We start from the raw sequence: 143,484 nt of genomic DNA, 5'->3' as shown, positions 1-143,484 counted from the left end.
CAGCCCAGAAATCAGAGCCAACAGAGAATGTTATCGCTGGCAACTGTAATGAAATTAAAGAGATGTTTCACACAGTATTATCCATCATCAGGTGTGTCAGTTTTCAACATTTAATGGCTTGAAGTTAAAGCCTTTCTCAGCTGCATTTCCAGTCATTGGCTTTCAATTTCGAGCACAAGGAAGGGAATTATGTTAGAGGTATTGCAGGTGAGATTTCCTACCTCCTGCCACACATTTCCGTGGCAATGAATCAGTCATGAGACTTTATGCATATCATCTTCCTTTCCAAGAGAGAATAATTAATTCAGCTCTTTATCTACTTACTTGTCCAAAATTGCTCTGGGATAATGGGACAGACACTAAGCTGGTCCTTTTCTTTGGTATGTGACAACCACATATCACACACCACATCATGCCACCATTGCTCCTTGTAGATATGGGGCATCTGAGGGGCAAAGCATCGTGCTGAGATCTCATGAAGAGTCTGGGTGTTGTGCTCAGCCTCTCCACGTGTGATCCCAGTACTGTCCAGACTTTCCTTTAGCAGCCCAGGGTGAGGAACAGATACACAGGGCACCTTTCAACTTGACTCAATTCAAGTGGTGTTGGATAAACCCTACTGCACTCTCTGCCATAGGTTCAGTCCTGGAGTGAAGAAATGAACAGAACCACGCAGTGTGTGACAGTAACATAATTTGAAGCATGGGAGGACTGAAGAGGCCCTTCACTTTCACAGCCACGTGAATGTGTGTTAAACAGAGATACAGACTCCTTTTTGGCACTTGTCAGACAACAGCAGCTTTTCAAGGCTGTTTCTGATGGCTTCATATGGATTTTCCTTTTATAACAATCTCTCTCATGGAAATCCTCATTGGTCCCTGCTATTCCAGCAAAGGAGACTGTCTAATTCAGCTCATTTTCCCCTGGGAAGATCCAGCTGATTATGCAATAGCAATGTGTACCAGCACGTTAATGGCGCTTGGCACCTTCCTGGGCTGCACGGGAGGCAGGGGATATTGCTGTCATTATGAAATTACTCACGCTGGAAACACCGCAGGGTTTGTTTAATCCAAGGAGAAAGGAAAAAAATTGTTGGGGTGGGGCGGAGGGAGGCGGCAACCACAGCTTTCTGAGCCAGATGGCAAGGGAGTGATGACAGGACCAGGGAACCTTTGCTGGCTGAGTGGGTGTCCCAGGGCCCCCCCACACTCCGGTTGCCTGTGTGTATTAGTGGATTTTAACTATCTGTGGGCTGGAGTTTGGGAATTTTCCACCATGCAGGACCCTGACAGCTGTTTGGCTGGATTTTAGCTGGATTCTACCTGAAAGGAGGTCAGAGCATGGAGGGTGCTGCTCTCCTCTGCCAAGTAACAAGTGACAGGATGAGAGGAAATGGCCTCAAGTTGCACTGGGGAGGTTTAGATTGGATATTAGGAAAAGTTTCCTCCCGGAAAGGGTTGTCAGACATTGAAACAGGCTGCCCAGGGAAGTGGTGGAGTCACCATCGCTGGAGGGGTTTAAAAAATGCATAGATGAGGTTCTTAGGGACATGGGTTAGTGTCAGTGTTGGGTTAATGGTTGGATTCAATGATTTTGAGGGTCTCTTTCAAACAAAATGATTCTATGATTCTGTGGTACAAAGGGTCAGGTCCCTGCAGAGCCCCCTGGGAGAAGAGGTCTGGGGGGAAAGACCCTGCCTCCCCTTCACTGCAGGTGCTCGCTGAAGGAATGTGTTTCTGGAGAACCACTGGTCACAGGTTGGGGATGCTTTCCTCCTGCTGCTGAGGAGGAGATGGGGCCAGACCAGAGCTCCCTGCTCTGTTCCTCTCCAGCTTTCATTGCAACACTGGACTCAAGTCTGCCTCTCCGCAGGTCCCCTCTGCCTGCCCCAGGCCACTAGTGTCTTTATGGGGTTAGGTACCACTGCCAAACACTTGCTTCAGCATCCTCTACTCTGGAAACGAAGACTCAGCCTGAGGTCCGCCAGCCAAGTGATCCGGGTTTGAGCCTTACTGTCTGACCATCTTCTGACAGAAAGAAGAGCTATGTTGGCTGCAGGTGCCCTAGGAGCTGTGCCCAAGTCCTTTAGGCCACGCTGGAGACATTTCTGCAGATGAGCTTGCAACAGTTGAGACCCACACTCACTCCACTGGCTCTTCAGCCCATCAGACACCTCTGTTTCATGGCTGCAGTTGTATGCAAGCCCTCCCTGTGCCCCATGTCACCGCCTGTATGCTCGGTGCCAAGGAGCTGCTGGGATTGTGCCAGCTGGAGATCATTTGCCTCCAGTCTCCTCCTCTTCAGCCAAGACGTAATGGTTTTGCAGCAAACTCAGCAGCTGTTTGTCCCCCACCTGTGCCTGCACTGTTGCTGCTTAGATTTCATGTGCCGTCAATGGGCTTCAGATGCTGCCAGCTGAGCTGACCATCACAGGATCAGGAGAAGATTGATCTAGACTAAATTAATGCACAGACAGATCTCCAAAGGTACTACAAGACACTCAGCCCACGGGAAACACTGCAACGTGGTAACACCATAGGGAACATGGCCAGAATGCTTGGCCTGCGGAGAAGGGATGTCTGTTCCTTCTGCAACCGGCTGCCCACACCATAATCCATCTCCTGAATTTTCCTGCTGTGTGCAAGGTCCTGACAAGGGACATTTTCTACCCTGATGACATGGTTGGTTCTTGTGCCACAAAAAAATGGCTGCAGCAAATCCAGCTGTGTGATGGACTGTGTCCCCTTCTCCCATCACCATAGGACATGGAGGAGAGCTCCCATCAGCAGTCATGATCTCTTACTCATGGTGAGGGGAAAGCAAGACACAGTGGAGATGCGTGCCCCCCTGCTGGATACTGCTAATTAATGTAAGAAACACTACCAGAGGCCACGAAGCATTGAACTGGAGTGTAATTAGCTACATGGGATTTGCTACGTGTCCTGATCTGGACAACAATCAGGAAACCTCAGGGGCTGCCTCTGTTGAAGAGCTGCCATATGAAAGCAGAAGCCCCCCTAGGGATGCTCGGTGCTGCTGTCCAAGCCTATGGGTTGTTTTGTGCCCGACACGAGGTTGTATTGGGATGTACGTGGTGGCCCTATTCCTGGTCCCTGCCCCAGGGTGCCCACAGCACAGACATCACTCTCCTCCTTGCTGCAGCTTATTTAATATTTATGCACTCAAATGCTAGGGAATGTCCTAATACTTCATGTTCTCAAAGGTGCAGAGCCGCCAAATTATTTTGCTGCCTAGATCTTCTTTTCCCTTGCACTGGGCTGTTGCTGGGTTGGTCTGGTCTCCTGCCCGGGGATGGGACCAAATTGCCCGGCTGGTGTCTGGGGTGTCCTTGTCACCTCTCTTTGCTTCTCCCAAGCACAGAGGGTGGGATGCCCTAGGTGGGCACTGGCATTGGTTGTCATTGTGTCTTCTCCCTCTGCAGACCATGGAGACCTAGTGAATGCCAAGAGGTAGGTGTCCAAAATAGGCCAGATGAATTACACCTCCAGAAGCACCTGGTTTTGTCCACTGAGGACCCACTGGCTCAAAAGTATGTATCCACAGTTAGACCGAGACAGCTTGTCACACCCTTCAGGACCCATGGGCTCCAGGGACTGTGAGCCCAAGGTAGTAAATGTCTTACAGTGTTTCTGGTCTCCATGGGCACCTCCCTGTGAGGGGCTGAAATTAAATGTGCCTGGTTTTATCCAGCCTTCACCGGGATAACTAAACCACCCTTTTTCATCTCTAAAGGCTTTGGAAGCCTGGAACGAGGGGATTTATTCTCAAGAAGTTAACCACAGGCTGTGGGATAGACAGTGTCTCTTAGATAAGCCAAGAAGGGACAAAAATAGCCTCAATCCCACTAGAAGCCAGAACCTGCAAAAACAAAGAGGGCTTGTGATTCATGCCATGGCCAGTTGCCCATCAGGTTTGCATGGGACTGTGAGCAGCCGTGAGCGGAGCTGTCAGGTTTCTGGCTCCGGCTGTCCTGGTCACCTGCAGGAAGGATGGACGCCCTCTGAAACACACCAAGACTTGGAAAGGAGCATCATGTCATGCCTGGCAGGAGGAAATTGCTCCAAACGTAATGCAGCTTCTGTTTAAGGCTGGCTTGGCTATTTTTGCATGTGCGGATGGTATAAAATGTGTTGTTTTGTTTTGCTCTAAAAAAATGCAAAAAACAACAGACACAAGGAAACACAAAGCAAAGGGCACCGTAGGCACACTGCAGCAAAGAGGTGATGGGGAAAGGGAAAACAAGGCAACGACGGAAAATCTATCACCTGCTGTTAATGTGAGACGAGTTGTTTGGTTCCATTCCTGTGGAGTGTGCTCTCCTGCTTCCAGCCTGGCAGTCCTTGCCTTTGCTCTATAAAAAAGGAGTCAAGATGACTCATAGGAATGATGAGGTAAAGGCTCTGGTGACCTGTCGAGCAACACCATGAGCTTCACGGTCAGGATCTGGGGCTGTGATCAGCAGCAGGCAGCTTGGGGAGGAGCAAGGATGAGTGTGACAGCCTGGGTGGCAGCTTTGGCACCAAAATAATCTTTCCCAGGAATTCTCATCTGGAAGGAATCCCTTTTTTTGGCAGAGAGTTTAGGCATCTTCATCCCCACCTTGATGGAAGAGGAATGGACCTGTATGGCCAGACATCAAGAAAGCCCCAAATGAGAAAAAAAAAAAAAAAAAGAGAATAATATTTGCTCACTTAAGGTTTAATGAAAGCCAGTTCTGTCTCAGCCCAGAGTGATTCGGTTTAGCCACAGCGTTCAGGGGAAATTTCTTACATGCATTTGCAGTCAGAGGCTGAGCCTCTTGGGTTATTTTGTTATCTCATGCGCAATCACTCTTGTCCGTGCTGGGGTAAATGAGAAAAAGTTTGAGATGAGGGAACAGGCTCTGGGTGCAAAAGAAACCCCAAGGATGGCTCTGAATGGCAGCTGTGGTCGCCTGTGTTGAAATTTGCCCAGAGGATGGAAAAGAAATGCTCATCTCCTTTGCAAAAAGAGTGGGAAATTGTTTAATCATGCATCCTATATCTCAAAAAATAAAAAAATTCCTTGGGCAGGAAAGATTCATCTTTCCCCATTCCCTGTGCTTGCAGTAAATCAGATCTGTTCCCTGCTGCTTTTCTGGCCTCTCTGATCTCTGGTGTTTCGCAGCCCCAGTATCCTGCTAGAGGTTTGAGCTCTGTTCTGCAGCTAAAAGCAAAGAAGATGGGAAGAGGCTTTCTGCGGGGCAAATACAATGCAAGAGGGTGGTATGTGTGGCTGGGGTGGGGTTGTGGGGGCTGGACTCACTCCCCATGGCTGGAGGTACATAGAATCATTTTGGTTGGAAGAGACCATCAGGGTCATTGAGTTCAAACATTAATCCAACACTGGCACTAAACCATGTCCCTAAAAACATAATCTATGTGTCTTTTAAACCCCTCCGGGGATGGCGACTCCATCATTGCCCTGGGCAGCCTGTTCCAATACCCGGCAACCCTTTCCGTGAAGAAATTTTTCCTAATATCCAATCTGAACATTCCCTGGCAAAACTTGAGGCCATTTCCTCTCATCCTATCAGTTCATTGAGGTCCCTGTGAGGGCTCTCATCCCTCTCTGCTTTTTCTTTTTTGGGACGGAGAAACTGGCACCTTCCTTTGGAGGGTGAGATGGTACACGGGCTCCCTGAAGTATGTGTGACCTCAGTGCCAGGTAGGACCATTAATGGCTCTTTCCTGAGAGAGCAGAAGACATGAGTGGGTAACATGGCTCTTTTGGGCCCCAAAGCTTTGGCCAAGCTCTCCCTTGGCAAACTGGTGCAGAAATCCGGCCCTGACCCATTTTATTTTTGAGTACAGATGTAGGATGCAAACTTACCTCTGCATGGGAAAATAATGCCCTCCCCTAAGTGAGCCAAGGGCATTGTTCCCCTGCAGACCTGCCCAGGCCTTGTGGGTAGGTGGATGTTTTGGGAACTATGAGCCAAAGCTAAAATAAACTGGAGAAACAGCCTGGGAGCCAAGCCCAGTGGAGTTCCTCAATGCCTCATTAGCTTCCCAAACATCTTGTCTGACCTGCTAAGCAACATGTGGAAAATTTCTCCTCTGGACTAAGAGCTGTCCATGAAACTCCTGGTGGGAACCTTGCCACTAAGGCTGGCTTTGCATTGGGACCTGTCTCCACTACCCATATCCTCAGTCACTAGAGCTGAGCTCCACTCATGTGTCTCATGAGCAAGATTTTTTTTGGCAGTCGTAAAAATCCAAACAGGAACTGGAACAAATTAGGTAGGTCTAGGTTGTGTTGATGCAATGAGGTGGGAGTGTTGGGCACAGCATGGCCATCTCTCTGCTGGGGCACTGTGGGCAAGGGGTGCATTCCACCATCCCCTCCCATGGCTGACGACTGGTCTCACAAGCTGGGTGAGACATTCCACCTCACGTGCTGCTGCTGATCACTACCTGGCCCCCAAAATCCTCTGTAGGAGAGAATTTTTGAAGAGGATGGAGGGGAAAGATCTCCTTGTTTGCTTGTTCCTTCAATCTGTGTTTGAAGAGAGAGGATTTATGGAAGTCAATTCAATTCCCTGTCTTGTCTCAGCTGATATATTTCTACCCATCCTCATTACAATGCCATCAAGGAAGAGTTCAGACAAGTGCTTGGGTCTGATGCTAAACCCCAGGATGCAGGGGAGGCACACAGGGAATGGTAAAGCAGTGCTTGGACCATGCAATGTCGTGTTAACAGCGTCATCTTCTGCAGCTCTTCCTGTTGGAAGACATCACAGAATCACAGAATGGTTGGGGTTGGGCCTCTGGAGATCATCTAGACCAACCCACCTGCTAAAGCAGGTTCACCAGAGCAGATCACACAGGAAGGTGTCCAGGTGGGTTTGAATGTCTCCGGAGAAGGAGACTCCTCAACCTCTCTGGGCAGCCTGGGCCAGGCTCTGGCACCTCAAAGAAGTTTCTCCTCATGTTCAGATGGAACCTCCTGTGTTTCCGTCTGTGCCCGTTGCCCCTCATCCTGTCATTGGGCACCACTGAACAGAGTCTGGTCCATCCTTTTGACACCCACCCTGAGATATTTATAAACATTGATGAGATCCCCTCTCAGCTTCTCTTCTCCAGGCTGAACAGCTCCAGCTCTCTCAGTCTCTCCTCATCAGAAAGATGCCCCAGACCCCTCATCAGCAGCAGCACGCTTAAGTCCACCTGCACCTTACAGAGAGGGAGGTGGAGGTCCAGGCCCAGCCGGTGGGAGAGACAGAGGTGGGAATCAGCCCTGGGGATGCACATCTCCAGCATGGTTGCACACTCGCAGGCTCTGCACAGCTGGTCCCCTCATCTGGGCACATTCAGCCTGGCTCCATTCAGCAGCTTCCTGGAGCTTGAAAGGGCTGCTGATTATTTTTAATGAGCCTTCGCCTTACTAGAGGTTTGTTTTGCAGTGATTGTGTTGGCAGCACTGTAGCCTCATCCCACTGTGCAGTTTCCCTCACCCTGCACTCCCCAGCATTGCTCAGCACCTATGAGGAGCTGGTGGGGGGACCTAACAGGTTTGGGGAACAAATATTATAGAATCATAGAATGTCCTGGGTTGGAAGAGATCCACAAGGATCATCAAGTTCAACTCCTGTCCCTGCACACAGTTCACACCGTGTGTCTGAGGACATTGTCCAGTCTCTTCTTGAACACTGTCAGGCTTGGGGCTGTGACACCTCCCTGTGGAGCCCGTTCCAGTGTCCAGCACCCTCTGGGTGAAGAACCTTTTCCTCATGTCCAACCTAAACGTTCCTTGGCACATCTTCCTGCCATTCCCTTGAGTTCTGTTGTTGATCACTAAAGAGAAGAGTTCGGTGCCTAACCCTTCTCCTCCCCTTGTGAAGAAGCTGTAGATCGCAGTGAGGTCTCCCCTCAGTCTTCTCTTCTCCAGGTTGAACAAACCAAGTGACTTTAGCCACTCCTCACATGGCTACCCTTCCAAACTCCTATGAATATGCAGGCTATGGAGTGTCCACTGCTGTGCCCCGTTGAGGCTGGAGGTGTACAGGACCCTTATGGGAATGCAGGACCCTGAAATGGAGGAAGGCAGCATGGCCTCCGGCCTCACTCTTGGGGAAGATTTGACCTCCACAACATTTGCAGAGCCTTCAGGGCATGGCATGATGCCTACCTGGCTCTGACCTCCTTCTTCCCACCTAGGAGCAAGGTTAGGAGATTTGGGAGGTTCCTTCCTTGCCCTGTAGCCTTCCCGCACACCTGCCCCAAGAGCCCAGGGCATGATTCAGCTCATCCCAAAGCTCAGCAGATGATTCACACCATATAAGTGCCTGTATCTCACCATCAGCTCCAAAGGGAGCCTGGGATGGAGGGATGAGCTGACTGTCTTTGGATGTTGCATCAGGCCCTTTATACTCTGGAAAACTGAGTAGCATCCTGGCCTTGCAGGAATTAAAACTAATATGGCGAAGGGTGGTCTTGCAGTGATATCAGTGCCAGGTCGAGAGGAAATGGCCTCAAGTTGCACCAGGGGAGGTTTAAATTGGATATGAGGAAAAACTTCCCGGAAAGGGTTGTTGAGCATTGGAACAGGCTGCCCAGGGCAGTGGTGGAGTCACCATCCCTGGAGGGGTTTAAAAGACACACAGATGAGGTTCTTAGGGTCACAATTTAGTGCCTGTGTTAGTATAACAGTTGGACTCTATGATCTTGATGTTCTCTTCCAAACAAAAGGATTCTATGATTCTAAGGTGCAGTGCTTGGGGCTGTCGCTGGAAAACCACCAGTTCTGCTGAACGTGGGGCTGCTCCATGCAGTGACTGCTTCATTAATTAATCCCTGCAATCTGATGGGACATACCCTGTTAAAACCTGCTACCCAGCTTTATTTTTTAATGTTACTCTTGCTGCATTTTTCCCCCAAGAAATTATTTTAACAGATGGTTGAGCTTGTTATTAATATACTTATTTCAACCTTTGCATAGAGCATCTGTTAGGGAAAAAAAGAAAAGTTTTGCAGGTTTAAAAAAATATATTTTTTTCATCTTTGACTTGAATTCCAAGAATCTGAGAAGGCGACTACCTCTTCCAAGAATGTATAAAAGCTTCATTTATATACCAGTAGGATGCCACTCCACTGAAATGTCACTCACTGGCAGATGATTTGGAAGAGAAGGAAATGAATGTATATGTTACAGAACTGATCAAGTCTAGGGCAAAAAAGGGGGAAGCTTTTAAAAGCAAGCTCCCAACCTAGTGTTTCTGCTGTTATTTGGGTCAATCAAATAAATTAGAGCCAAATTGTCTCATTTTCCTCCCTAAATAGCCCCTCATTTATTGAGCTGTTTTGCCTGCACTGCTGATCTGACATGTGGTGGTCACCTCCTGGCCATGTCCTGAGTTCACAGCGGGCTGAGCCCCCTTCCCCTCTCCTTCTGCTTCCTTCTGCCTTCATTGGAAAGAAACTGAGGGGACACAACATAGGTGAGACCACCAGCACATCCCTCCTATCCTTGCCTTGGCTGTTCAGATGGCCAGGATCTCCAGGTACATGTGGTGTGTCCTCAATGGATGAAGCTGTTGAGAAATTGCATTTTTTCTCATATAGAGCATCTGACGGTATGTCTGAATCCCATATACCTCTTTCTTCCCCAGTAAAATAGTGTCCTACAATAATTTTGCCTTACTGATGTTAGGACTAGCCCTCAGAAGGACCACAATAAAAATAAAACCTCATGAAGGTTCAACATGGCACATCAACAAAGGGCCATTTCCTTCTGTCCAAACTCTCTAGGTCACCCGCTTGTTAAACCCATAGGCCCAATGCTCTTCTTCTACCCAAAGGACTAGTCTGATGCTAAGTGACTTGATCTTTCCCCTTTATGACTGTATTGAGCAAAGATGACCAGTAAACTTCTTTCTGATGTCTTCAGCTGGCCTCTGCAGAACAGGGTCTAGTCTGATAAACTTCAATAACAATGTCTGCCCATCATTGAAAGTTGTAGGTCAATCTAAGCTCTCAATCCATTTGTGCTTTGTGTAATATCCTCCACAACAGGATTTCACGCTAGTTTAATACCACACGTTTTTAAGAAGTTGGCTATTCATGTCTTCAATTTTTATTCTGTCTTCCCCACGATTCTCACTCAACTAGCACGAAGGATGTGGTCAAGGCAACTGAGCCCCACTCTTTGACTTACGTGATGGCAGTTCTCATCTCAGCAGACCCCGGCTGAAACAGACGCACCTAATGTACAGCAATGTTTATTCAGAGTGATACCTTTGATCTGGAGTCATTCTGGATTCAGGGTTTCATGTTGCAAGGGCAAAAACATGTCTTTTCTGCTGTATCTCAGACTGTTTTTTCCTTGTTTGTTTTTTTTTTTTTTTTAATTTCTGTATCAGGAGACACTATGGTATTGCATGCAAGAGGCAATATTATAAATCGTAGCACATACACGCTTTAATTATTTTGTCAAAACAGCTTCTAAGCTCTACCTTACTACAAAGTACCAGGCAGTACCTATGGACCGGTCTTTTCTGCTCCTTACCTGTGTTAGTTCTGAGGACCTGCTCCTCACCTTCTCCTCCCACATTTGTGCTCACAGGATGGTTATTTTTGAGTCAAGCAGCCCCTCAGCTTGACAGCAACTATGGAAATAGACCCAAGACTACACAGGTAGTATTTCAGCTCGAGCCAATATGACACACACAGCCCCTGCAGTGCCCCCCACCATACACCAGCCACCCACCTCACATCTCCACACCAGGGTAACTCAGTTTATCCCATAACAAACATTTCTGGCAGGGTGTCAACCCAGCCAGAGTAATAAAAATTTACAGCCGTGGCAGAGGCAATGCCAAAAATACCTGGCATAAATAAATGTATCTCAGCACATAGGTAACACAGTTGTGATTTAAGTCCCTTGCAGTGAGGGAGGGGTGCTGCTTTTTGAACATTTTTACAGTGTTTTCACTTTTTAATGACATACTTAACCTATTGCTGAAGATGTAATACCTGGTTCTGAAATATAACCTCCTTTGCAGCCTCCATGCTTTGGCTCTGGCTGCTTTATCACTTGGTTCATTCCTCACAGTTTTGCATGACAGCGCAAGGGCTGAGTGCAATGAATGGTATGCAGATAAAAACAGGCTTTTCCCTCAAAGGCCAAGCACTGCTGGAAAAGCAAAGGGGAGCTGAGATGGAGTGGAATACAGAATCATAGAATTATAGAATAGTTTGGGTTGGAAGGGACCTCCAAAGCTCATCCGGTGCCACCCCTGCCATGAGCAGGGACATCTTCCCCAGCTCAGGTTGCTCAGAGCCCCATCCAGCCTGGCCTGGGATGTCTCCAGGGATGGTTCATCCACCACATCTCTGGCCAACCTGGGACAGGCTCTCACCACCCTCAGTGTAAAATAAAATTCTTCCTCATGTTTGTCCTGAATCTCCCCTCCTTTAGTTTAAAACCATCACCCCTTGTGCTATCGCAACAGGCCCTGCTAAAAAGTCTGTCCCCATCTTTCTTATCGGCCTCTTTTAAGTACAGAAAGGCCACAATGAGCCTTCTCTTTTCTAGGCTGAACAACCCCAGCTCTCATCCTGTCCTCATAGCAGAAGTGTTTCATCCCTCTGAGCACTTTTGTGGCCCTCCTGCTTGGGGACGCTCAGGAGAAGCTGTGAAATGCCTCTGGAGCAGTAGGAGGGAGATATGCAGAAAGAGCGGTTTTGGAGACCATGTGATGGAAAACAAGGGCTGGATGCAACCCTACAGGTACTGAGGGGCAGGAAAATCACATTTTCAATGAAGCTCATGCAGGGGTATCCCACTCCCATCCTCTCTGTGCAGAGCCTGGCTGCTGAGATTGAACCCAGGCACATGTCTAAGTGTGCACCTGGGTCCTGCTCCCCCCTGCACAGCAAAGCGTTTGCTCTGGTCTTGCACCCAGACCCTGGAAAGTAAAGACACCTTCCAGGAGAGCTGAATGCTGAGCATGAAAACACAAGGAGGCACCCCTCCAGTTCCTTCATCACGGCAATTTTTGAGGTGTAGAGTGCTGGAGAGAGTTCAGAGAACATGAAGCTGGTGAAGGGTCTGAAGCACAAGTGTGATGGGAGCAGCTGAGGGACCTGGGGGGTTCAGCTGGAGAACAGGAGCTGAGGGGAGACCTTCTGATCTCTGAACTGCCTGAAAGGAGCTTGGAGCATGGAGGGGGTTGGTCTCTTCTCCCAAGTAACAAGTGATAGGTCTAGAGGAAATGTCCCCAAGTTGCACCAGGGGAGGTTTAGATTGGATATTAAGAAAAAATTCTTCCCAAAAAGGGTTGTCAGGCACTGGAACAGGCTGCCCAGCGCAGTGGTGGAGTCACCATCCCTGGAGGGGTTTAAAAGATGCGTAGATGAGGTTCTCAGGGACATGTTTTAGTGCCAGTGTTGGGTTAATGGTTGGACTTGATCTTGAGGATCTCTTCCAACCGAAATGGTTCTATGACTCTGAAAGTCTAAAAAGTGTCCCTTTCCCTTGCCCTTTGGCCAAGGGAGGCTGAGGGGAGCAGGGAGGAGGAACTCCTGCTCTGCTTCTCTGCACTAAGCTGCCTTTCCTTCAAGACCCAGCACTATATTTAAATGAGGGGTAACACGGGGGGGCGTTAACATGGCAGAGGCCTTGTTTCCTCCTGATCAGTGTTCTGGAGCAGAGCAGTGAAGCCTTGGGGCTGATTTTCTCTCCACAGATAGAGCTAAAGAAGGGTCTTGCTTGCGTCTGGAGGCTGGAGCTGTGGTCCTGCACCTCAGCACCTTTTCAACCTGGTGGGATCCAGGTTCTGTCAGCAGTAGCTGGGCCAGAGCTGGGTCACAACTGTCATCTCTGAGCTAAAAGGTGAGCTTAGAGTTCCTGTATTTCCCACTACAGCTTTACCAATGACACAATTTTACACCGCTGGAAAATGCTGAGTTGTGAATTCCCTTTATGCCCATGGTAAATCTTTGGGGAAGATCTGAGGCAGGCTGTGGTGAACCATCCATGTCAGTTCCTGTTCCTGATCTCTGTATATCTGCTCAGAAAATAAAACCATACAGCTTTGCCTCCCTCCTGCTTTTCCTGAGAGCCTGGCTCCAGAAATGTGCTCCTTTGCTCTGGCCATTTCTATAATTAGAGCAATAAGAGAGATTTAAATCAAGCCTGAGCTCTTGAAAAGCCACCTGTGGTGTTAAAAGCAAGTCAATAAACTGTGTTAATAGAAGCGTTAACATTTCAACAGTGTACAGGAAGCATTAATTATGACATTCCCTGTCAGGAGGGTTATTCCAGTGTCCCTCAAGAAACAGGCTGTGGTGACAAGTTTTTGGACCTGAGCATTGAGCTCAGCAACAGCACAGGTGATGAGCAGAACAGTATCAGGCTGGGTGGGCAGAAAGTATGGGATAGACAGCCTGATTTGCTACCTAGACCCCTTAAATGCAGCCTGGTATCCCCCCTTGGGTCCCAGAGCCATTGGCTATCTGCTATTCCAACACCTTTCACTGAGATTTGAACACATCTTCTGCACACAGACAAGGGCTGTCTCAAAACCATCCCAGAACAAGAGAGTGGATGAGAGCACCTTCTGGGCAGTGGTACCATCACCCTGGAGAGCTGCCTCTACAGGCTGTTTGCAGCTCTTGCCGTCTGTCCCATGGGTTGTCAGTCCTGCTGTGTGTTCCCAGTGGTCGTCTCTGGAACAACCATGCAGCTGGTCCTTTCCTCATGAAGTTTAGTCCAGGTTATTAATCTCATCTATCTCCTTCTTGACAGTGAGAGGCCCTCTCAGACAGGCATGAGCCATGAAAGGCCTGGGAAGAACTGTTCCAGCATCATATTGAGCACAGGACCCCCCACTATCCGTCCCTGTTATCCCAGGGCTGGTAATTTGGGATACTTGGGAACCATATGGACCCATCCTGACTTCAGAAGCAGCCACAGATGTGTTAAGATGTGCGGGCCCAACTCTGCCCTGGGCTATTGAAAATACCTTTGCTCACTTACAGACTTATTCTACCCAGAGACTGGATAGCTGAGCCCACAAGCAGTTTGATATTGATATTTTTATAAATGGAAGCCAAAAGCAAATGGAAACAGGAGAAATTTACATTTGCAAGTGCCAAAATATTCAAACCAAATAAATTTGTCCTGAATTTACTGTCTGGAAAAGCATTGCAAAATGCTTTGCTCTTCCAGACTGTTGTGATGTGTCTGCTCACATGTGCACAGGGACAGATTCCAAAGAGAAACAATGACACCAGCACCTTCTTAAAAATGCTCTGAATTAGCAAGATGCTTGTCTAATCCATTCCCAAACAGCACAGCCCTTAAACGTGGTGGTGAATACAGCCTGGAGCAGCCAGTAGCTGATATATCAGAACCATTAGCTGGGACTTAAACATGTCCTCAAGAGCTCTGCAAGGCAGGGTCCAGGTCCCACTGAGTCAGCTGAGTCTCTGTCTCTCCATTTTTAACTAAATTCCATTTTTACATGAGAAAAGTGCTCATGAGCATTTGATCAGAGCTTTTTTAGGTTTTTTGATCAGCATGGGAGAGAGGACATGTTCAGTCTGTCATTAAACATCTGACAGCTTCTAGAAGTCAAATAGTTGTCTTAAAAAATATCTTATATTAGGTTTACCTCACTTCCATACTAGCTGCTTCATGATTTCACTTTCTCTAAGTGAATCCTCAGTGTATATGGAAGACAGAGCAGGATTTCTGCTTTTACCACCCTATATAGTGTGTGTTTTATACAGTTTAGACCCTGTTTCTGCAGAGCTCCAGACAGTATCCTTACTTCTCATTATACATGGGGATAACTAAGTGAGGAATTTAGGACCAAGGGCATGTAAGGAGCTGGCAGTACAGCTGGAAATTGGGATCCTTTCACCCTGGCTCCTTGGACCGTCCCCTCTAATACACATGAAACTTGAGATGCAGGTATTTATCTCTAAGGATGAAACTATTCTCTTAGTGCATCAATCAAAGCGACAGTGTCTGACTTGAGTTTTGTTGAATGTGTGTGTGGTTCAGAAATTCTCAGACGCGGGAGCCTGGGAGAGCCTGTGGACACAGAGCTGCTGGTGGCAGAATCAGAGGATGATCCTGGAAATCTCCCTGCAGCAGTGTCCTCTCCTTCTCCCAGACAGGGTGGACAACACACAGGGGTGACACAACCCGCTCCCGAAGCAAGTCGCATCCACACACTTCCTGGGGCTTTAACACCCCAAGGATGTTTTGCCATGTCTGTGTCACCTGCAGATCCACGCAGGATCAATGTACTGATGCTGAGGGGGCTCACCGACATCTCCAAGGGAACAGCAGCTCAAGAGAAGCTCTCTGGGAACAAGTTTGGGAAACAGCAGGATGTGCTGGTTGTGTTGTTCAGCACAGTGGGTCCTGCCAGCAGAGGAGAGAGAGAACATCTCTGTGCTCAGCAATTTCTCAGCCCCTGCGATGAAGCAGATTGTGGATGGATGTAAGAACCAAGGAGAGATTGAAGGAGCTGTGGTAAAAAGTTAACTCGGCATCCCTCCGGGATGTCCTCACAGTGTCCAGCTTGCTGCTTCTGCAGGAGACGCCATCTCTTTCTTCAGACCTCTGCCTCTTGGTTGTTCACTGCTGGTGCCAAAGCACCTTTGTTTTTCTCCTTCTCTCTCTTTAAGAGTGTTGCAAGCTCCTGAGTGACTTCTCGCCTCTGTCTTTCCTACCAGCACTCTCATCTGGTGTGGTTAGGTCCCTCACCGTTGCCTAAAACAACTCCTTGTTTGCAAATGTGACCTCTCAGCCTATCCTAAGCTCCCAAGATTGTCCTGAATATGGAAGAAGGGGTCCAGAGAAGTGGACCATGCCTGGGTTCCCCTAGGACTAGGGCTGTAGGTCTCCCTTCCCCAGCCCGGATGGGTGCCAGCTCACCCCATGTCCTTCACTGAGCTCTGCAAGAGGAGGAGTGCTGGAAGGAGAGGGTATGGTGTGGGTATGTCCTCACAATGGATATACTGGTCCTTCTTTCTCAGATCATTGCACTAATATTTCCCCTCTCCCTCTCACTGTCCAGAGGAAGGAGATCTGCCCAAGCAAGTCATTTTTGCCCTCTAGAACTCCCTTGCCCAGCGCTTGACAGCAAAGTCACTAGTGTGGTGCAAGAGCTGCCTGGTCCTCCCTCCTAAGACCTTGGTGCCTGCCTGTCTCTATTCCTTGCCTTTCATTTCATGCCTTAAAACACCAATTTTTAGTGCAGGGAAGATCTTGCGGGATGTATAAACCCCAGTGCTCTGGTCTTTGACTGTTCCTTTGGTACTACTTTAGCATGAATGATTGAAGCCCTGTGATAAGCCATCCTCTGCCACTCACCACAGAGGCAAACTTACTGTTTCCATCCTAGCTGCTTTGTCTGTGTTCAGACTTTTCAGGCATTTCCTCACTTGGCATTTATCACTTCCAGTATATCTACATAGACTTTATTTTTCTTACTAAGGCAGATTGAAAACCCATCAGTTTCTTGACTGCTGTCCCCTTAGCCTGTCACTAAATATTCTTCATCTTAGGATATGCTCTTGAAAAACATATAGATTCAAGTTCTGCCTCTCATGGCTGCCATTTAGCTAAGATATATATGTTATTATTCATCTCTCCAGTCTTGCCTCTGAAGCCAGTCCTTGTACTCACCACTGTGGCTGGATTCCCCTGTTACATATAACGTCTGCCTTTTCCCTGGATGGAGACGTTATTTATGTCCTCTAGCTCTCTTGGCTACAGAGAAAATTAAACCATCCCCACGGTTACCACGCTGCTTTGAAAGGTGCAATGGCCTCATTTCTCCATTCTCCAGTGTGAGCCATGGCTGCCAGTGAAAACTAACGTCAGCGGCCGCCGGCGGAGAGGAGCTGCGGACACAAACAGTGCCAGACCTGCGGGGCTCAGCAGGTTTCCTCTGTAGATCTAGCGGTGATGGAGCATGGTGGGACCATGAATCACCCATCAGCCCCAGGGGGAAGCAAGGGCTGATGGTGGTGGTGGGATGGGCAGCAGCACCAGAGGGAACTTCTGCTGTGGCTGTTGACGGCAAAATGGAGTGAGAGCTCATGTTGCTATCTGTTAAGCCATTCCTTCATTTTTGCTGGTGTGCAGTAATAAAATCACTCAATTTGGCTCAATTAACAAACTTCTGGGATCCCTGAATGTGTGCAGCAGAGTGTGCAAGCGGTGGGGCTCCACGAACAATACAGGGGTCAGAGTGGGGCCACGAGAGAAGATGAACTTACCTCCTTTGTACCTCCATCTGCAATAGGGAAAACATCAGCCAAGCTGCAGGTAGTGATTCCCCAAGGACTTCGCTCCATGGGGCACCCCAGTGGCTGCCAGCTGGGGCATGGACTGGTTTTTTGGTGCAAGAAGAGGAAAGCAGATGGCTGAGGGCTGCAGGGTCAGCAGAGCATCCTTGTCTCAGCTGTGGGGTGAGGGCAGACACCCAGCCCTTCCTCTGCAGGCAGAAGGAGCAGACATGGGTACGGATCACAGAATCACAGAATCAACTGGGTTGGAAAAGACCTCAGAGATCATCAAGTCCAGCCCTTGGTCCAACTCCAGTCCATTTACTAGATCTCAGTTTAAAAACCTCCAGGGACGGTGAGTCCAGCACTTCCCTGGGCAGCCATTTCAATGCCTGACCACTCTCTCCGTAAAGAATTTCTTTCTAATATTCAGCCTAAATTTCCCCTGGGTGGAGGGCAGAGCAACATCTCCTGCTGCTGCACAAGGGACCTGCCCAAGCTGCTGGGCATTTAATTTAAGCATCCTTCTGTCATCTCCCCAACTTCACTAGAAGCCAATTCACAGGTTTCTTGCTGGCTTTCTTCTCCCAGAAGCTTTGAACCACCTCAAAACTGTAAGTCAGGCTCCACAGCATCTTGAGATTAACTGGGAGAAAAAAACATGTGCATCGACATTTTTTTCTTAAAAAAACCCACATGCGCGGAGTACTTTTCCTGGCTGGCTGTGCTATGTGAGGTTGGACTGTGTATTGCTTTTCACTTTTGCAGGCTGTTCCTTGCAGTGATGAGAGACTCATAAAATCATCTTAAAAACCAAAGAGAGATTTTGCGTACAGTTTACAGCTCCAGGAACCATAGGCGTATTTAAATAAAGAAAGCTTTCTGACGTGACTGGGGCAGCTGGGAAAACAGTCTCCAAATCATACATAGGCTTGTTATCAAATGTCTCCATCATCAAAATGGACCAAAAGAAGGAAAACTTCATTAGAGTTAAGTCCCTCTGCAGAGCTGAGAAGCTGGGGCAGCAGAGCCCTTTGTTCCGCTACTACGTCGATTTGGGATGAGTACTTAGAGATACAGTCATTTTCCTAAACAAGATGTCAGCTGCTTGATGCTCGTTAGTGCTAATGAAAATCATACAGCCTGAGTTTGTGCTTCAGCCAGTGATTCCTCCAAGCGCTGCCATTTTCACTGTCATCTCAGGGAAGAAACCAGAGCAGAGTCTGAGATATTGAACTTTAAACCAGTGCCAGTTTTAAACGAAGCAAAACCATCACAGAGCATGTAGAGAGGTTTATTAGGTTGCCCTTGAATTTTATCCAGCTGCCTAGGACAAAAACACCTGCCTTTCTAATAGTCCTAATAGTCCATGGGGTCCTTGTCCCACCGTCCTCTCCAGGAATGGTGACACACCAGCCCCTTGTTGCTCTTTGCACGGGCTGATAAAGCTGCTTCTCCATGATGTGGTGGAAACACTCCCATAAAAGCGTGACTCAAACCTTTCTGCTTTCTTATCCGCCATGGGCAAGAAGCCAGGGTAAGTTTTTGTTGGTTAGGAGTATCCATACCACAAGGATCACACATTTCCTACGTGATCTTGGCCAGCGTATTCACCTCTCGGCCTTAGCTTCCTTATTTTAAAGTCTAGGCAATAACAGCCTCCTAGAGGAAGGAAGCTTGAGGATTTGTATGTTAATATTTGTAAGACACTCCAGGGATATGTTGAGGAGGTCCATAAAAATGTCTAGCAGCAATGAGTAATGATTTTTCTGGGCATATCTTGAGTTCAGCCCAGGCTGCTATTGTTCCCAGAGCACCTGTGGGTACTAAACCTTGGGGACACTTTCCTCAGCTCCATAAAGATGGAGAAAAGGGGAGGAAAGCAGAAAATCTCACATTACTTTGATGGGTAGAGCTTTCACTCGCAAATATGTATATCAAACCTGCACTGGGAAATCGGGATTCATTCTCAAAGATTTTTTCATTTTTGGTCTATTTCTTGAATGTTTCCTTTGGTGACCATGCTAGTAGCTGGCTGGGTCTGAAGTATTCACTCATTTGTTCCAGGATTAGCAATCACTGAAGTGTGTGACTCTCTTGACAGGGCTCAGCAACAGCTTTCATTTCATGCAGGCCTGGGGCTGAGAGTTCCCCCTTGGTTTGGTTGCTCTATTGGAAATACAGACTGAATAGCAAAGGCGTCAAGGGGGAGAAACCTGAAGTTTACACTCACGTAACTGGGAAGATAATTGATTCCAAAACATGCCATTTTAGACTTTATTTCTACATTGAAAGAATAAGACCATTGGGAAGAAAAAAAAAAGCTTTTATGGAAAAGTGTCTTTCTGATAGTGGGCAGCAGAAGCTGATCCATGACTTCACTAATGAATAGGATGGTATTCATGAAACTAAATTCAAGAGCGTTTTCCATTCTAGGAAAGCACTGGAAAAGCCTGTCTCTTGTAATAAGATGTAACTTCACTTACTTCGCTGGTGTAACCTATTGCTTTGCAAAGCCATACAGTCTTGCCTGTGCCTGTAACCACTAGCACAGTGTTGGGACTTCTCCGGTTGTCTTTCTGGATAGGTTGTCTTTTCATGCACTGATTAAATAGCACTGTGGAGAGACTACTTTTCTACATGGCAGCCTGGAAGTCCTAGGTTCAGGCAATAAAAGGAACAGCCTTTATCAACGACATCTATTTTATCAGGGATCCTGGTGGAGGGATTTGCTCCTAGATGCAAATTCAAGAGTCCAGTTGTGGCCCCTCAGTTCCAGCAGGACAGGGAACTGCTGGAGAGAGTCCAGCGCAGGGCAACAAAGATGCTGAAGAGAGTGGAGCATCTCCCGTGTGAGGAAAGGCTGAGGGAGCTGGGGCTCTGGAGCCTGGAGAAGAGGAGACTGAGGGGTGACCTCATTAATGTTTACAGATATATAAAGGGTGAGTGTCAGGAGGATGGAGCCAGGCTCTTCTCGGTGACAGCCAACAGTAGGACAAGGGGTAATGGGCTCAAACTGGAACACAAGAGGTTCCACTTAAATTTGAGAGGGAACTTCTCCTCAGTGAGGGTGGCAGAGCCTGGCCCAGGCTGCCCAGGGAGGTTGTGGAGTCTCCTTCTCTGCAGACATTCCAACCCGCCTGGACACCTTCCTGTGTAACCTCATCTGGGCGTTCCTGCTCCATGGGGGGATTGCACTGGATGAGCTTTTGAGGTCCCTTCCAATCCCTGACATTCTGTGATGTGATTCTGTGATTCTGTGAGTTCAGGAGAAGCGCAGCAGGGCCAAAAGCAAAGCAGAGGACCTTGTGGTTTTGTCCATCTGCAATGAGAAGCCCTGATTGAGCAGTAAGAAACAGAGAGGCTGTTGCTGCAGATGGCTTGCAACGGCACCTTTGCACTCTCTGCCTCCCTGCTAGATACAGTGATGCCAACAACCAGACACTCATCTGTTCCCCTGCTGCCTGGATTGCACCCGGGCAGCTTGCAAACTGGTGTGAGAGCTCAGCCCTGGCGTGCTTACAGGCACAGTAAAGCAACGGTGACACCATCCTCGAAAGAAAGAGCTGCTGAGGACATGGGAACCGTTATAAATAACTTCTTGTTGGGTTGTCAGCTGTGCATCCCCCACACAGATGGGCAGAGATGTGCCTCAGGCTGGTGTCCTGAGACTTGCTTGTTCAGGCTTACCTCTTACAAAGCCAGGAGGGAGAGGAGAGCCGGATTAGGCCAGACTGTTGATTTTTAAGGCTTGTGAAATGTTGCCGTCAAGCCTTCTCCGTGCATATTTACATGATGCAGAAGCAAACATAAAACCGACTGAAGCCCAGGGCAGCCAAACAGGAGTCCTAAAGGGTACGTGATCAGGTCTTCTCGCACTTCAGTGAGACAGCTTGTGGAAACAGATGTGCTCTGACAGAGGCTGGTTTCTGTAGCTGGGAAAAGAGTGCAAACCCCAAGGCAAAGGGCCGTCGATGAAGCTGCCAGGGATTCCTCCTCCGCCCCCCTCCCTCCTCTGAGACACGGACACTGGAAGCGGTCCTGCTGATTAGGCAGCGTCTGAGCTGCCGAGCCCAATGCTGGAACACAGAGTACTGTTCTGATGCCCACGTTTTCAGAAGGAAGTTGAAAAATTGAGGAAGGTGCCAAAAACAGCCGCAATAAAAAAAAATGATACGAGGGCTGGAAGAAATGGCTTACAAGAGAATTACAGAGCTTATGCTGTTTAGCTTATTGGAAAGAAGGTTGAGAGGACATTATAGCACATATGTACGTTCTGTTGGAAAAAGATAATAATACCAGGTGCTAAAGGGTCTTTAATCTAGCAGAGCAAGGCATAACAAGAACTGGTGCTGGAGGGCAATGCCAGACAAACTCCAACCAGGAAAAAGGGTTTGTGTTTTCCTCCTAACTGTGAAAGCATTAAACTGCTCCAGGGAGGGGACCACGTCCATCTCCTCAGATCCACGCAGATAATTTTCTTATGATGCCATCAGTTCCTGGGTGCTGGACCTCAAACAGATGTGTTCTGCTATACCCTAGAGCTTGAAGGAGAAAATTCAATGATCCCTTCTGGCTTGAGGCTTTCTCATCACTCACAGCAAGACAGGAAGAAAGAGACCCGCTGTTAAATAGCCACAACCCAAACCACACATTTACCACTTAGAGAAGCAGCCTCACAGAATCCACTCATGTCCTCTGGCAAAAAAAAGAAAAACAAACCAAACCAAAACCAAAACCAAAAAGCAAGGTCTAGTCTGCAGCTGCAGGTCATCCACTGATGTTCAAAGGACCAGTGCCCGGGGAGTCAGATGCGGTGGGATGTGACACTGTCTGGTTTCCTCCTTTGTGTCCTGAGGGACAGTGAATTATCAGGCAAGTCTTGGTTATACCATGAGTTATCCCAGTTCAAACAGGCCCTTGACCCATCTGTGAGATGTTCCTCTGGTGGGATTTCCAAGCTGGTGCCCCTTTAGGTGGTCATGTATGGAAAGCCCTTGCCTTTGCTCTGCGGCCAAAACTGCATCGAAAATAGCTCCAGGCTTTGCATGATGCAAATTCAGAAGCAGCCCCCAGAAATAGGCAAGAACCAGTGGTGTGGTTGCACATACCTCTGTGGGGCAGGGCTGGCCTAAATTAAGGGCTGACCAGAACAAGAGAATGACCTACTGGAAATAGGCCGGCTCTGCTGTACCCGTGTGCCATTTCCACCTGCGTAATAAGGTGTAAAACATCCCCCAGCTGAAATATTAGCTTGTTTTTATGCTGTCTTGGACTAGGTGTAAATACTTAACTCAAGGCATGGACAAGAAAAAAAAAATGAAGCTTTAAATGCTTTAACATTCAGGAAAAGTACTCTGTGTACCAGGAGTTTTAGTGATCATATTGGGAGAGCCAAGTGTCTGAGCAAATTAGCCTTGGATCTGAACAGCCTTGCAAAGGGCTGTCTAAGAGTGAGCAAATACCGTATTATTAAAGACAAATGAAAGTAGCAATTGAACTGAAGAAGACAAAGAGTTTTGCTCATGTAGATGCTTAACAATTTTTTTTCCTGTGAACGCTTCTGAGATCAAACCTGATAACAGCCAACCCTCTTTTATATTCATTGGCTTCCTAACGACTATTTAGTGAAGGTCTTATGCAAATTGCACGTCACAATCCCCACTGCTATCCGGGAGCCAGCGGTTCATTGCAGTTTGAAGATTATGCTGCAGTGTGAGACTTGTTTGTTCAAGAAATGCTCCCGCTCTGACCTCCTCGAAGGGCTCCATTAAACACAGCGCTACCACGTTTGTCAGGAATGTGTCTCCTATTTCCAATAAACACAACAGCTAATTAGTTAGGGAGAGGGACCCAAAGAAAACAAACACGGTTGGAATAGAGACTGGAATTTCTGTAGCCTTTGAAATCCAGAGGAGGTTTTTGCAGCTGGAGTGCACGACACCAGGCAAGGACCATCTAACACTGTTTGGATGGGTACCCGTAAAGCCAAGACCAAGCTGCTGTGGCGGCAAAGAGACACACTCCCTGTGAGCCCAGATTGCTCCGTATGTAGCCAGAAGCTCACGCAGACTTCTGCAAATGTGTTCCAGAAGGGCTTTAGCCCCCCCTGGGGTGCAATATAAATTTCCTTTCATGAGATAATGAAGAGGCAACATGCTGCCTACTTTCCCTTCAGCGTGCTTTCTCCCCGAACCTACTGTGAAAGGAATTATTTCTATCCAGCCGAGTCCTAAATCCTTCCCACATCAGCACAGACAGTATCTGGCCGTCATCACCCAGAGCATCACCCCTACAGCATTTGCACAGCGTTCAGAGGCCACGTCCTGGCTTGTGTGAAACAGGGCATTCAAGATCCCGTGTGCTCATATGAAAGCCGGTGCTGTGCAGTCCTAATTCCCTGGCAGGCTGCCTGAGCAGCCAGATGTGCCTGACACATGGTGGGACTGACGGCATCACACCATGCAAAGATCCCTGAGCAAACCCGCAGGACAGTACCAACAGAGAGAAATTAGCTCGATGTGTGGAGACCCAAGGGATCCCAGTTGCGGCAAGGCAGGTAACTCCTCTGCTGCTGATGCCAGCCACAGATAAAGGTTGTTCAACACAGCCTAGACATTTCTGTGCTGTGCTCTGTACATGTGGCCTTCGGAAAGTTCCCCAAGGCTGTTGTATGACCATTCCCTTGTTGATGACTTGGATGGCTCCTCACTGCCTACCTGACTTCTGGATTGCATGGGAACTGCAGGAACGGTTGAACTTTTTGGAACTACAAAGATGATGAGGGGTCTGGAACGTCTTTATTATAAGGAAAGGCTGAGAGAGCTGGGTCTGTTCAGCCTGGAGAAGAGAAGCTGAGAGGGGATCTCATAAATGTTTATAAATATCTCAAGGGTGGGTGTCAAAAGGATTGACCAGGCTCTGTTCAGTGGTGCCCAATGACAGGATGAGGGGCAACGGGCACAGACTGAAACACAGGAGGTTCCATCTGAACATAAGGAGAAACTTCTTGACTTTGAGGTGCCAGAGCCTGGACCAGGTTGCCCAGAGAGGTTGTGGAGTCTCCTTCTCTGGAGACATTCAAACCCGCCTGGACACATTCCTGTGTGATCTGCTCTGGTGACCCTGCTTGAGCAGGTGGGTTGGAATGGATGATCTCCAGAGGTCTCTTCCAACCCCAGCCATTCTGTGATTCTGTAACATGGGCTGCAGACTCCACTGACTGCAAATCTGGTGTTGCTGCTCAGAGCCCAACTCTTCCACATGGATCTGGTGCTGAGCGCTTATCCCATCAGCCCTAAATTTCTAGTTGGAGCAATCTCTTCTTCAATCTTGCTCTGCTTTGGGTCTCTAGATAGCGAATCTTGCCTAGGACTCCTCCTAGCTACAAATATGTTTGTGCCCAACTTGATAGTAAACACGAGAGGTGGAGTAAAATACACACAGAGCCAAGGGAGTTCAAAGAGGGGGGTCCCTATCTTGAGCTGAGTAGCTGGCTTGGTTTCCTTGCTTTGTAAGCTGGGACAGACTTCACGAGCAGAACAAGGCATCAGATGTTTTCCCCTTCCTTGTCCAATCTGTGTGTCTGTAAGTTGCTCTAAGACTGTGGCAGCTCTGCCAGAGGCAGCAATGACCACCGTGGCCAAGTGGGGCGTGCAGTGCATTCAGCAAACACACAAAGCTCCTCTCACAACTTTGCACGCTGTCAGCACCCTGCTCTTGTATTTAATCTGCCCTTCTTCTGCAGCTTTTTTAATGTGGTGGTCAGGAATGGCTAGAAGCTGGAATCACTCCCTTTTTATGCCGCCCAGTTTGAATATATTGCAATATTTGTTATATATTTTACTTATTACACATATATAGATGCAGCCTGTGAACATCTAAATGCAAGACTGTGATTTATGTTTTCAGTACAGCTGGATCTGAAGAGTGGTGAATGCAGAATGTGTTGTCAAGCCCAGGCTCCCTAAGTCTTCCGAGTGTTTGCTCTGTGCTGGTGAAGCTGTGGCTAATGCAACAGGGTTAAAGAGGGTCAAGGTTAGATTTATACCCACTCGGCCAAATCAATACCCAGCTAAGACCATTCACTGGGATCTGAGAGTCATTGGAGTAAACAGGTTATCTCTCACACTTACTACATGAAGTGACTCAGGGATCTGTTCAGATCTTTATAGCAAAGGTTCTCAATTGCTTTTTTTTGCAGGATTCTTTAGGAATAGTATACAAGGAAGAAGTATAAGCCAGACTTCAGTAAGCTGAACCTGTGTGCTCTCTAAAATACACCTGGCTCCTTCCCCCCTACCCTGAAATCATGCTAACAGTGTATCTCCATGAGGTTTTGTGGACACCTAATTATCTCCCACTGTTCACACTGGGCAACCCAGACCCTTCCTTCATGGCACGACCACTCTTGGAGGTTTGGCTGAGCCAGTTCAACTCATGACAATGGAAGAAAACTTCTCCTGTGTTTTTTCCTGGTGAAGTTAGTTTTCTGTCTGAAGCTGCTCACAGTAGGTTGCAGAGCCACAAGGGAAGAGGAAGGACAGCAGAGGGAAGCAGGAGGGATGGGAGGAGGAGCAGAACCTTTGTTTCCTCGCTGGGTCCCACCAAACTACATGTGGGTTAGCACTTGCAAGTCATTTCCTTGGGCCTGTGTTCAGCAAGGAATACTCACTCCAGGCTAATTCACCTCTTCAGGTTATGTGGAGATTTATTCACTTGTTCCCTGCAGAAGAAGCTCAGTTTGGCTGCTGCCGTGACGGAGCTGCTTCCTGGGGCCAGCTGGTCTCATCCCAACACAAAGCTTGTTATGACACTGGCCCAAGTCTCAGCATCAGCCCCATGTTTTACTGCGGGAGAGAACAGATGCCCTTCACTATCTCTGCTTCTCCTTTCCATGAACTACAGTGTCCTGTGTAGGTTCTGTGCGATGGTAAGGAAAGAGTGGTGCAACGCCGTGCTACAACCCAGAAGCATTTCCAACTGGGAAGCTGTGTGCTCCATGCTCATCTGTGACCAAATCTACTCACTGTATCTTCTCCTCTTTGCATTGTAAGACCTCAGGCTCCTGTGACATGAAGCTTGGGCCATGATAATTTGCAGTCACAATTCCCCCTCCAAGTGCCTTGTCCCTGTGGACATATTGTCATTAAAAATCTTTCTAACTTTTGGCTAATTGGCAGAGCTTATGTGCATGCTTCAGAAAAAGGCTAAATCATTATAACCTCCTGCCTCTGTAGTCAATTATAGATTGTTTTCCCAGCTCAGCCGATTTGGCAGGCAGCAGCATTGCAGTAAAAAATGAAAGCCTTTAGCCAGCATGCCTGACATCTCTGCTGGAGGGCAGCTCAAGCCAGAACCCTGTATCTAAGTCCGCACCCCAGTCTGGGAAGAGATGAGCTTTGGTTGTGAGCCTGTCCCAGGACTATGCAGATTGGACTAGTCTCTTATTCATTCGTTTGTTCCTTTTTGGCCATGTCAGAAATGCTGCTTCTCAAATGCAAACAGGCTGTTTTGCTCCAGCATCTGAGGTCAGCGCATCAGGACCATCTCTGCAGGAGAGAATGCTCAGATGCTTTGATGCCACCCCTTTCCTTGGCCCTTGGTTTCCCTCCTCCAGTGCAGAAGGGAGATTCCCACCCATCTGGACTCCCACATGGACCTTGGGTGCTCCTGAAGGACAACATGATGTAGTTTCCAACTAGTGCCGTGTGCACAGAGACATGGACACTTATATTTTCACTGATGACTCAACCTTGCCCAAGTGGCACAATCTTTGTGTCCTGGAACAGATGGTTGAGGAATATCTGGATTTGTGTTCACAAAGACACTCATTATCTCACATGCTTCAAGGATTTATTTACAGGAGCACTGCAATTTCTTGTCTAGACACTACTGGGGCACAAAACCTAGAGAAGCAACTGTGAATTGAAGGGTCTGACTGTCCTTTCAGCCAGTGTTGCAGAACAGAAGCTGCAGCATTTCTTTTTTCTTTAGAAACTTGAGCAAAACAAGGTATTTGTACAAAAATCAGGACTCCGGAGCACACGTCAGGGCATCTCCAGGCAATGTCCAAGTGCTCTGTTTACCAGCCCACCACCTGTTAAGGCAGCTGATCATGCAGCCGTTTGGGGAATTACAGAGAAAAGCACTTTGGGAGGCTGCTCCAACCAAGGGCAGCCAGACAGCGCCTCCTCAACCATCTGCTACAGAGTTCGATGTGGTGTAGCCCAGAAATGTGGCTGCCTCTGCGATGAATAAGGATAAGCCAGGATTTTCAACCTGTTTCACTCTGTGTCTGCTTTTACAAGTCAGTTCTTGCTTTCACATCACATCATGAGCTTTGCCTGTGGTTGCAAACCACTCATCTTGCATTTCCCTTTCACACACTCATAGAAAAGGCTGTGACATGTGTTGAGGGCTCCCAGGACACGCCATCAAGGCAGTGCTGATGAACAGGTTCTCATGGTGCCACAAAAGATGTTTCTAGATGGTCCAGTCATGAGCTTGCATGGTGAAACCTGAAAAAGAACAGAAATCATAGTGGGTATCAAAGGTTGCTGTACTTGGGATCTTCTGGTTAAGATAGTCAAGCTGGAAAATGGCTCCTAATCTGGGATCTTCTGCTTCTTTTGCTAATCTTATAAATTAAAAACTTCATGTTTCTGGTTGGCTGTGAAAACAAAGGTGTATGTCCTTCATCCTACTTGGGGTTCAAGATTTTCATTGATGAAGAAGACCCAAGGGCTTCAGACATTTGGCAGCTCATAAGAGTGCTAAATGTGCCACTAGCCCATGGGAGAGGACCAAAAGCAAGCCTCTGAGACTTTTTGTGAGCAGCCATTTGCTCCACTTGGCTTACCCACCAGAAAATTAAAAGACATGTAATATCTTAATATCTAATGTCTGCCAGTATCTGTGTAAGGAACAGATTTTTGAGAACAGGTAGCTCTATGACCTTGCTGGAGCAGTGACCAGAGGGTGAGAGATAGTACCACAAAAACTGGAAGAAGAAAAAAGGCACAATTTTTAACAGTGAATGATTAACCAGTGAAAGTGCTTCCTTATGGCCCGTGCACGAAGCCTTTGAATCACGTCTGGATGTTGTTGTAGCTGATAGACTGTAACTCATCCAGAGGTTATGAGCCTGTCAAAGGCATTCCCAGATAAAAGGTCTGAACAGGCAGAAGCTGCTGCAAACAGCAGCTCCATCTGAAACTTCCGGTCTGAAATTTGGAGTGGAGTAGATCAGGCACCATAACCTCACCTGCAGTTCGGCTACAGGTTTCCTCTTCCATCCCCAAACTCTTCCCTGGTGCTGACATGAGCTGCTGAACAACCATCCTCTTCCTCCTACCCAGGGCTCTGTGTGTCACCTGGAGTGAAAAAACCCCAAATATTTCTGGAAGAGATTTCTGAAAGGGGTCCTGATGGACAGCAGGATGACCATGAGCCAGCACTGGGCCCTTGTGGCCAGGAAGGCCAGTGGTACCTGGGGTGGATTAGAAGGGGGGTGGTCAGTAGATCAGAGAGGTTCTCCTGCCCCTCTACTCTGCCCTGGGGAGACCACACCTGGAATATTGTGTCCAGTTGTGGCCCCTCAGTTCCAGCAGGACAGGGAACTGCTGGAGAGAGTCCAGCGCAGGGCAACAAAGATGCTGAAGGGAGTGGAGCATCTCCCGTGTGAGGAAAGGCTGAGGGAGCTGGGTCTCTGGAGCTGGACAAGAGGAGACTGGGGGGTGACCTCATTCATGGGGATCAATATGGAAAGGGTGAGTGTCAGGAGGATGGAGCCAGGCTCTTCTCAGTGACAACCAACAGTAGGACAAGGGGTAATGGGTTCAAGCTGGAACACAGAGGTTCCACTTAAATTTGAGAAAAAACTTCTTCCCAGTGAGGGTAACAGAACACTGGACCAGGCTGCCCGGGGAGGTTGTGGAGTCTCCTTCTCTGCAGACATTCAAACCCGCCTGGACACCTTCCTGTGTAACCTCATCTGGGTGTTCCTGCTCTGGCGGGGGGATTGCACTGGATGAGCTTTTGAGGCCCCTTCTAATCCCTGACATTCTGGGATTCTGTGAAGAGTGGGTCCTAGTTTGTGGTTTCCTGATGGAGCCACTCCTTGCACCTCAAGGGGCAGCAGAAACAGGCTCTGATACTGCAAGAAGCATAAATTTCCAGGAAACTGGACAAGATTAAGCAAAGCTCTGCCCACCTGCACTGCCTGACCTGCAGAAGCGGTGGCACTGAAGGTAGTGAGCACCATATCTCACTCCTGTGGAGACCTCAAGTTGGATGAGTTATTCCTGTGTATGATCCCCACTAGAGCTCAGTGTGAGTTGTCATGCCAGCAAAGCTGAGCATGGGCATTTCTGTTCAGAAACAAGCTTGGATAGGGCCCAAGATATCAGTGTTATGAGCAGGGGTCACCCAGCCAAATGCTGGTGTCTCCACCAAGATTGTTCACCCTGGGCTGCCTCCACAGCCAGCAAACCCAGGGTGAATTTCTTCTCTTAAATCCACCATCCAATTTAAGGCAGACAAACCTCCTCCTAAAAGTGTCTGTTTTCCTTCAGTGATCATAAAGGGACCCTGGGGCAAATGGGTCACAGAATCACAGAATATTTTGGGTTGGAAGGGACCTTCAAAGCTCATCCAGTGCCACCCCTGCCATGAGCAGGGACATCTTCACCAGCTCAGGTTGCTCAGAGCCCCGTCCAGCCTGGCCTGGGATGTCTCCAGGGATGGGGCATTCACCACCTCTCTGGGCAACCTGGGCCAGGGTTTTACCACCCTCAGTGTAACAAATTTCTTGCTCATGTCTATCTTGAGACACACAGCAGGTTACGGGCCTCTGACGTCGGGTGAGGTGCACCCCATCTGTGTCAGGAGCACGTGGCTCTGCTGTGAGACAGGTCTCGTCCTCTCCTCCTCCTCAATTCAATCCTTTTTCTGAGCTTTACAGGGCCTTTGAAGAAATTCTTCCCTTTGTAAAGGGGCTCAGTAGGGCCCTGAGCTCGGGTTGGGATATTTCCTGTAGGACAGCAGCGTCCTAGTAATAACCTCAACACAAAGCACGGGGAGACTTTAGGAGGAAGGAACACAAGGTTCTCCTCTCTCCTATTCAAACAGGTCTAAACTGCAGTGCTATGCTTTTTTATCCAAACCTTTTTTAGAAAAAAGGGAATTCAGCTATCCAGTAGTGCCCTGCAGATTTGCATCAGATTTTGTCGCATTGCCCAAAAATAATAATAAAAAAGAGACTGTAGGAATTATGTTCAATAAATTCTGAGGTTTTCATTTCAATATTAAAAAAACCCAAATAACTGAATTTACTCAGAAATAGTTTCTTGTTTTTAACATTGCCTTATTTTATATTTTACAAGTGTCCAAAATCCCTCAAAGTTAAAAAAACCACAAACCTTTAGTTCCCAGCTGAAACAAATGCTTTCTTCAGCAAGTTTCTTTTCCTTTTTAATCAATCGTTTCAGTCCAAATTTTAAAAGAATTGCATTTCTGGTCAGCTTAAATGTGAACTCTCAGTGAACTATACCAGTCACTGAGCTGCTTTATAAGCTTAATTAGTTAATGAAGTGCTCGTTATCAGTGCCAAAGATTTCTTTGACGCAAATTACTAGCACCTAGAGATGTAAATAACCCCCCAAATATCAATTCTGAGAAAATCACATTGACTAAATTATTTTAAACACAACTAATGGATTATATTGCTTGACCGGTTAGTATTGATTTATTTTAAGCAGCAATTAACCACTCTGTGTATAAAAAATATATTATCTTTTGCCTGTAAGAATATGTAGCTATAAAGAGGGATCGATACTGATCCAACTAAACCCCATCGCACCGATAAATTGCTGCTGTTTGTTTTTATTATTTATATTGCTTTGTAGGGATTCAAGTACGTTGTATACACGGGCATTGTTAATTAAAAAGTGATAAAACATCCAGTTAATTTATGGGCTGTGAACCCCATTGAGGAGCCTGGCACAGGGTGTGAGGGTGAAGATTCCTCTCCCAGCAGAGCACGTGTGCAGGTATCACAGCAGTGAGCACAGTCTAACCCCCTCCTGCCCCTCAGCTTATCTGACCTGCTCTGATTTCCAGGAAAAAAAGATGATGCTCCAGGAAAAGAGTCTGCCAGCCCAGCTGGATGCGGGGCATGGACCTGCCTTCTCCATGCGGCACAAACCCAAACCGCTCCGTTCTCCCCACCACTGGCCTGCTGTGCCCGCTGGAAAACCCAAAAATGTGCTTTTGGGGTAGGTGGGAGGTACGGACCTGGCGCACCACCCACAACTGTAATTTTACTGTTCTGGGTACTGGCAGCTCAGGGTGATGCTGGAGTGGGACAGCTCCACTCACCCCTGTACCTGCATATAACCTAGAGGACAAGGACCATATATCCAAAATAATAATGTATAAGCCAGTGGGCAGGCAGCATATATCCCAAAAAAGCCTCTATAATCCCCTCACAACAAGAAAGCCCTTGAGGTGCTGGAGCAAGTTGAGAGAAGGGAACGGAGCTGGTGAGGGGCTGGAACACAAGTGTGATGGGAGCGGCTGAGGGACCTGGGGGGTTCAGCTGGAGAACAGGAGCTGAGGGGAGACCTTCTGATCTCTGAACTGCCTGAAAGAAGCTTGGAGCATGGAGGGGGTTGGTCTCTTCTCCCAAGTAGCAAGTGATAGGATGAGACGAAATGGCCTCAATTTGTACCAGAGTAGGTTTAGATTGGATATTAGGAAAAATTTCTTCCCAGAAAAGGTTTTCAAGCACCGGAATAAGCTGCCCAGGTGTGGTGGAGTCATCATCTCTGGAGGTGTTTAAAAGATGCACAGATGAGGTTCTTAGGGACATGGTTTAGTGCCAGAATTTTTGGACTCCATGAACTTGAGGATCTCTTCCAATCAAAATGATACTATAATTCTGTGAAAGCACCATATGTACTAAAACATCACGTATAAGCTGGCAGGCAGGCACCATATATACCAAAAGAGTCTTTTGATGACCTGAGGTGCACTTCACTTTTTGACTCCCTATTAAATGAATATTCTGCAGTGCACAGATTGCAGCAATCGCGCTGCTGCACGGGATCTCCTCTCTCCTAATGGGATCTCCGACGCAGCTCCTCCTGTCCTCCAGCAGCAAAATACTCTTTTTTTCTTATTTTTCTTTAAATACAGCACTTGGCTATTCTAATCAGATAGTATCAGATGGCTTAAGGTTGTATTTTTTTTAAAAGCACATTACTTATTTATGCTATTTTTGCTGCATATTCCAACTAGACAAGATTTTGCCTGAGCGTCGAGCATGCATGCCTGATACAACAGCCTGCATAGCATGTCTTGCAACCAGGCAAACAATAAGTGGGAAGGCGCAAGAGTAAACTGTTGCCACACATTTTTCTCTTCATATTTTAGTGCTGTGGGATTAGTGTGTTTATGTCAGAATTCTTTTCTTTATTATCTTCTATGTGTAAAGTGGTTAGAGACCTGCAGTATTGCTTAACCATACGATGTGTGCTACGTAACTTACCCTCTACTCATGCCATGCTGTAGTGTCTACTCAAAAGCCCCAACTCCTGGAGACAAGTGATTATTCAGCAGTTTAAGAAATCTTTTCATTCTTAAATTAAAAAAAATCATTAATTAATTCCCTTGTGACCGGAGGAATCTGCTTGAAAGAAACTCATCTGTGAAAACAACTAACACGCATGGTTTTTAAAACCCTGCATTTTTTTCCAAATCCAGTCTTATGATTCTTGTGTGTTGGCTTTGGAGAAGGGAAATCTGCCTCGTGATCGTTGGTTCTCATTAGCAGCACTGTCGTGATTCTTACGTGCGGGAATGCGGCTGGTTAAAACCGTGCAGCTCTAATACAAAACACTGATGCAGCGTCGATCACATTCCTCTGCAGGGCTGGGATGAAGGAGGAATCCCCACGGGACACCTGGCAAATCCAGGGGGGGATCGAGCCAGGGCAGCCACATCCAGCCATGGTTCACTGAAACTTCGGGGACAGTCAAATGATGGTGTTTTGACACTTTGGCAGTTGTATATGTTCACTATATCTAGTTAACGCTTCTCTATTTGTCTATAATATTTATATCAATACCACAGTTAATTACAAGTAATATTTATAGCATTACACCATGCTATGTATGCTTTTATAAATAGAACAAGGTAATTTTATGTTTACCAGAAATGAAGAGGGGGAAAAAAAATGACAGTGATCTAAGAGTTGTGAACAAAATATGTCCAAAAATATGTCGAGAAACTGGAATTGTTGTATGGAGGAAATATCAACATAATGACATTTGTCTTAAAAATAGCAGGAAAACATCAGAATAATAGAACTTTTTGCAAGTTAATGTGGGAGGCCTGAAGTGAGACATTCCAGAATTTGGGATTTTGCCTCAGTTTTTGGAGGTGGGGAGTGAACAGAAAAGCTGGAGAAGGGAGCAGTGAGGAACTGGTCTAAAACACATGAACCAAATGAAATGTTTCTGATTGCTTAGTTGCAGCAAGGCAAGATGCTGGAAAGTTTCTTGTGGATGAGTTCTGCTAAAATTGTCAAGTCATAGAATAGTATCATAGAATGTCCAGAGTTGGAAGGACTCACGTGTATCATTGAGTCCAACTCCTGTCCCTGCACAGGACAACCCCGCAGTTCACACCGTGTGTCTGAGGATGTTGTCCAGTCTCTTCTTTAACACTGTCAGGCTTGGGGCCGTGACACCTCCCTGGGGAGCCTGTTCCAGTGTCCAGCACCTTCTGGGTGAAGAACCTTTTCCTGATGTCCAACCTAAACTTCCCCTGGCACATCTTCTTGCCATTCCCTTGGGTTCTGTCATTGGTCACTAAGGGAAGAGTTTGACACCTTGCAGATGACTTGGATCCCAACAAACTCACCCTGTCCTACGGTAAATTTTGTGTTTCCAGACAACATTCATCACTAGCCACAGTGTGCAAGCCCCTCAATGCAGCAGTTAGGTGGTACCCTGATTGGACTAGTTCAGGGGATTGGACTAGATGATCTTTTGAGGTCCCTTCCAGTCCCTAACATTCTGTGATTCTGTGATTCTGTGAAACGGCTGTTCTCTATGTGTCCACCCTTGAGTCATCCTCTCAGGCTCCCCAGGTCATCTATGGAGCATGTCCCCCAAAATGGCACTGCGATGCCACCGTGCTCCTCTCCATTTACCAGCCCTGATAGCTGCCAGCTGGACATCTTAACCCAAAAAGTGCCTGGCTTGTTCTCTGGCGAGCAGAGGTAAACCCACAGAGACACAGCACCTGAGACCCACAGTCCTGGAACAGAGGGCCAAACCCTTCCCTGGGAGAGATTTTATCAACCAAATTGTTTGGTGGAAAAAGTTTGGGAAATAATAGCTTTGAAGTCAGTGGGACTGATTTATACTGTTATGCGGCCTTATGTCTAACCCAAACAGCATGAAAGATAGCTACCTGGGGCAGTTTGTTTCATATTTTTTTTAAGAAAGATCAATTGTTATTACTGAAAAAAAAGTGAGCAAAGTTCCAGGGGCATGAGGACATCTTCACGCTTCCAGGTCTGAAACCTCTCTTTAGTTTTTCCAGTTGTCCCAGTTAAATGATGCAAATATTTGAAATATTAAATATCCAAAACGTAAAGGATAACACTTTGGTTATTAAAAAAGTAGGTATGGTATATATTCTATTATTATAGAATTAAACTATAAACTCAAAATAACACTTATATTATTAGAAAACAAAGAATTATTTATGAAAAATATATATATATTATATATAGATACCCTCCAGGTAAAAGCTAGCCTTGTTTTTCTCCCTGCACCACAGAGCTTTGAAAACTATGGGGTTCAAACCTGAGGGGTGCCCATTAACAATCTCCTTTGAAGGTGTTGAAGACCAAAGACGCTTGAATCCATTTAGGAAAAGGCCCTGAAAGTTTCTGCCCCTAAGTTACAGAGGGAAACTGGAGCAGCTCTCAGCAGCTGTGCAAACCAGGAAAGGTCATTGGTGGAGATTTTGGGGCAAAGTCATGCGGTTTAGACTTCCTAGAAATGAAGAAAAAAGGAAAGGAATAAAATCTGCAGGGAGTGTGTTTATCATAATCTGCTGTCCTCAAAATGCTGTGACAGTAACAAATGCATCCTCCAGCACATAAAAGAGAAGAAATAAAGGTTAAAGCTGGGTGGAACTTTATCATATATTTTTTTTAAAAAAAACCCTTTTTACTTTAATTGCCAGTTGTGATAGCAGAAGAAAGAAATATGTAAAAAGCAAGAATAGCTAAAAATAGGTCAGATAAAAGGCAGCATATCTAGCCATAAATTATCCAGAGCCCAATAAAAGCTCAGTGAATGAGACAGTGGAATGTGTGGGGGCATGAAGACATAATGATATTAAATTAGAGCTTGCCTTCAAAACTGAAGAGGGTTGTGAATTACTCTCATTTAAGAGCCTTGCAGTAATCGATAGCGGCTTTTGCTGCCTGTGGACAAAATCTCATCAATTCCCTTTTATTTTAGGTGTCTTTGCTGGAGGAACGTGTACCATGGAGGCTTCAGGAAAGGCGAGTGGAGCAGGTCCCCATGCAGTTGTGATCCCGGCAGTTCCAGGACTCTTCATTTCAGCTTCGGAATTGTTCCTTCTTCCCGCCCCTGCTCCCGGGGGAACGCGGGGTGCTAAGTGCTGGATGTGCTAATTGGTGTGCTGTCGCACTTAAGAGGTAAAACACTGTTAAGCTGGGCTCCCTTTGGAGAAATTAAATCTCGCTGAAATCCTCTGCCTACGCTGTGCGCTGGACAGCATCTCCATAACGTATCGCTGGGTCTGATTCTCTTCTCACAGTGTTTAGACAAGTATAATCCTGATATGTAGGAACAACATGGTTTTCCTTTGCATAATTTGGAGATGATCTAGTGAGTGCCCAAAGCATCCAAATTATTCACTTTTGGAGCCACCTGAATTTAGCAGAGCTGCAGTGTACGTCTTCTTGTAAGCCCTGTCCCTTTGTAGACAGGTACCATTTGTAGACTGGTACAATTTCCATGCTTAGAAGTTCCTCATATTCTGAAAGCTGCCAAGAAGTGTGGTGGGATACAGTGGTGTGACAGATGTCTCCGAGCACAAAAGCTCTGCAGAACCCATTATCCTGTAGCCGAGACTTACTATAGGCCACAAAACTCTTCCTAAGACCTACTAACACACTTAAGGCCTACAATGAAAGACTATGAGTACAATGTACCACAGGAAGAGAGGAAGACACAAAGGGGGCATCCCCCATGTCCCAGGTCTCAAGGGGATTCATTAAAGGCCTCCCAGAGGGACCTATGAAATAAGCCATGACTCATACTATGGAAATAGGTAAAAAATGCCAGCAGTCCCAGTAAAGTCCCACAATAAGCCAAGCCTCTTTGCTTTCACGTAGTGTTTGCATCGCCTTTTGCATGTTAATAATTAACAGGAATCTGTTTCTGGGGCCATTACCTTGGGAGTAGTGTGCCCTTCTTCCTGATGGGCTTTAAAAAACAAGCCTTCACTACAGATGGACATGATCCATAGGGGCACAGATGGACATGATCCTTGGAGGAGATGAGGAAGGACAGGGTTTAGCTTGGCAATGAGGACAAAAACAAGCGGCTGCTTTTGGCAGTGACACTGGCCAAAGGAGTTATCAGAAGCCTTATCAGGATCTTTGGAAGGAAATTGCCCTGCCGTGAAACCCAGCATCCCTTATCCAGCCGGGGTTTCTCAGCCTACATGTGAGAAAGTAGAGGTCTGCAGTTATCTGCATTCCTCTCATTCCACCAACAAATTCTCCCCATGGTTCATTTCCTCTAGAAAGGTATTAAGGAATATTAAAGGGATAGGAATCTGCTCATTAAAGACACGTCCGGCAGATCCCTCTCTCGCAAAAGGAAAGACTGCAGGGCTTAATTTACCCAATTGTTGATGATTGATTAGCAAGGCCATTTTAAAATGCTTTTGATCCCCCAGTCCCCTCATTACCAGCATGGCTGAGGCGGGAGCACTGGACTATTCCCAAGTAATCTCAGACGCCGAGGGAGCTTTGAACAAGTTTTTATTAATATTCCAATCGATAAGCATGAGGGAGCAGATGGGGAAAAGCATTTTGCCGTATTGCATCCAGTGTGCCAGGTTTTCGGCAGCCTTGGATGGCTTTGCTTGGCTGCGATGCCAAACTGCTGGGCACCTTCCAGGGCTGCACGCTGGGTGTGCAACAGGACCTTTGCACGTGTGCTCGGCCGTGGCAGCCTGTGCAGCCGCAGCAATTGTGCAACGGGCTTTAGCTCTGCCATTGCAGTCACGGCTGCTTGCTTGTTGGAAGGGTTGAAGGGGAAACGCATGTTTGGCGAGGCAGGCTGGGCTTTGGAATGTGTGGAGGCCCCTGGGTTGTATTGTTTTTAGATGAGTCTTTTCATCTAATGTGCTAAAATGTTATGCCTCTCACCGTGAGAAGGTGAAGAAGTTTAGAAACAGCAAATCAACCCAAGGAAAACCTGTTCTTCAAGAAGAAGCCTAGTCTTTTCACCCTGAGTCCCCCAGTTGTTGCAGGTAGTGAGAAGAAAGTGGAGAACAGGCAGAGAAATGGCAGGACAGGTCCTGCCGCTGGAGGCAGGGCAAAGTCCAGGAATTTGGCATGGGAGAGAAACATTGCATGAAGCATCCCTGACATGTCTGTTGTGCTTCAGGTTATCCCTGTGTGAACAGTCTTGTCCCAGACCTGATTTTCAATTTGCATCCAGACAACTTCTAGGTCTGACTCCAAAATTATACATTTGGAGGCGGGCTGGAGGCTGGGCTACTCAAGAGACACATGCAGTGCCAATTTGGGCTTGGGACTCCAGAGTCTTGTTCAGCTGCAAAGTGATCACAGATAACTTCTCAGACACTGATGGTCACCTTGTACATGAGGCACGCTGAGATCTGCTGATGAGGAGCCGGCTGTACAGAGTAGGCATTCATATTATTATTAATCAAGGTCTCGCATTTTACCATCTGGTTCTCATTCTCAGCCTGGCTTCCAGCTGGCAGCAAGCTGTTCAGATGGGCTCACTCCCACCCACGATAGTCTTCTGGGCTCCAGTGCCCGGCAGTGTGAACTTGGAGAAGATCCCTCCTGCGCTCTGCTTGCAGCCCTGCCTTATTAATTTCGTACACTTGAGGGTGTGGAATGGTTCAGAAATCAGAGATGGCGTCCAGCTCACCTTGCTTTGGATGGCTCCGGTGCAAATATCTGTCTCTGAACTCATTGTCACAGGTTCCTCCTCCAGCCAATGGACTGAAACAGGCGCTTTTAGAACATGATTCATCTGCTCTGGTTTAGATGCCAGCTCTAGGATGAATTGTGTGCTAGTCTCCATTTCCCAGACTGTTTAGATAGATCTGATTTGTAAAAAAAAAAAAAAAAAGCTCAGGCTGACAAGTTTAGATGTAAACATCTACAAGGGAGATAAACCAAATGAGATGCATCCTAGCAATGTTTCCTGTAACTGGAGACTGGAAAAGTCTACTTTGGACCAGAGGACTTGACTCTTCTCAGCAGACATTCCCATAAATAATACTAATGACAGGCCCCATGCTTCCCTGGATACAGTCATCCCCTCTGAGACTGAGAAATAACTACATGTGAAGTGCCATGATTGCAATGCAGTAACCAACTTAAACACCTGAATTTAGGTCTCTGCGTATGGGCTTCTCCATGTGACCAAGATGTCTCAGCTGCTGTGGCAGTCAATGGAAATGAAGTTCATAGTTTGCAGCGATTAGGTGTGATGCAAATGACCGGGCCTTAAAGTGTGATTTGGTTGCCTAATACAAAGGACAATGGCATTTTAGATGTCATAAGATGTCCTACTTGACCTCTTGCTACCACTCTAGAAAGGCACAAGTCACCTGCAAACCCAACATTCTCTGGGTCTGGTGTTTGCCTGGTGTATGTGGATGACTTGGATGCTCCGAGACATCTCAGACGGCACAAACCACCCATAGTTAGGTGACCAATTTTTTTGCTTCTGACACTATGAGTCCACAGGGTAAATTCCAGCCCATGTCACCCTCACAGTGAGGACTTAGGCACAGCCACCACACTCCTCAGAATGCAAGCACTGCTCTGCTCTTGGTTGCTCCTCTCAGCCTCGTGATGGTATTTTGCAATGACTGCATTGTGCCATGGCAAAGATGTGCACTCTGCTCCTGGGTGTAGACACACTGGTTTCTTATGCTTTCCAGTTCCTGTTAGTCTGTCCATTAACATCTCCCTCCTGGGGTGATGTGATGAGCAAATGGCAGTCAAGGAACAAAAGACAGAAGTGGCGATGTCTGACAGGGATGCGATGGCCTTGGAGAAAATTTTAGACAGTCATGTTAGACCTGAATTAGTTGTCGTGCTTGTTTTTGTAGCTTGGCAAAGTTTTAACAGCAGATATTAGCACTACTATGACTGTTATTGTTAACATAATTTTAAAGGTCTCATTGTCTAAGTGTTGAACCCCATCATGTTGGATATCAGTGCGGAGCAAGGGCCCAAACACATCAAATAACTGGAAAGACCAGTAGCACATTTTTTGCAGTGTGAAGGAACCAGGTACTGATTGAAGCTTTTTTGGTAATTTCAAGCCTGGGTCTTCATTGGGATGACTCCTAAAGTTGAGACTGATCTTCACAAGAATTCATTGAAATAAGTTACCTACTCCAGGGATGATCTTGGTGGAAGACTGAGTCCTTAGTTCCCAGTCAACCAGAGATCACCCTTCTGAGGTTTTCTGAGCCCTCAGCTCTGTCAGACTTGCTGGTTTATAAAAAAACAGCACTGGAGGGTCACATGTAAATTTGGGCTACACTGTTTGCTTTCTGGTCTTACTGGAAGCTAAGAGCACTTTTCATATTCAGCAAGGTTTTGAAACAAGCTTGAGCAATCTTTCCTAATTTCTCCAGAGACTTGCTTGGAAATGCAGTAAAGCATTTGTATGGATATATCAAGGTAGTATTCATTTTCTTGTATCTGTAGTGATGAAAGTCAACATGCAATAACCTTTTTATGAGAATAGAATGGGAAGCAGAAGAAATGAATTGCTGAAAATCATAAGCAAGCTCTTTTTACTCAGGAAGAAAATACAGTTATATAGAGTAGGTAAAGGTCAGCACACTCAACCTTCGGGTCAATTCTGCTTCGGATTTCATCATGAGTTGCATGTCTAGTGGATGTGGCATTTTAGGTACCATTGAAAAGAGACAAAGGAAAACACACCTCCCAGCTCTCCTTGGTAGAGCCATGAGGTTTATTGCTGTTCTTTCATTTTCCTAGAGTCAAGGTGATTACCAGACCTTTTTGGTTTCCATTTTTTTGAAACGCATGTTTCAAGCTCATACGATGATAAAGCTGAACCTGCTTTAGCAGGTGGGTTGGACTCCATGATCTCCAGAGGTCCCTTCCAATCCCAATCATTCTGTGATTCTGTGAAAAAGGTCATGGTTGAAGATTTAGAAGGATCAGTTTTTATCAGCATAAACATCTAACTATCCTGGAGGTGCCTGAGATTTGAATAATAATTTTAAATGGTGGATTGGTAATTCTGGGCCAGCACTGCCCAAATCAGCATCCCATTATTCAATGGATCTAAAGAGATATCTGGCTTAAGGGGAAGAAAAGGTAGGGTTTGAGCTGGGGAAATACAGGTGAGAGCAGAGCTGAGGAAAACAGTCATTGTGCCTTTTCTCCATGCCTGTGACACCCTCATAGTGAGTGGTGAGGGCAAACACATCTCATACTGTCAGGTGCTCTGGAAAGTACTTGGAGCAAGATCAGTAGGGTGACTACCTTTGACCTGCTTTTTTATATGGTCTGTCACCAAAATATTGTTTTATATTCCCTTCAGCTTGGAAAGCTGATCCCAGCACTCCCTCACATGCAACTCAGCTCTCAGTTTCAGCTGGATGTCCTGATAACTAATAATAGGTGATTAAGAGAGAAGTAATGCTGCAACATTTCATTGTGGTGTAGGCACATCTGATGCACAGATCCATCTGCCAGCTGGCCAGCAGGACGAGGATGGCCAGTAAAACTTCCAGCCTGCTTTTCTAGATCAAGGTGATGTCTGCAAGTTATGGTCATGATGAGGCAAATTCGACCCTGGGAGACTCATGAGACATTCTAGCTCTGAAACCCTCACTACTTTAAAGACATGGACCTGTTAAGGTTCAGAGGAGACCATAAAAATGATCAGATGTGAGGGAAGACTGAGAGAGTTGGGGTGTTCAGCCTGGAGAAGAGAAGCTCCGGCGCAACCTTATTGTGGCCTTTCAGTACTTAAAAGGGGCTGATAAGAAAGATGAGGACAGACTTTTTAGCAGGGCCTGTTGCAATAGGACAAGGGGTGATGGTTTTAAACTAAAGGAGGGGAGATTCAGGTTGGACTTGAGGAAGAAATATTTTACAGCAAGAGTGTCCCAGGTTGCCCAGAGAGGTGGTGGATGAACCATCCCTGGAGACATCCCAGGCCAGGCTGGACGGGGCTCTGGGCAACCTGATCTGGTGAAGATGTCCCTGCTCATGGCAGGGGTGGCACTGGGTGAGCTTTGGAGGTTCCTTCCAACCCAAACTGTTCTATGTTTCTATGACTTTCAATACCCTCTCTGGACTGCTAGAGTTTAGCTCACCCTACACATCACCATAAAACTTATAACTCACTGCTTGCATCCTGGGGCATCTCAGTTCACACTCAGTGCCAAAGTGCAGGAAACCTATGACTACCTTTTCTTTCCTTCAGACATAGTATTTAGATATGGAAGGGAGTTGTAAACTTTACCATTATTCAAGAGAAAAGGCCCATTATCCTGTGTTGGGTGCAGAGTTGTAGGAAGAAGTTTCTCCTGACCTCAGCAACTATTTGTCTGGGCAAAAGGAGGATATATGAGATGAAGGAACATACAACATGCAAGGAAGGACATGGGCCCTGGACTTTGGTCCCCAAAATTCAAATCCTCTGAAGATATTCCCAAATTTGCTCCTCTGAACCTGAAATCCTGCTCTGGCTGGGTCTGAACGTGCCTCAGTTCTTTCTGCAACAACAGAAGAACCAGTACTTGTTTGTGCCACTGAAGCTCTCCAAGCACTTGCAAATTTTTCAGACACCATGTATGATCTAAACAAACTGAGCTGGGGATTGTATAAACTGGCTATGCACATAAATTAAGAATTTTAAGAGAGGAATAAGGAAGGTTTTGTTTGTGTGTTTTTTACTACAGGGTATAAACAGGCAAATAAATAATTTACCATGTGGCCCATGCTTTAAGGCAGCCCAAATCCTTTCCCGCTGTGTCTTTCAGAGCCCTATTCAAAGCCAGAGACAGGCAAGGGATCAACTATAAATTTATTTTATTGCTCTGCAGAAAGCAAACAAGCTCAAATTAGTTCAAAGTGAGGATGGGAAAGAATGTGACCATTCTCATCTCCTATGTCCCACAGTGGTGTAGTCTTTTTGTATTTCTTGGACAAGGGGCTCATCTCAACAGCTTTTACATGTCCACAGCATGGATGTCTCCAAAAGGACTGATCATGGAAGGCTCCCTTTATGTAGAAGATGGGTCATCTCTACTGTGTGAGTCATCTGATCTTGTCTGAACTATTTTAGGCAGTTTTTCAGATAAGCATCATCCTTTGTCTTCTGGGATATACGTTGTAGGAGGGAGATGGACCGGCAATGTATTTGGACGCATGCGCTGAGACCAAGAAGCTCAGAGGAGAGGATAGTCTTTTGCTTGTTATTAGGTGGCTCCAAAATCACAGAAGTGGACCCCTGGGGAGGGGAAATTTAAGGGCAAATGAAGTTTCAGCACACCCAGGTGGTGCTAGATTTGTGCAAGAAGCCAACCAGAAAAGCAAGATCTTTAAAGATGCTTTAAAAAGTGGTGGTGACGAATACACAATCTGAAAACATAACTAAGCAGACCTTTGTTAGATCATTTGGTCTCCTCCTCCTAGGACTAGAGCTGGGACTCAGTCTGATAAATGCTGTGATGTTCATCTAGATTAGTCTGCCTGGGATCCCACTACAGTCAACAGAGGTCCCAGTGTGGGTTCAGGTCATCAACAGTACAAGCTAACGTTGCATCATTTCAGCCCCAAACCAACTGTGAGACAAGATCACATACAAGAACCATCTAATTTCCTGCTCTGAATCAAATCAAGAAGGAAGGGATGCTTGGACATATACCCTTAAAGGTGCTAATGCAAGAGTTTGGCTCAGCCTTGACATTTGTGTAAAATTGTCTATCAACTCCTCAGGTGCCTCAGCATCAATGCTCAAAAAAACTAAACAAAGTCCCTTCTCTCCCACCTCTAACTTACCAGCTGGACTGTGAAATTTGCTGCTCTATAGAAGACACAAAATGAAAACCACAAAATAGGTAGGAGTTTCCTCTGGAAAATCCAGGCTCATCAGGACAAACTTGTGGGCCTGGAGACAGATAATGTGTTAAAAGGAAACTCAGTGAAATACAAGGAAGGGAAAAGCCTTGTTCATGTTTCAGTAGGTCACAAGGTGTAATAAATGACCATACTATTGAATGCAAATATGTACTCCGGATCAGTTGAACGGCTCTTTGAGTTTGGTTAATCAGTTACAGAAAGATGTTGCTTGCTGCTGCCTTTTCAACAGACTTCAGAAAGAAGGTCTTGTTTTTTTAAATCCAGACCAGATTTATCTCTTTTTAGGAAAAAAAGCCCATAGTGTCTATGGCATATGGCACTGCCAAACCTATTTTTTTCGGATTCTACCTTCATCTGACCCTACAAGGAGGGGAACCAAAGCCTGGTAGGACAGAGGATTGATGAGACATCTCATGAGATCTCTGACCTAAAGGTAGAACTCTGTAGCCTATTGAATTTTAGCAGCTCCAGAATTCAGCTTCCACCTAGATACAGCAAATGATATCACAGAGCTGCAGAAGCACAGAAAAAAAGAGGTTGGCAGGGACCCCTGGAGATACTTCAATCCACCTCCCTGCTGAAAGCAGGGCCAACTTCAACAGTTGCTCATATCTTCACACTTCTTCAGCCTGTGTTTAGAAACAAGGTCTGTGAGTGAGCCTGCTCTTGTTTAACAGGAACCCTGCAAAAATTGTGCTTTCCAAAACCTTTGCTAGGGAGATCTTGGCAGTATAGCAAACTGGGTGATGTTTCCCTATAAATATCCTTACTGGTGCTCCAGACATCATCTGAAGTCCAGCCCCATGACCTTGACTTCAGTGGGAGATATTTCTTTTTTATGGGTATTAAAGTAGCTGATTGCTCTGATTGCTCTCCAGAAAGAGCCCAGAGCTCTCAGTATCTCATCTAAAGTTGCCAGGAGTTAAAACATAAAAGAAGACCAAACTGCCCAGTGTGTGGCAAGAAGATAATGAAAACATTTTCAAATAACATGCTGCAATGTGCAAAGGGCAGGGCTCCTAGAAGATTGTCACGGAGGCAGAAGGACACTTTCTGACACTTTTTGACGTGTTTAGGCTTGTATTCATTCTCCATTTCCAGCCAAAGCCCCTGCATGCTGTGGCAAGAATTATGTAAGTAACAACAGGTTGATATCCCCAGCACCTTTTTTTTTTTTGCTCAGAAAGGGAAAAAAAAACCAAAACCCAAACATTAGAGATTGAAAATTGTGGTTTATACTCAGGGGGACAGGAATACATAGTCCAGCAGACTTGGTTTCTCTTGCTGTCTTGCTGAAATAACAGCATTACTTGCACAGCACTTCTTCCACCTTCACTCAGATTTGAGGTAGCGATTATCCCCCATGGCTGTGCCCCAGAAGTGGCATTTGTGGCCCATTTCCTCCTCCTGTCCAGCTGCCCAGTGAAGATCATACGCAAGGTGACACAACTCACCAACAGAGTGAAGCACAACATGTTTTCTACAGCTATCTCAGTCTTTCCAGGTGGCTAATGATGTGGTGGAAACACTTGAGGTACTTTGAGGAAGCAAAGCTGGAGGGGTTGATGGAGTTAATCACGTTTTCCTGGAGCCACTGGAAGTGAAAGCCTGAAAAGTTTGGGCTGGAGCTTTGCTAACTTAATCTTCTGGGTCCCATCAGCAAAGCTGGTGTCTCAGGTCAGGACTTGACCCATTCTCGGCATGGTCTGTTCAAGGTCACACTAGACCCATCTCAAAGAAATCACGCTGCTTGATCCTTTCTGCTAAAATTGATCAATATAGCAGCCTCATTGAGAAGAGACACCATTCTCAGCTTTAATTAAGCAAACAGTTCTGAAGATACCTGGGTACCCAGTGTTGCTGGGTATATGGCAGCCCTTGGGGGCTTGGGAGAAGTCCTTGGTAATGCAAACACCGCAGCGGTTGGAACAAAGGATCGACAGCAAAGCTAGTAACACACCATAAATGTCCCCCTCCAAACTCTGAATTAAACACCCACTCAGCCGAAACATTTGAATGATGAATATCATCATCTGGGCGTGGGGGAGGAGGGAAATCTAGGCGCTTTTATTTTTTCCAGTGTTAGAGAAAGTATTTCCTTCCTCCTGCAGATGTGCAGCGAGGCGCTGGAAACAGTTACCCGTCAAGTTCAAGCAGCTGTACTCATGTGTCACCAGGCAATGAGACTCCAGGCCCGAGCTGTCAGCTCCACTATGGAAATTAATGGGCCAGACTGTTTAGGTTAGTGGAAATCATCCTATTTAAATATATATATATGTATGTTATGCTGAATACATAACACAACTGTAAATTGGCAGCAGGGAGAGAAGGGGAGCGGATCTGGAGAAGGCAAGATGGGGAGGGAAATGATAGGGTGTAAAAAGAGAAAATCCGGGAAAGGGAGAAAACATCCTCTGGGGAAAGACATTAATTTGATGAAAGAAGCGTAAGGAAAGCCAAGAATTGATCAGATAGCACTGGAATGAGAAAGAGGAAGATAGTTATATGTATGGATAGATGGATGGATGGATGGATATATAAGATCTGTGCAAGAATAAACTCAGTGTGGGACTGTGTCAGTGTCCTGAGCATCAGAGGTCACCTGGATCAAGTATCGCCAAGGGTCACAAAAGCTTTCAGCAATAACAGCAAACTTCAACCCAGAGAAAAAAACACACTCCAGGAAGGCAATATGCTTTTTTCTTTTTTTTTCTTCCTTACTTGGTATTCAGGAAAAGCGGCGTTTTTCTGCAGTATTTCAAGAGAGTAAATAATCAGGAACATGCTGCTGGAAGAGCTGGGGAGGGGCCAGAGAACATGGGTGTGAGGCAGGGGAATGGCCAGATGCTGGCAAGGTTTCCCACGTGCAGAGGAGGGTGATGGAGATTTCTCCATCCAAGCTGGAGGAGAGGAGGGGGTGGAGGTTTGCAGATGTCTGTGCATGGATCCTGTGTTGGGATAAGATGATATTGCAGATCCCCTCCCAGGGGTGTGCTGTCAGCCAGGATGGGAATTGGTTGCCTCAACCAAACAATCATAGAATAGTTTGAGTTGGAAGGGAGCTTCAGAGATCATCCAGTGCCACCCCTGCCATGAGCTGGGACATCTTCACCAGCTCAGGTTGCTCAGAGCCCCGTCCAGCCTGGCCTGGGATGTCTCCAGGGATGGGGCATCCACCACCTCTCTGGCCAACCTGGGACAGTGTTTCACCACCCTCACTGTAAAAAATTTCTTCCTCATGTCTGGCCTGAAAGGATCCCTGTTCATTTCTCCTTGCAAGTGTTTGGATTGCCTGGGCTCACTGTGGAAGAATCACATTCCACAGGGCTTCAAGGACCCGGTTGCTATTGCTGTTTGGAACCTCGAAGGTGACAATGGGCTGGAGGGACCTCCAAGATTGCTTTGGGCTTTAGAGATCTCAAACGTCATGGTGGGCTGACGTTCAGACTTGTCTGAGACATGTGTCATTTCACCAGGAGAGATTCTGAGGACTTCTCCCTGACTTTGATGCATCAACTAGAGACAGGAACCATTTTTTCCGATGATGATAAAATTCTTATTTTGATGAAAAGAAGCAGAGAGAGGGGAAGAGACCTCATCTTGAGATCAGAAACACCATCTTTCAAAAGAGCAGTCAAAAACACAGATAAACAAGAATTTGCTGGTGGCTTCATTTATAAGGGAAATGACTTCCTCATCAAGAAAAAAAGGTTGTTTGTTTCAGTCCCCCATATTTTTGTTTTGCAGTCAGAAACATGAACGTTCCAATCTGAAAAAGTAAATGCCTTTCTTGGGTAAAAAGTTGCATTTTTAAGCACCTCTGTTTAAATGATGCTGCTGCAGTGAAATAAACCGAAGCCTCATGTCTGCACTGGTGAGGGCAGCAAGACGAGAGCAGGTCCTGGGAGACATCGTGTTTCCCTGCATTGCCCCATAATGAAGCCATGCAGGGGAAAGCAGAAACTATTCAGAGGTTAAATATTGCTGTGAAGAAAACAGCAACCTCGCCTGCATGTGTAACCTCACAACTCCAGGACTGTAAATGCATTTTGATTTTGAAGGGGTTTTTGTCACAGAGGTCGTCTCAGCTCCGGGCTGCTCCGAGAGGTGGTTGCTGGAGAGAAAAGGGTGTGATGTGAACAGATCCCGGTATTCAGATGTCAAGTATTAATGGGCCAGGAATGCCGCAGCTGTAAATTGTGGAAACAAAATTATTCTGTTTTGCAGAAGGACTTTGCCGAAGATAACTCCACCAGCACACAATCCACCAATCCATCACCTCCCAGCATCTCACATGAGAAGGTGGGATAATTACTATAATTTTAATGTACTCCAAGATGATTTAAATACACTGGGTAAACTAAAAATATCCTGCTTTTCCATGGAGGCTCTGACTTTCTGAGGTAATGCTGCCCCAGAGCTGCTGATGGTTCGTGTGCCAGCCCCTTCTATTGCCCCTCGGGGCTCCATAAACCATGTCACAGCTTTTTCCCCTTCTCCTGGTGGAAAGTCTTTGCCTCCTGCATCATTTTGCATACCTCTCCTTTGGAAAATAAGAAAAAAAAATAAAAGAAACAACTCTGTTTCTCTTTCAGCTTGGAGATCAGGCAAGGAACGACGTATCCCATGACTGGTAGAGCTGCAGAAGGGACAGAGGATGGAGAAGAGGACGTTAGCAGAAAGGGTGGGGAGCAGAGAGCCTGGGCCAGATGAATGCTTCAGTATGCTTGGAAGTGTCAGTGAAGCAAATAATGTGTTTCTAACATGGTCCTGAGCGTTGAAATATTGCTTAAATTGCCTCCAGAACAGACGTGAAATCTGAAGATTTGGAAAGATCTCCTGTGATTGATTGAGTGACTGATTGATTTGATTATATATATTTTATATGTGTGTGTTAGGGCTCGATTCAGCTGTCTAAACACAGTTTCCTAGAGCCAAGTTAGATGCTATGAGGTATCCAGCCTCAGACTCTGGCTCTGGCTGCTGCTCGTCTTCCCTTGGCTCCGTGTCACTTTGCCAACACCGTGGGATGTCTCAAATGTACAAGGGCATCTCAAATGGCACCAGGCTCCTGTGCGTAGGCAACAGAATCCCACCCTCTGAGTCATTAAGGCTCATGGAGATCATGTTTTCAAGGTTTTTCTCTGCAGTCACTGGGACCAGAACTTTACCTTAAAAATAAATAACATCCAAAGCCAAGATTCTTGGATAGTCAATTAATTCTAAGGGCGCTGGTTTGGAAATATTCTGAAACCTGATCCTTGCTGTAGAGTTGGGAATCTTGGCAGCAGTCTCAAGAAGCAAACTGTGTATATTTTTGCCTAGAATTGCTTCTACTATAAAAACAGGAAATAATAATAATAAAAAGGAGCCTCTTCTCCTTTAATTTATTTTCAGAAGTCTTCACGGTGCCTTGCTTGTGCCCCATCTTGCTGAAAGGGAGGAAAACTGAGATGAAGTTGGGTCTTGCATTTGTGCAAATGCAAAATACTTAGATACTCTGTCATGGCTGTTGATGTTAATCAAAGTGGTTTTAGTAACACAGAAGTTCACTGGACTTTCCCTATGGATTTAATTTAAACCATGAGGTGAAACATGCTTCTTCCCTGGACGAGGGTCTGGGATGGGCTTCGACCAGTCCTAGGGAGGTTTCTGATTTGGAATTGCACGGTTCTTTGGTCTTAAGAAAAGAATGGAGGCGAATGACTCTGGACTGCCAGGTTTTTGAATTCATTTGTATGGTCTTCTTCAGGAGACCCACAGGGCAAGCTCATGCTAAAGGAAACAAAGGATTTCACAAACTGCAGCTGATATGAAACCAATGACCTTTGTTCTGCTCCTCGCTTGACCACTGTGAAATTATTATTGCAGAGATAACGATCATAAATTTTTGTGTCTGGCTTTTTTCCTAGATCCTGTTTAACAGTGTTTCTTGGCAGTTTCTTGCTCGATATTTTTTAGCCCTGGCTCTGTTCCTAGAGTACTGGCAATTAAACATATTAACATTCATCTTTAAAAATAGCGAGGAGTGGGTATCCAGCCTCCCCAGATGAACGCCTCTGAACGTGGGGAGAGCCTACAACAGAGCAGAGCCCAGAACTGAACCATGCCCATGGTGGAGAGACTACCTGGTCTCTCAACATCCTTTCAGGTCTTTGTTTCTAGGACCTCCTCACCCATGGTAAGCTCATGCACATCTCTTCCAGACTTTGCAACCCCTGGCTGGTTTATAAAGAAGCCACTGTGTTGAGAGAAGGTCTTTTCCTTTTGTGAGTGCTACAGTTTCTCCTGTTTTGTTCTTGGATAGAGCGATCCACATCTGACATGTTTTCCAGGGTGCTGCAGTGTCAGTGTGCCTGTTGAGCTGAGAAGGAAAAAACAACAAACAGCCCTTCTCCTCCCTCTGCTTGTACTCTGACAGCTCAAAGTGGAAATGACCTGGCTGGTAATTCAGTTCTGAGCTTCCCTGCCTGAGCCTCTCTCGGCTTCTCTAAAATGTGGAGGAAACATATTGTTATATCCAGATACCGATGGCTGCCCAGGAAGAAACAGACAACCCTGGGAGGCACATTTTCATCTCTGTTTCTCTCCTTTCTTTTTCATCAGCAAGGAGAGATGGCAAAAAAAATAGTGTGGGAAAAGACTGAGCTGTTAAGTGAGCACAGAGAAGTGAGGGCTGTACACTGTACTTGCACCTCGCCTTTCATGATGAGTCCTTGATGTGATGCCGCATCCCTGGAGACATTCAAGGCCAGGCTGGATGGGGCTCTGAGCAACCTGTTTGAAGATGACCCTGCTTAAGGCAGGGGGTTGGACTAGGTGAGCTTTGAAGGTCCCTTCCAACCCAAACTATTCTGTGATTCTATGGTACTGAGAGAAACTTTTCCTCCAGCTTGCTCCAAGGCAGTTTTCTGCACTGAAGAGATGCTCTGAGCTCTCACACTCCGGGATTTCTCACCCAGGGGCCCTGTGGTGATGACTGAGAACTAGATAAGTTAGATCTTTCGCTCCCAGAAGATTTGGACAGGACTGAGTGGGCAGAAACCTAGGCCAGCACACGGTAAATGGGAGGCAACACAATGACTGCACACCACGACCTTAAAGGAAGCTCATGAGGCTGATCCACTGCAGGAGAAACCCTCAGGTCCATGGACAGAGAAGTTGTCCACGGGCAAGGAAAAGAAAAGGCTGAGCAGAACAGAGGGGTCTGCAGCAGATATTCACAGAGAATGAGCAAAGAAAAGCAACAGCCTAGGAGATTGTTGCCAATGACAGCCCTGCAGAACCTTTGGGGTCCATGACAGCCCTGAGCTGAATTTGAATGTAAGAATAAACTTGGAAAATATGGAGTGAGGACACTAGGTGTGATGTGTCTTAAAGGACAATAAATGTTCTGCTTCTTCCTACTGAATCACCCCACAAAAACTTGGGTCCCTCACACCCTCGCAGCCTGCAGAGCTCCCAGACACTGGGATCTCAGGGATTGTTTTGGGGGAAGGTGAAAGGCACCAGAAAGGCAGATCACTACATGCAGGACTGGGCTCAGTGTGCGACACAGCAGAGCCACTTCCAGTATCAGCCTGCCTTGTGCCTCTCTCCCTCCAGCCAGGCAGACTGGGATGGGGTCATAAAGCAAAATGTGGAGGAGAAACCCCAGAGAGATATTGTCACTGCTGTTGGCAAAACCTGGGCCCCAAACCTGGACATTCTCCATGCTATATGAAGGATTAGTTCAACTCCTTAGTGAGGGCAAATCTACAGAGATTGGTGGCAATAGTAATGTGCAGTGGATTTGGGGGTCTCTAACATAAGAAGCAACAATCATGTGTCAATATCAATGAGCTGGATGAATGTAAAGGAAGAGGGGTTGTTGTCACCCTGTCTGGGGAGGTACAAGGTTCCCAGGCCCTGGGGATATCTTTACCCCTCTCTGTGATGGGCAGTGATGATGGCTGTGCCATAATCTTTTAAAAGAAATTATTTTGCCTTGAAAGCTTGACCCTTTTAGCCCTCAGTTCTTTAAAATCAATAGGAAGACTATGACACTATCTCTCAATAGCCAGTCCTTGAGGCAATGCCTTCCACCAGACATTTCGAGGTTTTAATCATTTTTGGTGTTCCTCGTAATTTCAGTTAATAAATCCAGGGTGGTTACAGTGATGATTCATGCAGGATGCATCCTGCTTCTTCTCTCCCACATCTCCCTGGCAAAAAGCTGCTGTGGATTAGGAACTTTGCCCTTCATTTTTGGAAATTGCTCTCCCACTATAGGCTTTAAATGAGAATTGCTGTGATATTTCACTGTGTGCTATTTCAGAGTGCTGGCTTCTTTGATGCAGTCATCATCTATATGGAAAAGAGGTATGTACATGAATCAATGGTATAGTTCAGCTGCATCTGCATTACAAAGGCATAAAAATGAATGAAATGCAGTAACTGAAACGTGCTCTCCTAGGATGAGATGCCAAATCGGCACTTCAAATACACGCCAATACACTTTTCAAGCACGGGCTGCAGAACAAACAGGGTCCTGCAATTACACACCACAGTTCCTACATTTCCATTTTTACCTCTGGTGACTGGAGCATGTCAAGGTCTGGGTGAGCTCCCCCAAAGTTGCATAATATGTCTTTCATTTGCTATTTGAAAAAACAACAACAACAGCAACAACAAAATGGTTGTTTTTCTACATCCATGTTATTTTTCATTGCCCACTTCTAGAAAATGCAGATGTTTTTCAGCCTAGGCTCCAGAAGAAGGCTGCTCTTCTCTGTGAAAGAGGCAACAGAGCAAACTGTGCCAAATCATCTTTATACAAAAAGTTCAGTTCATGCAGCCTTAGGCAGTCTTAGGGGATTTCCTTTGCAGGAGAAGGACCTGCTTTCTACTTTGAGTCTGCCCAGCTCATCAGCTGGGATAGTAGAGCCACTCAACACAGGACCTGCTGCTCTATTTGATCAATTAATGAACAAAGCACTTAAAAGACGAAGCCAAAATCCTCAATGCAACAGATGATCTTAGCTGTCTTCTTTGTTCTTCAGTAACAGTGAGGGAAAAAGAAAATATCCTTACCTTTGCCCAGCCTGATCCCATCGCCTGTTGCACTCCACATGCTAGAAGCCTACACATGAACACAGCCCACCTCTCACTGGGAGAGGGGACCACAACACCCAAAGCAGGCATTGGTGGTGGGCTTCTGCCCCTGGGATGTTCAAGGCTCTGCTTATAACAGTGGAGAGCAATAGGAACTGCTGGAACATGATTCATTTCATCCTAAAATTGATGGTTAAAATAGGTCAGACAAATCCCCATTGAGGGATGCCATTTTCTCACCGCTGGCTCTAAAGGGAGCCTGGAGCATAGCTGTAGATATGTACTGTGAAAATATTAGGTGAGATGAGTCTCACCCCTTTATTGGAGGTTTCTGAATATATACTTTAGTTCCCTCTACGGACTGTGTAAAGGGGCCAAGCCTAAACAAGAGGCCATTAGACTTTGTCATTACTCCCTCCATCTCCTAATCAACTGACAAATACTGGAGAGAGCAGAGACTGTATTTGGCATCTCTCCACATTCCAAACCGTGTTTTAATGGCTGAACAGCTCTTTGCCTTGGTGCTTTTGAGTTATGACTCAATGGGAACATCCTCACTTGAGTTTTAAGCAGCATGAAGCATGTGTTTCTTGAGCATTGTCAAAAGCACAAAAGATAGCAGGTCAAAAAGGAAATGAGCAGCCAGCTTTATCCAATATTAACAGCTCTGCAACTCGGGAGGCATGTTTAAGCGAGTTTATCTCCCCCCAAAAACTGGCAGGTTGAGTAAAAGCACTTGGTAGAAGAGTGACCCCAGGGAGGATGAGATACCTTCAATGTAATTATCTCCAGTCAGGTTTTGGCTCTGCTATGGTAGATGTTAATCTTTCACGCCCACTGCTGAATGGCCACATAACAGCCCTTGTGGTGAAACATGTGAATAGAAGGTAAAGGAATGCAATGTTCTTCTTGTTTTGCATAGTTCGGGATCAAATGCATCAAACACCGGTAGCACATATCGCATCACACAGAGCTGTGCCTTATCGCAAGGCTGTATCCTGTTGGCATCACAACACTCCCCGCCTCACAGATGAAACTCGTTTCAAGCAATCTCTGCCCTGAGGATCTTGTAACTAAAAGGTGAATGGGGGGGGAAAGGCGTTCAATGTGCTGGGAGAGCTCTAAGCTTTGATTCAGCAAAGATTCTGAGGATGTGTTTCATTTAAATGAGCCCTGGAATTCACTCCCATCTAAGCCTTAAGAACATTCTTATGAAAATAAGCCATGATTATTGCTCTTCTCAGAAAACAAACAAACAAACTAAAAAAGACAATGAACTATTGCTGACTCTAAAATTATGAAAATAATCACCATTAATTTACAGCCTAATCAACTGCGGGAGATAATATTGGTTTCTAAAAGATGTTCATAATACTGTTATCTACTGGGATCAATAACCACGTTGTAGTAAAGCCCCAAGGTGCTGGCAAAGGCAACCACCATATTCCCTGCAATTGTTGCTCGTCTTGTATTTATGGGAATGTGGTCACAAAAACCAGCTCCAGGAACAAATTCAGACCTGGCCTAACCTGATGCAGTATCTTTAGGAGAGGTACATACTCCTCCTGAACCTGAACTTTCAAGTAACAAAAACCCACTTAGGCGAACACTTTTATTTCTACAGATACTAGTGAGTGCACCATATGCTAAGAGATCCCCTTTCACATGACCCTTTACTTTGGTCTTCATGTTTGCGCTCATATGGGCCTTAAAGACAAAAGGCATGGGCAACTGTAGCTGTAACGAACAAAAATGAAGTGAATATGTTACCTTACATTTGTGAGGAACACATAGCACTAAAAATGATAACAACCATGGCTCCGCTAGCACTCAGTAACCCTTTACATCATGATAACTGTATTCTTGAACATGAGACAGCAGGGTAAAATGGGAGAGTGGCACTGGTCCAAGCTTAAGTTTCATAAAGTGCTGCTTGTTTGGAGTCTTGTAAATCCAGCAAGGAAGCAGAGTCATAAAAGGCAAGAAGGTGTGGAGCAGGTAATTGCAGCTCCTGGATGGATCACTGTCACTTGCAGGGTGTACATCAATACTTGATGCCCTTCCAGATGGCAGGGGCTGGGCTGAGGAGTTTGCAAGTGCAAATTGTAAGACCTGCAGCAAGTCTTCACATAGTGAGGGTCCTCCAGGTCTTCGAGCTGGTGACCCAACATTTTGGCTCCCCACAGCACTGACAATACTATTTGGTAGTAGCCAGCACACCGTGGTGCTCCCTGCCCAAACTGCTTCTTGTTTTCCCTCTCTCTCCTTTCCCTTTTTTTATAATACCAAGCTATGGCACAAAGATACTGGGAATCTCACAAGGCTTGCAGAGGGAGGAAAAGCCTTGTGCTGTCCTTGTGCCCTTTGGTGCTGTTTTGCTTTATGCCTCTACTAAATCTGTCCCCAGGCTCGCTGTGACTGTAGCAGACATAGGGCTTGGCACCAGGGTCTGTTTTAGGTTGCCGCGGTGACTGTGATGGCAGCATTTAAAAATGGCACAGGCCGTCATTTGATGCCAGCTGGGCAGGGATTGCAGGGAAGGTCGGTCAGTAGCCTGGTATGACCCACCATGAATTGGCAGCCCTTTACAGCACAAATGTTGTGGAGGGTGACCAAGGAGGGGGATTCACATCTGCCTGCATCCATGGGGAGCTGAATATTTCAGCTGAGGTTTGGAGGAGTTTCCTACAGTTGAGTGGCACTGAAAGCTCAGGCCAAGCACCACCGTAACTGAAACTGATCTTGAAGAACAAGGAGTTTCATCCTTCTCCTGCCCCTCTACTCTGCCCTGGGGAGACCACACCTGGAATATTGTGTCCAGTTGTGGCCCTTCAGTTCCAGCAGGACAGGGAACTGCTGGAGAGAGTCCAGCGCAGGGCAACAAAGATGCTGAAGGGAGTGGAGCATCTCCCGTGTGAGGAAAGGCTGAGGGAGCTGGGGCTCTGGAGCTGGACAAGAGGAGACTGAGGGGTGACCTCATTGATGTTTACAGATATATAAAGGGAGAGTGTCAGGAGGATGGAGCCAGGCTCTTCTCAGTGACAACCAATGATAGGACAAGGGGAAATAGATACAAACTGGAACACAAGAGGTTCCACTTAAATATGAGAAGAAACTTCTTCATGGTGAGGGTAATGGAGCCTGGAACAGGTTGCCCAGGGAGGTTGTGGAGTCTCCTTCTCTGCAGCCATTCCAACCCGCCTGGACACCTTCCTGTGTAACCTCATCTGGGTGTTCCTGCTCTGGCGGGGGGATTGGACTGGATGAGCTTTCAAGGTCCCTTCCAATCCCTGACATTCTGGGATTCTGTAATTCTGTGATTCTGTAGCTGACAAACCTGCTTTAATTACACACGTGTAGTAAGTAGGGGAGTAAGAAATTATGCTGAGAGTAATGCAACAGCCTCAACAGAATTAGCTTAATTTCTCCTGTGCCCTTAATTATCTTAGAAGAGGAAGGGCTTGAGGGATATAAAATGCTTGGGGAGGTAAGGAGGAAGGGAAGGAACCATGATCAGCTTCTAAGACTCTCCCAGGCTGTCCCAGTCCCTGTCCCTGTCCTGCAGTCACAGTCCCAGTGCTCCCCAAGGGCAGTGTTGTCATTGCCAGGGACACCACTCTACACACCATGGGATGGCTACAAACAACCTGGAAGGTCACCTTTGGGGTGTATCCAAGTGTGGTGCACTGTACTCAGAGGGCTTTTGCACCTCGAAAGCAATTGGTGTGGGTCAGTGATGGACATCATTTTGTTAGCACCACAGTTAACAAAGGGTGGACATGGCAGTTTGATAGCTTGGTGGGCTTTGCGCATCAGCGTATCTATCACAGAACCATAGAATAGTTTGGATTGGAAGGGACCTTCAAATCTTCACCCAGTGCCACCCCTGCCATGAGCAGGGACATCTTCACCAGCTCAGGTTGCTCAGAGCCCTGTCCAGCCTGGCCTGGGGTGTCTCCAGGGATGGGGCATCGAACACCTCTCTGGCCAACCTGGGACAGTGTTTCACCACCCGCAGTCAAAAATATCTTCCTCGTGACTATCCTGAATCTTCACCCTTTAGTTTAAAACCACCACCCCTTGTCCTGTCGCAACATGCTCTGCTAAAAAGTCTGTCCTCACCTTTCTTATGGGCCCCTTTTAATTACTGAAAGGTTTGCAAATTTCTCATTATGAGAGTGTATTTACAAGCATGACTCCTGGGCTGTGGCTGTGAGCAGAGGAGAGAGGGCACAGTTGTGCTGCGATGGGGAGGATGGGTTTTGCAGCTGCTGTCCTCCTGAGTCACCCAGCCTATGCACATGGTGATTGTACTACTGGTCCCTTGGCCTTCTCATGAGACTTCCCTGATGTCCATGAATGAGGAACCTACGCTAATTTCTCCAGTTAAGGCCAAGTTTAGTCCTACTTGTCTATCATATTATGTCTTCTTCTCACCTGTGGCAAGGACCATCTCTTCATTCAGCTTTTCCACAGTCCATAAGAGCTTTCTCAAGAGAGCAAAACCTACTGTTTTTGCTGTAATTTCATTAGGGTGAGGCTGTTTCTCCAGGCAGCACTTGGATGGGAGGCTCTGGGTGACACAATGCTCAGTGTGTCCCTACCATCGGGTATTTTCTGACTCTTCCAGGCAGGAGGAAGACCTCATCATGCGAGTGGCCTCTTAAACACCTCTTCTGAGATCAGTCACTCTACACTAAGCAGATGCTGAGGCAATGGGCATGCTCATAATCAAGCAGTGCCAGGAAATGTTCCTGGGGGCTACATTCAATCAGTTGTAGTGTTAGTCATGGCCCTGGTGTGACTCTGGTCTGCATCACTGGCATCTCTTACATGGAGCTCGGACCTGGACAAGGGTCCAGCATTGACAGGAAACATCCCCAACACGGGTGACTATGAGTATCCACTGATTTTGGTGTAAGGCCAAGAGCCATGATGTAATTTCTGGATGTAGAGTTAAAAAAAAATAAAGTAAAAAAATAACCCTTAGCATATGTAGCACTCATATAGAGTGTCCTAAATGAGCTGCTAGGTTGTTTGTGGGCAGATGTGGGAGACTGAGGGGTGACCTCATTAATGTTTACAGATATATAAAGGGTGAGTGTCAGGAGGATGAAGCCAGGCTCTTCTTGGTGACAACCAATGGTAGGATAAGGGGTAATGGGTTCAAACTGGAACACAGGAGGTTCCACTTAAATTTGAGAAGAACCTTCTTCTCAGTGAGGGTGCCAGAGCCTGGCCCAGGCTGCCCAGGGAGGTTGTGGAGTCTCCTTCTGTGCAGACATTCCAACCCGCCTGGACACCTTCCTGTGTAACCTCATCTGGGTGTTCCTGCTCCATGGGGGGATTGCACTGGATGAGCTTTTGAGGTCCCTTCCAATCTCTGACATTCTGGGATTCTGTGAAAATGAGGTGCAATGAATGCTGCTGTTAGCACTTTGGTGATCATCCCAAAGCCTTTGACAGCTAAGGCGTGTTTCAAGGCTCCTACCAACCACACCTCCAGCCCTCTGTGTCATGGTCCAGCTCACCAAAGACAATTGTGATAAACAAGCCACACTGTCATTTCTTTGGAGGGTGTCTTTGTCTTCATTCTCCAACCCACTGTAAGTTGGTCATAAACTCCTCCTGAGATGGCAGCTACAGCTTTACCCTCCTAATTAACCCACATCGTGCATCTGAGTTATTTCACAGTGACTCCAGCCCTGGCCAAGCTATGAGAGCCCAAGCTCCCCAGGGTTCTTCCAGCCCATCCCAACACTGGCTGCTCTGCTCCGTGTCCTCCAGGGTGGGAAGGTCAGCAAGGAGAGAGGAACATCACTGCCCAAGACAAGAAATTCAAGAAGGTTTTCTCCAAGACCACCCAGAAAATAAGTGGTGATACAAGATCAGGATTTGGGCTCCAAGCTCTCAGCCCCAGGCTTAAACCACAAAATAAAAAAAAACTTAAAAAATCTATATATATAAAAAGGCATTTGCAAACCACTCAGTCTCCTGTTAAAATAGTTTGAAAACATTAAGCAATGTTAAACTCTTAATCCTTCAGCGTTTTGTCAGGCCAAACTCCAGTTAAAATCAAATATGCAAAGACTTTAACATTGGTCTATAAGGCAAACAAGACACTGCAAACATTTTGGTTTGTTTGGGTTTTTTTTTAGCCCACAAAACTGCAAGAACAAATAATTATCTTAAATCTATGGGATTCTCAGGAAGCAAGATGTATATAAAATAGGTTCCTTATGACTTTTTGGGCCAGCTTTGTAACTTTCCTTTTGGAATTTCTGACACACTGAAAGGAAAAGGAAATTTTTAACCATATCTGTGAGATGATTTTCAGTTTCCAGAGTAGAAGTTTGAAAATAAAAAATTCCATGTGAACTGATAAAGCTTTAACTTTGAATATCTATCCTGATTCTGTCTATTAGTACACCCGTGAAATCCTTACAGCTGGGGAAAGATAGGCCTTTAAATAAAAATGCTGAAAAAATATCTTTGTGAAGGAAAGAATACGGCCTCTTTATTCACTGGATTTTGTTTATTGCAAGAGATTATGGACTTGAGAGGGAAAAACATTAAAAATAATTATGGTTTTAGGATATAATAAGACAGCCATTATGAAATACATAAAAGTTTTCTGTTTACAAGGGAAGTTGTCTTAAAATTATTATCCCCAGGTTTTCAGCTGAAGCAGAGATGGGTAACTCAGCCCTGAGAAATACATCATAGTTCATTGCAGGAGGGAGAGGCAGCCAAAGAAGAATCTGTGAAACACGATGGGGTGCTTTGTCACAGCGTATTTATGGAGACGGCCTTTTTTAGGACCTTAGCCGAGAGAAGAGTCCAAGTCAACGTCCCACAAAAGCCTTAATTCTCATGTTGAAGCAGCAAAACCTGCCGGCTTTCAAGATGATGAGCCATAAAGCGAGCAGATATGCTTCCCTACTTGTTTGCACCAGTGTAAATCAGGATTTTTCAGGGTTTCCTCCGTGCAGGGTGTAGAAGCAAAGGATCAGACCCAGCCACAGACCATGGCGGTGCTTTGGGTTTTGTGGGTATGTTTTAAAATACGTGCTTTATTGGAGTGCAGCAGAACATCCTGTAAAAGGCCTTGGCTGAAAAGGATAATTTTAATAATGGGGAAAAAAATGATCTGAGTCTTAGTCAACAAAAGGCAGGCTGTATTGGGACTGTCGAGAGAAAATGATTGTATTCAGCCTTATTCTTTGCTCGCATAACTGACATAAAGGGGGAGTTGCTCAGGTGAAGTGAATAAGGCAAGAGTGGGATTAAATCATTGTAAGAAAGTATCAGGCCTGAGATTTCATTCCTCCCAGCCTCAAAAACCACTGCTTCCCATGGGCTAGATTGTGCCTGTATAAGACTCTCCTTCTTGGCTATTTGTAGTGATTTATGTTTACTTGCAGTGCGTTATTTAGCCATAAGTTATACCTTTGTGCTGTATAATCTCCACGCAGGATTCAGCCTCTGGTAAGCAAAGAGACAAATCAAGAGCTGTAGAAACCTTTTCTTTTTTTTTTTCTGTAACGACCAGAATAAGGGTTTTCTCCGTATTTTCTGGAAGTTATTTGGCACTGATAAGAAGTAGGTTTACAAGTTCTTATGCTCAGATGAAAATGGGAGCAGAAACTCCTGGTCCTGGGAACTAGAACTGCTCTAGATTCCACTCTCCAGGTACTACAGTATGCTACCTACTGTTCTCCAGAATGAAAGTGAACAATAAAGATGGAAATATTCAAGGCTTTTTATTGACACTTTGCTCCCTGATTCTTCACAATTGATTGCTGCACTTGTTCATCAGTATGGACTTCAAAGAAAATCCTGATCCTTCAGCATCCAAAAGCGGGGTTCACAGTACAAGGAGTGATGTATCTGTATCATAAACTCAAGTGATGATTTGCATTCAAGGAGATCTCTGGACGGTACCTTGTGCAAACCCTTGCTCAAACCAGGGTTATAGCAGTGGACAACTTTGAAGTTGTTTGCATTGCTCAGGGTTTTAACTAAAACTGTTCAGCCGCTGAGGAGGGTGACTGTGATTCCCATACTTTATTATTCTTTTCTTTAAATCATTTGAGGTTTGAAAAATATCTTATCTTTTAATTAAGAATCAGTTTAGCTTCAGATGGCAGCATAATTCAGAACATTCCTAGACTTAATTGACATCAACCCATATAAAATGGCACTTTCTGTCTTGACACAATACTCAATATCCACCACACCATGTTTTGTGCAGTCCAGATAGCACAGATACATGAAAGAGGAGATCAATCTTGTCTCAAGGCTGCTTCTTACACCCTGAAGTCACATTGACTTCAAAGGAATCAGAAGGTTTGGTGCAAGCTGAGATAGCCACTTCATGAAAGGGCACATACTGAAGTCAACGGGAGGTGAAGAACATCTGCACACATGGGTCTCATGGCCCATCTAGCTCAGGTCCTGCCTCCACCAAGAGATGAGGAGTCAAGGGAATAAGATGAAAGGATCAAGAGCCTGGAGAACAGCATAAGAGCAGCGCAAACATACAGTGACATTGCCTTGAATACCAGTTCCCAGTCTCATTTTGTGGCTCTTAGACATCCAGAAGTGCTCTTCCTGCATTTAACAGCCCATCAGGAATTTGTCTCCCATGAATTATCTGTGCGTTGTTTTCAACCCATGTGAACTTTTTGCATTCACCCCATGATGAAAAGGCACTGTCATCAGAGAGAGACAGCACAAGCTGCAGGTGCAAGGATATTCAGGCATTGTATTGCATGTGCAGATGCATGAGCCTGAGCCCTGCACTGAGGTCAGTGCAAGCTGGGGAGTTAAATCTATCAGCACAGGGTACCAAGCAGGTCATTCCCTTTCATGCCACTGTCTTTAAAAAGCCTGCAGTTTTCAGCCACGTCTGCCCTATCAGCCACCATGGCTCTGCATGGCATTTTGTAAAACACTGAAGAGAAATTGCTACAGAAATCAGTCAGTACAGAAACCAGTACTGGAGGGTTCAAGAAGGCAGGGATGGCACAAGCTCTCAAGAGTGTAGATGGTGCAGCCCCCAGGATCTCCGGATTTGTTCTGGTAGTGTGGAAATCCAGTGCTCAAGTGGTACAAAGATGGGTAGCGAATCACTCCTCAGCAGGCGCCAGCTGATTAACTTCTGTCCTGAGTGAACCAATTTCCTGTGTGATGTGCAGAAAGATGGAAGAAAAATGGCTGGATACATTCCCACCTGCTTCTAGTCTCTTTGGCATATTAGTTACAGTACGTTCAAGTCATGCTTCAGCTCTAGATTTGGACATCATGCATGGAACACAGTTGGCCATACACACAAACATACACATCTCTTATAGCTGTGATGTCCTGGAGTACCAATCCTGACTTCCCACCACAACTCCAGGATGCTGGAGATGTTCTGTAGCTCTTGCATCGTACTGACATGGATGTTGCAGGTTCCTTGTGGCATCTCAGCTGTACCCTTACGCTTAAGCAACAGAATCAAGCCCATAAGTCTAAGGAGAGGTTTAGCACAGGAATGAGGTGTGAAATCAGCAGGATTTGGGTCTTTCCTCCACTTTGGTGACTGCTGGTTGCTTTGGGTCTGCTGCCTAATTTATTAACATGGTGTGTCCTGACTTACCCAGGTGTGAGGCAAAAAATGTGCATGTTGTAGGTCACTTGGTCAATTTGATGGTGGAGTGAATTCCTCTATCAGCTGTAACCTTGTGGAGGCATCACTGTCTGTGCAGGAACCGGAGTGTGTTCACTCCCCATCGGATGCACTCAGGCATGGGGGATGCTGTGGTAGCTCCAGCTGTGCACCCTGAACTTGTGTCCCACAAACACATTTGTCAATCTCACTTTTATTTCCTTTTCAGTTTATGACTTCACACATCAGGACAGAGGCATCAGTGATAAGACAATGTTGTGGTGAGTCTAAGCACCCTGGTTTTAACCCAAATACTTTCTCTGATTCTGTTCCTGCTGTGGCTACATAAATGCCTGGGCTGACACAAGTCAAGAGGCAGGATCAGGCCAGGAGCAAACGGACAGGCCTTGGTGGAGAGGAGGACTTCTTTCAGTGCTGGTGGAGTTTTATACTAGCTCTAAGTGCTTGTGAATCAGTGGCTTGATTTAAACCATTAATATCATTAAGTGTTTAATTAAGAAAGCGAATAATTAATTCTATATGGTCATACAATAATAGTAATGATAATATTATTGCTAATGAACAATAATTAAGAATGGATTGTATTTTGAGAGGCAGTAATAGTGCTGACACCACTGTGATTAGGAATATGCTCTGGGGACGGTCACAGGAGCTGATCAGTCCTGGTTGTCCCCGAGGTGGGCTGGAGCACCTTCCCAAGGAAACCTTCACAAGACTGCATCCAGCCTTTCTGTGCCTTCCTTGCCTTGACATCACCGAGGTCCTTTAAGGACTGTGGGCTTGTGAGGGTTTCTGGTTTGGGCAGAGCATGTCTTGGGAGCAGAAGTTATTATCATGGATGAGGAGAAATGGGGGGCGGGAGGAGGAGGATCTTAGAATCACAGAATCATTTTGGTTGGAAAAGACCTTCAAGATAATCAAGTCCAACTGTCAACCCAATGCTGCCAAGTCCACCACTAAACCATGTCACTAAGAACCTCACCTATGCACCTTTTAAACCCCTCCAGGGATGGTCACTCCACCACTGCTTTGGGCAGCCTGTTCCACAGCCTGATAACACTTTCTGTGAAAAAATTTTTCCTAATATCCAAGCTAAACCTCTCCTGGCACAACCTGAGGTCAGTTCCTCTCAACCTATCACTTGTTACTTGGGAGAAGAGACCAAGCCCCTCCATGCTCCAAGCTCCTTTCAGGCAGTTCAGAGATCAGAAGGTCTCCCCTCAGCTCCTGTTCTCCAGCTGAACCCCCCAGGTCCCTCAGCCGCTCCCATCACACTTGTGCTTGCAGGACTCCTGCACTGTCTCCTGTTGTGTTGCTGGGTGCTGACTCCCTTTGCCCCATCCCTCACTGTGCTCAAACGCATCCTCTCCTGTGCTCCCCTCAGTAGGGGTTAGAGAAACTTGACAACAAAAAATGGAAAATCACCCTTATCCATTGCTTTACTCCTTGTGTTGGGTACTGCAAGAACATAGAGAACGATGCCCTTTTTTTTCCCCAACTATAGAACTGGTGAGTCCCATCAGGGGCTTTTAACCTCTGATTATTACCAGCCATACCAGTTGCTCTCTGAGTGTGCTAATGCCAGCAGCTCCTGTCTGAGCTGAGTCCTAGAAATAAGAATTAAATAATGGTAACTGCAGTAGAGATCATAATGGCAATGTTATCGTGATACTTTTCCCTGCCAGATACTTTGTGAGCTGCGGGTTGAAACATGAGCTTTCTACACAGTCAGGAACAGCCCAGAGAGTGTTTGGAAAATTCAGGGGGAAAAACTGGTTTGATTTTTGGCTTTTGTAAGGGAGGAAACTCACAGGAAATATTTTCCTGGCTATGGGAGTAGCCAGTGCGATGGGTAAGACGTTCTCCCTACATACGTTCCCGTCTCACTTTGCATCCTCAGGAATGCAAAGTTAGCAGGAAAATGCAGCTGGGATTCTGCAATGACAAATTCTGCCCACTTTTCAAAGAGCATCTCTGATCGCTTTCACAGGCACATTCAGCTTTCAAGGCGATGCAGCTGACGTGAGGGGCTTTGGCCCTGAAGTCTGTTGGACTATCCTCAAAATAGGGGCAATGCTGGACCAGGGGAAGAAGTGCTGAGGCTGTTGGGAAGGGAGAAAGGTATAACTGTGGGGTGACGTGGGAAAGTGTATTCTGGGGACTATCACGGTATTTTGGGGTGTTGCACACAAGTAGAGTCTTCCCTGTCCAGTTGTGCTGTGACAGCTGTCCTTGTCCCATCCATCCATCAATCCATACAGCCAGCCTTGCAAACCCCCAGCACCCTGCAGAACGCCCTTCCCTGGGGGATGTTAAGGCTCTCAATGACTTGTGCTGTCATTTTTGATCTTTCCAGGCTGCTCTCTTCAATTCCTCTAAGGTTTCCTCCCTCTGCCATTATTCAGTGGCCAAGGACGTTGCTCAGTGCAGGAAGCAGCAAAGACGGGAGAGGAGAAGACAGGGCCAACTGGCAAGATAAACTGTTGGCAAGAAATCCTCCTCGCTCCGGCTTCCCATGCACCAAACTGCTCAGCTCTCAGACACCCCCAGAAATGAATCCATTCTCAGGGGGCAGCCAAGGCAGACGGATCCCTCTGCAAGGGCCAGAGGTGATCGGGAAGGACGGTGATGCTGCACTTAATTCACCAACCTCCAGACAAGCCAGCAAGGGAAAACCAAAGGGATGGAGAATTGGAAGGGACTTGCAGACACATCCAGGCTCTGCTTTAATTCAACAAAGGTTTTTTGGCCCCTTCTCCTTTCCCAAGAGGCTGTCCCATAACATCACTGCTCTGGGAGTCAGAAACCTCCTTGTAAATACGAGGTTCCACTGAATCACTTTCAGTTCATTTGCCCTTAATTTTGTTCTGCTTGATCTTTCATTTTTACCCCTGAGATTAATGTGCAGACGACAGCTGTATCCCATCTCGCTCCCATTTTGGTAGACTAAGCAAGCTTGGGGAGCTATTCTTGTGGGGCAGAAGGTTCATGGATCAAAGGCTTTGCTTTCACTTGCGTCGAGCAAGAGCAGATTTGTCTTGATGTTACTAAACATAGCTCACAAGAGGAAAAAAAATGATGGAAAGTCCTTGGTCCTAGTAATGCCAAACACATATACATAAATACTTTTTTTTTCAAATTAATTGAAAAGGAAGATCCATCATGATATCAAGGGAAAAAAAAAGTGTGTGTGTTCTTTTATTTTGCATGAGCAATCCCATTTGTGGACTGGTGCTAAAAGAGCTGCTGGAGGACAAGGGCTTTCAAAAGTTAATTGATTAGAGGAACATTTCACCTCCTTAATAGTTATTCAGACTCATTTCATACTTTACAGCTATTACACAGTTATAAAGTAGCTGATAGAAATGCCCATGGATTACAGATGGGAAAACTATTTCTCATGAAAAGATCAAAGTCCCAGTTTCCAAATTTGAGCACCTCTACCTATAAATCGCATACCGGGATACTAAATTTCAGTGTCAGGTTTCTGCTTTCAGACCAACAAGACTGTACAACTACTCAAAAGCAGAGATTTTATTTTTAATTAGATTATCAATTGTCTTTGAAATTAGGTACATATATATTATCAGTTAATATGCTGTTTGGCTCTGTCATTTAACCAGCTTTTTCCAAAGGATTACCTATGGCTTGGGACCAGCTGTGGATGGTCACTCTTAGAGGCATTTCTTTACTAAATAGTAGTTTATTCCATTGAGAAGTTACACTTTTATGGTGACAATACATCATTTCTCACAGGACTGCTGTTGTCAGTAAAACCTTATTTACTACTCCTCTGACCAACTAAAAGCTTTCCAAATGGGCAAGAGTACATGTCTCTAGAGAAAATGAAAGACCTTCACTTCTGGGAAGGACTCAGCTGATACCCTGAATGTCTGAAACACTTTTTACACATCTGTGCTACTTCAGAAAATAAATCCAACCCAGAGGCCCTCTAAGCTTGGTTTGCCAACAGGAACAACAAGGTACCAACAAAGTCAGTGAAAACTAAGTGAGTGTGACTTTCTCTGGAAGGAGAAAATACAGAATTTTATTTATCCTTAAGGCTCTTTAGAGAGAGCTTTTTTTGGCTCAGTTCTGGGGCAAAGCTAAGTAAGATGCTGCAAATTGGCTCTTCCATTTCTCGTGATTTTGTCTGGCGTCTCATGGTACTGTGGTGGTGGGAAGTCAATGGTGGTGCCCTGGGAGGCAATGGGAATTTTATCTATGATTTTCATGAAAGGCACATTAATTTTCTTGAATGTTTTTTTACAAATCTGTAGCCGTAGGAGTCCTGTGAGGATGTGAGAATCACAGCTTTCCATTTTCAGCTAAAAGGCTCTAAATGTGACTTCTAGATACGCAAGCATAGATGGTAATAACAAGTTGCAATTACTAATTTAATATCTCATCCCTTTATACAGAGAGAGGTGGAGTGGGGCTGAAGACTGGCCCTTGATTTTTGCCTGTTCAAGATCAGAAAAACTGCTGAGGGAAGTTAATCTTTAACTGCTCTGTGGATTCAGCTCATGCCCTTGTCATTGAGCTGCATGTCTATGATATAAATGCTTATATGTGAGATAAGGCCACAACGCACCCCTAGGTGGCTGGTGCCATTTGAGGTGGCCCAGGGTGTCCCATCTGGCCTCCAACTGGGCCAGGATGGCACGGGTCTTCTGGAGGTCCTGTGCCAGACTGGTCAGCCCACTGTCTTGAATGTTCTGGAGCTTCTCAAGAGCATTGGCTGCTTGTGTTTAGGCACTGGATCATAATCCCATGTCAAGGTCAACCTGTTCTTGATGTGCTGCTTGCCGCTAGTATGGGTAATCCTCTATCCTGTGTCTTGCTGTGCCCATCTAGCCTCTCAAGATTGAGTGGGAATAACTAAGGAATCTCCAGATCTTTCCTCTTTGATCAGTTATTCACTGGGTGGGAGCAATGAAGGACATGCCTAGCTTGCCTCAACAGTCATATGTGAGAAACGAGACCAAGAGCTCAGCATTGGCCCTGACAGGGCTCTGTGAGCCGAATGATGACCGTCTCCTGTAAATAACAGGCATTTCATCCCAAATCTTCTCATTCCACAGATTGCAAGCTGTACCCTTATGCTCCTGTGCTCTTCAAGAGGGTCTTGGGGAGAACCTCAGCACATGTGCAACCTCAGCTGGGTGGCAGCAGGGCAGCTTGGGAGGAGAAGGAGTGTGTGGCATCCAGGGCAGTGCTGCAAAGCAGATGGAGTTAAGCACAGAGACAAAAAACGCTCCAATTGACCCAAAATAGCCAGTGGATCTGCAACATTCATGACTGATACTGCTGCTGTCCTCCTAAAGTCTGGTACACTTTGATGGGACATGCCTGCCAACCTGAGCCAAAGAGATGTGGGGGCAAAGCCCCTTGCAGCACTCCGGACATAAGAGAAACGTGAAGAGTTGAAAAAAAAGGGAGCTAAAATCTCCATCCTTTTCATTTGCCTGCCAGCTGTAAAGCCTTCTCTTCCCTTCTCTATCACATTCTCCTGCTCATAATTATTTCATCAAATCAACTTCTTCTCTGTTTTTCTCCTGCAAATTTCAAACTGCCCAGCCTGACTCTGCGATAAATCTGTCTAAAACCACAGCTGTTCCTGCATCCCTCATGCCTGGGCGCCTGTTTTTATTGTGTGCTTCCCCTTACACATATATATATGTATACACATATATATTTTATGTGCCTTTCTTTTCCTCCCAGTGTTATTTTCTTTCCACTGTCTTGTTTTTGTTCCCTCTCTGGCCTCATATGGCCATTTGTCACTCTTTGGATGTTTTTTCCTTTTATCAAGATGTTTTCTCCAGGAATGTTTCCCGCCAACGCAAGCTGCCTGGTCCATTAACTCCTGGAGTTCATCTGAGAGCCTGGGCTCCAAGTCCCTTCACCTTATGATACCGAATGCTTCTGAGATGCAGGAATTGGTTGGTAAAATAACATAGTCACATGCATAAGAGAAAGAAGAAATACCATTTCAGGGCAAAAAAGATAATAAATTGTACAGCTGTGCTTAGGTCCCTCTGTCTCTCTTTTCTTTTCTTCCCCACCTCTTGCATGATAATCTGATAAGTGGTTGTGAACGTTTGACTGTTTCTTAACTGAAGCTTTATTGAAGGATTTGCTGCTGCAGACAAATTTGTGTTAAATTCCTCATAAACATGCTGAAGAGTCCAATCCATTGTGTTTCATGAAGATTGATCAGCCTTGTGTCCATATTATTGACACAGAGAAAGGCCTTTGAAATCTTTGTTTAAGCACGCAACTGGTGCTATTAATTATCTGTATTTAAATTAGCAAGCTTGCATGTGAGAATTCATTAGGCTTCCTTGCTAATTGGGTCTTGCTAATGATGAGATCATCATTAAACCAACGCTGTCCCCACCATCTTGTTAGCTGACAATTTAAGGGATTGTAAAAGGCAACCAGCAGAGAGGCTGCACGACTCCAGGGGTTGTTAATGGCTCTGGAGCTTGTTCAGCTCCTAATCGGTGGTTTGGTTCCAGCTCAACCTGTGTCCGTGTCACAAAAATAATTGTTGTGGTAGATGCTGCTTTAAAACGCTGCCGGAGGAGGACACGCGCAGGGCAGGAGGTGATGGTTTCTCAACCCCGTGTAGCTGAGGAACGTTGCTGCAGATGCTCAGATGTCCTTGTTAATGGTTTATATGCAGGCAAACCTGTGGTGAGAAGATGCAGGCTAAACAGCCTTGGTTAAGGGGATCTTCGTTGTTGTCCGCTGTCCAGCTCACTGCAAAAGTTAATTATTTAGCTTCTCTGTCTTACCCCCAGGGCAGGGGACATTGCTCTTAATATGCACATTGTGGGGGTTGCAGGTCCAAACCCCATGGAGAGCCCAGATGGGCACAGCTACATGCAGGTGATGGATGACCCTGTCTCCTCTGGAGAAGCATTTTCTTACAGCTAATGTAGCCCCGGGGGAATCCGACCTTCCATTGTCCATGAACGGCTGCTGTGGATCATTGACCGCTGCTTAGCCTCTTCTGAAGATGAAATACTGCCTTCGTCCTTTGTTAGCAGGGAGAATTGAGGGCCGGGGCGTGCACCAGCTCTGCTAAAGGTTGCTTTTGTAAAGGGAAAATATGTGCTGGATTTTTGAGTAATAGCGTTTTTCATTTTGCGCCGTGCACACAACCTCCTCCGGATGGTCGGGTCCCACGAGCTGATGCAGCGACAGAGCCAAGGAGCAAAGAAAGTAAACAAATTAGGTAGATAAACCTCCACCTCGATGATTTAGTGATAATTACATACTGAAAAGTAAAACGAGCGGGTGTTTGCATAGCAACTGCAATATAACTACACTCTAATTACAGCTCTGTCGCAGATGAAGCTGGCCATTTAGAAAGCTCCTGCCCTACCTCTGTCTCTTACCCAGTGTGCATGCTCCATCCTCAGATGGTGGAACAGAGAAAGGTGAAAAGTGGCAGCGGCAAATGGATGGACAAACCCACCTCAGGGTGTAGGATGCATGGTGGGGTCTTCAGAAGCAGCTGGGAGCCTGCAACAGTGCAACAGGGTGCTGAAAACACTCATGAACCCATGGCTGGCGGAGAAGACCTGACTCATGGAAGGTGCCCCATGCAATGGTTGGAATAAAGGATAGATGAAGGTGCCTTGGTGCAGGATAGACCACACACCAGCTGCTCCCATCAGTGGTAAAGGTCCAGAGAGTGCCATGAGGCAGGCAGTCCACATTTAGGGTAGAAAGGCTCTGAAACAGTGTATGCGGTTTCTCCTCTGAGTTTCAGCGTGGCTGGAAAACCAAAGAACCGGGGCAGGAATACCATAGAATCGTAGAATGGTTTGGCTTGGAAGGGATCTTCAAAGCTCATCCAGTCCAACCCCCTTGCAATGAGCAGGGACATCTTCAATCAGATCAGGTTGCTCAGAGAATATACAGAAGACTGAAAACACATCAGAGCCGGGCCAGAGAATGCTCCAGATTCATTAAAGAGTAGGTACTTGAGCCTGAAAAAAGATGGTACTTGCTGGTTGAACAAAACCCATAGAATAAACCAGGGTTGATTTTCAATTGTTAATTCCCACAGTAATTTCCATGAATGAGTTTGGCTCCATGGCCTGTTTAGAGCCAAATAATTGTGTTATACACATTTTTTCTCCTACAAAGTGATGCACCTTCCTCTCCTTCCAAATGATCTGAGTGTCACCCTCCAAGTGTCCTGCGTATTCCTAAATTTTCCTGGAGTCTTGATACAGAATGAAGAACCAAAGCACTGAAGCAGCCTCCCCTTTGGCCCAGAGAGTGATAAGACACAGTGGGGACAAGCATCAAAATACCCACCTCTGTCAATCCTGAGCTGAATCTTGACCACCTTGGAGAATTCATAACCAGCATTACGTGACAAAGCTCAGAGATTTTAGAGGTCACAACTTTAGTAAGGCAAACATGAGAAGCCAAGCATCTTGTGCCCTCTTGGACCATCCAAGGAGCCAGAGATGTCCCTCCAGCAGGGACAACGGTGGGTCTGGGGAGGAACCACATGTGAGCAGAAGCTGGAGGATGGGGGGACATCTCCAAATACAGTATATTTGGGGACAGTTGGATAAAGCCTGTAATTGTGCAGGCTCTGGAGTCCTGGTTGCAATTCATCACAAGCAGCACAGATGTTGAAAATAGGGCAGATGAATCATGACCTAAAAGTGCCTGTTTCTGCTGACTACAAAGGGAGCCTGGGGTGACCGGCTCTGCTGGAAATGTCTGCATTGTGGATATATGAAGTCAGGTGAGAGAAATCCCACATCTCCCACTGCTTCATCTCTGTTTCTCACCTGGAACAGTCACTTTTCAAGATAAAAGGCTGTTCCAGGCTCCAGGGCTACTTAATCCTGTGCTGAGCTGCTTAAATAAATGACAGCGATCAGCTGGGTAGAAATTCCTGCCGCCTTGTTTGCAAAGTCAAAGTCAATTCTGGAGCAAGGCTGTTTTACTTTAGCGCAGTGGACAAGAATTCAACAGAGCTAAATTAAAGGTTTTCAACACAGCCAACAGGAAAATGAGTGATGCAATCAGCCCACTCTTCCTCATCTTTCTTATTCTGAGATTAAATTCAAACTATTGTATTCCACGCTAACAGTTTGTGCTTCCCACAAGCTTTTGTGCTGACTACACAAATTTCCCTATGAGAATTATTGTGGGGGTAACGGGAGGAATTTGCATTCTTATCTCTCCTCCACCCCAAACAATCAAGTCCTGTGCCTTCCCAGGAGCAAGGAACTCATCTGAAGGCTTTCCATCAAATGGTACCCTTGGCAAATTGTTGATAAAAATGGTATGTTTAAATGTCATCAAGCCGAACACCAGGCAAACTGTTGATAGAAATAATATGTTTAAATGTCATCGTTAGGTTTCATTGTTATCCACCTGCTGAGAATAGCAGCATCGCTCACAGTAAAATTTGCAAACTGAAGGTGATGTTGATGAATTGGCTTCTGACGTCTTCTGTGCATCCGTAAGTCTCTGAGTTTATTCTGAAATCAATTAAATTTATGGTGGATAGTAGTTTGTTTTTCCATGGAGGAGGGAGGGGTTTGAAAAAGGAAAGAGGAGAAACTGCAAAAAAATTAGCAGCCAAGGCCAATTTGACCATGCAGGCTTGACGACAGCGCAGGTTGTGATGTATGTGATGTATATACATTTGTGCAGTAGGAAATGGCCTGGAGCCATGACGGAGCATCTGTCAGATGATAACTTGCAGTCATTTGCAATCTGTGCTGGAGGCAAACCAAAGGCCTGAGCCAATGCTCCGAGTTATCCAGGCCATTTCTCTGGGTCTTAACTCCATCTTCTTTACATCCCATACAATAAGACTCTTCTGCTGCTCTACTGTAGCACAGCAGTGACATCCAGGGGCCATTTCATCTGCTGTTGAGATCAGCCTACCGACAGCCAGGAGCGTACGTACCTGAGCCAAAACCCCACCGAAGTTGCTTGGAAAGATCCCCAACAATGTCAACAAGCTTTTGATCCATCTGTTTCACTCCATGTTTTTTAAAAGGAAAAAAGAAAAAAAGAGCTTTTGTGCCCAACTACCTTGGTTGCTACCTTTTTGGCTGAGTAATCTAAGAAAAGTGTCCCTCAGTCAGCCTTCTGTTTCACACACAAAGTGACTTTGTATGCTGTGATTCATCTAGTCCCACCACATCTCTCCAAAATTATGACCTACAGCATTAGTAGCAGATCCATCCACATATCTGGATCATATCAATAGTGCAGCCTCAAGCTTTCGCACCAAAAGCCAGTCCTATTTATTCCTCTAAATCTGTGGTCAGCAAACTACCGAGTCAAAGGCAATCAGACATCATCTTAGACACCATGATGAGCCGTTGACACCAAAAACCTGCCAACCTTTAGCCATGCTGCGTGACAGGTGGTCATCTGGACTTGACGAGGGGAACCTGACCCCAGCACCACTGGTTCAGATCTCTCAACTGGGTATAATCTGAGTTTCTCAGACTCCATCTCACTACAATTTTTCGTGATCTCACTTCCGACATTTATACCAATGTGGATGTTGGTAGCCTGGAGTAAAGTCTCTTCCTAATTTTTTCTTGGATATGTTTTTTCACTCCAAAGCAGATTTTCAAAGCCTAAAATCACTCTGGCAGGATTTCTCCAAATCTCTACTGTTTCCTTAAGATCTTTTTTGGACATGTGAACATCAGGACTAGACATAACTTTCAGAAATGGCCTCACTAATGCTATTTACAGAGATAATATCACTTCAGCACTCCCACTTCATATTTGCCAGCTGCACAGCCAAGGATTACTCCAACCTTCTTGGCTAAGGCATTGCTCGTGCAATTGTCTATCAGGACTGTTCGATCCAGTTCTGAGTCACCACTTTCTGGGGTGTATCCCCTCCATCTCTTAGGTGTGACCCACATCTCTTGCTCCAAAACAACTGACTTTTCCCATAGCCACACTGAAATAGGTTGTTCAGTGGTTCCCTCTTCAGCTACCAGTACCTGCCAGCACAATGAGCCTGTGCCCATTGCCACTTACCACCAATTTCATTTTCATATCACTGCAAGCTTTACCAGTTCTTTTTTTCTTTTTCCTTTTTGTATTTTTTTCCATTAACAAATAAGGGGCTGCTGCTTTGTGGTTATCGGATCATTCTCCAGCTATTTGCTCTTCGTATTTTCCTTCCTCCCACTTTCTCTCAGCTACATTTCACTTTTACTCCTTTTTCCTAACACCACTTGGGTCTGGTCTTATTTTCTAAAGGTGGCTTGTTCGCCCCAAATCACTGGGCACAATGGCAGACGTTCGAGTTCCAGGGGAGGCGTAAGGAAAGAGGTTCACTGGTGCCACTCACCAGAGCTTTGTTAAATGCACACATAGAGGTTGAGGTTTAAGAGTTTTCTTCATGAAAAGGTTATTTGTATTCCTCAGTTTCGGCCATTTATAGAGCCTCTTCCCCGCGGTACCAGAGAAGTTAATCATCTTTAATGGCTGTAAAATCATAACGTCAGTGCACACTGCCCTTTTTCATATTTACAGCTGGAGAGCTGAGGCAGGGAGGGTTAAGCCCAATGTCACAGAGTCAGCCAACAGCAGTGAGAGGCATGATCAAAACTTGGTGCTGTAGCTGCTGGGACATCCTCCCCCTTCCCTGAATGACCCCACAGTGGTGGGGGACTCGGCTGTCACTGGGGTGAGATCACAGAATCACAGGCTGGTTGGGGTTGGAAGGGACCTCTGGAGATCATCCAGTCCAACCCACCTGCTCAAGCAGGGTCACCAGAGCAGATCACACAGGAAGGTGTCCAGGTGGGTTGGAATGTCTCCAGAGAAGGAGACTCCACAGCCTCTCTGGGCAGCCTGGGCCAGGCTCTGGCACCTCAAAGCAAAGAAGTTTCTTCTCATATTCAGATGGAACCTCCTGTGTTTCAGTCTGTGCCCGTTGCCCCTCATCCTGTCATTGGGCACCACTGAACAGAGTCTGGTCCATCCTCTTGACACCCACCCTGAGATATTTATAAACATTGATGAGATCCCCTCTCAGCTTCTCTTCTCCAGGCTGAACAGCCCCAGCTCTCTCAGTCTCTCCTCATAAGAAAGATGTTCCAGACCCCTCAGCATCTTTGTAGCTCTGTGCTGAACTCCCTCCAGTAAGTCCTTGTCCTTCTTAAACTGGGGAGCCCAGAACTGGACACAAAACTCCATGTGCAGCCTCAGCAGGGCAGACTACAGTGGGAGGAACAATCTCCCTTGACCTCTTATACATCATCTCTCTACTGGAGACTGAATAAAACATTTAAAATGAATAGTCTGCTGTTTAAAACCAGCAAAGGATAAAAAATTTTTTAAAATAGCCAGCATGATTATTCATGACTAGGCATTTGTAGCAGTGCTTGTTTTCTGTGGCAGCCTGGATGAGCTCACCTGAATAAAGATATATGTGGGACAATGGAAGGCTGAAGGTTTTACACAAGCAAAGTTGTGCTCTAGAACAGTCCATTTGCAGTGGGCACTGAGTGCACCTGCTTGACTGGAGACCCCAAACCCTGTCCCAGTGCAGGTCCTGCCCCTGGCACAGTGAACCCATCCCTGCTTCTTTTATTTACCAGTATCCACACAGGGGAAGGGTTTGGGGGCATGCTGGGTTTCTTACGGAAGCTCTCAATGGATGGGCACACCTGATCATAGAATCATAGAATAGTTGGGGTTGGAAGTCACCTCCAAAGCTCATCTAGTCCAACCCCCTGCCATGAGCAGGGACATCTTCAGCTAGACTAACTGATGATTCCTGACCAAACAACCTCAAGAGATGTACCCAAGGCTGCATGGTAAGGATGTGGCAGTGCTGGGGAGGGATCCCACACTACTGAGATCCCAGCCTAACTCAGGACTGTTTCCCAGCAGCCTGTCCTGTTCCCTCCCACCCATCGCTGCCCTCCACGTGCTCCAACCAGCAGCCTTCAGGGACTGGAATTTCCTGACTCCCAAGACCTTGACTGCACTGCCTGAACGCCCACCGATGTCTCCTTTGCTTCCCCATCCCCACCCCCTCGATTTTGTTTGTCTGTGGTTTTGCAGAGGGGAAAAAACAAAGCAACCGGAGGTTTCCGGGAGACCATACTCCACGCTGCCCATCAGAGAGCAGACAATAATATTTAGCTGCTTTGATCAGTTTATTGTTACAGTATATTTAGACGGCAAGCTGCAAATTCCAGCGCCGCAGCAGCTGGGAGCAATGTGGTGCATGCAGCGCAGGCCAGAAAATACGGGCAGGATTTGTCCATGCAGCTGAGCGCTGGTTGCGCTGTCTGCTGCGTGATGCAACCCCTCCTTTAATTTGTTTTCCAGAAAATTCATTTTGAGGAGTGCTCTGCGAATGGTTTGGCAGCAGCCGGAGGAAACGGGCTCGGGAGGACGTCAGCTGTCAGCCCGCAGCCCCCGCTGCCAAGCCCCGGCCAGCGGGACAGCGCAGGGGATTGCAGGGCTGATTTCCCTGCCCAGGAAGAGCCTTTTTGGGTCCGGTCCATCCTGAGTTACTCTCGGTCAAGCGGTGAGGCGAGCTCCAGTGCAGGGACCGTATTTATTTGTATGCTTCCACAGCACCCGGCACAGAACAGTCTGCACCTGTGGATGCGACAGTAAAATGAGTGATAAATAATAAGCCAAGAAGGAGCCAGTGCAATTTAATCTGTATAAGTGAATACAGTTAACTGGGGAGGGATGCTCAGGCTGGCTGAGGACGTCCTTGCTTTCCTCTGTGGGTCTGAGGATTCACATCCAGATTGAAGCCTTGCGGCATTTAGAGGATACAGCACAGAGGAACTCGCCTCAGCCCTTTTAATCTGCTTGACTTTTACAGTTTACCTGTAGGAGATGGAGGAATCGTGGCTGAGAAAGGGAAGCACAAGGTCTGCCAGATGCACTGGGAGAGGGACAAAGTGGCCTCCCACTGGTCATATTTATTAGCACAGAATCATAGAAACATAGAATCATAGACTAGTTTGGTTTGGAGGGACCTTCAAAACTCATCCAGTGCCACCCCTGCCATGAGCAGGGACATCTTCACCAGATCAGGTTGCTCAGAGCCCCGTCCAGCCTGGCCTGGGGTGTCTCCAGGGGTCGTTCATCCATCACCTCTCTGGGCAACCTGGGACAGGGTTTCACCACCCTCAGTGTCAAATATTTCTTCCTTGTGTCCAGGCTGAATCACCCCTTGTCCTGTCACAACAGGCCAAGTCTGTCCCCATCTTTCTTATCGGCCCCTTTTAAGTGTGGAAAGGCCACAATACTGTCCCCCTGAAGCCTTCTCTTCTCCAGGCTGAACAACCCCAATTCTCTCAGCCTGTCCTCACAGGAGAGGTGCTCCAGCTCTCTCATCATCTTGGTGGCCTTCTCTGGATCCTCTGGACAGAAGATCCTACTGACTTGCTCTGTTACACCTTCTCCTTCTCTTGGAAGACAAAGAAAGAGGAGTTGTCCTTTCCCATGGACTCAGAGCTGCATGGGACCTCCAAGGTCATCATGTTCATCTGTGTTTTCAAGCAGAATTTCACCAGGACCAGCCCTAAAAGATATTGCTATAGAAGCAGCAACGCCTAGTGCTTGCTCTAAGAGACCTCCAAGATCTGACAATATGTCCAGGTGACTGCTCACCCCTCTTCAGCAGGAAGTTCTGCCCAATGTGTAGCCTAGGTTTCCCTTGATGCAATGTAGTAATGTCCATTACTTGTCCTACCATTTAGAGACACAGAGAACAGACTGTCCCCTAGTGCCCTCAGCAGCCTTTCAGAAGTGAACCTTGGCCCCTGTGCTCTCCCCCAAACAGGGTGGTGAAGTCAGTTCTGCATTTCCAGATAGTGAATACATGAAGGAGTCTGCTTTCTTGCTGGAAATGAGGTTCATGCATCTTTTCCCTCCTTCTGCCACCCCATAACTCTCACTAGAACCATCAGGGGAGGAGACTGCTGAGGGTAATGCCACTGGAAATCAGCTCCCTGGCTTCTTCCGTGGCTACTGATCCTAAGGCCAAACTTGGGCCCTGTGCAGCAAAAATGGGTACAGGTGTTGCTCTTACAGGCTTCAGTGGGATTTAACTTAATGTATTCCTAAAGGCTTTGGTGGAGGTCAGAGGCATCTGTAGTGGATCACTGCAAGATGTGGTGTGAGCACCTGATCACTTTCCTGGGCTTTGGAGCACGGCACTTGTTGAGCATTATGAGGAGCAGAAGGACAGTGAAAACTCCTTCACTTCTTTGCTGCAGGTCACCCACTCCATAAGTCACCGGAGTAATTTCTCCCCGCGAAGGCCAAGCTGAAGAATTTAGTTGACCAGACTTGGTGGGGTTTTTTTGTCCTTTTGGAAAGATAACAGCATAGCAATTCCTCTGCCTTGTCCTCTCCTGTGCTGTACTTACTGGTAGCTGCACTGAAGCTGATTGATTAGTTTAATAACAGGCAGGTGATATGCAGCCATAAAATTATGCACTTTTACTCATCAGCCTGATTGAACTCCTCTGCTGACTGCACAGGAGCAGAATGGCAGAGTTATAATAATGAGGGAAACAGCCAAGGGAAAAGCAAGCACAGTGGTGTTATTGTTGTTGTTTTAAAGCTGAGGAAGAAAATTACTCCAGGGAGGAGCTTTTCCAAAATAAATACTAAAATACAGAGGGAAAATGTTAAGATGTAATTAGCACTGGTACAAGTGTCATTAAATGTCTGCTGGGGTTGGAGGTGTCGGTAAAGCATCTTTTACACCCACCTGGTCTATTTGGGGGTTTCAGGAGGTTGGACCTGACCTGTTGAACTACCCCAGTGCCTGTGTCCTCAGAAAGGGTGAGAGGGGCTGAGCCCTTTGCAGGATGAATCAACTTGCTGGGAAAAATATGATAATTCAGCTTTCTTTTTTATTTTTGACTGATTCTGGCCAAGAAGGGAAGGATAAGACAATGGAGCTGAGAAAAACATGGCTGGGAAGGGTTTATCCCCTCTGACCCCATGCTAATGGCATCAGTGGATACAAGATGGTGTGACAGAAGAGGGAAGGACCAGGGCTCTTGCAGCCTAGCCTGGTGAGGCCATGACTCCTGTCGGTGATGTCCCTAAGGTCCTGAGCTCTGCTCTCTGTGCTTCTGGGCTCCAGAGGAGCTGAACTCGGTACCTGTCCCGCAGCATGTCAATCATGCTTCCCAAAGCCACCAAAGGGAATTGAAGGTTCTCGTTCAGCCATGAATCAATACACAGGAGCAGGGAGGGCAGGCAGGCAAGGGCTCACTGATGAAAAGCCACACAGCCCCCATCCATGCATGGAGAATGGCATTTAAGACTTTATTTCCCAATAAAATATTTCCCAGCGTTTGAGCATGGCTTGCTCGGTTGACAGGCTCACTGTTTGTCCTGCACACATCCATTTTATTTATAAGACTAATTTGTCTGCGAATAGGTCAGCTGCTTCTTGTGCCTCTGATCCCTGTTGGTCTTGCTGCTGTGAAACATTTTAATTGAACCCAGCCATGTGCTGCATCCACAGCACGGGCATCACGCAGAGGGCTGGCTGCCTTACCGCTAGGTCCAGTCTCCATCGAGAAAGCCCAACTCAAAACTATCAGATTTTCCCTTTGGAACAGATCTCCCTGAATGAGGGTTGAGAGCAAGGTGGGGAACAAGCACTGCTTGGCATTTATTTTCTCCGAGAAAAATGCTTGCCCTTCTCCCTGATTGCACCCCATCCAGGTTGTTCTTGGAAGCAACGTTCTTCCTTGTTTGCTCCAAAGGGCTTTGGGTCAGGCCAAGCTTGGCTTGTACAGTGGTGCTGGAGATTATACACAGCTGCACTGACATACAAAAGGGTGCTGCTCCTCCAGCCAACCCCCTGTTTATTATGAGAGCCCTCACCTGTGGTTCTTGGGTGAACTTTCATCCTGGGGTCCTCCTATGCTAGACACAAGGAAGAAATTTTTTACACTGAAGGTGGTGAAACCCTGTCCCAGGTTGGCCAGAGAGGTGATGGATGAACCATCCCTGGAGACATCCCAGGCCAGGCTGGACGGGGCTCTGAGCAACCTGAGCTGGTGAAGATGTCCCTGCTCATGGCAGGGGTGGCACTGGATGAGCTCTGAAAGTCCCTTCCAGTCCAAACTATTCTATGATTCTATGATTCTGTGCCACCTCCCATTTCCCATTTCCTTCTGGACAGGAGCAACTGAGTTGATGATGATGTGTGTTATCTTGCCCAGATTATCTCTCCGTGAGCCACAGGTCAGGAAACAGCTCCACAGCTGCTGATAGTCAAGTGCTGACTGGCATAGTCACACTGTCTGGCTGAGACAAGTGTCCCCTGAGGCCAGAGAGGTACAGTTCAGAGTCACAGCATCTCCTGATGTCATCTCCAACAGACCTCAATGCCTACACATGGGCTCCTGAATCCCATACAGGTCTCCAGTGACCATCATGGGCAGAATCACACAGAATCACAGAAAGGTAGGGATTGGAAGGGACCACAAAAGCTCATCCAGTGCAATCCCCCCACCGGAGCAGGAACACACAGAGCAGATCACACAGGAATGTGTCCAGGTGGGTTTGAATGTCTCCAGAGAAGGAGACTCCACAACCTCTCTGGGCAGCCTGTTCCAGGGCTCTGGCACCTCAAAGGAAAGAAGTTTCTCCTCATATTCAGCTGGAATCTCCTGTGTTTCAGTCTGTGCCGGTTGCCCCTTGTCCTATTACTGGTTGTCACCGAGAAGAGCCTGGCTCCATCCTCCTGACACTCACCTTTTACATATTTATAAACATTACTGAGGTCACCCCTCAGTCTCCTCTTGTCCAGCTCCAGAGCCCCAGCTCCCTCAGCCTTTCCTCACACTGGAGATGCTCCACTCCCTTCAGCATCTTTGTTGCCCTGTGCTGGACTCTCTCCAGCAGTTCCCTGTCCTTCTGGAACTGAGGGGCCACAACTGGACACAATATTCCAGGTGTGGTCTCCCCAGGGCAGAGTAGAGGGGCAGGAGAACCTCTCTGACCTACTGACCACCCCCCTTCTAACCCACCCCAGGTACCATTGGCCTTCCTGGCCACAAAGGCCCAGTGCTGGCTCATGGTCATCCTGCTGTCCCCAGGACCCCCAGGTCCTTTTGCAGCAGCAGCTCTATGGCTGCTCAACACTGCAGAACAGTCATTGCCTTTGTTTTTCTTCCAGCTGGGCCACCTCCTGGTCACCTCAAATGTCACTTCAGCCTGCAGAGCTGTGGCTCCCCCCAGCAGCCTCTTCTGGATGGGGGCACACTTGGTCACCAGACAAGAAACTTGGCTTCAAACACCAGAGAGCAAATCAGTATCAGAAATGATAGAAACACCAGGAACAAGAGGGAGAGGAGGTGAAAAGCTGGTGGTTTGGTCTCAGTGATCATTATCGATCAGCATACCAACACTGATACTCCATGGACTGCAACAGAAGGGGCCAAAATGCCCTGAGTTCCCCTCAAACACCACCTTTGGAAACAGAGGGTGTTTCGCTGTTGGACTTTGCACACAACATACTGATAAAACCTCAAGCTACACAGCACGTGGCAGAGAGCGGGGTCTTCTCCAGGCAGCGCTGCCTTTATTTTGTGGTTGACATTTAGCTATCACTGAGATGGGCACATTAAAAACCATGATAAGATAAATATTTGCTCAGCATGAAGAGCTGTCAATAGGTACATCGCCTGGCATTACCTCCACTATGTCTCACACAGCATGAGCAGGGCTGGAGCCAGGAAAATCTCAACCTCTGACCATTCACAGGCTATTAAAGATACCAGTCACCCCTCTGGGGACCTTGTCTCCCAAGCTTAAAGCTCCATTTGCCGTGGGAGTAGCACTGATTTGAAAGTATCAGGTACAGGATTCATCTACCTGAATCTGTTGAAATCCTGATGGAGCAGTTGATGGAGGCCAGGACACACTCGCCCCTTCTTCCAGCAGAAATCCAAAATGGACCAGATGAGGTACGGTGCCTCCAAGGTGCCTCTTTCCCTCCATGGTGTGTGTGATGTCTGGTAGCTGCATACAAGGCTTGATGTGGTGGAACATATACTGCTGCCCTTTAAGTGTGTCCTAATCATTTGTCACCATCCCTGTTAAAAAGAAAAACCAAACCCTAAACCTGTCTTCTTTCTAATGCAAATTCACCCGGACCTCAGCTTTCCAGCTCTCTGCTATTGTCCCATTTTTCTCCATTTGATTAGGCAGCCCCATATCCTGCATCCTCTCCCCTCTGAGGCAAACCTGAGCTGCAATCAAGTCCACTCCCAATTTTAACTTGAGTTTGTTAACCCTCTCCCTGTGATAATTACCTCCAGCTCTCAGATTATTTGGGTGACTCACCGCTCCCAGCTTCCCAGCATTGTTTTTAACGGGAACTTCACAGTACCTGTTTCATTAACACCCTGCATGGTAGCAACCTTACCTCTGCATCTCTCTTGTATTGACTCTGCCTTCTTTCTCCAAGACAAAACCAGTCCCTTCTGATCCTCCTTTGGGGTGAGCTCGTGGCCTGCTGCTTGTCCACAGTCATCGCTTTATCTTTTTTGCACCATCACTACTCTCCCCATGACCAGATGGGACTGTCCTTTCTTTGAATGTCACTCGCTAGTTAACACCAGTCCCAAGGCAACCATTAATTTTTCATCCATAGCCACCACACTGAAGTCCTCAATTTCATTTTTGATGCTTGATATTGCGTGTTCAGAAATGACCAGCTGTGTTTTTAGAAGCGCTAATGCTATTCTGCTATGACAGTGCAGGTTTCTCGGACTGAAATCTCTATTAACCAAGGTCTTTTCATTTCTGCACATTAAGGGCTGGAGCTCTTCTCCACTTGAATTCAATGGCTTGTAACGGATCCCCGTCACTACCCACTCTTGGGTAATGTTAGCTTGAAGATGCAAAGGCATGAAAGACTCTCTGGCTCTGAGCTATCAATAAATCTTAAACAAAATGTGGGGTTTTTATTAATAGGTGTCCTCTGCTCCTTTTCCTCCCTTCTGTCTTCCTCCACATGTAACAGCCCATTACTGCAGCACTCCACTACGCTGAATCCCTCATTTGTCACCCCAGACACTATATAAACTACTGAAAAAGCTCTCCTTCAACTGTCGCATCACTTCAATCTGCTCCTGTCACACAAAATCTGCTTTTGTTTTGCATTTGCCTGCTTTGCTCCTGCCCATTTCATTATCAGTTTAACACCTTTTTTCTTGCATTCTCTAGTCTCCAGCCAAAGACAAAAAGAACAAAAAATAACTTTCCTACCCAGGAGCTGTTGGCTCGCTTTGTTATCTGCCCATCTTTTTCTTCTTCCACAAAACCAAAACTTTCAGCTGCATGTCACAGAGGAGGCTGCAGTATTTTTTGTTGTCTTGCTCAGCCTCTCAGAACAATCTCCCAGCTGCTCCCCCTTCCAAATTATTTCTTCTTCAGACTCATGGGTTGTCTGAAGTCTGTGCTGACCTGCGTAACTCCATGTGATGCTCCATCTGTTGTTGACTTCCATATGTTTACTTACTAGGGGGAAAACTGAAAACGTGACTTCAAGATCTGGCCAGTGTCACTGTCATTCCTCAAAAACTAGGTCTGCTGTGGACTGGGCTCTGATTTTGATCTCCCTCAAGCCTGCTCTGGTTCAGCCCCAGGGATGCTGACAGAGGGAGGACCAGTGAAACGTTCGCTGTGCTTCATGTCACGTGGGACCACCTCAGCCCATAGAGAACTAAGGATGAAACCAGGAATTGACAACACTGATCTGGTTTTCCCAGCCACCAGCAGTGAAGTTATGGCTCTTCAGCTCAGAGGGGTCCCCAGAAGATCTGTTTTGTACCCCTTGCTCCACCATGGGATGCAAAGCACATCCCAGCACGGGCATCACGGTGGTCACCCTCCATAAGGACAGTCACAACAGAAGCAGCTCTCCAGAACCGACCATAACCCACTGGTTTGAGCTCCAACCAGTACCTGTGAACCTGTTTTAATGGGAGTCAGACCCTCATATCTCAGCACTGTTGACTCTGCATTCAGACACAGACTATACATAATTCTCTCTCTGTTTCTGTCTCTATATAGACATACATGATGCCAGCAGCTGGAACTCAAGTTTAAGTACATTTATACATATGTGTATATGTGCATGGACAGTGAGGTGTATTAAAAACAGTTTATTTCAGAAATAGCATCATTTTTCCTGGCGAAGGAGAACAACTTCTTCTATTTTCTGTGCCACTGTATTTTTGGGCTTAGCAAGGCAAAATGCCAAGGAGCGACAGCGTGTTTACATACGAGCAGCTAAAAGAGCTCTGTAGCAATCAAGGTATTGAGTGGGTCGGGCTGAAAATAGATCAGCTTGGAAAGACTTTGATCAAAAATGTTCAGCAGGGGACTGGATGCATTGAGGGGGCCTCTGAGCACCGGTGACAGCCTCTTCTGGAATATATTCCCATCTTGCCCAAGCTTATGAAGTGCAAGGCTTTTGTGTAGTGAGTCCATGGTTTACCTTGTTCACTGTGCCATGGTTAACCCCAACTGAATTGTCCTCCCCCATCCTTCGAGGTTTGACTTTCTAGGTCAACACTGAGGTGAAGAGATACATGGAGGATCCCCATGCACAAACAATAAGCAAGGTGCACGCTCCTTCCTCCAGTCATTCCTGAACCTTATCACGCAAGGGGATTAATTATCAGGAACGTAATCTCCTTTTTTTTCTGGGACAACGTTTTCTGAAAAGTTGTTTATGGCCTCACTGGGAATCATGGAGTTTGTCATCTCAACCTTTTGCGGGCAATTATTTTTGTGTGTCCCCTTGAAGCTCTCCTGAGCTCTCAATCAGAAGGGCTCCAACCCTTTTCCGAGCTGATAAAGCTTTTGCCTCTTCCTTTCTTGATGAGGAGATGTGCTCTGCCCTCTGCCAAGCCTACCCTACCCATGTGATTACCAAACTATTTGCCTGTGGCTTCACATACCTCACTTTATACAATACCTTGTGCCAGCTCTCCTTTCTGGGCATGTCTACACAGCTATTTTGGCCCGGGGTTGAGGTCTGGCATGTGTCTTGGCATCCTGACAGTCACGACAGATTACAGAAGAAAGTGTTTGGGCTCTTTCAGCGGCTCCAGGAAAGCTCTCACCCTGCGATAGGAGAACACAAGCCCAGCTCTGGCTTTGAAGGTGTGGGTATACGACAGGTCTAGTCACAGGCCCTGGGCTCAGGTCCAGATAAAACGAACAGCACCGTCATGTCTCTGTAGCACTTTGTTTGCAAGTGTTTCCGGTCCTTAATTGCTTTATTTTTGTAGCAAATGGCTTAGGATGTTGTACTATGAGGCTTTTTTTTTCTTTGTGTTTTTCCAGCTGCAAACATCAGGGAGAACTGGTCATCATGTGCTCTGTCCAGTTCTGAGCTCCCCAGTTTAAGAAGGACAAGGACTTACTGGAGGGATTCCAGCGGAGGCTACAAAGATAACAAGGGGTCTGGAGCATCTTTGTGATGAGGAGAGACTGAGAGAGCTGGGGCTGTTCAGCTGGAGAAGAGAAGCTGAGAGGGGATCTCATCAATGTTTATAAATATCTCAAGGCTGGGTGTCAAGAGGATGGACCAGACTCTGTTCAGTGGTGCCCAACGACAGGATGAGGGGCAACGGGCACAGACTGAAACACAGGCGGTTCCATCTGAATATGAGGAGAAACTTCTTTCCTTTGAGGTGCCAGAGCCTGGCCCAGGCTGCCCAGAGAGGTTGTGGAGTCTCCTTCTCTGGAGACATTCAAACCCACCTGGACACCTTCCTGTGTGATCTGCTCTGGTGACCCTGCTTGAGCAGGTGGGTTGGACTGGATGATCTCCAGAGGTCCCTTCATCCCAACCATTCTGTGATTCTGTGGAGGGCTGGGACAAATTTTCCCACCAGTTACAGCCTTGTAAACCCAAGGGCTGTCCTCAGACTGCCAGCTATGGAGCTCATTCCAGACTCGGTTACCTACTGTTATCATGAAAACCATGGTTATTTCAGGACTTTGCATTTCCAGGGCTGCCAGACCCCTAGTTCTGTCTGCATTAAAATAAAGTTAAAACAAAACAAAACAGAATAATAAAAGCACCATGTAAGGGTTGTTTGAACCAGGTTCTGCAGCTCCTCACTGGCTGTAGAAAATGCTGTTGCTGTTCTGGATGATACCACTCACCCGTCCCCACAGCCCTGCTGACGTGTGAGGCTTTATCAGACTCCATAGGAAATGTTTTGAATGCCGTCCAAGTGATTACCTGAGGTTTTCCAGCCTCTGACATCACATCTGGCACAACCAAGCTGAGGGTGTCATGATTGCTGGCTCCAGGTCTCCTCCATGTCATACATCCCAGGTCCTCTGATGGCCAGGGTAGTATTTTAGCACTCTACAGGAGTCTTAGAAATGGAATTACTGTTCGAACACAATGATACTGGCCGTGCAATTCTCCTTGCAGATCTTGAAAATTGCCTTGCTATCTACATCAATCCTTTCCTGCATTAACTAACAGCATAACCTCGTTGATTCCCATATGCACTGCTGCATGCCTGCTGTTCTGACAAAGCTTAGGGAGAAAAAACCCCAATCATTGTCACTTTTGGGTTTAGAAATAGGAAATGAGAGTGAAAAAATAAAAATGCCACATCTTTGTAGTACCATTGTTTTCATCCTGGGCTGATGATGTTGTGATGATTTCCTGGAAATTTCCTGGGAAAGCTGAACAGATTTCCCAATGCACAAGTGATATGAGGACCAGCAGCTTGCCAGCTGACTTCTCATCCAAGAAACCTGTGGATGGCAACCAGTCCATGACACCTCCTACTTGAACCTGAAGGGGCTGGGTCCTCCACCTTGGGAAGCAGCTGGCTGCTGTTCCACAGAAAACAAGACAGCAATGAAATATGTGACCTTCCAGCATCAATCTGAAGGTCCTTCCTGCCAGATGGAGGAGGCAGTAATGGGACATTTCTGTCCAGCAGCAACTGTAGACAGGGACGAGTTTTCTCTCTCGCACCCTTGAAGCGATAGGAAATATCGAGTTTCTTATGGAGACCAAGCATAGGTTTTTAGCTTATGCTTGGATATTTTGAGGGCTGTCTTTTAGGGTGCTCCTTATACTGCTGGGTCACATCCCTGCATTGGGGTTTGAGAATTGCTGTTTTAAGGGAGATGATTTCAGAAACTGAGGCAGAAGGTCAGGAGGCACAGCATTACCTCTGCATGAGCTTGGTTAGTTGCTGTGGATCAGCTGATACTCCTCGATTTGTTAAATCTGCCCTTAAATCTAACCCCATATATGCAAACATGGAAAGAGCATTTCCAGGAAGAGGCTATTTATCCTGTAGCTGTGCACAGAATTACAGCAAGATAATAAATAAATCTGGGATGTGGTTTATTTCTTTATTTCCTTCTGGTTGCTGTGTCTTTTAGGTGCTCAAAGGAAAGTTTTTTTCCTTACCTCTTTTCTCTTTTATTTTCTTTGCTTTTCTTCCTCTCCTCTCCTCTCCTCTCCTCTCCTCTCCTCTCCTCTCCTCTCCTCTCCTCTCCTCTCCTCTCCTCTCCTCTCCTCTCCTCTCCTCTCCTCTCCTCTCCTCTCCTCTCCTCTCCTCTCCTCTCCTCTCCTCTCCTCTCCTCTCCTCTCCTCTCCTCTCCTCTCCCTCTCCCTCTCCCTCTCCCTCTCCCTCTCCCTCTCCCTCTCCCTCTCCCTCTCCCTCTCCCTCTCCCTCTCCCTCTCCCTCTCCCTCTCCTCTCCCTCTCCCTCTCCCTCTCCCTCTCCCTCTCCCTCTCCTCTTTTTTTTTTCCCTTTTTTCTTTTAATTCTAGCATTGCTGTTCCCCTACTTGCCTACTCCAAGGCTTTCAGCTTTAAAATGGAGAAAATTAATGAAACTGGAAACACATTGGTGCTGTTTCAGTGGTAAAGGTATCTGCCAACATCCCAGCCCTGCTCTGTTCATTGCACCCAAATTTTCGCTCTTGTCTCTGCAGATGTACTGCTGGGGCTGACTGTTCATTATGGTCAAATGTACCATATGCAGCACATCGACTTAAAAAAAAATAGATACTGCTGTGGTACAGCAGTACAGCTGACTGGCTGTGGAGATGCTTTATTTCAGCATGTGATGGGGACATTGAAGCTGTCCATTGCCAGGGGCTCAGGGGCTTCATTCTGCTCACTGCCAAAATCCCCAAAGATGCCCACTGTCTGTTATCTCCAACAGTGTCATGCCACTGAAAATCCCAGGTGCCCAATAATCCCTATATAAGCAAGCACAGACACCAGCCCACCAGCCAGCTCCCTACTTGTTTGTATTCAGTGCGCATTTCAAAGCAGGCAAAAAATAATGTACTGTGACTGGATAACACCCTCTCAAAGACCACTTGTATTTCTTATCACCTCAGCCCAATGCCACATTAAAAACTTGCCTGCAAACCTGGGAAAATTATTTGCAGGGCTACTGAAGCTCAAAGAACAGCTCCAGTCAAGGGCCCCTTTATTCCTTGGGTTTTCCAGGTAAGGTGTATGTACTTGATACAAGGATCATGTTATTTTTCAGAGAAGAGTTTCAGGGAGGAAAACTAGTGGATACTGAAAGCAGTTTTGTGTTCTGCCACCTAGGATGAAGTCAGGATCCTTGGGTCCTTATGCAAAAATACCAGGCGCCTATAGCACCTTCTTGATCACAGGGACAGTCAAAACTGACTCTCCCAGCTCCTAGGAGCCTGCAGAAGTGGCCTGATGCTGAGGGGTGCTGCCATGGGCTGTCTGATGCTCCAGCATCAGCTGCAACCCCTGGGTTGCATGTGAGACCCCTTACCATGGTCAGGGGTTGGAGTTTGAGGATTGGAGGAGAGGAGCAGGGCAGCTCTGCTCAGCCATGTGGGAAACATTTTGGAGATCACAGAATCACAGACTGGTTGGGGTTGGAAGGGACCTCTGCAGACCATCTAGTCCAACCCACGTGCTAAAGCAGGTTCATCAGAGCAGATCACACAGGGAGGTGTCCAGGTGGGTTTGAATGTCTCCAGAGAAGGAGACTCCACAACCTCTCTGGGCAGCCTGTTCCAGGCTCTGGCACCTCAAAGGAAAGAAGTTTCTCCTCATGTTCAGATGGAACCTCCTGTGTTTCAGTCTGTGCCCGTTGCCCCTCATCCTGTCATTGGGCACCACTGAACAGAGTCTGGTCCATCCTTTTGACACCCATCCCTGAGATATTTATAAACATTGATAAGACCCCCTCTCAGCCTTCTCATGCTTCAGTGACCCTCTCCATGTTTTGCCCTTAGTAATGGGAAAAAACCCCATGTGATACTTTTCAGAACTACTAGTGAGATTTATTGCTTCTTTAATTCCAGCAGAGGCGGAAGGGGGGATCTGCACAACCCCTCAGTACACTTATATCCACTACACTTTTAAGTGCAATGCTCACAATCTTCTTGCATGTGGCCTTTTTAGTGGCCCTTTCCCCTGTGACAGGCATGTGCCCACCCTCCAGGCTGCTGCTTTTGAGAGTCTCCAGATGACGTTGGGGGGAAAGTGCCATAGCCCAGCTTTGCACCTCTCTCATGGGGATCCAGAAGCTGGGATAGGTAGATCTACAAGAGTGTCTTGGACCTGCTCTGATCTGTGTTGCTCTGGCAGCTCAGTGTCCCCCTCATTATGTTTTATTTCCAGCCCTCATGCCAGGGCTTATCTTGGTCTTACACGACCCCTACCCCTGGGAAAGCTTTCCTCATAGCTCCTACATGACTCCTCATAGACTGTCTTATCAGGTCCACAGTAAGAAGAAATGTCCACCACCTCCTCATCCAATTTATACCTCTCCAGGTAAATTAAAATTATGTCTTTTACTGATGCTGACTTTCTGGCTTCCTCCACAGTACCCATGTTGGTGTAGAAGCTTGGAAAAGTGGGTCTGGCTATAGACAGGTAACATACCCAAAGGGCTCATCATCACCTTGGGAGGGTCTGGCTTTTTAACATCCACCCCAGTAATCCCTGGTGGTTTTGGCAGGAAATCAGGCGGACGTGACCAGGCTGTTTCTCTCTCTGCCTCCTGCTCACCACTTGTAGACAAAGTGATCGTTCTGACCTCATTTGATGGTACCTTTGCAGTCCTGGAGAACTGAAGCCTACAAGGTTTGTGCAAACAGGCGGCTGGGTAGAGAGGGGAGGAAGAGAGAGAAAGAAAGGGAGATTTTTTATTTTTTGGGCACAAGAACCCATCCAGGGGTTCAACCAGAAGTCGCACAGCCAAGGAAGACCAGGTGACGTGTGGGATCACTCATTCCTCTAACACCAGTCATGTGGCTTCCCAAGGAGCAAGGGGATCTCCTAACCACCCCAGTGTCTCTGCTCACTGCATCATTTCAAGCTGGTTTGAACTGGCGATAAGACCATCAGAGCAGCCCTTCTGGCTTAAACCGAGTGCTCAACAGCATCTTCATCTGCATGGACAGGATAATTGTGGTGTTAGGAGCCACTGGCAGTGATCTGAACTCTGGTGACTTCAACTGCTGGAAAATGCTTGTGCACACAAGTGTAGGTGTTGGTGGGTGCATGAACTGCTTCACGACCAGACCCTGTCCCCAACACATCAAGCTTCAAGTTGTGGGCTTTGTTTTCATATAGAACAGCTTGCCCATCCAGGTGAGAGCACAGTTTAGATGCCAAGGCAGTATGCAGGTACTGAGGGGACAGGAAGGAGCAGCCATAGGCAAGCAGCAAGTGTTCAACCCAGACCATCTGCTACTGTTGGAATGATTTCTAACCTGTGCTCTCAACTGGCCAAAGGGAACTTGTTATGTTAAATTTATGTCTCTAGCTTCAGATTACAGCCTGACACATTAAAATAAAGCGGCACTAACATTAGATTGTCTTAAAAACTGGGCTATGGGTTAGAGATGGATAAGAAATTGTAGAAGGGGTTGTGTGTGGTCACCAGTGTGAGGAGAAGGAGACAACCCCATGCAACTGGCAGCTTGAGCACAGCCAGGGCACCTCCCCGAGAAGAAAGAAAGGATGGAGATCCCCACTGTGAAGGGGATGCTGAAAATAAGCTTGGACTCATGAGCAAAGGTGCTCTCCTGCTGCTGTGGGATCAAATCGTTGTGTGCTCCAAAGAAGCAAATTTGAACCGTTGTTTCTCTTATTACCATCATTTCTTGTAACCACCGTCTCTCTTGATTTCTCTTGCAAACCACCCTCTGCCAGAGCAGCAGCACTCCTGGAAACCAGGAGGCATTGTAGAGGAAGGAGGAGAATTATTTTATTAGAAATTCCCTTTTTTAAAACATGAAATTAAAAACATAATAAAACAAATCAAATGTTTTCACTGCCAGGCAAAGGTGAGGATGGAAACAGAAGAGAAATGTCTAAAGAAACAAAAAGCTTTCTCCCAGCTTTGCTGAATGCTGGAATAGGAGCAGACAGATGAAAAGCACTAAAAAGAAAAACTAAGTTTGAGAAGTGGACTTGAAACCTGACTTACAGCTTATCTGATTCCTCTGCAAACCAGGCTGGTAGTCTTGCAGGATGGTTTCGTGCAGCATCTGACCGAGTCTTCCAACTCATCCGCCCGTGGGTTTTGGGTGTGTTGGAGCTAAGCTAAGCCTGCCAGTCATTTACAGTTTGCTTTTCCATACACAGAGGAGAGCTGGGCTGGTTGGACTGAGCATTGTAAAGCCTCTTTCTAGGAAAGAAGCTTTGCGCAACAGGAGGAAAAAATAGGTCATTGTCAAGGTTTAGGGCATTTGCAAGAGAAAGTAAACAAGTGGTGTGGCTGGGTGAGATGGGAGCTGAGCCCCATGCCGAGCAGGATCCGTCCCCTGCTCCAGACAAGGCTCTGCTTGCAGGAGGGTTTGGCTCTTCCTGGGAGGAACGTCAGCCTCGTGGCATCGGGACTGGGATCGTTACCCTACCCTGGTTCCCTGGCAAATTATTTAATCCCAGTGCCCCATCTGGGCACGAAGAGGAATCACCACCCTGTGACACCCAAGGCTTTGGATGCCAAGCTGTGTGGGGTACAACTTGCACTCAGGCATGATGCACGCGGAGCAAATGGGGCTGTTGGCATCGCTGTGCAGCTGCTGATGAGAGCGGGAGGCTAACGGGGACAGGAGGTGGGTGTTGGAGCAGTTGCAGCAGCCATGGCCATGGCAGAGCCTGTCCCAGGGAGCCTCAGACTGCGAAAGAAACAAAAACAAGGCAAAAAATAACAACCACCAACCGACCACAAAAGCACCGCAGGTCCTTAAAAACACCCTTAGGCACTCGCCAAGCAAAATCCCAGGGGAGCTCAGCCGCCTCCCTGGATGATACCAACCCACAGCAAGTCACCTTCTCCCTGCCCCTCATCCAGGGGTGCGGGGTGGGGGGAAGGTTTGAGTACACCCGCACATCGCCTGGTGCAAGAGGCAATGGACGGTTCTGTCCTCACAGTGAGGGCTGTGGTTTTGCCCTCCCCAAGAGGGGACAGGCTGTGCCAGAGCGGGGTTTGGGTACCCGGCGGGGGCTGCGCGGGGGCTCTGGAGCACATCTGCCAGCCGCCTGGCCCCCGCCGCCAGCCCCGCCAGTACATCTTGTTTGTGTTTTTCTGCCGAGCACACTCCCAGCGGGTTATGTCAGAGGTGAGGAATGCAGGGCCACCCTGTGTCATGAGATCAGACTTACATTTTTAGGCTGAGCGCTTACCGTATTTGCTGGGAAAGCAGCACGCAGGCGGCACACGGGGCCCCGGAGGGGTGGGAGATGATACCCCTTCCCTCCATCCCTCTTTTCCAGCCCTCGCTCCAAGCAGAGCCGGGTGGAGCGGATGGGGCCCGTCTGCTGGAACAAGCTCTCCCTCTGTTCCTCACAAGGAGCAAGAAGAGGAAACGTAGTGAATTAAGGCGAATGAAAAGGCAGCAGTGAAAGGCGGCCGGGAGCCGTGCCAAGAGCTCGGAAAACGCTGGCGGAGAGAGGTGGTGGTGAGCTGCTCTCTGCCGTCGCTGAAGGCATCGGCACCCTGGGTCGCCCCACGGGGGAAACTCATCCAAGCAACCGGTACCCACAAAATATCACAGTCCCAGGGGCTGGAAGCATGAGGAGAGACACGAGCCCATGCAGGGCCAGCAGGGACGATGCGAAAGCTGGGCTGGGAGCTGTGGATATGGAGAAAACACTGAGGGTCTGACCCAAAGTGTTGCCTGGATCAGGGACTTCCCACCAGTTTGGTTGCTGGGAGCCATCCCTCATGTCCAGCTTCTCTGAAATTTCTTCACTGCTTTGCAGGAGCCTTTCTGCTCAAAGAAAGCTGGTGCAAAACAACTCTGCTGATGCTTTGCAGGGTCTCTGTGCTGCCTGTTCCCTGGTTTTCCCAATTAAAACTCAGAGGCTCCTTTGCAGCTCTGCTTCCCAGCCAGGGCAGAAAGGGGGGAGATGCTTTGATCCTGGTGCCACCACACACAAAACCCACCGAGGTGAGGTCAGGCCCTGGTGTGGGGAAAGGCTCCCACTCCCCTTCTCTGCTCTGGTGTAGATTTTGTTTTCTCTTCTTTTCTTTTTTTTTTTCTTTTTATTTGTTTTCCTGAAATAGCTGCAGTAGCAGGCATCCTGAGAGCGAGAAGCCAAAAAGCAAAGAAAAACCGTTCTACAAACCACATCCAAACTGAACACCACTGCTTGTTGTCTGTTTTTTTGTTTTTCTGTTTTTTTTTCTGTTTTGCCTTATGGAAGGTTTTGACACGGTGGTGTTTTGTTCTGTGCGTCAGAAGGAAAACAAACCCTGAAATACCAAATTCTTTTGCACAATGGACTTTCCTTTCTCTAAACATCCCTGTGAGATGGGCCTCTCGCAGCTCTCTCCGCTTCCCAGAACAAGAGAACAAATACTAGGAAATCTGGAGAGATGAACTGCACGGCGCTGGCTGCAGCGGAGGAGTGAGCACCAGCCCCACGTTACTCAGTGTCTCCACTGCTGGTCCTCACCTGGAGAACCTTCAACAACCACTGATGGCCCCTGTGCCACTGATTGTTTTCTGCTGTGCACCACAGACTCCTTTTTGTGACCCTGCAAGTGGTGAGAGGGGACAAAAAGGCACGTAGATGAGGTTCTTAGGAACAGGGTTTGGTGCTGGAGTTAGGTTATGGTTGGACTCGATGATTTTGAGGGTCTCTTCCAATCAGAATGATTCTATGATTTTAATTTCAGGTCCTCACCTATAATCCTGGACCCTCCCTTATTTACTACAACACTGTTTTGCCATGTCACCTCCACACGCAGTCCCAGATTCCTTTTGTCACTCTACCATAGTCCCAAGAGCCTCTTTGGGATCCCAAGTGCCTGTTTGGGAAATGCCTCTTTCCACAGAAAGTCTTGCTCTCTGGGTTCTCTCTCTGCTTGTGGACCTATGGAGGCACCAGAGAATGTCCTCTGCAGATGGGAGAGGTGACCAGAGGGGACAAGAGGGACTAGCGGAGAGCAGGAGCTCCAGGGGGACCTTCAGACCCAGAACCCTCCCCTAGGCAAAAGGGTGGAGGTCCCACAAAACATGAAAGTGATGTGTTGAGAGGAAGGGGCTGGTTGCTGCCTCATAAAAATAAAGAGGGAGATGTTATCGCGTGAGATCCTTGGGAAAATGAGGCTCGTTTCATGGTTTAGGATGTTATCTTCTCTTTCTTCCCACTCTCTGTGCCTTCCCTTTCATAAAGTTGTGCTTTGATAAGATTTTCTGTTTTATTGTTTGGGATAGAGGAAATCACAGAATCATAGGATCACAGAATCATAGAATCATTTTGGTTGGAAGGGGTCTAGAGGGTAAGGAAAAAGGGGCTTGAGGCAGCATTTAGTCCTGAACACTGAACCAGGGCCTTACAACCACCTGACAAGACCTGGAGAGGGGGCTGAACCAGAGGACTTCTGCACTCTAAATGACATGAAGAAAGGATCTTGGCTTTCATTAAATCTTTCAGGTGCCTGGCATGCTTTGGGGAACAGAAATCATAATTAGCGATGATATTTAGGCTTGATGTAAGTTCAGTTTGACTGCAGTGAACTCATTCACTTCTGTTACGCTCCCTCAGTTTAGGGGAAATACACTGACACTGCTTAGCAACCTTTAATCGTTTTGGCAGAAAAAAATAATCCGGGAAGGCCAAAGTTTATATCTGTTACGCTGCCCCAGACGGTTACTTGATACCCCAAATAATAAGTTATCTGGCCCTGACATTTGCTCCTAAGCAGCGTTATTTTCCGAATTGCAGTTGAGCGTCCTGAAATGCGTATTGCTCGACTTTAATGTTGGATTATTACTCATTCTGCAGTGTGGGAGCGCTCCATGATATCCCAGGCATATCCAAGAATATGAGGCAGTAATACCTCCGTCTGACCCCATCAGGCAGTCACTGGTTTGACTGGGTGCTGCTCAGCAATGGGATGTGCTGCCCCTGCCAAAGCAGATACTGTAGGTTCTTTATTTCCTAATTGTCACTTTTTCTATGACTGCTTCAAACAGAGACAAGGAGCATGGAAAGAACAGTGCTTTTCCTGTCAGGGATGGGGGGGAAAAGACAAGAAAAAATCAAAGACTAAAGGAAGAATGTGGTGAAAGGCACCACCACATCCAGGGGTTTGACTCTGATCTTGCTTGATGCAGAGTAAACACGCAGGTTACAAAACCTAGGAGGCAGAAGAAGAATGAGAAAAATGTATTTTAGACTAATTATGCTGTAGAATATACGTGAGATTTTCAAAGCACCATCATCAAACAGCACAGTAATTCGAGTTTTAGGGACAGATCTAAATACAAGGGCCACAAAACCAGATCTTTAACCGTGTATTAAGTGACTCTGCTTTATTGTTTCTAAAGATTTTGTATTGTTTGAAATATTTTCTACCATAAGATATCTCTGTTGTTCTGATAATGTTCCTTCTTGGACACCCTGCAGCTAGCCCAGACTCATCTCCCCCAAGCCCTACACCTGTCTTTCTGCTCTCTGTACACCAAATCTCTAGATAACTCCATAATTTTATAATTTCCTACAAACTTAATTGGGTTTGCCCTTTTCTGCTGGACCATCACCTAACATTTCCTGATCTATTGCCATATTTCTCTCACTTTTTGTAATCATAAGCCATGATAAAGCTCTTTGCTCATATTCAGAAGGGAACTGCCCTCCTGTGCTCCTTCCACTGAAGAGCATCACACGCACTCGGGCTCTTGAGTAACTCAACTCACCTACACGAAGAGAAATGAGGTAGAGCTGGTAAGTCTGAGCGAGAGGCCCAGGCCAACCCCTGTGGAGCAATAGGACAGGACTTTCAGGGAGATCTTGTTCCTTGGTGTTCTCCAGGTTCCCACTAGGAGCCAGGCAGAGCTACCTGGATTGAATGGATTTGGCCAGCTGTCCCTGCTGGCGACCTCTCCACTGGTCACTGGTGCAGGCTGGGAACATGGGACTGCTGCTCCACCTCTATCCATGTCCTCTAGGCCAGACCTGGAGACTCGGAGGAGCATATAGTCATTGCTGACCTGTCTGAAGGCCAAGGCCACCGGGAGATAGGCTGGCACCAGTGGGGTGCCCTGTCCCTGCCACAGAGAGTTCTCCTGAGCACTATGTTAGGCTAGATGTTTTGCTCCAGAGTATGGCCATGGTTTCCGTGGAACATTGATTTATTTAGGGGCATCAGGTATCCCACAGTCCCATGAACAAGCGGATTTTCACGCCTCATGACTCATCCTTCCTACTCCCCATGGAGCAGTGAGAAAGCCACAGAAGCCCTTAGTGGTTTTGGTTCTCCTCAGCTATGGTTCATTCCTCCAGACCTTCTTGCTCTCACATCCTGCAGGGTAAAACAGAAAATATCACAGTACAGAAGAAACAATCAACGTAATGGTCCATCTTCCTTTACGCTAACCAAGCGCACACTCCATTGCTGTTCTACAGCCACCAAGGAGGAATGAGAAGACATCTGGTAGATGCTCAAGGGTGCTAAGTGTACTGCTGCACAAGCTACTCAAGAAAGGGGTATGGCAAGGAATTCAGGCAGCAACAGCATGGTGATTTCATCAACTTCAGCAGGCTCTGTGCCAGGCGTATCCTGTCCAGCTTGTGTTGAACCAACTGGCAATGAAGCAAGTCTGTGACAGCCAACTCCAAATGACCAAGATTAGCCTTGTTTCGGTGCTCAGTAGCTGATTCATGTTTCAGTCTTCTGCCCCACCCAGTCTCAAGTGAGTTCAGCACGTCTCTCCAGCTTCACTTTTCTGCTTTCAAGGCTCTCTGTACTCCATAGATCTTCCCACATTTGCGGCCCAACCCTCTGCCACCAGTCCTCTCTGGTCTCCTGGACTGGACACCGTGCAAGGCAGGAGCCAGAAGCCTGCTGGCTTTGATTCATCATCATCTAGGAAAAATGCTGGCTGATCCTGCCAGCTCTGCCTCCTTGTGCACCATCTGCTGTTCATGATAGCCATCCCCAGCGCAAAGACTCGGTGTTTATCTCCACCACCCTGTCTCCTGGGGAAAGGCCACTTCTAGGGTCACTGTTCCTATATGGAACTACTGCCCAGACAGTATCTGAGAAGTGGAGCTGTGAAAATGATGCCATGCTCTGGCAATGCAATGGCATCCCGTCTCACAGCTTTTTCTAAGGCTTTTGCTAAGGCAGTGGCTCAGAAACATCACCTTATGCTCAAAGCAATGCCCTCAACAAACATCTCCACCATGCAAGACCACCCACATGTCCTGGTGTGCCAGGGAGCATGGCAGTGTTGGCTGTGATGGTTGGTGGGATGGACAGGCTGACAGTCACCATGAACACTGCATCACATGCTCCAGATTTGGCAAAGAAACATGGCCACAGAACCATGGGAACATATATCTCACCAGCTTTGTATCACCAGGTAATGCTCAAGTTCAGTCCCAGTGACTTACCTGTCTGTGGTGTGAGTTAAGAATCAAACCCTGATGGTTTCCCACGGAACTCAGGCTTCTGAATGATGCAAGAACTTGCGGTCCCTTTCCTTAAATAACAACAGAGGGAAGCCAAATGGGTTTTCTCTCCAACAGATGGGCGGCTGACAGGTGCTGTTGGAGGCTGAGAGATGGAAAATCAAAGATGCCATGCCGTGGTCTGTCACTAGCTTGAAGAGAGAAGAGCAGGTAAGATCTGCCAGTCTATTCAGATGCTCAAGCAGTACAATAGCACAAATATTTGTTAATTTTTCCTTTCTATTCTTGTTTGTCAGTAAAATATTATTACCTTATCTTAAAGGCAGGAGAGTCGAGTGTGTCTTAAAGATGGGAGACTTGGGTACGTCCTTCAGGACAACAAGGATCTGTTTACATAGCACAGGTCCCAGAAGAAGCGCAGTTGTGTCAGAATGGCATTCTGTAAAATAACAGAAAACAAAAGCTTTTCTTTCTCCCTAAATAAATCAGTTCTGTGTTTCCTTTGTGGTCTGCTTTTAAAGGCTTGCTGAATTCAAGGAGGATGTGGTCACACTCCTTGGAAACTCCAGATGCTACAATTTATAAACACAAATCTGCATTAAACTGACATGTTGATGAGTTAAATCTCATGTGCTTTCATTCTATTTTTCTTGCCGGGTGATGGCAGGCTGCTATAGTTTTCATGTCCCTTGGAGAACATTTGGCCAATACCTCTGATATCTCCTCCTTGATTTCTTTGACAGGATCCAGCCTTTTGTTATTTACTGATGTCACTGTAGCCTAGGAGAGAAATCAACAGTCATGAATTACGGGCTATGCTGGTAGGACATTTCACTCTGATTGATTGATTTTAGTGTGAACAAACTCCAGATAAGTAAAGATGAGTTCAAGCTACAACACTTCTGGCTTCTGAATTCCCCTGAGTGGTGCGGAACGTCTGGGCTGAGTACTTTCACATGGGTCATTAGGAAGGTGAGATGCTTCGGCAAACACAGATCTGTGTGTAGGTCTCAGTTTTTAAGAAGCTCGGGATTATAGCAATGCAGCTGTATCTCCCCTCAGGAAACTTTCACCAGACTTGAAGAAGAAATCTCATCATCGCTAGGATGAAAACATCATGTCTTGTCACGTGGCTGTTCTTCAGCTTCAGGCATGGCATCCTCCAATTGGTTCTTCACCTGCAGGACATTTCCATCCCACCTACCATCTTCTGGTGCTCAGCACCTGAGAGAGAAAGCAAGCAGCATCCTGACCTGTCATTGTGTGTTTCTGAGATGGGAGAGGTGTGAGGGCACTGATTGCCAGGACCTATGGGGAGAGGCTGAGGGAGCTAGGCTTGTTTAGTCTGGAGAAGAGGAGGCTTAGAGGTGATCTCATCACTCTCTAGAACTATCTGAAGGGAAGTTTTAGCCAGGTGGAGATTGGTCTCTTCTCCCAGGCAGTCAGCAATAGGACAAGGGGCCATGGGCTTCAACTCTGCCAGGGGAAATTTAGGCTGGATATTAGAAAGCAATTCTGTGCAGAGAGAGTGGTCAGGCATTGGAATGGCTGCCCAGGGAGGTGCTGGACTCACCGTCCCTGGACGTTTTTAAACTGAGATTGGACATGGCACTTAGTGCCATGATCTAGTAAACGGACTGGAGTTGGACCAAGGGTTGGACTCGATGATCTCTGAGGTCTTTTCTAACTCAGTTGATTCTGTGATTCTGTGACACAACATCTACTCCCTCTGAAAAAGTTACCACCAGCACTCTCATTTGCTTCAATACCCCAGATGTCACCTTTAATTAAAATAAATAAATAAATAAATAAATAAATAAATAAAAACAGGCAAGCGTCTTGCTTTCTCTTTTCACAATATAACTCCTTGACTCCAAAGCAAAAGCAAACTGAAGTCACTTCATTTCGGAATCTCTTGAGGAGATGATGTATAGTGCTGTGGTACGACAGTGACGGGGAGGGCTCTCAAGCACACAGCCACCCTAGGGCACGATTAGAGGAGTAACTCAGACTTCTCCATCTGAATGCTCCATTTATTATAAATAACCACCATTTTTTAATCATAACTTACTGCCTGCTGGAAGCCCTGCAGTGATGCTTCTGTCACCAGCAAATGCTTGAGCCTGGGTAGGAGAAGCGAGGAGGATGCGATTATTATTTGATGGGCTCTTTCACGAGGACTATGTTCAGATCTGCCCACGTGCACAAAACATCACAATTTGGAATGTCTGGGCAGTCTTTCACAAGATCCTCTTCGTACACCCCAACTACAGCACCACACACGTTCCTTCAGAGAGTCAAGACCTATTTGAATGCATTCTTGCCTACCTTTGGAGTCTATACTTCTTACTGTTGGTAAGAATTAGGCATATATAAGCATATTGGGTCTGAAGGATGCCTCAGTGTGGGATTTGGAGATTTAGCTCATTATTGTATTCTCCTTGACCTCCCGTGGGCAAACACTTGTTTTCCAGTGTGATGAACCCCATGGTATCCAGCCAAGCGTTTGACCCAGAGAGTCAAGCCCATTACTGTGTGACTCACAAGGTAAAATCAACAACAACAACAACAAGTCTTGGAAACACAGCCTGATTCAATTCCTCTGTAAAATGCCACAATGGCACAATCAGATACAGAACAGTATTTTTACCAGCCGGGAAGAAAAGAGCCATGGACTCTCTTTGGATATGAAATTAAACCAGTGTTTATTTCTAGCCTGTTCAGCCTTGACAGATTTGGAGCTTATCTTCACATTTAGAAGTTTCCTGCTGCCCCACAGAATCTTCTCTATAAGATCAGGTTGGGTTCATTTAGGCAACAAAGGGTTTGTATAATTTCAGGAGAGTCCCTATGAGGAGCAGTACAGTGAAGGTGAGAGCTCATCCCAGCTGTTGTCAAGAAATTGATTTTTGGGTTGATGAGATGAACGGCTTTCTTTGTGATGGATGAGACAAGAAGTCACCAAAAGCTAAAAGCAGAGAAGGAACAAAGCAAAAGTTTATGGTTCTGAAAAAAAAAATGCAGCACATGGCAAAGTATTTTCTCTTTACAGTCTTCTATGCAGTTATGATTATTCACTGCCTGAATTGTGCTGGTGGCCATGGCTCCTGTCAGGGTGCACAAATAAAGCACTGCTGTACTGCACATGTGATGATCTGGACAGACAACTCAATCCCTGGAGAAGTGGTGGGTGACTGGTGGCTCTGGTGAGACCTATGGAAAAGCCACTTAGACCGAGGAGAAGCCCTGCAGATCTCAGCTGGTTCATGTTTTATGTCTAGTTGTAAAAAATCAAATGATCATTTAGCATGTAATCAGCAGACAGAGGTCCCATCTGATGCATGGGGGGGCTCCTGTCCTGCTCTGATGCCCTGTGGTGGGTGACAGCCTGGATATCCTTGTGATCTTGGAGTCCCCCTCCCAGGCTCTGGTCCCATGCATGGAGGTGAAGGCACTGACTGATGTCCAGTAGCCTGTCCCACCAGAGACTGGATGGAAAATATTGATTTCCCTTAAGAGCTCAGGAGACAGGTTAGATTTCATAGATGTCTCTCTGGCCACAAAACGGTGAAAGCAAGGACTGTTGGGGTTCAAACTTCCCACATAAGCATTGGCCCCAGGTGGGCTGAGCAGAGGATCTGACATCTCACCACCCATCTGGGGTCTTGTGTTTATTGTGAGTTTGTCTCTCCTTGGAGGCAAAGGGAATACAAAGACAAACCCCCTCACATGCTGTGCTGAAGGCTCTGGTCCTGGAGCAGGAGGATAACACTGAAATAAGTCTCCATAACATGCAAGGTCTACACCACACCACAATGCAGACCCTCGCCTCCTATGTTGGCCACGGCAGAGCTAACAAATATTAAATAAGCTGCTGACTCCATCGAGCTGGGCTGTATTCACCCTGGCAGCCCCAAGGTGCCACCTCTTGCTGCTCCCTCTACAAAATGCCAAATCCTCTTTGGAGATGTTTTCAAGCCAAGGTGCCCTGTCAGAGCTGAGCTTCAAGGATAGGAACAGCTCACCTTGGATCAGATGTAGAAGCAGAAGCAAGCAGGACTTAAGGAGGCAGAAACAGGTGCATCACCAGTGCTGAGGTGCCACTTGAGCACTGCATGTGGGTGGTTATTGCCCTGCTGAGGGAGGTAATTAATCTTTGCCCATCTGATTGCCTTGAGCGCCAGAGCAATGAAATCCTTGTTCTGCAGCCGCCAATGTGCAAATCAGTGGTGCCCAGAGGGAAAGTCCCAAGAAATGGCCCCTTGGAGGACAACCCACAGCCACCCACTTGAAGGACAGAGGTTCCTCTCCAGGAGTGTCACAGCTGCTTTGCAACTTGGGGACCTCGAGGTCAAAAGCCCCTCCACGGCGCACACCTGAAAGGGCACTTCATCTTCTCTGGCTGAAGGAATTTGTCTTAACTAAAGCGTTTCAATTAAAAGTCAAGATTCAATCACTGCAAAGTGCAGGAGACGAGAGTCATTAATACTGGAATGCAAGTTTTAAATTCTTGTTAATATGCTCTGCAAGGCACCCATAAAAGGCCCTTAATCAATATGCATTTCAATTCCTTGCATTAGGGTTTGCAGAATTTAAATTCATAGCAGTGGAAGGGCCAGGAAACCAATCTGAATTTCTATCAGAGCTCTTGTACATTCAAGCCTGGGAGATCAACTGGGTCCAAGCTGCCGCATGGGTGTGATCAGATGGATCAGACTCTTTGGTGACCTATGGCAGAATGCACTAGTGATCTCAGTCCCCAGAAAATGGGTGCTGGGACATGTGACCAACATGGGGACAAGTCTTGGAGTCCCTGTCAGTGACAGGAACTGGGTGAAGAGTCTGGAGCACAAGTGTGATGGGAGCGGCTGAGGGACCTGGGGGGTTCAGCTGGAGAACAGGAGCTGAGGGGAGACCTTCTGATCTCTGAACTGCCTGAAAGGAGCTTGGAGCATGGAGGGGGTTGGTCTCTTCTGCCAAGTAACAAGTGATAGGATGAGGGGAAATGGCCTCAAGTTGCACCAGGAGACATTTAGATTGGAAATCAGGAATTTTTTTTTCACCGAAAGGGTTATCAAGCACTGGAACAGGCTGCTCAGGGAAGTGGTGGAGTCACCATCCCTGGAGGTGCTTAAAAGATGCGTAGATGAGGTTCTTAGGAACATGGTTTATTGGCAGTGTTTGGTTAATTGTTGGACTTGATGATCTTGAGGGTCTCTTCCAACCAAAGTGGTTCTATAATTCTATGATTTTGCTTGGCCATCTCAGTCTATCAAATATTTAAAGGCACTATCAGCAATTTAAGCATTACCTGACCATCTCCTGGTGAGAAGAGCAGGGAGGATGAGGATGAGCCATAGACATTAGCTCTCAGGACTGCAGGTGCTCATGCCTGGGGACCCCAGGTCTTCATGTGCAGCATTCACGTGCCCTCATGGCATATGCCATAGATTTGATAACTCTCTCTGTATGTGTACAGGGCTAGTTTTGTGGCCAGTGCACAGCAAAGCAAGCTGGTACTCCTGCCTACCGCTGCTGGCAGCAAGAGGGGGAGACTCATCATCTCAGGGCAGGAGCATGGAGAGGCATGAGCTTTCCCAGGGCCAGAAGTGACAAGGGGACCTGTCCAAGAAAGCACTTGTGGGAGTGCAGGGGGCGAGGTGGTTTGAAGCTAAGTGTGTGCTTCGGCATTTGGCTGGATCAGGGCCAAGGGTGCAGAAAAGAAATTTCTGGCAAGGAGAAACCTCTAGGAAGAACCAAACCCTAGAGGAAGCTCAGGGTGAGGTTTGCGCTTCCTATTTCAGACTAAAAATAGCCCTGTCCCAGGAGGGGGTGAGTTTTAGTGACATCCAGTGTGTCTGCCCCTCCACTAGATAGACCAAATCTTTGTATCCAGAATGGGGGTAACAAAAGTAAAGCATGTGGAAGTCTCACGATGCAGACGCACCCTCAGAGCATCCTTCTCTGATGCACCATGGGGCCCAGGGACAAAGTACCATCACACTTCTCACGGGAGGCGGGATGCACCGAAAGGAGCAGAGATGGTTGTTGCAGCTAACTTTACACCCAGAGATGAAAACAGGGCCTGGGGACAGTTTTATCCCACAGTTATCTGCATGCTCCGTGCCATGGGCTTGGATGGGGCCGGTTATTTCTTTCCCCAGACAGCCCTCAAACATAGCATGGGGGAAACCAGGAGCTGGGGACTATACCCTAGAAGCAGGCTGCATGCATTCACCCTGTTTTGGAGGCTAAAAAACCTCAGCCCTATAGAGGAAAGCCAGATTAAGCCCTTTATGTGCATATTTCAGGCCCTTCTTAGTTTACTACCAGCCTAAAAATTCCCCCAGCACTTGGAAATCATCTTGAACCTTGCAGGCACATTGCCGCGGCTCAGCTTGCGTTCGGGGGGGTGCAGCTGTCTGATTTTGCTACCTTGATCTTTGAAATGAGCCAAGGAAAAGCAAGCGGCCTTTTGGAGGGAAAGAAAAAAAATAACAGAAAGAAACCAAACCCGAGGGCGGGAGGGAAGGAAAAGGGAGGATTTTGTCTCGGGGATAGGCAGCTTGGAGGCGTCAGAGCCTCGGAGGATCGTCCTCAGCCGTCTCCTCTCATTGCGAAATACCTTGTTTTTTATATTTTTGCTGCTCGGGCTCGGGTGCCCCTCGGTTTTTGCAAAGCATCCCAGCACGGAAACTCAGGCCCACGCTGCGCCTCCCCAGAACGCAGCGGGAATGCTGGAGAAGCGGGAGGCCCCGGACCGGGGCCGGGAGAGCGGAGCGGGCGGGCGGCGAGGGACCGGCTGCCATCTAGCGGCACTGGGACCGGCTGTCGGAGAAAAACACCCCAAAAGCAAAGCACGAACCCCTCCGACACCCTTTTCCCCTCCATCCCTCTGCAAGCAAGGGGCTCGGTTTCTGTTTTCTGGGGGTTTCGAGGAGATTTGTGACACTGGGGTCTTGTGCATCTGCCAGAAAAACGCACCGAGAGGTTAAGTGCGGTGGAGCGTGAATGTATTTGAAAACTGACGAGGCAGGCTGAACCAAGGCGCCATGTACTCCTGCGTGTTGTGGATTATTTGTTTTGTTTTTTCCCCTCCTCCTGCACGGCCTCTTTCCCCCTCCTTACGCCTCTGCGGAGGATTTTTCTCTCTTTTCCCTCGCTCAGAAGAAATTCCCCGCGGCCGGAGAAGGGCCCTGCTCTCCCCTCTTCTCCATCCCTTCCCCTTTCATGCTGCCTCCCTCCTGCCTTCCATTTTGTGGCCTCGCTGCTCCCCCCGCCCCCCCCCCCCCGCTGTCAGCCTCGATGGGGACCCAGAATGGGGGAGCAGGAGGGACACACAGCCGCGATTCTGCTCTCCTTTCGGTGACCCGGTATCTCCTTAACACCCCCCAGGCTTTTCAGGGGGTGCTGATACCACTCTATTTCTGCACCCAAAAGTTTGCAAGCTGAAGGCAGGGGGATGATGCCTGAACTCCCTCCTCCCTCTTCCTACAAACTCATTCGTGCAATAAATCACCCCCCCCCTTTCCCGACTCTGTTGTGTTGGGGGATCCCCTGTGTCATAGGGGTGACATGTCCCATTTTATCCCCCAGCATAGCCTCATACACAGGGAAAGAAATAGAGGTGGCTTTGTCACCCCAGAGGAGAATGGAGTAATGCGCTCCCTACAGTCCTGTCCCGCCCCACAGCCCTGTGAGTTCATTTTTGGGGGGCTGCAGGGCAGAGACCAGACATGGGCATCCTCAAACTGTCCCCACAAGGTGCTAATTGAATACAAAGAGGCCCAGAGCTGGAAGCAGATTTAAAAGGAGGGGGAAAACTGGGCTCTGGACAATCATGAAATGTTAACCAGTGGTGATGATGTTCCCCGGGTGTGGTTATGGTTCCCCCATCTACAGGGGTTCCGAAAATTAAGCCAGCACTGGGTCTTCCTTGCAAACTGGCACGAGACGTGGGGTTCTCTGAGGTGTCAGATTAAGGGAGATCCTCTGCGCCGGAGCGGGTCTGAGCAGTTTGACGGCACCCCAAAACCCAAGGGGGTGGGGGAGATGGTACAAGCACACACTGGTTCCTGGTCCACAGACCCTACGTCAACAGTGGATGCACAAAGTCCTTCCATGCAGCTCCACACTGATAAAAAGCTTTAATGTTAGCTCAGATATCACCTTCTTGATAATCTGTGGAAGTATGTATCCCCTTCCCACTGAAACTGCCTTGGAGATGGGTCCAGCCAACCTTGGGTATGACCCAGTTCTGGGGGTCCAGTTTGTCTCTTGTTTGCTGCTACAGTTTTGCTGCAAGATGCTGCCCAGTCCTCCCTTCTTCATGCACAACCTACTTAGTGTCCCTGGGTCTGAGGACCCTAAATCACGCTGTCAGTTGTTAGCAGTACCATTGTAAAAGGGACGGTCAGGGTTTCCTTCTGTGCTCCCTGCCCACCGTCCTCTAATTTTGTTCAGAAAACATGTCCACCCTCCTTTTTCTTCCTTCTCCCCCCCCGCCCCCCTTTTATTGTTTTGCTCCTGTATTTAACAAAAAAATAATGTGGCTCTAAGATGTTCAAGATGACAGTACAGTCCAGTCCTTGTGTGAGCACAGAGTGTGGTCTTGCTCCATAGGTGCTGTCAGCCAGCAGCTTTTTAAAGTCCCTTGGGGGAAGAGTTGCACCCCCAGCTAGATGGGCAGGGAGAAGGTCTTTTTGGCCGTTGTGTTGAGGTTGACCAGTACCAGCCAGTCACAGCACTGGGAACCTGTCCCAGGTGTGTTTCATCTGCAAGGAGAGACATTGTTGGGTCAGCAGCGTGTGCCAGACAGGATTTTATCGAGGGAAAAAGGCTCGAGGCACCAGCCTGACCCGACTCCATCCTCAGCTGCAGCTCCACAGTGCTGCTCGGGGAACCAAGGCTGTTCTGGACAAATGCTGCAACCTGGTCCTCCAGGTTCAGGAGAGAACTGAGCTGCTCCCAGTCACTGAGGTTTCCCATTTTCCCTGGGTCCTGCTCACAATTTGTCCATTTTCCCACCTGGTTTGCCCCCATCGTGATTCCTCCAAACAAGCCACTTTGTTCTGGGGCTGATTCCACTATCTTCACATCTTTGATCGCTGCAACAAGCTAGGAGGAGGCTGCAGCTTCCTTATGCCCTTATCAGCGTTGGATTAATTAGAAAAAAAAATCAAGACTAGAGAAAAGCTCAGCATTAACCTTGCGCTAGAGCGGTTTCCGAGTAGGTATGCCAGTGAAATAAAAACAGCAATTTGCAGCCAAATAAAAATAACAATTAAGCATTTGAAATACAAATATACCATTCAGAGCAAGCAGATAAATATTCAGATGCGTTCATTACGAGGTTGAGGCTGTCTCTCAAACAAACCGACAGGTACAAAATAGCAGCCTGAATACTCCAATTACACCAACATGACATCAGCACCGATGTTCCCAGTCCCAGGTGGCAGACGGGGACGAAGCGGAGATGGGGAGGAGGATGGTGGCAATGGGGAAAGTGTGTGTGGGAAGCTTTTTTTCTTTTTTAAAAAATTTACTCGGCGCTGGTGGGGCCAAACCTCAAATATTATGTTCAGTTTTGGGCCCCTCACTACAAGAAAGGCCTTGAGGTGCTGGAGCAAGTTGAGAGAAGGGAACGGAGCTGGGGAAAGGGCTGGAGCACAAGTGTGATGGAGTGGCTGAGGGACCTGGGGGGTTCAGCTGGAGAACAGGAGCTGAGGGGAGACCTTCTGATCTCGTTCTGCCTGAAAGGAGCTTGGAGCATGGAGGGGGTTGGTCTCTTCTCCCAAGTAACAAGTGACAGGACGAGAGGAAATGGCCTCAAGTTGTGCCAGGGGAGGTTCAGATTGGATATTAGGAAAAATTTATTCAGGGAAAGGGTTGTTGGGCACTGGAACAGGCTGCACAGGGAGATGAGTTTCTTAGGGACGTGGTGCCAGTGTTCGGTTAATTGTTTGACTCGATGAACTTGAGGATCTCTTCCAATCAAAGTGGTTTTATGATTAAATTTCGTTTTATGTAACCAGTATTTGGATTCTCCTTCATGGAGTGCTTTAATCCCCAGGAACGGGAAGTTCTCCTATGCCACCACTCCTCTTTATGACATGGGGTTGTCCTTCCTCCCACAGGAGACCCCCCACACTCGTGTCTGCAGGGGAAGAGCAGGATTTGGCCTCCTGCCCTCAACCCAGCCCGAGGGCCCGCGCAGGCGGGTGCTGCCATCCCAGCGCAGTCCCCCGGCAGGGGAAGGGGGAACAGGGATCAGTGACAAGCAAAACACCACCAAGTGCAAAGACTACAAAGCTTTTGGAGCTCAAATGCTGCAGCTGATGGAAAAAATAACACACATGCACACCCTCGTCCTCAGCCCCCAGCGCTTCCCTGCCCCTCAGCGGGGACACGTGCTGCGGACGTGGCTCTGGAGATGGTGGATGCCCCATATCTGGAGACATCCCAGGCCAGGCTGGATGGGGCTCTGAGCAACCTGAGCTGGTGAAGATGTCCCTGCTCATGGCAGGGGTGGCACTGGATGAGCTTTGAAAGTCCCTTCCAACCCAAAGCATTCTCTGGTTCTAGGATTCTAATAAATGATTATGCTTTAGCCTCTCATAAGTCAGTAGTTTAAAAACATAAGCAAACCCAAACCAAAGACAACGTAGAGACTGCAACGTGAACCAGTCTCAACACTCGATTTAGTTTCATCTTCAAATTCCTAATAAAATATTTTACAAATTCATCTAGAGATGTCCAGGCCATGGTCATCAGCACTGTGATTCAGAGCAGATAATATCACTGTTGGAATTACTTCCACAAGTTCTCGGGAGTTTTTCCAGACTGCTGTGATGCCCATATTAGAATTATACATTTCCTACAGGGTCAATAAAGACTGATCCACTGATAATTCAGTAGCCTCAACTCAGAGATGCCCAAAATAGCCAGGTGAGGTGACAATTTCTTGAAGGCAATGATACTGCTACATTCAGCCATGGTGTACATGCTGTTTTAAGAACTTGTCATAATAGATCTATACTCATATATTGATTCTTAGCCTTCTTGCTTGAGATCACTTTACACCGAATTAGCTTATTATCGAGAACCTTTAAAAAAAGCTCTAGGTAATCACTAACTTTAAATCACAGGCACCAGGATGCAATTTGGTATGACAGCTCATGGCAGGGGGTTGGACTAGGTGAGCTTTGAAGGTCCATTCCAACCTAAGGTGTTCTATCAGTTTGCGATTCTGTGACAAGGGGGCACTGCACTGAGGTGTCTCTGGTGGGTGACGGACAAGGGGACATCACACTGAAGTGGCTCCAGTGGGTGAGGGACAAGGGGACACCACACTGAAGTGGCTCAGGTGGGTGAGGGACAAGGGGACACCACACTGAAGTGGCTCCAGTGGGTGAGGGACAAGGGGACACCACACTGAAGTGGCTCAGGTGGGTGAGGGACAAGGGGACACTGCGCTGAGGCGTCTCTGGTGGGTGACAGACATGGGGACATCACACTGAAGTGGCTCAGGTGGGTGAGGGACAAGGGGACACCACACTGAGGTGGTTCAGGTGGGTGCTACAGCAGTGCAAATCTCTGGCATGGGGTGATGGCTCTTTGCACCCGGGGCCATGTACACTTTGGGGGTGACAAATGTCACCCGGGGGGAGGAAGCACGTGTCGTCATGACCCACACACACTAGCTGGGGAAAGCGGGGGCGGTGTTTTCGTGCATGCGCTGCCCACCGTGTGTGAGTGTGTGTGCGTGTGTGTGTGCACACGTGTGTGTGCGCGCGAGGATGTGCACTCGCTCACGTGTGTGTGTGCCTGTGTGCGTGTACGCGTGTGTGTGTGTGCACGTGTGTGTGTGTGCGCGCCCGCGTGTGTGTGTGGCGAGCGCTCCCGCTCGCCCCCTGCCGTCCCCCCGCTGCCGCCGCGGCCGTGCCGAATCTGCTGCTGGGGACCGGGCGCCGCCGCCGGCGCGTTCGCGGAGCAACCCCTTTTTTTTCCCCTCCTGCCCGTGCGGAAAGTGCGGCGGCGGGTCCGGGGCCGGCTTTACGCCGGGCGCGATTTCATCATGCGGGGGGGGGCAGGGCGGCGCGCCGCCTCTCTCCATGCCGCTGCTGCCCCGTAGCGTCCTGCCCGCCCTGCTGCGCCGCCTCGCCTGCCCGCCCGCCGCCCCGCTCTGCACCCGGCCCGCCCCGGCCGCGACCCCCATGGACGGCCCGCAAGCCGAGGCGCTGCTGGCGCCCCTCCGGCAGGCGGTGCGGCACCAGGTAACGCGCCCCGGCCCGGCTGAGGGGGGGGACACCCGCCGGGGAGGACCCGCCTGAGGGGGAGGGACGCGCTGAGGGGGGTCGGGTGTGTGACAGACCCGCCCGCGGAGGTGTCCCCCGCTCCCCCCTCAGGCGCGGGGGGTGCCCCGGGTGCATTCGCCCTGCACTGCGGGGTGTTTCCCCTCAGCGCCCCCCCGCACCCTGCGTGCGACCGTCCGGCTCGGGGGCACCGCGGAGCCCCCGGCGGAGCGTCCCGGGGTGGGCGCCGCTTCCCCCGGGTGCGGGTGTTGCTGAGCCCGGAGAAGCGGGGGTGGTTGTTTTCCCGTGAATTGCCCGTTCCCCACCCCGCAGTGATGGATGGTGCTGGCAGAACTGGATCTGTGCGTCAGGCTGCCCGGCTTCGCTCTCCTGGGCTTGACTTTGCCGTGCTTTTGGGGCCCCGCAGCTGGTTCTTCACGTTTTCTTTATATTAAACAGCCTACATAGGTTTCCTCATCCCACAGGGTCACACAGTGACTTCCCTTGAGAACTGAGTGTGTGTTGGGTTTTGCAGATAAATGATATTCTTTGGATTCGTGTATTTGCCAGATGTAGTAAGAGAATATTAATTTCTTCGCACATTTTCCGTTTCATCATTATTATTTGTCCAGATACGTAGCTGTCTCCTATTAACTAGGATTGCGTCGCATTCTCTTTCCATCCCCCTCACAAACTAAACTATCATCTTTAGCTTCTCTCTCACCTGAGATGGACTCGATTGTCTTTTTATTTCCTAAGTGGATCTTGGTCTTGGTTCCCTTGCTGTGTGTGTTACTGGCAGCTCATGGAAGTTCCCCTTCATCCCTGTTTTAGCAGCAAAATCTATACGTGTGAGTTCCCCACATGTCTCCTTTAAGTGGCTGAATCCATAGTCTTCTGGTTAGTTGCACACACAGCTACGTGTGTGTCCCATGGCTACGTGTGCGTCCCTGGTATTTGTAGATTTGTACATGTGTTTTCCCATTAAATGAGTAGATTTATGGCCCTCTAATTATACCAGCACCATCCCTTCAATGAGTTTTTATTGTGAATCACTGTGCAGCATAATGCCTTGGCAGGAGAGCTTCTTATAAATAAAATTATGATTTCTAGAGCTAGCCGATTTAATTTTAAAATCCTGTATCTTGGGTGCTGTCGTTTGCCTTCAAAGTATCGATGCCCCCCCCGTCTTTCTGGCTGCCTGTGGGATGGGGACAGGAGTGTGGGGAGCCGAGGAAAGGTTTGTGGGTAAATTTCTGTAGCTGGGACCACGGGTATTGTATTGTACACTTTATAGTAGTAATTCAGTGAGATCTTCTCACAAGAGGAAAGGAAGTAAGGAAAACTGGGGTGGTTGATAACCTTATGATGCAGAGGATGCTGCTGTCTGTCAGCTCGCGGAGAAGCGGTTTAATTAAACCTAAGGGACACGTAACCTATGGAGAGGAGGCTGAGCGGCGTATCTTCCTGCAGCAGTGCCTGATGCAATAAGCTGCCGTGATCCAGGGGTGGATCCCTCTCTGCTTTTCTGCTCCGTGGGACGAAGCTGCAGCAAAATTTGCCACATCGAATCCTGCTGTGCACTCCTCCTCTGGGCTGGGCTCGAGCCTGGAGCTTTAATTAGATTGAGTCCTGTCAGCAGACATAATTATTTGCTTCGGCTGTGTTGGTTTTTTTTCTCCTTGCATATGTCCGAGTACTCTTTTACTTATATATCAGGACAAAGAGTTGCTGTTTGCTGCTTTTAGATGCTCAGCAATGAGCAGGGTGACAGCTCTGTTGAGTCAGCAGCAGCCGCTTTGCTGCTACCTTGATGTTTTGCCGCTGCCGATCCCCTAGTTCAACAAAGGCAATTTGGACTTACTACTTTAAAAGAAAAAAAAGAAGAAAAGATCGGATCCCTCCCTCTGCCACGTTACCCAGGAATGGCAGTTGAAGTCCTCAGCCCCAGAGTGAAACTTTCACGTTTTGATATAATGAGTTAACAGGAAGGAAACACCAGATTTGTTCTGTTCTTGTAGCCTGTGGGGTTAGGGAGCCTGACAGGATTCTTATTTTTCTTTCTTTTGGTTGTGTGTGTGTGTTTTAATGCAGTCTTTTGAGGCTTCTTCCTTTTATTACTATAATTAGCCTCTGAACCTTGTCGTCTCTGAAGCACTTTCAGCTTTTCTCAGCTGATTCCTGAATGGCAATCTCTGCATTCTCTTCTCTTTGGTTTTGCAGTCGCCTGCAATAGTAATGTCAGAAAAGCTCAGAGTTTATGTAAAAGCCGATATTGTGGAAATGTTGTAATCTCTGGATGATTTGTTTTCTTTTTGTTTAATGCAAGATGCATGAGTGCAAGATGCAAGAAAAATGCTGAACTTGGAGCATCCCAATCTTACAACATCCCACTTGAGAAGGCATTGACATCCCTTTGCTTTTTCCTCCTGGGTCAACTCCTTTGTCCTTCTCAGTTATTCAAGACAGACCTTGCTTTTGGTTGGAGAAGAATGGGCACTGAAAGGAAGACTTTTAATTAATTTATCTCCAAGAGCATGGCTGCTGCTGATCACATTCAGCAAACCATGCTGTTGGGTGTTTAGAGGTTGAGCATTTCCCTGGGAAATGCCGCATCCCCATGCGGCAAAGACTTTTCTGGAACCATAACAAGGGGCTGGTGGTTTGACTTGGGTCAAGACCTTGCCGTAAGCCCACTGCAGACTTTGGCAGCTCTTATGTATGTAGGCATTGTTTATTTGCTTGTTTGTTTTTCAAAGATAGTGGAGAAGTTTGAAAACCAAGAAGAGTTATTACAGATCGTGCAGAGCCTTCTTTACTTATACATTAGGCTAAAAACATGTCTTCTGTGACACCTTCTTCTAAAAGTATTTGTACTTTTTGGCCAGTTTTGGACAGATTTGACAGAGAAGGAGTCTAAAGTGGTCACCGGTTTTGAAGGGAAAGGTGAGAAGGAAGAGAAACCTTATTATGGAGAATGCATAAAGGCTTTGTTAGCCATATGACAATCTGCTTAGCTCATCCTCAAAGCCAAATCAGGATTTGGGGACGTCCACTGGGAAGTGGTGCGTACAGGAGTATATTTGCACACTGAGATTTAATAACAGGTCTGGGATTTAACAATAGTGTGGGGGATTGAATTTCTCTAATGATGTCTAGTTCTGTGAACTCTCGAATGCACAAGTGTTTTCTCGCTTCTGCCAATTGCAGCGGCCTCTTGAGACCTGCGGGGAGACAGGACAAAACGCTCCTTTTGGATTGCCAGGGGAGCTGAAAGAGGGAGAGTTCTCATCCATGGCTTTCAAAGACAAAAAATCTATAGCTTGTGTTTTGTCTCCTCCTTCTAGGGAGAACTGGTAAGGAAGCTGAAGGAAGAGAAGGCTCCCCAGGTGGATATAGACAGAGCTGTAGCAGAGCTCAAAGCTCGGAAGAGGGTCCTAGAAGCAAAGGTAAGTCTGGAAATTAAATTTGAGTTCCACGATTTTGTCTGAAAAGCCTTGAAATCTCCACATAATACTTCTTTTATAGTAATGATTTGGGCTAAACAGTTAAAGTAGGGCAGACTGTTTCTGACTAGTGGCAAGTTTCATTCATTATCTGTTACTAATATCTGTTAGCATTAAATCACAATCTGCAAACAAATAAATACGAGTTTAGGTTGCTCATGGTCAAAGCTGAAATTCAATGTATGTCGCTAGTCTTCGTTTACTGTATAGATAGAGTTTCATCTTCAGATTCTTTGTGCAGTGTTTGAACTCCCAAGCTGGTGTGGAATATGTTTCTTTAGAAACCATTTTCTTTGCTACAGTTTAAACAAAGATTCAATTGGCCTATGGTTTTCTTCAGCCTTAAAGAGAGGGATGTATAGAAATTGAGGCCCTTTTTAAATGTAACTGTGCTCGGAAAAGTCTTCATGTAAATGAAACGATGGAACTTCAAGTTTGTTTTGTCTTTAGATCAATAAACACATACAAATACACTTCCTTATCCTGCAAACTTCCCTCCCCTTCCCTCTGCCCTTAGACCAGAACAAAAAGAGACTCCTGAAGCATAAAAACATTCAGGTGTGGGGATTCAGCCAGGAGGTTGCCAGGTTCTTTCAAGTTTGTATTTCAGAGAGAAATGATTGTAGTTGTTCTTTGGTGGTACCCTTAAAAATAAATGAATAATTAAATAAACACACCATGGATTGCAACTAACTTACTGTGAATTGAAACCGTTTGACCCTCTTTGTTGTACAGAATCACGTGAGGCAACAACGCTCTGTCACATCTGCTGTTAACCGCTTGCCTACATTTAACCCAAGTAAAAAGATGACATTTTTACTTGGTATTCAGCATGGAACTGTGCTTTGAAACCATGGCATGAAGCTTGGGTAGATAGCTAGGCCGTCCTGGAACAAATAGTTTCTCAATGTTTCCCCAATTGCTTTTCCCAGCCCTTGGAAGGTGTAGCAAGGCAGGTTTGGAGCCTCAGTGTCCCTGTGTGCTCCACCTTTCCCTTGGAAAAGGGCCGTAGGATGCAGCGTAGAGACGTGCTCGCCGGTTACACAACGTGTGTGGGCAGGAATGACCTTGCAAAAGCAGCATCGGCCCTTGTGCATGCAGCACTCCAACCTCGCCTTTCACAGCGTTTCCACCAATGCATCACGCTCGCAACTTTTGCAGAAGGCAGCAGTGTGAACCCTCGTTACCTTTAGCAGCTGCTGGTACAGCTTTCAAGCCTTGTGATTCCTACTTAAGTGGGCTCTGAATTGGAAGCTTTGAACAAGGGTAGAGCAGCTGAGTGTTTAAAATTCCTTGGCTTTATGTCTTCAAACTGTATCTTAAGTCAGTAGATGATTCTGCTCCTTTGCAGGGTTTTTTTCCCTTTGGAGGCCAACACAGGCACTTTTCTGCCATCTGTTTATCAACATGTGCTGAACAGAAGATGCTGTTTCTTCTGCACCAGTTCATTAACTATTTACTTTAAGTAGAAGGAGAGGAACTCTGCAGAATTCTATACCTACCCCAGTTACTCCTGTGCTGCCGACCATTTCTCCCTGCCAGGGTCTCTGTTGCTCTCCTGTCCATCCCTGGGCAAAAGTCGTCCCTTCTGTTAACGAACTCATTGTGAAATGTGATTCTACCATGTTTCCCTGAAAATAGGACAGGGTCTTATATTAAGCTTTGCTCCGAAAGATGCATTAGGGCTTATTTTCAGGGGATGTCTTATTTTTTCCGCAAACAACAACCTACATTTGTTCTTGAACAAAAAACCAATATTTGTTCAAATATAGTCATGTCATCACACCCTGTCACATCTGTCCTGCTGCATTCTATTGCCAGTTAGTTTTAATTTTTTACGTGTATAGCTACCTGGACACTATTTAAATTGTCTTCTTAATGAACTGTAACTAGGGCTTATTTTTGGAGTAGGGCTTATATTTTGAGCATCTTCAAAAATCCTGAAAAATCATGCTATGGTTTAATTTCAGGGTATGTCTTATTTTTGGGGAAACAGGGTATATTTTTAGGCAGATTGCACCAAATGGGTTCCCTTTCCATGCTTTAAAAATACTGTATTGATGCTTCTTCTCTTTGACTCTTTCTGTCTCTTGTATAAAGTTACTCCTTGGCTTACGCTAATTCATGGGAGAAGCAGAGATACAGTGCTTTGAAAATGAGACCACGTTTATTTGTGCTTATAGATGCTCAAAAAAGAAAGGTTTGGAATTATTGGTCATACAATTCTTTTTCTTACCAAAAGGCTGTTCAAGATTTGTTGGCCATTGAGGAACTGATTGCGTTTATTGAACTTAACTCTGCTTTAATTATCAAACGTCTTTGTTGAAGAAAATATTTCAAGTCTGTTGACTTCACTAATGGTTGCAAAAATTACAGGTTTTCAGATAAAATAGTGATTCTGCTATCAAACATTTTCACAGAATCTAGTCAGGGCATTTAGGCACTCTGTCTAAATTTTGTGTGTTTGGGGCCATATTTGTGAAAGGCTGCATTTTGCAAATAGATATTCTTTGTACAAGTAGCTAAATACACACCTTTGCCACAAGGATTTTTGTAATCTTCATGGTAAAAATTCTTCCATGTGAGGAACACTTTATTGAAAGCTTCACGTATACGAAGAGGTAGATATTTGTAGTCTGAGCTGGTCACTTTAAGCTCTTTTTATAGTCATGAGAGGGTAATAGGTCAGAAGAATTGCTTTAGAAATTGCCATTTCTCTCCACCGATTGTAAAGAAAGCTGAGGATAAGTAGCTCAGACTTAGTGTCCCAAAGTTAGGGCAGATGAGTCCACCTCAAGTGTCTACAATGCTGCACTCAGACAATCACGTTCATCATTGAGCGCTTGAATCTCAGCATGACCATTCCCCTTTGGAAAATGAGCATGTTGGCAGGATACCTTTGCTTCAAAATGGTCTTTACAGACTTTTGACTCATAGTGGAGAGGATTTGTCCTCTTGCCAGAAACGGGAAGTATTAAGTGTTTTCTGTTTGCTTGAATTCCAGGAGCTGGCCTTGCAGCCCAAAGATGACATCGTGGACAGAGTTAAAATGGAAGACACCCTGAAAAGGAGGTTTTTCTACGATCAAGCCTTTTCTATTTATGGAGGTACAGATTTGAAGAAATGTATATTTTAATACCTTTAGGCTAACGTTCTGCTCTTTCTAGCTGTGTGAAATGCTGTACTCTTGCGATGTTATATTAATGCAGTGTAAAGGATTCTTTTTTAAAGTTGGCTTTAAACTATCCTGCTTGAGTCTATAAGCCTTTCAAAAGTTTCCCCCTTCCTAAAGTCTTTGGGAGGGGGCTCAAAATTCATCGTTTGCTTTCTCAATGCGAATGGGCAGACTCGAACGTGCACATTCTGAGCATTACATTATAGAAGGTGGTTTCCTTGCAGAGGGGTGGGGTGTGTTGGTGTTTAGGGGGGGGTGATCAGCTTATTTCCTTGTAACCACTCATCTCTATCCGAGCTTTCCTTGGCAAAATAGCGCTCAAAACTGCTGTGAACTTTAGAACCTGTTAACCTGGCTGAACTTTGTTAGTGAACTTTATTGAACAAGTGAACAAATGTGGCTGTTAAACCTCGTCAGAGAGCTGATTTGGGGCAGCTCAGGACGGGAGGCAGCACAGTGCCTGTATGGTTACTGCTCTTTCACCTGCGATACTAAAATAAATACTCTGAGTTGTTTTATTGACTTTATTTTTCTTTTCATCTTTGTGCCTAAACTAGTGATTGGCAGATATGCTTCATTGCTGACGATAACATATTGCTTTAGCACACGCATTATCTCTTCTATATTCAGATTCCTCCTCCGGATAGATTGTTCCCACAAAACTCTCCTCAAAATATAATCCACTAGTGAAGGGACTGGAGCTTTCATCATTGGTGATTACAGATATTTATCAGTTCCAGCCTGTACTGCTGCTGATACCCCTGTGCATTCTGCAGCTGAGCTGCACTGGTTAGTATAGGGTAATGCCTGTTTAGGTGCTTCATGGAGATTTTACGTAAAAACAGGTCTTTATGTAAAAGCTTTTTACAGTGAGCCACATTCCATGTTCTGTTTAGCACAGGGAAGTTGGTGCTTCATGCTCAGAAAATAACTTCAGACTTAAACCAGCTGATGGAAACACCGAGAATGTGAACAATGCAGGTTCATACATTCTCACACCTACCATGTCTTTTTTTACCTTCTTCTCTTTGCAGGTGTCAGTGGTCTGTATGACTTTGGGCCTGTTGGGTGTGCTCTGAAGAACAACATCATCCAGGCATGGAGACAGCACTTTATTCAGGAAGAGCAAATCCTGGAGATTGACTGTACCATGCTAACACCAGAGCCCGTTCTGAAGTAAATATGGGTCTTTTTCTTTTCCTGCAGCTTGTAATTTCCACTCATAGTTGCTTTTTAAAGTCTTCTGTAAAATTCCCCACAGGGATCTGAAGACTGGGTCGCCCAATTTCATACCCTGTTGCGGTGCAAAATAATTAGATATCAGTGTACAGGTCAGTGTGAGAAGCTGTTGTTCCATAAATCAGGGAGAGCGATAGGACTTGTGTCTGAGAGTCTAATGTCGTATTATCTCCCAGGAGTCCCATTAGGTAAGAAAATGCCATTTAAAAGGTCAAGAAAAACAGAAAAAGGATTAGGTGGCTTGGCTAATTCTGGGACTTCTGGGTCATAGTTTAAGACAGTGGGCCAGGTACTTGACCATCCTTCAGGGATTGGTGATATGCAGGGTGTTAATTGAGCTCTGGATGTGAATGGTGCTTCTGCAGCTCTGGGGATTGAAGACCTGTTTTTATCCCCAGACCAGATAGAGGGACCACCTTCCAGAGCGAGAGCATAGTTCAGACTCTGGACATTTTCAGCTCCACGTATCTCCACTAAGTCTACCAGCTGGTTTGCTAAATATGTCAGGAGCTTTTCCAAAAGAGCCTGAGCTGAGTCAACTGCTTTACTTTGTGTCGGTCACAGTGTAATGGGCAGAAGGTTTCACGAATCACTGCTGTAAAACAGTGGGAATCTTTCCACCTGAACTACTGGTTGCTCCTCACAACTGCATCTATATCTTGCTTTGATCATTATGCCGTTCCTAAAGGCACTAAGTGTCCTCTTAGTGACATGTTTTAGATGTGTCGATACTTTCTCACTGAGCTGTGGGATGGTTCTGCTTAATGTGCATCTGTATTCTGCAGCAAGAGTAAACCTGAAATTTGGGCACACCATTTGAAGGGCTTCTCTTTGATAACGGTGTGTCCACTGGGATCACTCAGTACCTGGGGCTGTCAGTGTCAGCTTTCATGTTCCTATTTTTGTATCGTCTTTTCTAGGACTTCTGGCCATGTAGACAAGTTTGCTGACTTCATGGTGAAAGATGTGAAAAATGGGGAATGTTTTCGTGCTGATCATCTCTTAAAAGGTTTGGTTTTGTTCCAAGGCGAGGTGGGCTTGGGGATTTCTTGCTGTGATACCTTACAAACATGGGAAAATAGTATCTTTCTCAAGGAAGGCCAGTTGGTGTAGCCATTTGTTTGTACTTGTGTTTGTAGTTCATTAATCATACCGTACCATAGATCCCTTAAGTTCTCAGTTCCACCCAAATGTTGTGTTAGTCTCTTAAACGAGGTACAGGATCTCTAGCAAAAACATAGTTGGACTCCTTTTTATAAAATCCTGTGTCATCAGGCCATAAAAGTTTAGTGTGTTGTCTAAACTGAGGAGTCCCTGTACAATGTTCCTGTTCTGTACCGTGTTCTGGTCTTAGTTTTCTTGAATTTCAGTTGCTTTTTGTTCACAACTGATGATGTAAGGGGACAGAGCTGCCTTCCCTGTGTCAAAATCAGTTATATGGCAGCTTCTGACTTCCGTATACCTTAGACCTCAGCTGCCTTTTGGCAATGCTAAACAGACTTGAGGCACTTCTTAGGTTTGCAGAGTCCTCACAATGCTTTCTGGTTATTGATTAAAATTTGTTTAACAAAAACCAGGAAAAAACCACACAAAGGAATCTTAGAAATAAGAAACCTATTTGAAAACTTTGTCATACACAGCTCCATTGTGAAAGGGAACGATTGTTCCGCTCTAGGTTTAGGTAGGTTGTGCTCCCTAATTTTCTAGACTCTTCCATGGATTGTAAGTATGTAGAACAATATATTTGCATTAAAACTGTTTTCATAAGTTAGAATTTTTTGTTTTATTAAAAAAAACCCAAAGGAAGCCCATCTAACCTTTGGACACTGAACAACATCATAGACAGAAGTGTCTTCTGCAGCCCATCACTGGTGAACCTGCTGTCCCTACCCCTAAAAAGTCACATAGCTTTTTTCAAATGAGAGTGGGAAATCTCAGCATCACTGTCTGCATTTGTGTCTTATGGAGGATATTGTGCTTTAAAGTGAAATGCAGTCCAGCCCTGCTGTACCGAGTCAGTACGTGCATTTGGATAAAATCAGCTTTTCTGGCTTGGGGTCAGATGTTGTTTTCAGTTTCCAGTCTTTAAAGAAAATAAGGAGCAAAGGACCTGTTGTTTTCCCTGTGGCACACCAGTACAGCTCATCAGCTGTAGGTCAACATTGCCCTGATGACATGAGTGGAATTACTCTGGATAGACATTATCAGTACAGTTGGTGGACATACGTTCAAGCTGGATGATCCTCCTGATTTGCCTAGTTTTAGATTGGGGTCAGTGTGGTGGCCGCAGTATAAACTCACAACATATTTTTCTTGCTTACAGCTCACCTGCAAAAGCTTATGTCTGACAAAAAGTGCACAGCAGAGAAAAAGGCAGAAATGGAAAATGTTCTAACACAGGTGGGTGCGTTCATAGGGACGTGAATGCTTCACGGCTGTGTGTGTAACACAGGAGCTGCGGTGCACCGAGTCCGGATGCAGTGTCCCTTCTGTGCCTCTAAAGATGCTCGGACGTCTTTATCTCGGAGATAAAGATAGGCTGTTCATGCTCCTAAATACTGAAAACTTATTAACAAATACACTAAACTTGCTAGTTAATCGCATCTTCCGTCTGCTGCTGTTTCGGAGGGTTATTGCTATTTTCTTAGTTTCTTGAATGTTGGGTTGGCAGGGTTAAAGCTCTCTCCTTGCAGCCAGTCTGTTCTGTTCCACTTCACACCCCAGCACAAAGGCTGTTTCTTCTGAATCCCTCCTTTACATTTGTAAATCCCTTGCTGCGGGATTATGGTACAAAGGAACAGAAGCAGACGAGAGGTTTTGTCGGGATTTTCCTGAACCACCTTAGCTCTGAACTGGTACGTTTTCAAGTTGTCTTGGCTTTGAAACACTTGAGATTTGCTCCTCTGTCTCTAGCACCCTGCACAGGTTGTTCCTGTGTTTACTGTGAGAATAGTTGGTGCTCCAGGCTGACATTCCTGAGCAATTGTACAGACATTTGCCTTTATTTTTTTTCTTATTTTGTTTTTATCTTTTTCTCATGACTTCTAGTATAAATGCTTTCAGAGCCATGCATAGAATTAATATTTCCTTCCAGAAAGAACAACTTGTTTTGTTTTTTTTCTCAGTGTATTGCATCACTGGGCAGCTTATATTAGTTTTTCTACACCAGAACACTGAACTTTGACCATCCTTTTGGGGATGGCCAATGGCATCCTGGGGTGTATTAGAAGGGGGGTGGTCAGTAGGTCAGAGAGCTTCTCCTGCCCCTCTACTCTGCCCTGGGGAGACCACACCTGGAATATTGTGTCCAGCTGTGGCCCCTCAGTTCCAGCAGGACAGGGAACTGCTGGAGAGAGTCCAGCGCAGGGCAACAAAGATGCTGAAGGGAGTGGAGCATCTCCCGTGTGAGGAAAGGCTGAGGGAGCTGGGGCTCTGGAGCTGGACAAGAGGAGACTGAGGGGTGACCTCATTAATGTTTGCCGATATATAAAGGGCGAGTGTCAGGAGGATGGAGCCAGGCTCTTCTCGATGACAACCAATGATAAGACAAGGGGTAATGGGTACAAACTGGAACACAAAAGGTTCCACTTAAATTTGAGAAGAAACTTCTTCATGGTGAGGGTGGCAGAGCCTGGCCCAGGCTGCCCAGGGAGGTTGTGGAGTCTCCTTCTCTGCAGACATTCCAACCCGCCTGGACACCTTCCTGTGTAACCTCATCTGGGTGTTCCTGCTCCGGTGGGGGGATTGCACTGGATGAGCTTTCGAGATCCCTTCCAACCCCTGACATTCTGGGATTCTGCAATTCTGTGAATACCTCTGTTAATAAACTCTTTTTATCTTGAGTTTCTCTCTGATGCATGAAGGATCATGACAATTAATGCTAGAAGCAGCTCATCTGATTTTAAACTTGAGTGTCAAATCATTGCTGTACTGTTCAATATAGGTACTTTATGGTACTTAAGTTTAGAAACCACATTTAAATGTACATATGCAAAAGGCTAGTGTGTAAATGCACAAAACAGCTCTAGAAATCGTGGGATTTATGCAGTTAGGTTGCAGTTAGATCTGTGGTTCCTCTACTGCTTGATTCCCAGCTTCCAGAGAAAGGGAATTACCAAATTGTTTTCACAGCAAATAGAAGGACTTCCACCAGAAGCCCTGTGCTGCAGATTTGCTCTATTTAACTAAAATGCAGAACAACTCAAAGAGATCTAATGCGTAGCTTGAATATTTTATTTCGTGCAGCAGAAATACAATACAATGCAGCAGAAAAGAATGCAGACAGCACTGCAGAAATGTTAATTTTCTTCTGCCTCATTACTGTATATTTTTTTCTTTCCCAACACACTGCTCCCCATGTTTTAGCTGGAACTGTTCAAAAGAAGCTACTGGTGGGTGGTGGTGCAGTCCCAGTGACTTTTCTTCTACTTTACACCCACTCTTGTGCTCAGCGTTTGCATTTCTATCTAGACTTCAGACTTTCTGTGGTATGACTGAGCCATGGACCTATATTACTCAAATGACTGTGCGGATGTGCCGTGTGTTCCTTTATCATCGGTTCAAGCTTTAGCTTGCTAGAAAAATTAGGTTAGAAGGGAATATTTTGAACTAGTGATTCAGTGCAGTGGATCATGCTCAGTAAAAGATGAAAAGGACATAATTCTTTCCTGTTATCTTGCCTAGTAATTAAAATAGTTCTGTGTTTTGATATTAGTTGGACAATTATGGCCAGCAAGAACTCGCAGATCTCTTTGTGAACTACAACGTGAAATCACCCATCACTGGTAATGACCTGTCCCCTCCTGTTTCTTTCAACCTGATGTTCAAGACCTCCATTGGGCCTGGAGGAAACATGCCTGGGTAGGTACTAATCTGACTCTGCTTACACTCTCCTTCGTATTCTGCATCACTTGGAATAAAAATGAAGTCCCAAAAGGACTGAAATATGCAATTGCTTCTTGAGTAGCCTTGCAGTCCCAGTCTGCTTTGGCAGCTTAGCACTGTCCAGGTAGGAGAAACAAGGAGCTGTTGCAGAATGGTGAAAATCCTTGAAGCAGCCGAACTGTGTGGATCACAGCTATGCCCTCGCTGGCTGGAGTTGTTTCCATGAAGCCAGTTAACACTGGGTCCCCAGTGGGACTGGATGGTGGCTTCATGGCTACAGGGAACCTGCTTCAGTGTATCTGTTTCAGGATGAAGTTCCTTAGCAGGGTGATCCAGTGGTAGCATCATTTATTAGGTGTTTGTAGTTAGTGTGTGGGAATGTGGGGGCTATTGGCTTGAGCTGGGGTCTCCAAAACTAAAACTGAAACCTTGATTGAAGAGTGGAGAGTGTGATTCTTGCACCCGTTCTGGGATGGGATCGGAGGTGCATGCCTTGCATGTTCTGCAGTGTAGTACTTGAAATTGTGCAGGTGGTGTTCTCTGTGGAAGTTTCAAATTGCTGTAGGGTCCTTACACTAAAGCCACTTGACAGTTTGTGTAATAGCAGAGGTGTAGTCATGGTTTGCTTGCAAAATCCTAATTTGTAAGGAGCCTGGTGCAACTTAGACTTACACAGGAAAGGCAAGGAGGGTACATGCCCTCTGTGATGTAACTGGCCACTGTATTTCATTCAAACATCTCTTTTCATCCAATTCTTGCATCTCAAAAGCAGCCAAGTCACCCAGTTTACTTTTGGGAGGAACTATGGGGTGCTGTCTTTGGGCTGCAGCTGATGTTTGTGTTTATTCCCTCAGCCTATAGCTTCATTATTTTGTGTCTGGAGTTAAAAGACTCCAGAGAAGAAGTACCACCTTTGAATTTTGTATTAACTGTGGTTTGCTTTCTCACTGTTATCCCCACTCTGATTTTTTTTTTCCTCTCCCCTGTCTCCTTTCAGCTATCTGAGGCCAGAAACTGCCCAGGGAATATTCCTCAACTTCAAACGTCTTCTGGAGTTTAACCAAGGCAAACTGCCTTTTGCTGCTGCCCAGATTGGAAATTCCTTCAGAAATGAAATCTCACCCCGCTCCGGCCTTATCAGAGTGAGGTACTGCACATTTCCCCTTGCAACAGGAGGGTATCTGGTAGCAGGCACCACCTCCCTTTTGTTCCAGTGTTTGTACACGATTATTTCACATTAGTGCTTTCTTCCAGAGGATGTCTGATAACATGCCTAGTGAGTCTCAGGGTTCACGGGCAAAGAACTCATTTAATTAAGGTTTTAAGTACAGAATTCTATCTAAGCCTGGCTAATGAGAAGTAGGATCTCTGAAACAGTTTTTGGGTTGCAACAACCTAGATTAAACTCAGTTTAACTAACAAAATTTGGCTTCCATCATCATCTATAGTGATCATATTAAAGGTAGCTGTGTTTTCTACAAGACATGCAGCTTTGCTTGTTTAATAATGTTCACGCAATTAACTTTAAAACCGAAATCTGGAGTCAAAACATGATTGACCCTGCAGCAGTATTTCCTTGTCTGAGTTCTGCAGATTCTACAGTTCTGTAGAGAGGATGTTGGGTGATAACCTGATATGGGCCGTGTGTTTGTGTCCCAAGATCAGGAAAGCAGGAAAACTGCCTGAATTACTCTCCAAGTTTTGTGTCCCAGGATAAAAGTGATTATTGCATTTCATTAAGGATAATAGCTGTATTTTAATTGAACTATTCTGAGCAGAAGTCTCTTCCATCTAATTCGGAACAAGTTCTCCCATGTACGGTCAGTGTGGTTCTGTGCACACAGGCACTATGTGGTGTAAGTGTGGTGCCATGAATGTCACCCAAAGGCAGTGGCGTCATTAGCACTAAGGGAGCTCGTTGGAATTTTCTCAGTTCTCCTGTTGTCTCTTGCACATCCAGAAGCAAGAACTTTCTCATTGAAATGCATTTTCAGTCAAATATAAATCATAAGCTTGTGGCACATTTATTGGAGAATGTGTTATTATGCTATCATTGCAAATTGCATCCTGATGCCTCTGATTTAAAGTTAGTGTTTACCTAGAGCTTTTTTAAAGGTTCTCGATAATAAGTTAATTCAGTGTAAAGTGATCTCAAGCAAGAAGGCTAAGAATCAATATATGAGTCTAGATCTATTAAAGACAAGTTCTTAAAACAGCAGGTACACCATGGCTGAATGTAGCAGTATCGTTGCCTTCAAGAAATTGTGACCTCACCTGGCTATTTTGGGCATCTCTGAGTTGAGGCTACTGAATTATCAGTGGATCAGTCTTTACTGACCCTGTAGGAAATGTATAATTCTAATATGGGCATCACAGCAGTCTGGAAAAACTCCAGAGAACTTGTGGAAGTAATTCCAACAGTGATATTATCCGCTCTGAATCACAGCGCTGATGACCATGGCCTGGACATCTCTAGATGAATTTGTAAAATATTTTATTAGGAATTTGAAGATGAAACTAAATCAAGTGTTGAGACTGGTTCACGTTGCAGTCTATACGTTGTCTTTGGTTTGGGTTTGCTTATGTTTTTAAACTACTGACTTACGAGAGGCTAAAGCATAATCATTTATTAGAATCCTAGAACCAGAGAATGCTTTGGGTTGGAAGGGACCTCCAAAGCTCACCCAGTGCCACCCCTGCCATGAGCAGGGACATCTTCACCAGCTCAGGTTGCTCAGAGCCCCGTCCAGCCTGGCCTGGGATGTCTCCAGGGATGGTTCATCCACCACCTCTCTGGCCAACCTGGGTCAGGCTCTCACCACCCTCAGAGGCAACAATTTCTTCCTCATGTCTACCTTGAATCTCCCCTCTTAGTTTAAAGCCATCACCCCTTGTCCTTTCATAACATGCCCCTCTAAAAAGTCTGATTCCATCCTTGTTACACGCTCCTTGTAAGTACTGAAAGGCTGCAAAATGTATTAGAGGGGCTGTGGTTAATGCATAAAATATTTAATACATGCGGTCACTTGTGTTTCCGTTAGGGAATTCACCATGGCAGAAATTGAGCACTTTGTGGACCCCAGTGAGAAAAATCACCCCAAGTTTCAGAACGTGGCAGATCTCAACATCCTCCTGTACTCTTCCAAGGCCCAGGTCAGCGGGCAGTCGGCGCATCTAATGCGGCTGGGAGATGCTGTTCAACAGGTAACATTGCTCTTGGAAGCACGTGGACTTTGCTCTTCTGTGTGTTGCTCTCAAGCCTAAACTACAAACTGTTGTGTTGGTGCCAGTTGGGATTTGCTTTCGGATTCACGAGTCAGTTCTCTTCAGTGAATCGGTGTGACTGAGATCCGAGTCTGGCCCTTGCAATCAGTAATGAGAGGCTGCAGGTGGTGCTGGGATAGTGGTTACAGGCTGATCTTCACCCTGTGCTAATGGGAGAGGAGCAGAAAGGAATACTAATACCTGCCAAAAGCTCGGGAATTCCCAAAAACTGGGAATCTGATGCTGAACTTCTTTCTGGCCCCGTAAGTGTGTGGCTTGCATGTCAGGATTTCACTACCTGATTCTCCATGCGTGCAAATTGTACATGAGTAGGCTTACCAAAAAAACGCATCAGAACAAGTAGGTGACCTTCAGGAACAGTTAGTGGTGAGTCCTAGAGTAATAATAACTCGCTGTTTTGTTCAGAGAGAGGTGCTGTCAGTGACACTAAGTGAATTTGAAAAGATGTAGTAGTTTTAGGTCAGACATAGTACTTTATCACGTGCAGCTGCAAGAAATTCTCGCTGTAAAGTGTCAGGTTGTCGGCAGAAGTACAGTAAATCACATCTTTGCTTCCTTAGGAATTAATATATATATATATATTCTTTTTTTCTTCCTGCTTTTTCCCTTTGCAGGGTGTGATCAATAACTCCGTTCTCGGTTACTTCATTGGCAGAATCTACCTCTTCCTTACAAAGGTCGGTGTATCCCCAGAGAAGCTGCGCTTCCGACAGCATATGGAGAATGAGATGGCTCATTATGCCTGTGACTGCTGGGATGCGGAGTCCAAAACATCATATGTGAGTGGCAAAGCGAAACAGCAAGGGGCACTCCCTGTCAGATCTGTTGATAGTGCAGGAAAGGGCTCAGTTTTATGTCTTGGTTATGTGTCTTATGGCTGTGAGTGTTTTGTCCAGTCCCACATTGGTATGAACACACTTCCTACAGTTGAAATATTCTGAATCCAGGACTAAGGGGACAGGTCACCTCCCTGCAGTGGGCTTACAAAGAGTTTATGAAACTCTTCGTGCTTGTTTGTAGCTCCTTTGGTGGAACCTGAAGTTGTCCGTGGACTTTTCGCTGGTTGATTTTCATGTGGAATAAAAGGGAACCAGGTTCTGGTGCTTTCAAAAGGCCTGTAACAGCAGTGGGAAGAATTTGTTTTGCTCGAGACATTATTCCAGGGCAGATTTCTTCTTGCTAGAACGCTTGCTCTTCCTTTCCTGCTCCAAGCTGTGAGAAATGAGTTCACTCCTACCAGTTCAGACAGCTGGTGCTGGAAGGAAAATTTCCCATGGATTTTTTATCTTCCTGCTGACTCACTAAGAGTTTTTCAGGTCAGGCCTTGTTGGGCGCTTTGTTTTTCTCTTATATTGTTGGCTGGATTTTGAAAAATATGTCTTTTTTTTCAGGTAAACCAGCAGTAGGTAGTTAGAGGCCAGGCTTTTAGACTCAGTTTAGATACTCTTGGAGAGCTTTCAGCTTCTTCAGTAAGTCTCAGCCAAGTACATCGGTTGGAATGATAGTTTCAAAAGAAATGTCTTGGAAGGTGTAGTAATTAGACATTGCAGTGGCCCTTAATACGGGTAGGTCCCATCCCCAGTCCAAACCAGTTTGATAGCCAAACTGGTAGCATGCTCAGCCCAAAGGTGTCCACACAGGGAAGGGTCAAGGCCTTCAGATTGTTCAGACAACCTTACTCATGGGCAGGGAGAACTTTCTACAACCTGGGGGTGGGAAGGTTGTGTGTGGTTGGTGGGTTTTGTCTGTTGTTTTTGGGTTTTTTTGTTTCTTTTAAGGACCCGAAACAGGCTTATCACTAATGATGATTCATTACAATGAGTTAGAACAATAGCAGCCAGGAGAATTCCGCCAAACTTAAGATGAGAAAAATTTCTTCCACCTGGGTTGAGCAATTTGTCTTCATATAGAAAAACCCTATAGAAATGACTGAAGGAGTAGCTTCCTTTGGGTGTAGATAGCTGAATTCTGTACATTCACAAGTTTTCCTCCTAGCTAGCCCAAAACAGGCTGGACATGTATGGGTCACACCAGGAAAATAAGATGAATAAATTTTGCAAGCCTTGTTGTGGTCAGGACAACACTCAGAGCAGTGTGTCCAACAGCCAGACCCAGAGGTACAAACAGCAGTTCCAAGGACATGACAAAACCACCTTGCGAGCTACACTCATGCTTTGTTTTGTCATTTAACTCTGACCAAAAACGTTTATACCAACTTGCAGCACTCAGTCATAAGAATTTAACTGCTCTGAATAGCTTGAAACCCATTCTGTAATGTTAATATGTAAACCTGTATTTTGTGAGAAGCAGCTATAGTACTCTAATGGTCTAATTTGTTGGAAAATTGCCCAAGATGTTCTGCAACACCGTGATTTTTCCAGCATGGGGTTTCTTCTGCTCACATACCTTTGCTGACGTCCTGCTGTGTCACTGCAGACTGGAAAAGCGCGCAGCATCCGCCTGTGTGTCCACGCTGATGCGACACAGTGAATGGAAAGCAGCTGATGAGCCTTTTCTTACATGAGATTCCCCTTTAGAAAATCCATGCGGTGGTTGTATTTGCTGCAAGCGTTTGAAAGCTTCATCAGTTCCGCAGGTGTGAATGGTGGTTTAAGCTCCACGCCACACGTGCTGAAGTGTTGACAGAAGTGCTCCCCTTGCGTGTGATCTGTGTCTGACCAGCTTCTAAGCTGCGCTTTTGTCCAGTGTTGTGGCTGGTTGCCTGCTGTCTGTTCCATACTTGCGGAGCAGTAAATGCCCATAGGCGCCTATAGCATGTGAGCGATGCCCCGAGCTGCCAAACCGTGTGGAAAACCTGGCACTGGTCAGATAACTGATCGTTTCCTCTGGAAACAAATGGAATCATTCAAATGAAGGAGCAACTAGTGAGCGAGGGATGCTTATTGCAACAGAGCTAATTATGTAGAAAAAACAGTCATGGGAGCAGGGAGGGCTTAAGGGTGAATAAACATATTTGATGGTTAAGTGGGCAAAAGAGCGAGTTGGTGAAAGCTTCCACTTTTGTTTTTTCAGGGTTGGATTGAGATCGTTGGCTGTGCTGATCGGTCCTGCTATGACCTCTCCTGCCATGCCCGCGCCACCAAAGTTCCTCTTATAGCTGAGAAGCCTCTCAAAGAACCTATATCCTTTCAAAACAAACCGGATTCTCTCCAAGTGAAAAGCGATTTGACAGCGAGACGTCTTGGAGAACTGTGCAGCTCTACGGGATGTTTCAAAAAGATGGGCCCAGTTTGAAACTCTTACCAGTTGAAATTTGGTCCAGCTTCTTGAAACACCCTAAATTGAATTTACATCTGTAAATTCAGTGGGGAAACCTGGAGCTGTGGATCAGCATGACTGAGAAGTAACCTGCAAAGAACTGAGTATGTGGGTGGCTTTACTCAGGTGGGCAAAGGGGATTTACTATTGTGTTTGTGTTTTTTCTAGCTGAATGCTGGCCGCTGTTTTGGCTGTGAAGCATGGATAAATATGAACGTTGTATTATTTCAGAATTTATTATTATTCCTTTCTCTCTTGGAGGGAAGTTTCTTAATTCAGTAGCAAAGGAGATTTCTTTGTGTTGTGTAGTAAGTAGTTTTGACATAGCAGAAGAACCAGGCCCTGTGTTCTGTCGTCTCAGGCTCCTTAACTGCCTCGTACAGAACAGTCAACATCGTTCAGTTCGAGGCAAATAAGGGAGCCATTGGCAAAGCTTATAAGAAGGACGCGAAGGTGGTGATGGAATACCTGTCCATGTGTGACGAGTGCTACATCACTGAGATGGAGCAGCTGCTCAATGAGAAAGGGTGAGCGTATGTTCTCTGACACCTCTGATGAGGGTTCCCAAAGTGCTGCTGGATTAATTAGAGCCACCTGAAACCATCTTCCTCGTGCGGGTGGGCTGAGGGGATTGTCTGAAATGTTTTAGTGCTGTCCCTTCCACCAAGTCATTGCTGATCGTCCATCAATATATCTCTTGACATATGCACGTAAATGTGTAATCATGGTATAAAAATATTTGTTTATCTATATGGGAATGAGATGTTGGCTTTGGTAGAATCATCCCATACGAGACACACTTCTATGAACTGGGAAATGTTTGCAGCTTCCCTACTCTGGTTTGAGAGTTGACCAGGACTGGCCTATATTATTCAATATATTCATCAACGATTTGGACGAGGGAATAGAGTGTACTATCAGCAGGTTTTCTGATGACACGAAGCTGGGAGGAGTGGTGACACTGGAAGCTGTGCTGCCATCAGAGACCTGGACAGGCTGAGAGTTGGGCAGGGGAAAATTTAATTAAATATAACAAGCACAAATGTGGAGTCTTGAATCTGGGCAGGAACAACCCCAGGTTCCAGTATAAGTTGGGGAATGGCCTATTAGAGAGCAGCGTAGGGGAAAGGGACCTGGGGGTCCTGGGGACAGCAGGATGACCATGAGCCAGCACTGGGCTCTTGTGGCCAGGAAGGCCAATGGTACCTGGGGTGGATTAGAAGGGGGTGGTCAGTAGGTCAGAGAGGTTCTCCTGCCCCTCTGCTCTGCCCTGGGGAGACCACACCTGGAATATTGTGTCCAGTTGTGGCCCCTCAGTTCCAGCAGGACAGGGAACTGCTGGAGAGAGTCCAGCGCAGGGCAACAAAGATGCTGAAGGGAGTGGAGCATCTCCCGTGTGAGGAAAGGCTGAGGGAGCTGGGGCTCTGGAGCTGGACAAGAGGAGACTGAGGGGTGACCTCATTCATGTTTACAAATATATAAAGGGTGAGTGTCAGGAGGATGGAGCCAGGCTCTTCTCGGTGACAACCAAATGATAGGACAAGGGGTAATGGGTACAAACTGGAACACAAGAGGTTCAACTTAAATTTGAGAAGAAACTTCTTCTCAGTGAGGGTGGCAGAGCCTGGTCCAGGCTGCCCAGGGAGGTTGTGGAGTCTCCTTCTGTGCAGACATTCCAACCCGCCTGGACACCTTCCTGTGTAACCTCATCTGGGTGTTCCTGCTCCATGGGGGGATTGCACTGGATGAGCTTTTGAGGTCCTTTCCAAGCCCTGACATTCTGGGATTCTGTGGCAGATAGTTTGGAACTTAATTTTAAAACTAATAAAGTAATTCTGTGAGCGATGGAACAAAATAGTTAAATGAGAAGCAAAACTTGTGTGAGTATCCTCCAGTGTTTAGTGATGTGCTCTAGAACCCGTTACATTCTTTGATTTATTTGGGCAGCGTTCGTATGTTTTTCTTCGAGCCGTCTGCCTATATTCCTAACACATGCAGGGACTAAAAATGTAAGAGGTCTCTACAGTTGCCAAATTTGGCTGAAAGAAGCCAACAGCTGTGTGTGTTATGAGAAGGCTAATGGTGCAATAATAAATATAAACTTGATTTCCTTCTTGAAATGGTACGAGGAGTAGGATCAGTGAATACATTCCAGAATGGTAACATTTATATCTTTTCTGTTTGTTTCATTTTTTTTTCCCTTGAGCTAAGATTTATTTCTTTTACATTTCTATGAATGTGGAAATGTAGGAAAAACAGCAGCACTCAAAATGGGAAGAGAAACTGCAGAATATGGTGATGTCTACACACATCAAAACCAGAAGAAAGTGAGCTTAGTTCATCCAGAATCCCACTGAAATGATTCAATAGATGAGTTTTAAGCAGTATCCTGGGTTTCAATTGATAGTGGAGCGCAAATCATGACTGTTGTCTAAGCTCAGCATCCAGTTGTAGTTAGAAGTTGCAAGTCAGCAAGAAGCAAGAGAAAATAGTTAGAAGATTGTAATGTCAAAAGCTTTAGAAATAAGCAATAAAATAACTGCTCTATCCTCCACTTTGCGTGGTATCTGTGAAAATGCACGGTACCTTCTGACACAGCTCAGTTCTCCTGACAGTCCCATCGATGAGATACACTAAAATTTAAATAGGGAGGCACAAAAAATGGGCACTTGCTGCAGAGTGTGTATGTGCTTCATCCTGAGATTCTTCCATTTCCTAGTTGAGTTTGCTTCAGGCCGTTAACCACAAGTAAGTTCACTGTGTTTATGAAGGTGGTTGCTTTTAATGTAGATACGGTGATTTTATTTTGAACCTAAATTTCTTTTAGTGGGTGTGCCACATGTTTCTCTCATCCCTGGGATTTGAACTGGCTTCTGTTGTTCCACTCTTAAAGTCAACCAAGTGATGCATTGAAGAAAATATAACTTATTTATTTATTGCTGTAGCTTTTAAGTGACTTCTTTTTCTTTTGCAGGGAATTTACTGTGGAAACTGAAGGGAAAACTTTTAAATTAACAAAGGACATGGTTACTGTGAAGAGATTTCAGAAAACATTACATGGTAAATTTGTATCTTTGTTGTTTGATCATCAAAAATAAGAGGCAGATCAGGACACACTTTGAATGTGAACTTTATTAGTTGTGTTGTCTTGTTAGTATTGTACAGTGGCACAGAAAAAATGCCAAATTTCCGTGAAATTTGACAGTTTAAGACAGTTGGAAAACTTTCACACAGCAGTGGGATTGCAGTGACCATTGATGCAGGCCTGTCTGCCCACTTCAACCAGCTCTGTGCAGTAACCAATTTAATAGACTTTGGGTGGCGTGTTAAATTCGTGCTGCTTCAGTCACATATTAGTGGATTCATAAGGTCCCACGTGGTGCTAAGAAGCAGCTGCTGCAGTGATGGAGGAGCTGGGGAAGGTGCAGCAGCTTTGGGAATTTCGATCTTCAGTCCCAGTGCGGTGCAGCAGATGGGCTGTGGCGTTTTGTTGGCAGGGCTGTGGGCAGAGCTCTGTGCTCAGAGCTCCTGTTCTCACTTCACCGTGTGGAGTCAAGTCTTCCAGCACCTGCCAGCTCTCCATGCTGCTGTGCTGACAGCGCTCTTTAAGCTGACAAGTCCTCTCATTTCCTCTGGTAGTTGATAATCACATCAGCTTTGGTCAGTGACTGAACCTCTGCAGAGGTTTTATCCTGGTGTGGGAAGTGGAGCCACAAAGATGATGAAGGGAGTGGAGCATCTCCCGTGTGAGGAAAGGCTGAGGGAGCTGGGGCTCTGGAGCTTGGAGAGGGGAGATTGAGGGGTGACCTCATTAATAGTTATAAATATGTAAAGGGTGAGTGTCACGAGGATGGAGCCAGGCTCTTCTCAGTGACAACCATTGATAGGACAAGGGGTAATGGGTTCAAACTGGAACACAGGAGGTTCCACTTAAATTTGAGAAGAAACTTCTTCTCAGTAAGGGTAACAGAACACTGGACCAGGCTGCCCAGGGAGGTTGTGGAGTCTCCTTCTGTGCAGACATTCCAACCCACCTGGACACCTTCCTGTGTAACCTCATCTGGGTGTTCCTGCTCCATGGGGGGATTGGACTGGATGAGCTTTCCAGGTCCCTTCCAATCCCTGACATTCTGGGATTCTGTGAAGTGGAGCCTGTAGGTAACTTCCCAAAATGTATGGATGTAGTTCCTCAAAGAAGACTGGGGACAGGCTTTTTAGCAGGGCCTGTGATTATAGTTCAAGGGGTGGTGGTTTAAACTAAAGGAGGGGAGATTCAGGCCACACATTTTTACACTGAGGGTGGCGAAACACTGTCCCAAGCTGCCCAGAGAGGTGGTGGATGCCCCATCCCTGGAGACATCCCAGGCCAGGCTGGACGGGGCTCTGAGCAACCTGAGCTGGTGAAGATGTCCCTGCTCATGGCAGGGGTGGCACTGGATGAGCTTTGGAGGTTCCTTCCAACCCAAATTGTTCTATGATTCTAAGTCTTTCCAGCCAGCTCTGTAAGCTCATCACCCAAGGTCATTTGATGAATCTTTGACAGAGCTGCAGACTGAGGTAGATTTTTCCCAGGTTGATACTGTAACTAGTGGTTCATCCTGTCCTAGGTCAGAAACATGATAAATTCTTCTAGGAAGGAGTAGAGCAACTTGTACCATGTGCAGAATATATTTGTTCTTGCAGCTGCTGAGCCTTTGGGATGTGCAGGTGTCTTTCAGTCAGCACGTTCTGCTGCTGTACCAGGCTTTGGTTCCTCACAACTTCAGGGAAGGAATCAGAGTTGTAACTGTTGGTGATTGTAGTGTAGCAAGTAGAACCCATGTTGCTGATTTTCCTTTAAATTTGTACATTTGGCATTTTAGCTGCTGTCTGCAAGCGGGATGCAAAGCTTATGGTTTCCCTTCTCTTGGCTTGAAAACTGGTTAGTCAATGCACAAATAAAATACAACCATCCTTTTGGAAGGTGAGGTCCCACCCCAGGTTAGGTGCTGAACTGAGGAGAATTGGCTCTTCAGGCACATGGAGCAGGAGAGCTGGATGCTACCCTTGATTTTTAAAAGCAGCTGATGTCGACTGAGCTCCTTTCATAGAGAGGAGAGAAGGAGGAAAAAGCCTCTTTGACAGACACGTGGCAAGAACTGAAGAGAACGAGGGGTGTATAGTAACGTAGCACATCACGTTTTCTGACAATTAGTGCGAACACTAACTAGTTGATCCTCGTCTTTCCCACTTTTGCGGGAGGATGGAGAATAGGGTTGCGGCAGGATTGAAGCAGCTGAGCAGCTCAAGAGTATGGAGGAAGTTTTGGCTGGAGTTGGAGTTGGATCTGGAGCTCTGTGCTTCTCTGCTCAGACTGCTGGGTACTGAGTTTGTGTCTGTACATTAAACCGAAGTGGGCCAGGGATCGAGCGTTACCCTGCCGTCATCTGGGATGTTTAATTGTTAGCACAATTCTGGTTTATGCCAAGTAGCAGCCTCTCAGATAACGCCTGCACATAGTCTGTGGCTTGATGTGGAGCAAGGACTGTTCCCAGCCAACAGTTTAGGTGAGACCTCGCTGTTGCCAAGTGGAAGAGGTTTTATCTGTGTGGATGCAAATTGTGCTGTGCTGTTTGCTCTCAGGGGCAGAGAAGGGGCCCTGACTTGTTATTTACAGCCTAAATACGTCCTGTACATGGACTACATCCAAGTCTGTCCTTCAGGTATTTATATTTAGAGCAGAAATGTTTAACCTTTTATTTCCACGTGCTCAGCTACATGGAATCAGAACTTGTGAATAGAAAGGCAGCTTCAGTAAACACATCTTTTTTCTGTGTGTGAATTCTTTTTTAATGGTGACATGGGTTCTTTTGTGTTCCAGTGGAAGAAATCATCCCAAATGTAATCGAACCCTCGTTTGGTATCGGGAGGATCATGTACACTGTGTTTGAACACACATTCCAAATCCGGGAAGGAGACGAGCAGAGAACGGTGAGCTTTTCTGCAGCTGGACCTCGGCTTAGAACCAGCTGCAAGCATTTACCTTTCCCTAATATACAGGGGAAGGACCAAAATAAGACTGCACAATACACAGTAGAGCTGGGAAAACCCAGGTGGGTTGTTGAATTGCTGTTTTTGCCAGCGTACGTGTCACTTACACATACGCACTGAGAGCATTCTGTGATTCTGCGTGTGTATGAGGCTCTCGCTGTATTACTGGCAAGGGGGTGAGAAATTCCTCCTTCTGGATTCGTATTTGGCAGTGGCCCATTGCTCAGAGAAAGGCGTCTCTTCAGTGTTTTATTTCTGCTCTCTTTGCTGCTTTTCCTGGAATCATAGCTCTGTGCAGCAAGATGGACAATAGACCAACTGTTTCCTCAGTTCCCCGTGAAATTAAATCTTCTCTGATTCATGGCACCCCTAAAATCTTGGTCTGAAACGTTGCTGTAGCAGGAGACAGAGGGAAGTAAGTGTGTGTTACATACAGAGCACCAGCCTGTTCCAGCCAGTGCCCAAACTGTGATGCTCCACACCATTGCATGGAAGCTGCCTGTAAACTTGATCCTGGTTCCTGCTCATTGATTTTTTGGCTGCTGGACAGTGTTTATAGAAAACAAAGTAACAGCGCTCCTTAGCATCTGTGGTTGCCGCAGGATGTGATACAGTTATGAGTGGGGGGAACAGGAATTCAGAGTTAAGACATAGTTGCCTTTCAGTCACAAACTGCTCATGAAGTCTAAAACTTTGGGGGAATGGGGAAAGGGCGTAGGGGAAAGGGACCTGGGGGTCCTGGGGACAGCAGGATGACCATGAGCCAGCACTGGGCCCTTGTGGCCAGGAAGGCCAATGGTACCTGGGGTGGATTAGAAGGGGGTGGTCAGTAGGTCAGAGAGGTTCTCCTGCCCCTCTACTCTGCCCTGGGGAGACCACACCTGGAATATTGTGTCCAGCTGTGGCCCCTCAGTTCCAGCAGGACAGGGAACTGCTGGAGAGAGTCCAGCGCAGGGCAACAAAGATGCTGAAGGGAGTGGAGCATCTCCCGTGTGAGGAAAGGCTGAGGGAGCTGGGGCTCTGGAGCTGGACAAGAGGAGACTGAGGGGTGACCTCATTAATGTTCACAGACATATAAAGGGTGAGTGTCAGGAGGATGGAGCCAGGCTCTTCTCAGTGACAACCAATGATAGGACAAGGGGCAACGGGTATAAACTGGAACACAGAAGGTTCCATTTAAATTTGAGAAGAAACATCATCATGGTGAGGGTGCCAGAGCCTGGCCCAGGCTGCCCAGGGGGGTTGTGGAGTCTCCTTCTGTGCAGACATTCAAACCCACCTGGACACCTTCCTGTGTAACCTCATCTGGGTGTTCCTGCTCCATGGGGGATTGCACTGGATGAGCTTTCAAGGTCCCTTCCAATCTCTGACATTCTGTGATTCTGTGATTCTCTTCTTTCTACTACATCACTTCTATACCCTAACCGGCCTTGCTGATTGCCTGGAAATATTGTTTTTTTCCCCTTTTGGAACACTTTTCTTTTCTGAGGGTGTCTCTGGAGGGTTCTGAAAACCTTTGAGCTGCACACACTCCATGTGCGTGCAGAGTCTCTGTGGGAATCAAACAGGGAGTGAGATGATTGTGAGAACTCTTCCCTTTAGACTGTGCCTAATACTGAATCTTCTGGAAAAACCCCTCTACCCTTTTTTTCTGTAATTCAGATGAGGTTCTTTTTCATCAGGAAGGGCTCTGGTAGACCTCTTTTGGTGGGAGGTTATATGTGGCTGGCAGGAGGGAAGAATCTGGCCTAACCATTAAACTTGTATTTATTTGTGTTCTTTTATTTTTTCCCTTAGTATTTCAGCTTCCCAGCTGTTGTGGCACCGTTCAAGTGCTCCGTCCTTCCGCTAAGCCAGAATCAGGAATTCATGCCTTTTGTCAAGGAATTGTGTAAGTGTATTAAGTACTGGGCGTCCGATGGGGATCTGCACTGGGACGAAAGGTTTCTTCCTCGGTGCTATAGGGAGAAAATAGCATTAGGATCACCTGGCTCTCGTGTGCAGAGACAGAGCCGTCAAACCAAAACAGCTGAGTTGGTTGGTATCAGGCAGCTTTGGGTACCTATCAAGCTCTTCAGTGTAGCCTCAAAAAAACAACTCCCTGTCCTTCCTAGCGCTGGTTTAGGGACAGACCTGCTGGGAAGCAGCTCTGCAGAGAAAGGATTGAGAGTTCTGTTTGACAACAGGTTGACCATGAGCCAGTGATGTGCCCTTGTAGCCAAGAAAGCCAACGGTATCCTTGGGTGCATTAAGTAGAGTGTGACCAGCAGGTCGAGGGAGGTTGTTCCTCCCCCTCTGCTCTGCCCTGGTGAGGCCACATCTGGAGTTCTGTGGCCAGTTCTGGGCTCCCCAGTTTACGAAAGACAAGGAATTACTGGAGAGAGACCAGCAGAGGCTACAAAGATGCTGAGGGGTCTGGAGCATCTTTCTTATGACGAAGAGACTGAGAGAGCTGGAGCTATTCAGCCTGGAGAAGAGAAGCTGAGAGGGGATCTCACCAATGTTTATAAATATCTCAGGGTGGGTGTCAAGAGGATGGACCAGACTCTGTTCAGTGGTGCCCAATGACAGGATGAGGGGCAACGGGCACAGACTGAAACACAGGAGGTTCCATCTGAATATGAGGAGAAACTTCTTTCCTGTGAGGTGCCAGAGCCTGGCCCAGGCTGTCCAGAGAGGCTGTGGAGTCTCCTTCTCTGGAGACATTCAAACCCACCTGGACACCTTCCTGTGTGATCTGCTCTGGTGACCCTGCTTGAGCAGGTGGGTTGGACTGGATGATCTCCAGAGGTCCCTTCCCACCCCAGCTAGTCTGTGATTCTTTAAAAGATGTTTGTTTTTTTTCCTTGTGTCAAAAAGAAATCTTTCCCACTGCTTGGGAGAAGCTGCCAGAAGCAGTGCTTCATTTACTGTTTGTTTTTAATTAAATTATTTTCTTGGCTCTTGTTGGCCATCTAATTTATTAAATCAGTCCCAGCTGCCGAGTCTCCAAGCACGCTGTCAAAATGCCCACTGGTACCATCTGAAAGTGAGCACATGAAGGATAGGAACGCAGGCTGTGTGTCAGACAGCACCTTTTCTGTCAGCATCAGTTCTGCTCAGGACCTCGCCTCCCCATGCTGGACATGCCCCTGCACACATGTAAGGCAGCGTGTTCTTGAGGTGAAGCAGAGCTGTGGGTCTGCAGTGACAGGTTGAAGAAGTCGGTGACTTTGCTCTTTGGGTGAGATTCAAGTGATGCAATGTGGACAGCTGTGAGAGTAGCTGTACCTGTGGGGTGGGTTTGAGCCTGGAGTCTTGGCAAGGGCTGAAACCTTGTGAAAATTAACATGATGGTCAGTGATGCTCCTTGAAACCACGACGCGTGGTCCATCATTCAGGCAGCGCTGTGGGAGGCCTCTGCTGGGATCATGTTGCCTGCTGAGGATGCAGCGAGTCCTGGTGACCCCCTCTTCCCTGCTTCTTGCAGCTGAAGCCCTCACCAGGAACGGCATCTCTCACAAGGTGGATGATTCCTCCGGATCCATCGGCCGGCGCTACGCCAGGACTGACGAGATTGGCGTGGCCTTCGGCATCACGATCGACTTCGACACCGTTAACCGGACGCCTCACACGGCCACCCTGCGAGACCGCGACTCCATGCGCCAGATCCGAGCCGAGGTAAAGGGCGGGCGGGGGGTTTGGTGCTGACAGAGCCCAGATTGTTCCTGATGGGCTGAGAAAGAGCGTTACCTGCTATTTCTGATCCAGCAACGACTCTGATCAGCGCGGGAGCTGCCTCCAGCTCTCATGGGCAATTTAGCTATTCTGAGAAACCCCCAGGGAAGGGATAGCAGTCAAACACAAGATGCTGGCACTGCTGCTCAAGTAAGGAGAGGCTTTTGTTTTCCTGGGGTACAGCAGAGGTGTTACTTTACCTGAAAGCCACGCCATGTGCTGATTGCACTGCTCTTTAGGGTGCCTCTTCCTGAGTGAAGGCTGCTGAGTAAATGCATTTGCTGGGTTGCGTCTGGCTTTCTGAATCCACAGGCACCACAAGGCAGAAGATCCCTGCCTAGCAGCAAGGCTCTACAGAGGGATCTGGACCGGCTGGGTCATTGGGCTGAGGCCAATTGTATGAGGTTTAGCAAGGCCAAGTGCTGGGTCCTGCGCTTGGGTCACAACAACCCCATGAACACTGCAGGCTTGGGGAAGAGCGGCTGGAAAGTCCCTGGGGAAAGGGATCTGGGGGTGTTGATTGACAGTGGCTGAACATGAGCCGGCATGTGCCCAGGTAGCCAAAAAGGCCAACGGCATCCTGGCTTGTATCAGGAATAGTATGACCAGCAGGCCCAGGGCAGTGACCGTCCCTGTGCTGGGCACTGGTGAGGCCAAACCTTGAATCCTGGGGTCAGTTTTGAGCTACTCATGACAAGAAAGCCCTTGAGGTGCTGGAGCGAGTTGAGAGAAGGGAACGGAGCTGGTGAGGGGCTGGAGCACAAGTGTGATGGGAGCGGCTGAGGGACCTGGGGGGTTCAGCTGGAGAACAGGAGCTGAGGGGAGACCTTCTGATCTCTGAACTGCCTGAAAGGAGCTTGGAGCATGGAGGGGGTTGGTCTCTTCTCCCAGGTAACAAGTGGTAGGACAAGAGGAAATGGCCTCAATTTGCACAAGGAGAGGTTTAGCTTCAATATTAGGAAAAATTTCTTCCTGGGAAGGGTTGTTGAGCATTGGAACAGGCTGCCCAAAGCAGTGGTGGAGTCACCATCCCTGAAGGGGCTTAAAAGACATGTAAATGAGGTTCTCAGAGACATGGTTTAGTGCCAGTGTTGGGTTAATGGTTGGACTCTATGATCTCGAATGTCTTTTCCAACCAAAATAATTCTGCACCACCACCAGGACTGAACCTTGCTGTGATCCACCACAGCAACAGCTGGATTTCCCTCATGGTGGATAACTGAGCAATCTGCCGAGATGACACAGGCTGTGATTTAAGATATCCTCCTAATTAATGTTTTTATTTCTCCCCAAAAATGAGCTTGCAGGGAGGTATCTTGTACCTGTTTCGTTGCTGATGTAAAAATTACCCATATTCCCCACGTAACCAACAGAGCAACCAGATTCTGCTGACCTTGTGTTTCATGTCGTTGTGACTTTGCCTGCAGATCTCTGAACTTCCTGCCATCATCCGTGACCTGGCGAACGGTTATCTAACCTGGGCTGACGTCGAGGCGAAATATCCACAATTTGAGGGACAAGAGACTGGCAAAAAGGACACAATAGAGGAATAAAGAAAAGGACCTGAAGTTAAAATCCCATCAAATGTCCACTTTTTACTGTTCATGTTAATATGAAATAAACTTATCATGTATTATTCAAAACTGCATTGTTTGTGCACACAGGGACTGTTTTTTTTCTTTCCTCAATTGCTGCCTGAATTTAACTTTAAAAACTGAAATAACTGCAGTCCAAGTTGAAGGTGTTGCGAATAAAACCACCATTATATATGCCTGCTTCTCTGCCTTCATGCAGCCTTGTGCTTTCTTCAGAAATTTTGGTTTGTTAGCTTATTTTTCCCCCTCCTCCTTACGGCTGTGGCTGTTACAGCAGGAGAACAGAGAGGGTGGAAAATCCCATTCAGGTTTGTGTTCTTGCTTGGCAGGGTTGGTTTGCTGGGCTGAGGGCACGAGGAGCACGGAGAGCAGGGGCAATGTTAAGACTGAAACCCAAGGCTGCCCTAAGCAGGTGGGAGAAGATCCAGGTACCTTCTGACTTCTCCAGGTGCTGGAGAAATCCAAACCCACGTGGAAGGTCACCAGTGTTCGGGAGCATTAAACCTGCCTGACCTGGACCAGTCAAGAGAGGCCTCGCACCCATTAGTTTGGTGCAAAAGTAATCACAGTTGTGGACTATAAATTTTAAATCATTATAACTGGGTTCAAATACATCTTTATTAGTCAAAACAGGAACTGTTACAATCAACACAGTTTGCCAAGGAGAAAAATAAGTTTGTTTATTCCCGTAGCGTAAAAATCTGTGCGTTGGGATTTGACGAACCCTTGGAAAGCATTTTCTTCATCCTGCTGTTTTTCCCTGCAAAAAGCTGTTGAGACGCTTGAAAGAACTGGTAGTCATTTGGTGAGAGGTCAGGTGAACGTGGCAGATGAAGCAAAACTTCATCACCCAATTCGTTCCACTTCTGAGCTATGGGTTGTGCGATGTGGTCGGGCATTGTGGAGAAGAACTGAGTCCTTTCTGTTGACCGGTGCCGGCTGCAGGTGTTGCAGTTTTGGTGCATCTCATAGATAACTACATCTGAAGGACTGACCCCGCTTTTCTTCAGCCCTGGTGTAAATAAAGCATCTGCCACCGCTGGCACCATCGGCTGCAGCTGCATAAACCTCCTCTGAGATGCTTGAGCTGCGTTAGAGCCTTGCGTAAGCAGGTCCGATACAAGGAAAGGTTTAAACAAAAAACAAAAGAATGCAGAAAGGGATGCTTGAAAACATCAACTCTTGTGTGTGACTGGAAGCTTCCTTTTCTCTGCTGGCAGCTGATACTAATACCTTCTCCAGACTGGCAGGCAGACAACAATTAGTGAACATTACTGAGTAATTTTCTTTAGTTTTAGCTAAACTTCTGCAGAAGCAGAAGGACGGGGTCATTGGAGAGGGAGGGGCTGGTGGAGTTGCCATGCCCATAAATCACTGTGCTGCTGATTTCATAGAATCATAGAACAGTTTGGGTTGAAGGGACCTTCAAAGCTCATCCAGTGCCACCCCTGCCATGAGCAGGGACATCTTCACCAGCTCAGGTTGCTCAGAGCCCCGTCCAGCCTGGCCTGGGATGTCTCCAGGGATGGTTCATCCACCACCTCTCTGGGCAACCTGGGACAGGGTTTCACCACCCTCAATGTCAAAAATTTCTTCCTCATGTCTGGCCTGAATCTCCCCTCCTTTAGTTTAAAACTATCACCCCTTGTTCTGTCCTAACAGACTGTTTAGTTTCATTTTGCTGGGCTTGGTTGCATGAATACATCCTGGTGGTAACAGCTGTCGTGCAGACACCACTTTCAGTTGTCCTTTTCCTCTCCAAACTGCATCCTTGAGTGAAACTGGCAGCTTTTTGTGTCTCCCTGGAAGGGGCTGATGGACAGAGGTGCCTGACCTGGAGAAGGGTGAACACACTGGGGTGTTTCTTTGACGTGGGGCTGCTCCAGGTACCTGCAACATGGAAGCCATGGAGATGCGTGCCCTGGATCCCACCATCATCTTTTGAGCAGTGGCTGGAAACACAGGTCAGCTCCTCTTTGTCCACCTCCCTGCTGCTCTGTGTGCTTGAAAAAGGTAATTAAACGCCTCCACGCTGCCAGCAAACACAAGTGCTATTTCCTTAATATAAGAACAGATAAAAGTGTGCAGCCATGAGTGAGAAACCATCACCCAGGAACTAATTAGCAAGTTGTGTCTCCACTTCATTGCTTGGCCTTCAGAGGATGCAGGTAAGCCCCGCGTGTTGTTTGCAGTTAAAAACCTTGTTATTTTAAATACAAACAAGCCCTGGAACCAACTGCACTATGTTAAATCCCTTCAAGTGGAGACCTGACCAACGCGAGCTACAACTGAGGTGCTCCCACCATTGCCGAGGGCCAGGGGTGGAACAGGCTGCCCAGGGACGTGGTGGGGTCACCATCCCTGGAGGGGTTTAAAAGATGCGGAGATGAGTCTCCTAGGGACACGGTTTAGTGCTAGATTATGGTTGGGCTCGATGATTCTGAGGGTCTCTTCCAACCAAAATGATTCTATGATTTTGGAGGAGGTGGAATCCGGAGCGCTCCAGACAGATGCTGATGGTGGCTGCCCCAGCCCTGCCTGGTGTCCCTGGGCAGCTGAGCTGCTCCTCCCCTTCTTATTTCACAGCTGCTGTCACTATGAGATGTACCAAGGTGAAAATGCATGTTCTTGTCCTGACTACTATGCATGTGATTTGTAAGAAAGGTGCTTTGCTGCCTAGGGAGGTTGTGGAGTCTCCTTCTCTGCAGACATTCCAACCCGCCTGGGCACCTTCCTGTGTAACCTCATCTGGGTGTTCCTGCTCCATGGGGGGATTGCACTGGATGAGCTTTTGAGGTCCCTTCAATCTCTGGCATTCTGTGATTCTGTGAACCGATAAAAAAGGCTGGGATATGTCTGAGGACATAATTAAAAGTTTTAGGGCAGTCCTCACCAGGACGGTGCAGATCTTACCTGCTGCTCCAGCGATGCAAAGCAGTGATTTGCTGTGGTTTGACAGTGTCTGCACACAT

At 46.7% G+C, this 143,484-nt stretch overlaps 1 protein-coding gene and 1 long non-coding RNA gene across 3 annotated transcripts; one reads left to right on the top strand and one right to left on the bottom strand.

Annotated features, from left to right (window-relative positions):
* Nucleotides 1–74,454: 74,454 nt before the first annotated feature.
* On the bottom strand, nt 74,455–97,980 carry LOC110365257 (uncharacterized). Its single transcript, XR_002424640.2, has 5 exons — nt 97,492–97,980; nt 92,269–96,397; nt 91,067–91,760; nt 81,443–81,663; nt 74,455–76,174 (listed from the first exon to the last, which is right to left on the bottom strand). It is a non-coding gene; the product is annotated as an uncharacterized LOC110365257 (long non-coding RNA).
* An 11,558-nt stretch (nt 97,981–109,538) lies between these two features.
* On the top strand, nt 109,539–140,565 carry GARS1 (glycyl-tRNA synthetase 1). 2 transcript variants are annotated; one of them, XM_065050327.1, is made up of 17 exons: nt 109,539–109,784; nt 113,150–113,251; nt 116,313–116,415; nt 117,518–117,659; nt 118,643–118,731; nt 120,046–120,122; nt 122,437–122,582; nt 123,604–123,753; nt 125,648–125,810; nt 126,506–126,670; nt 128,925–129,033; nt 129,553–129,697; nt 132,145–132,230; nt 135,031–135,140; nt 136,998–137,091; nt 138,670–138,860; nt 140,345–140,565. In XM_065050327.1, the coding sequence occupies exons 1-17, from the start codon at nt 109,623–109,625 to the stop codon at nt 140,468–140,470; spliced, it is 2,160 nt and encodes a 719-aa protein (XP_064906399.1). In that variant the 5' UTR covers nt 109,539–109,622; the 3' UTR covers nt 140,471–140,565. The 2 variants fall into 2 exon arrangements, with proteins under 2 accessions (XP_064906399.1, XP_064906400.1); XM_065050328.1 differs by having other exon boundaries at nt 128,925–129,037; nt 129,557–129,697.
* The last annotated feature ends 2,919 nt before the right edge of the window (nt 140,566–143,484 follow it).

The sequence above is a fragment of the Columba livia genome, chromosome 2 (assembly GCF_036013475.1).
Source record: "Columba livia isolate bColLiv1 breed racing homer chromosome 2, bColLiv1.pat.W.v2, whole genome shotgun sequence".
In the NCBI taxonomy this organism is placed as follows: domain Eukaryota; kingdom Metazoa; phylum Chordata; class Aves; order Columbiformes; family Columbidae; genus Columba; species Columba livia.
The sequence above is the reverse complement of the archived record's forward strand: the minus strand, read 5'-3'. Positions and strand labels throughout refer to the sequence as shown.

Bases quoted from the DNA above. Each gene is read 5' to 3' on its own strand.
- GARS1 (XM_065050327.1), top strand. From the start codon at position 109,623: ATGCCGCTGCTGCCCCGTAGCGTCCTGCCCGCCCTGCTGCGCCGCCTC. The intron at 129,698-132,144 runs GTGAGCGTATGT...TTTCTTTTGCAG, and splicing joins CAGCTGCTCAATGAGAAAGG to GGAATTTACTGTGGAAACTG. The intron at 135,141-136,997 runs GTGAGCTTTTCT...TTTTTCCCTTAG, and splicing joins AAGGAGACGAGCAGAGAACG to TATTTCAGCTTCCCAGCTGT.